The sequence below is a fragment of the Mangifera indica genome, chromosome 8, assembly GCF_011075055.1.
Source record: "Mangifera indica cultivar Alphonso chromosome 8, CATAS_Mindica_2.1, whole genome shotgun sequence".
NCBI lineage: Eukaryota > Viridiplantae > Streptophyta > Magnoliopsida > Sapindales > Anacardiaceae > Mangifera > Mangifera indica.
In genome coordinates, this window is record NC_058144.1 from 5,023,108 (window position 1) to 5,145,003 (window position 121,896).

Here is a 121,896-nt window from a genome sequence, read left to right on the forward strand (position 1 = left end):
TAATAATGTGTTTTTAAGTTTCCTTCCTTCACTTTCTTCCTTATATGCCTGTCAAAGTAAAAAACACAACTTTAAATGATATATATACCTACGAAATCGAAAGGCAACTTGATGAATCCAGTTAATTAAAATGTCATAATTAATGGTAATTCTGTCAGTAAGCTATTAATACAGCATTTATTTATTTTCATGTGGGATGTTTAATGAACAGATTAGATAAGATTTTGATGATTAATTATATTGGAAAAACATTATCCACGATCGTGTTTACTTTTATTATATCATTTCCTGTCTAAACATAACGCAATTACTTTATTGTTTCCTTCAAAGATGACAAGGTGTAAGTTGGTGATATGAGGTTTGACCTAGTAAAAGGAAGCTTAACATTTCTAAGTTTGAGTCTTATATTGTTTTTATAAAAGAAGTGCAACATCCCTAAAATAAAAACATGATTTATCAATCTTATTTGTTAGGCATAATCATATTTAATAAGCTTAATTTATGCCAATAGGGTTGATTCTTATGTTGAGTTATGGGTTTCCTCTACTGACTCATTCGTAACACAATCTTTATTCTATTACAATGGAGTGGAGCTTAAGCATCTTCTGTTAAGCATGCAGCTGAAGATTCAATGTTGAAAGGTTTTTCCTTTTTTTTAATATTTATTTCCGATAGCAAAACAAAATCTTTCCAAGGAATGAAGAACTATTAAACTGATATGCAGCCCATAGGCCAAAATGGGCCTGAATTCATTTTCCGGATAAAACAGTGAAAGCCTAACTCAGCTATCTGCTCTACAACTGAGCTATCGACTGAGAGATTGATTGATTTGCAAATAAATATGCAAATTCCCACACCATGCTTAGATACACAAAACCGGTTCTAATTACAGTTGAAGAAACTGTTGCGTGGCTCTAAAAAAGTCCTACTTTCTTGTTAATCACTGTGCTACTGAGGCTGGAATAAGGATCAAATATATCATGTGAGAGTGCAAATTAACAGGAAATTTTTTATGAGCACAATTTCAGGCTTACTAACCACACCCCCTCCCTCATTTTCCCATTATTACTATGATGTTTTGACATCTAAAAGATCACTTTTTTATGCTAGAAATGGAATATAAAAACTTCTGCTTTTTGCATTATCTGTTGAATAATGTTGATCAAAGTCCTTGTTTTTTCCTCCTCATTTAAAGAGAGGCTTTCTAAGAGATGAAAGACCTAGGAATTATAAGCAATTTATCATCAAACCTCACTGTGTATCATGTGATGGGATCTTCTTGTAGTATGTGTAGTTGCGACTGATGTATCAGGTTGCTGATATTTGAATTTCAATATAAAGTTGAGTTTGCAGTTTCTTTCAACCTTTCTCTTTCTTGTCATATTTTATTTTTCCGAGGAGAATCAAATTAGTGCAATTTTACCTCAAGTCAAAAGTGAAAGATGAAGACGATATTACTGAAGAGACAGTGACAAACACAGTAAGAGCTTTAACTTACCATTTAACTCTCCAGGCCCGTGATGGGCGCTGGCCGGGGGATTATGGAGGTCCAGTGTTTCTTATGCTTGGTTTGGTAAGTGCTCATATTGTTATGCTGTCTCTTCTGCAGCGACCTTATAGACTTTATGGGTTTAATCTTATGGCAGGTAGAACATGTTATTTTTAAAATGTTTTGTCTTCTGTAAATGCGAGGGATTTAGAGTTGTCTGCATGTAGAAGCCTGTTGATTTGATATCTGTGTTTATATCTTGGTGTGCGAACAGAAAATTAGAAAAATAAAGAGTAAGTCATGATACACTTTGCTCATATGCATCAGGTAATTACTTTGTCTATAACTGGAGCATTGAATGTGGTTCTGTCTGGAGAACATAAAAAGGAGATGTGCCGTTACATCTACAATCCTCAGGCAAGAATGTTTTTCAACATATCTAGGTTTCAGTCTTTATTATGCATCTTTCTCCCTCATATTGAGGACTTTTGATGGTTTCGTTTGAGTCCTCCTATAATCTGATTCTTGTGCATGGGGAAAGTACATTTGTAATATGTAGAGAGATATGCAATTGCAGAACAACACATTGAGAGCCCCAGTACCATGTTTGGTACAACTCTGAATTATGTTACTCTGAGGTTGCTTGGAGAAGGAGCTAATGATGGGCAAGGAGTGATGGAGAGAGGGCGTAAATGGATTCTGAATCATAGTGGTGCAACTGCAATAACATCATGGGGGAAAATGTGGCTCTCAGTTTTGTATTTACCCTTGGCCTTCTTATTTCTAGTATCGTTAATTTTGATTTTCCATCTTCTATTGTATATTCTGTTTTGATTCTTATTGCATTGCACATTGAAAACAGCTCCTTGGAGCATTGGAATGGTCTGGCAATAATCCCCTGCACCCTGAGATATGGCATCTTCCTTATATGCTCCCTTTTCACCCTGGTTCTTACACTTTATATATATGTATATATATATCTTTGCAGCAGTTAGTTAAGATGATTGTGGCTCCCTTTTTGTTGCATTTATAATTCTTCAAAAGGAGAAAAAGGATGAATTCATGATTATATCATGGTGCAGGAAGGATGTGGTGCCACTGTCGCATGCTCTATTTGCCTATGACAAAAAAAAAAACAAGATTGGTTGGCTTTGTTAACTTATACATCAAATGTTCAATTCTTACTTGCTAGAGTTAGATTAAACATTTCCTTTTCAGAGACCTGAAAGTGTTGCTGTATCAGTATATTGTTTTAGCTCTACCTAGGACACAGAACTAAGTGCTTTCTTTACAAAGTGCCGATGAAACTCAATCAATATTTTCTGATAATTCCCTTTCCTTTGGAAAGGGGGACAGTATGTGGAGATGGAGCATAGGATATGTATTGTTGTAATATGATGAGGCCTGGATATTGCCAAAGTTATAGGCAAAATGTTTTAAATTCTATATTTTCATACGGTTCCAATTCAGGTTTATTCATATCTTGAATGGGAGAGGTCTCATATAGTAAAAGACTGGATGGGCTATGCTGGCTCTTTCGACGCTGGACAGGCATGTTTCAATTTTTTTCAGAAGTTCTTCAGATGTTACAAGGATTTACAGTTACTTTAGATTTGTGCTGAGGTAAGCAAACAATAGCAAAGATGGGATTATCATCCGAATTGGTAAAGTCGGATCATGTTAACATTGCTGACATGGTGTGCTGCATGTATCAGTGTGTTCAGTTTCCTTTGATGTTTGATACCATCACCCATAAATTAGTTCTTTCAACTGTTGTATATTACTTGTGGTTATCCTTTTTTTATACTTCATAGTCTTAAAATTGTTGGATCAGGCTGATAGAGATCCAATTGCATTCTGCTGCAAAATATTTGATAAATTCCCAAATGCAGAACAGAGATTTTCCACAGTGCACCAACAACAAATCTGTAGTCAGTTTTAAAGAAAGTAAAATGTATAAATATAGCAGTAATAGCATCATTTTGTCATTTTAATTTTCACGTTAATTGACAGATCGTTTAACTATATTTTGATTGCAGGAGATTATGGGAGTTTTCAATAGAAATTGTATGACCAATTACAGGCTCCTTTTGAGTTTTCGATTCAGAGGCTTTTCGGCCATTTTGACTGCTCTTTATCGTTTGTACAGTGCCAAAGTGAACTGGGGGAAGATATGTTCTGTTTTCTGATAGATTCAAGCTAAATAATGATCATAGCTGAAATCGTACGAAAGCTAATCAGAAAAAGAAAATAAGACAGAATTAAAAGGGAGGAATCAAGAACAGACTATAATTTTGTTCCAACTCAGAAAATGGACTCTTCAAAGCATATGAAGCACTGAAGAAGTAAAAGGAGATTTTACGCTTTATTAATTAACAATCATTTAACTAAATTGAAACTATATATTAGGCCGTTTAAATTCTTACCACAAAGGAAATGATATAATGCCCAGTTATCAGACTCTGATATACACTGACGATTGCTAAGGAAGGACACAACCTTATCTTGCCACTTTAGTCACTTTCCCCAACAAGAAAAATGCCCTTTACTCGTCATTGGGAGGAGTATTCTTATCACTTTCTTGCTTCCAAAATTGTCCACTCCCCATCAAACTTTTTATATCATAATGGCCAAAAGATTTATTCCCACAGGAGGTCCAATGAAATTTAATAATGTTAGGGGTTAAGGTGAAATTGTAATTTTATTTTATATCTCTCTTTGGGTTTTTAAAAATTAATAATTTTATTTTTATCTAAATATTTTTAGTTTTAAAAAATAATTTTTTTTTTAATATCTAGGTTTTTCTTTTCTCTCATTTTTTACTACCACTCTATCACTGATATTTCCTCTTTCCATCTTCATTATCAGAATTATTCCGATGACTGTCTTAAGAGGTAAGGGTGGGAAGAAGAAATCGCCAATAATAAAATGGTGACTTCAGAGAAAAGAAGAAAAAACCAAAGGTGTGGTGGGAGAAATATTCATTTTTCAAAATTCAAAATATTTACACATAAGTGAAGTTGTTGGTTTTCAAAAAAGAAAAAAATAAGATAAATTATAATTTTTTTAAATATTATTAGTAAAATAATAGTTTTACTCTTAATTATAATAAAAATTTTAATAATTAATAAATATTTACATTTTTTAAAATTGAAATGTATGAGTTTGAGGTTTTATTATACATTAGGTGGGAATCTTTTGGCCTACATCATAAAGCCACTTCCTTTCCGTTAACATACAATTTTTCCTTTTTTTCTATTTCACCAACCGGATTGATTTGGCATCATCACAAAGGTAATATATTTCAATATATCCTGATTGGAAGTTACCATCTTATTCTACCTCCTGGAACGGAATATATACATACCAAACTGTAACTTTGTTTTTTACAGGGAAAAAGAGTGTTTTCTATCTAAGTTTTAACCCAATCTCAAAAATATATCTATGATAGATAAAAAATCTAAATATTCATCTATCTCTAAATAGTTATTAAGTTTTTTGTTAAATATAAAGGTAAAACCGTCATTTTACCTTTAAACAAAAACTCTTCTATTGTCAGAGAAAATAGTTGGATTTCAGGAGGAAAAAGTGAATTTTTTAAAATATAATTCAGGGGAAAAATATTAGTTTTTCAAATTAAAAAAGAAAAATGAGATAAATTTTTAATTATTTTAATATTATTAATAAAATAACGAATTTATCTCTTAACCCTAACAAAAAATATGTGAGTGTGTCTTAACAGATTAAACTTTAGGTAAGTATTTAGAGTTTTTATCTGTTATAGGTATATCTTTGAGATTAGAGTAAAACTTGGGTATGAAATTGTCTTTTTCCCTTTTTTTAAAGGTCAAAAGATTTATTCCCACCTAAAGTGTAGTGCAACCTAAACCTTATTAGTTAATTTTTAAAAATTTAAATCCTTGCTGATTAGTTATTAAAATAAATAAAAAATTAATTTTTTAAAATTATTATTTTATCATCTTTCGTATTTTTTTGCATACCCAAAGAAAATAAAATTTTAAGAAAAGTATATTATTTAGAAAAATGGCATTTGCCCCGTCTTAGGGTTTCATAATTTTAAAAAAATTTCATTTCAATTGCCTCCAAAGTTTTGAAACATCACAGTTGCACCCCTATCTTCCAACATTTACTCTCTTCATCTTCAACAACTTCTCCATTCATCTCCATTCATCTCCAATCAATGAGAACAACCAAGGAAAAACAGCTCTATCTTATTGACTTTGGTAAACCAACAAAGAGACGAAAGTTTCCAAGGAAAATCATACAATTTTGTAAGAAAAACTAAGTCGATTCGCATGATTTATCTTTTATGGAGTTGATCAACAAAAAACAAGGAACCAATCGAGAAGTCGATCATGTCACTGATCTTCTTGTAAGTCGATTCGGTTGGTTTTGTGATTTTGTTGGCATTTTTTATTGTCGGATCTTTATACAATATCGATTAGTGGTTGGAGTCCAGTCATCAGAGATACCAGAAAAAAAACCAAACCTTAGGGGGGAAAATAACTTTTTAAAATTTAATTATAAAAAAATTATTAAAATTTTAAATTAAGAGAAAAAAATATATAAATTTTTATATTTTTAATATTATTAACTAAATAATAATTTTATCTTTATAATTAATTTATTCGATTTATTTTAATAAATAATAAGTATATAAATTTTTAAAAAATTAATCCACAAAAAATTATGGGTGTACTAAATCCTGGGTGGGAATAACTCTTTCGACCATTTATAAATATACATGTTATTGCAATATAACAAAAATAACTGCCCTTCCATATATACACGTGTACTGACAGCGAACATATATAAAGAGTGGCCATTGCCTATCCATTGAAAGATTTCATAAGTTCAGACCTCATGCAGCGCACTGCATTGCCAGCTTCTGCAATGTCAAGAGAGAGATGCCCCACTTCACACTGTTCCAATCCATTCCTAGGTTCGGCTAATCTCTTTTGATTGGCCCATTTCACGTGTCCTTATCCTTTTGTCATCACAAATGTCTTAATTTTAGTATACCTTGGTCTTATCTTGTCCTTTTTTTTTTTTTTTACAAGAAAATGGAAACAACGCCTTATCTTAAACAATAAACACATGTACTTTTTCATTTTCGGTCAAGGAGAAATCCACTTCACAATTCACATCAGCCAGTCTTCTCTTGCCACGTCGCCTTCATCGATAACCTTCTCTCCACCGTATCTTTTCTTTTAAAACCACTATATTGTTTGCATTATATCCATGTTTATTGGGTCATTCCCCTCGAAGCCCAAACCCACCCATTTACGAAACCAACCCCCTGCGTTTTCACGAGATTCACAGCGATCGTGCGCCGTCATGTACACGATATTTACTTGCCTCGTTTCACTATATGCTTTCAGCTTTATTTGTTTATTTTTCTAAAATCACAAAAAAATTAAATAACTAAAAGACGAATATTCATAGTTTATTCGAACATTCCTATTATTATTTAGTTAAGTTTTATCATCTAGTCCAAACAGATAAACGGCCGTTTACACCGGCTTCAAACCCAACCCGCCGACATTTAACACCATTATTTAACGATAGCATGGCCGGAGTGTATGAACCAGCCGGACTTGGATTAACCGTCCGTTTGTAAGGACCGAACCACTTGTTTTGCGTGTAGCGGTTCTTTCTCCAGGGAGGCAGCGTCAGGTTTTTTGTCTTGAGAGATTTTTTGGCGGCCTGGCTCGTCACTTTTATAATACTCTTCAACTCTTCACCCTTGCCAACGAAAACCCTAGGTAGATACTCTAACAATCTCGCGTATGCATTTGTCGGTCTCGCAATCTCGAATTCGGAGGCGAAGTCAAGGTCGATGAAATACCGGTTTTGCAACTTGTATGAATTTGATTGGACCACGTCGATGAACTCGTAGTTGCCCGCGACGAGACCGCCCGAGGAGTTCCATTTCGCTTTGCAGATCGCCGCATTGTGGCCTAGTTCGCGTAGAAAGGTCATAACCTTACGCCTAAAAACACTTTTTTGTTGTCTCAAGCATGAAAACGTTTCCATTGCTTTGAAGACATGAGTTTGTAAAAGATTCTTATACAAATCCACATTGCTGTTTTCCGTCGTTTTGAGAATGTCCTCGATCTTATCTGTGAAGTCAACGACGGATTCGACTCGTTCAGAGTCTGAATCGTAACCCTTGGACTCACTCTGGAATTCATCTTCCAGAAAATCGTGAACGAGTTCTGATAAGCAGGGAGAGTCATCATCGGCGCCTGAGTATTCGCTTCCGCTGCTGACATAACTGAGTTGATGACCAACGATTTGAGCCCTGACCTTATCGTTGAGTGGATCAGTGACTCGTTTTGCTCTCACAAATTCTGCCATTTTCTGGTTCTAAAACCAAAACAGTGAGATAATGAGAAGTGTTTTCTCACAACAGACTTCTGTTTCTGGAGTTCATTTGTTGCGAAATATATAGGGTCGGTTGGCAAACTTTAATTGGGCTTCAAGGGGCGTACTGAAGAACAGAACAAAGGAATATCTTCGAGAATTATAAGGAGAGAGAAAATTTTCTGACAAATAAAAATTGTGTTTGGGGAATTTTCTTTGGAATATTCGTTTAAAGTGTTGCGGTGAATAATTGGTGTGCGTTTGATCAAATGTGAGTTTAAAATTTGTAATTAAAACAGACACTTGTGGGAAGTGGATAAACCGGATATTATCCGACTGCGTTGTACATGTGGCGGCACATCCCGCGGCACCTGAGACTTTATACCCACGTTAAGGCTGTAACGTGGACGGATGTGATTTGCAGTAGGTTTTTGTGTGGGACAGTGGTCTCTCAAGGAGACAGATATTGGTCGTTGGGGCCCCCCTTGTTGTGGTTTTAGAGACTGACCCTTGATGGAAGGGAAGGGTGAAAGATTTTAGTACCATTTTATCATTTTAATTTTAGATTCCAATAATTAATTGAGTGTTATTTGTTCTGATGAAATTATAAATACATATTTTTTTAAAATAATATTATATATATATATATATATGTGCACACATAATTACTAAATTCTTGCAACAGAATCATATTCCCAAAATTCCAATCAAACTTACATGGTTGAATAAAACTACCAAATTTCTATAGGGACTTTTGGTGTTAATTTTATTTCGTGGACAAATATTTGAACTTGGCACGTCTAAAGAGTTTCTGGAACAATGTAAAAGGATCTGTCTTTAGGCCTTTGTATGTTTGTTTAGCCCAACCACCTCTAACCATACACGTTTATTATTGTCCAAATATTTAGTGGGTTTTCAATGCAATTACGTGAGGACCTGTCTTTCGGCCTTTTATGTTTGTTTCCCAGCATCAATTTTGTCAGAACTCGAACTTCCAGATTTATCCACTCTAATCCTTTCATCAATGTCTAAAGTTATTGCAAATTCTTTTTTTTTTTTAACAGACAGTAAAGAATTATCTTGGTTATTATTTTTAGGGGTAATGTTATATATATGTTTTGAATACATAGAATTGATACATATATGACGTATCATTTTGTAATTAAGTGTTATTTTATCTTTAATTTAAAATCACTTAATTACATAATGATATATCATTTATATATTTATATATTAAATTTTAACGATTTAGAGATTCTATTTGTTTTGGTGTAATATAATACAAGTTTAGTTTTGTTAATAAAAAATGAAAAAAAGTTCATTCAATAAAAAAAAAATAAAACGATACCTCCCAATGTTATTATTGCAACATCAGGATATTCAAAATTTCGAAGACAAGAAATAATAATTTAACAAGAAAAAAATAAAAATATGGTTGTCTTTTTTTAATGCTTCACATAATAATAACCATGTAAATTAAGAAAATGCTTCGAACTAGAAATCTTGGCATACAATCTAGTAATTGTAGATCATAAATTAAACAGTAATATTATGTAGGTATATTTTTGTATAGATAATTAAATAAATTGATAATATATAATTATATAATTAAATATTATTTTATTTTTAATTTAAAATTTATCAATTAAATAGTAAAATATTGTCTCCCTCTTTATTTATATATTAAAAAATTGTATCTACAAAGTTTTATATTGTAAATTAAAAGGCTGATGACATGATTGTTTAAAGCTAAACACGATTAGCATATGAATGAATCAGACAATTCTAACTTTACCTTTCTTTCAAGATAACGCCGCTAGTTTTATAAATTTCTGGTATTGAATATCGTATCGATTCTTTTGTTTACTTTAGTCAGAATAGCACGAAAAAAAGGGCAAGGTAAGAGGATATTATATAATAATAAGACTGATGAGCTAATAATCTTTTCTCTCTTTGTCTTAATCTACATTCATTCTTTATATAATTGTAGTTATGTTACATGTATGTACTAATCAAGCCAAGTACAAGACAAGGCACAGACCAACAAGAACATATAACCTATTCAGTATTGGTAAACGTACCATATTTATAATAAATTGATTGAAATTTATAGTATTTGTCATCCCAAAGGCTGGCCTGCCTATTGCGCTGGAAAAGATGTGTGATTGCGGCATAACAGATTTTGAATACATTCCATGAACCTTAATTTTTTAATCCAATATGGTTTGCGCAACTTTACGTGCATGTAATTAATTATAAATTTTTACGTGTTGTGTTGTGCTATATTTTCTCATATTGCTGCGGCCGCGGCCGGGGCCGGGTTGCTGTACTTTTCCTTACACAAATTTCGTATGCCCATGGTTTTTCAGAGGGCCAAATTATTGTTCCCACCCCAGGTTTGGTGCAAAGATAGCATATTCATCAAATTTTAAAAACCTAAATACTCACCCAAAGTTTTGTTCATTTTCACACACTTAAAAATTTTTTATTAGAATTAAGGATAAAAATATTTTTTTATTGGTAATATTACAATAAATAAAATTATATCTAATTTTTTTCATTTAGTTCAGAAAACTAATAATTTTTTTATAAGATTAAATTTTAAAAAATTCACTTTTTTCTCTTAAGATTTTGGAGTTTGAAAAATTCTCCCCTTGTCCAGCAAGCGATAGACAAAACCTTCGTTTGAACAATGCCTCATCATCCAAACAAAAGTTTTGTCTGTTGTTCGCTGGAGAGAGAGGTTGGAGAAGCTAGAGAGAAGGAGAATTTTTCAAGCTCCAAAACCTAGGAGGGAAGTGAATTTTTCAAAATTTAATTTGAAAGAAATTATTAATTTTTTAAATAAAGTGAGAAAAATGAGATATAATTTTATTTATTTTAATATTATTAGTGAAATAACGATTTTATCTTTAATGGAAACAAAAAATTCTTAGGTGTGCGAAAATTGATTAAACTTTAAGTGGATATTTAGATTTTTGGAATCTTATAGGTGTGTATTGTCTTTACACCAAACATTGGGTGGGATATAGTTCTTTGGCATTTTCAGAGACACCATAAGACTTGCAACTTAAAAATGTACTTGCCTGGTCAACCATGCCAACTGCCACCAATTTGCCATGCAGCGAAAGTAACGAAATGGTTGTTAATTAATTTTGACCCATAATTCAAATTCAAATGCATACATGCACGCGCAATCAAGCATGCACATAAAAACATCGATTTAAAGTTGAAACCCAAAATTATAATAAATTACCTTGGAAATCTGATCTGCTTTATGCATAAATTATTTTTCTTCTAATTTTCACTATTTTTTTTCTGTGATCAAACATGCCTAACTGATAGCTGATTTTATGTTCCATGATGTGGGAGCACCTATACATAATCAAATAAAATCAAAGACCAAGATGATCAATATTGAAGGAGGACTTTTTTTTTTTTTCTGTAATATATAATGACTGGAAGATGTCTGTTTCTTTTCTCTATATGAAGTGAGAAAGGGTGATGAATCTGCACAAAAATTGATCAACTAGAGGAGCTATATATTTGCTTGCATGGCACTTCCATACTTCACTATGATTGAGATGTACATTATTATGTGATTAAGTAGCTTTGAATTAAAAATAAAATAATATTTAATCACATAATAATATATATAAGTATATACTTATTTGTATATTCAAAATGATACGTATAATATTGAGGTTTAGGGTATACATAATATTACTTTTTGTATTATAATATTTTCATTATTTTAAAATGGCCAAAAGACTTATTTCCACCTAAGATTTAGTGTATCCACAAATTCTTAAAATATTCTCATGTTTGTTAAATTTTATTGTTAATATCGAATGTAAAAATGTTATTTAAAGAAATAATATTTTTTTTTTCTCACCTTAGTTTTGAAAATTAATAATTCGCCTTTAGTTTAGTTTTAAAAAATTACTTTTTCATCCCATCATCTAAGATTTTCATATTTTAAAATTAACAATCACTCCTTTAAAATTCAAAAACATTACATATACATCATCAAAAATGTATTATCTCTTTTTGACGATTTATTTCGTCGTTAACTCTACCACTAACACCTAATTTCTCTCTCTAATGGTTTATTAGTGCGGAAACCATTGAAAACTAGGTTAAAATAGTTGGATTTATCACACAAATTTATGCGACACACAGATTGTCCATATGACATTGCATGAATCTGGCCGTAATCAAACTAGAAACTTGAATAAGTTGAGATATAAAGATATATATTTGTTTATTAGATTATTTGTCAAAACTAGTTAGAGAGTGTCGCAATAATTGTTCAGTGGTATTCATAAGAAAAATCATACTCCGAGAGGGTGAGTGATTAGCTGCAAATGCTTAATTTGAAATTAATTTATTTTCATTTGGATGCCAGTATCTAATTAGAAGGATATAATTTAATTGAGTAGAGTTCGTCACAATCCTGAGACATTTAGTTAGGTTGAAGAGTTTAAAAACATTGGACTCGGGTTTGAACTTTCGGTGTAGTTAGTTTCATTTCTTAAAAAACAAAAAAATCTAATTCAAATGAAGTTATTTATTAAAAAATTAACAGAAAAAGGAATTTATTGGAATCACATCACATATTCACTCAAGGTTTAGTTGGGTTTCAACTAGGCTTGGATACGATTAGAGTCAGTTCAGTTTTAAAAGTCAATTTGACTCGACTTAGCGTAATTTAAATTTGTATTAAACTCAAATTAAAAGATTTAGTTCGTTTTTTAATTCAAATAGAACTCAAGCCAATAGATGTTCGGCTAAAATCCAACTCTAATTTGAGGCTCAAATCTGTAGTTCAAATTCATGACTCAATTTAGCTTAACTTCAGTAGTTTGAATTGGTAGTTCGAATTTATAAGTCTGTTTGACTCAAATAAAAAATTTTAAATATTATGTGTGTAAAATGACGTTATTTTGTTAATGAATCACAAACTCGAACTATGAATCTGATTCATGCATTAGAATCATTAATTCAAACTGAATCAAGTTATAAATTCGAATAATTGATTCGAGCTATAAAATCAAGTCAAACTCGAATCAAATTGAGCTAAACTATTTTTTATCCAAACTAAACTTAATTTTGACTTAACGAAATTAAATCGATAATTTTTTATTTGAATTAAACTCGAGCCAAGGATACTCGGATCCCACCCAAATCCACCCCAATTTTCAACACACTTATGAAATGAGCCACAAGTGACAAGACCGCCTAATTACTTGTATCATATTAAAATTGACCTTAGGTACAGAATGATGGTTTCTGATTATTTATGGGGCCGTTCTCGATTATTATCAATTGCAGAATCTTAAGAATAAGCAGTATATGTACTTAAAAGTTGATCACAATTATAACGTAAGAGATATTTCTAATAATAACATCTAAAACGTTACTGTGTAGATTAGATAAAGATGGGATTATTAATTTATTATTATTTAATATTTATATCTTATGCATGATTATTTATGCGAAGCCTTTCAGAATTATGAGTAAATTATGACAGTTAAGTATGCTGACTTTACATTTCATACTTACTAGTATAATAATCACATAATTAATTGTTGATTTTAAATTAAATTATAATTATCTTATTTCCAGGACTATGATTTTTGCCATTCTTCTAAGTTTCTTGTGAATTAAACTGAATTGGGCTCTTTATATTTGTACACATTAGAAAGTAACATTTATAGCTTGGTGCCCCTAAGTGACATTGGGATTTTATTATTTCCTTACGAAATTTCTTATTTTTATTATAAGGAAAATATCATAATCTCTTTTAACTTATTTTATATGATTCAATATTCATAATAACACCAAACATTACGGTTTTTTTATTATTTATTATTATTAAAAGAAAAATGAAAATAAATGAACCCAACCAAACCCGGCCTAAACTCTATTGTTGACCCCAATTTTCCAATCATTGCCACATATAAAATTAGGTTTCTTAGATAATTACCCTAACCCTAACCCTGGAATATGGAATTTAAAGGAATAAACTTTACTTGTGAAGCACTATATTCGCAACAATTAATAATAAAATTTGAATTTTTTATTCAATTGACTGTTTATGCATCATAATGATACTTCTAATTCACTTGTTTACATTATTTATGATTAAAAAAGCTTCCTTTAGTTGTAAATAAAAAGCTATTAACTAATTGTTTAATTAATACTGATTATAATAGTAACAATCAAGTCTATCCAGAGTCGAAATGAGAGTACAACGCCCGAGATAGCAGCAAAGGCAACGGGCAATAGTGCCAAGAGCAATGCATTCAAAAGACTTGAAGGTCACTGGTGGCCCCATTATAAATCCATGACATTGCTGCATTCTCAGTACCCAACTCTTTTTTTTTCTTAAGGCCTATACCGAGAGATGAGATTGCCCATATGCCCAATTTGCAGGCTTTTCCTGATGCATGTATATTTCACTCTGCACATATATATTAGATAAGATTTTTTCCAGTTTAACTGACTTTGGATTTATATCTGACTCATTCAATTCTCTTTCGGTGAAACCATACTTTGCTTGGCATTAAAAAGAAAACGGGGTTATGTTAAAGATCTTAAATTTGATGGATTCCCCACCATTTTCAAGGCTTTGATTAAAGAGACTATACAGAAACAGACCGAGTATTCAAGAGCAGGGATATTAGGTGGTTTAACGTTCGAGGGCCGGCAACACTTTTTTTCCGCCTTTTACGGAGAAAGACACAGAGGAAGTGAATTAAAAGGTCAAACTCCAGCTTTTCTTTTTCTGCTATTTAACTCCATCCATCACCCATCTCGCCTTCCTCTTCTCTCTTTCCAGTTGCTTTTGCTTAGCTTTTCTTTACCAAACTCGAAATTTTTCTTTCTTTCTCTCTCTTTCTAGTCAGTACAAGGGCAATCATATTGAACCCACAATTGATAAATTCATTCATTCCAACTACACGTCAAGCACCTTTTCTTTCTGGCTCTGGCTCTGGCTCTTATTCATTAAGCAATATTTAACAATCCAATATTTCATTTCTGGGTGTTTAACCCTTTCAAACCACTGTCCTTTATTAGTAAGTTTATTGTTGTAACTGTTCTTCATGGAAAATGAGTTCTTTCTAAATGCAGGAATTCCTGCACCTGCAATGCACTTTGAACCAACACGCACATCAACAATGGCCACTTGGCATTCAGTCTCTTCAGCCAGGGAAATTCAAGCAACAGACCTTAATTGCTCCTCTGAGCAGTCTTCTGATTGCTTTTTCAATCCCAACTGGGAAAAGTCAACGGATCATAGTCTCCACTTTGAGTCTGCTCTGAGTTCTATGGTGTCTTCACCGGTGGCTTCCAATTCAAACATGTCTAATGAGAGCTTTATGATCAGAGAATTGATAGGAAAGCTGGGCAACATTGGAAATTCTGGTGAGATCTCACCACATTCTTTACATTCTTATGTTAATAATAGGAATAAAAGCACAAACACTTCTTGTTATACTACTCCTTTGAATTCTCCTTCTAAGTTAAATTTGCCGATAATCGATCATTTGGTTAAAGACAAGTTATCCACTTTGGGAAACTCCATGGCTTTGAATTCCACTGTGGCAGAATTCTCTGCTGATCCTGGTTTTGCTGAGAGGGCTGCAAGGTTTTCACTCTTTGGCAGCAGGAGTCTCAACGGCAGAACCAATCAATTTGGACCCAGCAATCCAGAGATTGGTTTTAGATCTAGTCAATTGATAGCAAATGAGAAGCTGAAGCGGGTTTCAAGTAATCATTCTCTCAAGGCCCTTGGACATCAAGTTAACAGTATTCAGGGAAACAAAAATAATCCTTTGCAGGATAGATCTGAATTGGCCAATTCTCAAGAGGAATCTTCAGTTTCTGAACAAGTGCCGAATGGTGAGGTTGGCGTAAAGTCTTCAGGTGACTTCAATTCCAAGAAAAGAAAAGCTGTTTCTAGGGTAAAAGGAAAGGAACCCACACCATCTCCATCATCAAATACTGTTGTTACAAAGGTACACTAGTAGTATGTCAAAAATGTATCGATTTCCCCTTTTGACTGTGTAAAACTCTATTTCTTTTTAATTTATAATTATAACTGGGAAAATATGTCTTTCAATTCAGGTAATTGAGGCTAATGACAGTGCCAATTCCAAGAGAAACAAACCGACTGAAGGGAATGGAAATGAGAACATCAGTGTTAAAGCAGACGACGAAACAAAAGGAGATGCCAAAAATTCAGGGGATGAGAAACAAAACAAGGCTAATACAAAGCCCTCGGAGCCTCCTAAGGACTACATTCATGTTAGAGCAAGAAGGGGCCAGGCCACTGACAGTCATAGTCTAGCAGAACGAGTGAGAATTACAACTCGATAATCTCAATTCAACATTTGATTTAACCCAAATTAGACTTTGCCTTAATATTGCTTAATTATGTCATTCGGTCAGGTTCGAAGAGAGAAGATTAGCGAACGAATGAAACTTCTCCAAGATCTTGTACCAGGCTGCAATAAGGTGAGTAAAATTTGCTAGATATGAGCAGAGCACATAGGCTAAAGAACATCAATTGTGTTTCCTCAGTAATTTAAGGCTTGAATTTCCGTTATAGGTAACCGGGAAAGCACTGATGCTTGATGAAATTATTAACTATGTGCAGTCATTGCAGCGTCAGGTTGAGGTAAATGAACTTTTTATCTCAGCAATCAAATTTCATAAGTGTGTGTTCACATTTAAGCTGTTCGTTGCCTTGTTTAATAATAGTAAATTGTCTTTTTAATGGCAGTTTCTATCCATGAAGTTGGCTTCTGTCAACACCAGGCTGGATTTTAATGTGGATGCTTTGATGTCAAAGGATGTAAGTTTGAATTCTGGTGGCACAAGTCCTTTTTTCTACATGATATTTATTTTTTAAATTGATAAAGGTTGGATTATTTATTTACTTTGTTTAACTTTACTAATTTTTTCAGATATATCAACCACACAAACCTCTGCCACATCCAATATTCCCATTAGATTCCTCGGCTCCTCGCTTTTTAGGGCACCAGCCCCAGCAAAATCCAGCACTACAGTGCCATATATCCACTGACACAATGACCCAATGCCCGGTGGACTCATTGGATACTACTGCGATATGCCAAAACCTTAATATGGAAGTACCCCAGCTTGACTATTTTACTGAAGCTGTCCCTCAGGTAATTAATTAATTTTAACAGTAACCAAATAAAATTCTCTTTCCAGGGCTCATTTTTCTCATTCATATATCTAAAATTCTACAGTGTCCGAGTTTCTGTGAGGATGATCTGCAAAGCATTGTTCAGATGGGTTGCTTTCAAGGTAATTAAAGAACTAATCAGCTGAAAATCAAGTTCTTAACAACCATTAATACCTTTTATTAAACAATTAAATTGTGACTGATGATATAACTAATCATCCAATGCAGGCTCAAATCAAGTACCCGAGATGAAAATTGAGCTTTGATCACCGTTCATTCTTTGGTCCTAAATTCAAGGTCCAGAGGAACACAAAGGGTGCTGTAAATACAAGGATTGTTTTTGGACCCGCACAAGAGCTGAGGAATCATTATCTATAGGTCTTAATGAAGAGGATTATTTTTTCTTCTATTTTCCTTTACTTTTAGTTTCCCTCGATGATTTTGGTAAATTAATTTTTGTGGAATTTTCTTAGAACCATCCACTGTAAAATTCCAGAGCCACTTCTGTATTTTATGCAAAGTCTTATAACAGCAGCTCTCTACTACATGTAAGATATAATTAATCATAATTAGATTGAAAGCACTTTCACTATCTCTGCCTGATTATTTGTCATGAAACTTTATAATATGTCACATCAAATTAGCATAATTAGATCGCGTAATCTGGTGGATTTGATTCAAACTAGTGTTAACCAGCTGTATATGTTGGAGGGCAAAAGTCTAATTTGAAGTGATTAAGATGTTGGTTTTGGGTGATTAAGACATGGATTATCTTCAGCTGGGGTCAACCATGATTTCAGGCAGATTTTGGTCTCCTGTAATTTTCATGCATTAACCAGAAACAGAAGCTTCTTCTTTCTTTTCACTGTACATAATTAAAATCAATCAATCAAAGATTAGAAGTTGTAACCACTACTATAAATGTTTTGTTTGTTTTATTATAATACACAAATTAAAGCATCAAAAAGAATCCCAGGTTGGCTCTGACTAGGCCCAATGAAGTATAGTTATACACCTTTATTTATCAACTCCACAACTTTTTAATACATTTTCTTTTTCAATATAAAAAATAAAGGAGTTATTGTAGTGGAAAGATACCCTTTTTAAATTTATATTTTATATATTCTTCTTTTGATGAGAGGTTGTTAGTAAAAGATTTCTGCAGAGCAGCCTTGTTTATTTATTCACCCACCCTTGTATTATTGGTCTGCAGATTAGAAATTGTTTAATTACCAGGAAAAAAGAGATTCTTTGAATGTTGAGTGTAAATGCAAATTTTTAATGTGGCAGTGTTGTCTCTGATAATTTTTATAATGCCCAATCATTTTGCGACGTGTCTAGGGATTGATTGATGTTTGATGTTTTTGGGATTGGTTTAATTTTCCTGACAGATTTTTGGTGCGCAGACTGGCCAGAGTACTCTTGGCTGGTAAGCCCCCTGGTCTAGTTTAGCTGACAAATGTGTTGATTCCAGAGAGAACTCTAAAAAGGGTTAAGGTTTGTTTAACATCCGAACATGTTGCATTAGATGTGAAATCAATTAATAAATTTTTATTTTTATTTATTTAATATAATTAATTTATAAAAAAACAGTTTAATTCATATAAGGTTTTTTTGGTTAAAAAACCCCCAAAAAAAAAAACTTAACCAATGTTCAAATTCACTTCTTTTTATTACTAAATTTTAATCTCATTTGGTTTTCAATTAAGAAAATCGTCGTTGTTAACTAGCAAAGATAATACAATTAAAAATTTTAAATTATATAGAATTAACCAGATTAATTGTCATTTTCAAATCCTGAAATCAATGTAATTAATTGAAGAAAAAATTCTTCGGAGTCTCCTGTTGATTACCCCATCCCACTACCAAAAAAGAAGATTTTAACAACACCATTGATTGTTTTTTTCTTTTTTATTATGGGCATAAATAATAAATAATAGTGATGATTAGGGTTTGGTCATTTTTTTCCTTTCACCTTAGTAAAGCTGATTCTTTTTTTCTAAGGGAGTAAACAAAAGCCCATCATTTGTGTCAACAACCATCCATTATTAATTAATTTCGTGCTCTCCAACTGTAACCCTGCACTCGAAAGTTTCTCAACATCAAATTTTGTCAGGATTTTTTTTGTTTTTTTATTTGTGTCACCCACCCTCAAAGTTTTACTAATTTCATATTTTATTTTATTTTGTTTATTTATGGTGTAAAATGTACAGTCTGTCTGTCTGTCTGGATGGGAGAAAGAAGGGAATCTGAAATTCTATTCTTGTCCTCTTGAGACGCGCTTCAGTGGGGTGGGTCCCACTGCAGTATTACCTTCTAAGCCGTTGATTTACCCACTCATCATTATGATTAAAGTGAGCTCCATTACTTAATATTGACTTTAAAAATAAAAAAAATATGTGAAAGGGAATGCCGTTCTTTTGACAACCTTTTTAATCGTTCTAATATAAGCGACCAAAAGTCAACAATTATTTCAACAATTGAAATACTAAAAGTTTAATTTTTTATGAGTAAATTTAAAATTTTAGTTTTTTTTAAAAGAAAATTTAAAATTTTAATCATTTTAATAAAATAAAATTAAAAAAAAAATTGTAGTTCTATGATTGTTATACCATTGTTTGGATGGTATGTAAGATTTTCTTATGTTGTTATGAGGTCTCATATATATATATATATATATTTGAAGAAAAAGCTGTATAAGAACACATTTAAAATGGAAACTAAAAATAAGTTGAATGCAAGGACTTTTGAGTGCTTAGAGTCTATGTGGGAACTCTGGTCACTATGAGATACCCTTTTCAATATTTACATTTGCATAGGTGCAATGGTGGGATGAATATGTTATTATAATTTTTTTTCTTGGCAATATTTGATTTTGAAGTCAGTTATTGAATCAGGTTATCTAAATTAAAATTATCTCACATAGAATTCATGGCCTTGACTGGTTAATCTTGTCACTGTGTTTTTCTTAGTTGTTGATATGAAGTAATTATGTTCAAGTATGTATCACTATTTCTCCTGCGGAAGCTTATCTTTCCCTTCTATTCATTCACTCTCTTCTGCATCACACTTCCATTGACTATGTTCATACCAGAAGCTGAATTCCCTTCTTGGGTTGTTTCTTATGTGCATAGAATCATGTCTAACTTAAATATCCTTTTGTTTTCCCCTTAAGTTGTATTTGAAAACACCAGTTCAGTTACCAAATTCAACGCCATGGAATCTGGATTGTTCTGTTTTGGAAGTTTTTATGAGTGGATAGTTACTAAAAACTAAAAAGTCGGGAAGATCATTAGAAGCAGAACTTGTTGCGTTCGCTGAAAAGGAATCCGAAATTCTAGTAGATACCACTGCTCTCTTCAGGGGCTCCTCTGAAGCAGGCCCTGATGAACTGAACAAAATAGAGATAACAAAGAAAGCTGTGGTATAAAAAAAGACGTTTGTATGGGAAGGATCTTGCTCCTGCATTTATTTTTATTAAACTACCTCGGTGGGAAGATTGTTATCTGCTCAAGGAATTCACTTCTACTTCCAATTATTTCTAGGAATCACATTCCTTCTTGTTGGCGTTGATTTGACTGGGGAGCAGGTGAGTTGTCTCTTCGACTACACATGCAGTATTGAAAGCCCTTTACCATAACTTGGTAGGCCTGTCAATGCTGCCTCAGATTTGATATCCATTTCAATGTTGGTCCTGATTTGATGAACCAGCAAGGACAATCTCACTCCCAATTAGAGTTCTGGGCACCTGGTTTGATTGTTTTACCTAGAAATATCCATCATATTTCAAAGCGGAAGATAAGAAAGAGACCACGACCACTAGTGTGGAAGAACTAATTCTTCGATCCCGCCGATTTGTTTAGTTTATACGCTGTATACTTGCATAGCTTTGTGACCTGAGGGAAGCAAACATTGTCAAATTAATACATTTCCATTCTATATTACCAGTATTTTTAGATTGTGGGCGATCATATATGCAGTATGGAATCTTGATTTTATGGGTGTTAATTCAGTTGATCTTGTGAACTCATAATGTAAAGCTCAGACCCTAAGACGGAAGAAATTATTCAAGTTATTATTTGTTATGTGACTTTGTTTTGTAACCTCATTCTAGAATTTTTTTTTTTAATTCAATTTTAAAACAAAATCTCAATGAAAATAACCAAGAATTTATTTGTTAATCATCATAAGGAAATAACCGGATTTAAGAGATCTCCAATCCAATCACCTGCGTCCACACCCAGGCTAAATAACAAGATTCATATTCACCAACCAGCAAAGAGCAAATAAACTACCTAGTACTTCAGATTTCAAACACGATGACAGTTCATAACTTGATCAAAACATAGTTGTATATTTTCTTAATGCCACGAGAGAATTATCATCTGACGGGTGATAGTAAAGATAGTAAAATGTTTGACATTAATTATGCTAATCATATCATCCTCTTAAATGAAAATGCCCCTAAAAGGTCAAACCTAGAACAAGTAAAATCAACCGACAGCAGAAACAGGGGATAACACTGAGTCTACGCAGCAGATCCTGCACCCTTGCCCTTCTTCCTCTGGAGTTTCTTCATGTAGAACTCCAGCTCTTTTCCTTCCAATATGTACCTATTGATGTATACAAACCAAGTCAGGTATACTACACGACAAAGCCAGTTCTACAAAACCCTGTTAGCTACATGAACTTACCCATCAGCTCTGCCACATTGGCCTGGGCGGGAAGAAATGCAGGCTAACAACCTACCAGCTCCAAATTGCTCTTCAATGTGGGAATCAAGCTTACGGTCCTTCTGGCGCTTTTCAAGCTTCCTTGCAACATGATTACTCTTCTTAGATTCTTCTACTGCCGCAGTTGCACCCTCTCCCTCCTGGTATTATTCATCATGTCGCGGTTCATGAGAAATACCAATGAAAATATAAAAGAAATTGAATGTGAAAGGAATGATTGAACAAGCTGACAGACTTAGAACACATGAATGGTTACAAATCCATCAAATCAACACCAGAAGCAGTAATTTGCAATCAATCAACTTAAAAGAGCAAAATCATTACAATAAAATTATATGGACAAATTTATACACAAACAATGATATGTCACTATGTAATTGGACGGTTTTGAATTAGAGATAAAATAACACTTAATCACATGGTTACATGTCATCATTTGTGCACATAATACTACTCAAATCATTATACAAAAAAGTAAGTCAGAAACACCAAAAACAAAGAGGTACAAAAGCTGTTCAAAAGGAAACAGGTGATAACACAAGACCTATACATAATCATCATAACTGGTACTCAAGTATCCAAAGGAGGTAACTGAAGAAAACATGAATCTTTCAATTTGAAATATGACATAAGCAGATTTATCCAAAATATATTAATCACAAGTACATGGGCAACCATTCAGATATTAGCTTCTACTTCCTTTTTAAAAAACAAAACATAGATACCTCTACAGTTTCCTTCTTAGAAGTAGCTGCCTTCTTCTTCCTACCAATGTCAACACCATAGTGCTGAAGGTACCACTGCTTAAATGGAGCAGCATCCACCTGAACGATGGCACTCTTCACCAAAGTTTGTGTCCTGACAAGCTCATTGTTTGATGCATTGTAAACCACATCAAGGATACGAGTTTTACGTGTAACAGCCTCACTACCCCAGGAATAGTTCCCTGTGTCCAATCTAAGGGCCCTCCACTTCACATTGCCTCCTCTGACTCGAACCCTCCTCACCGTCTTATTGCTCGAGAGCTTGGTATTTGCAGGTTGACGACCAAGTTCATACCTTATTAAACCAACCAAATATGAGATAAATAAAAACATTAACTACAGTCAACCAACTAAAATAGGTGACCACTAGGGATCGATATCTCAATCACCGAGTTAATCATCATATACACTTATATGCTAAAGAAAAGCATAAATATGACATATAACGAAGAAAATCAATATCATGGAAAACTTATTTTCCCAGAAGTTCATTGATTTCTTATAGTAAAGCAAAACGTTAACCACAAATCATCGAGTTAAACATCATATACACTTATCTGCTAAAGAAAGGCATAAATATGACATATAACGAAGAAAATCAATATCACGGAAAACTTATTCTCCCAGAAGTTCATTGATGTCTTATAGTAAAGCTAAAGGTTAACCACAAATCAAGTGACCAAAAGTCACCCTGTCATATAAACTTAAGAACCATAACAGTTAACACGAATCTGTAAATAAATATATACGAAAAAAACCGGTAGAAGTACTTACTTACGCTTCTTCCTCCAGGCTTTCTTCTTGCCACCGGTGGCGCGTCTCTTGTGCATAGAATCCCTGGAAATACCTGAATATTCGACAGACTAAAGATGTCACAAAACATTTTCAACAAATGAAAAGATAAGGAGAAATCTACATTCGAGTTCCGCTGGGATTAAAATAACATGGAGAAATTAGAAGGGTTAAGAATGTAACATACCCATCTTGCCAAAGCGGCGTTGCTGCCTGACTCAGGATCTCCCTCGCGCTAAGGCTAAGCTACTACTAAAACCCTAATTGCCTCATTTATGTATCCTAGCAGTGGGAGGGTATATTTGTCATTGGATAACTAAGGCCCTCTGTAAGGGATTTGTACATCATTGAGTGTAGAGATGGCAATTTGGATCCGGTTTTAGGGCTCCGACCCTCCCCAACCCTAACAGAGAGGGGATTCCCCGATAAAAACGAGGAAAGGGGCGGGGATGGGGATGAAAAAAATCCCCGTAATCAGGGACGGGTCGGGGATGGGGATACATATGCTCCGCCCCGCCCCTCCCCGCCCCGGCCCGGCCCGAGCCCCCCCAAAATCTAATATATTAATATAATTTTTTTTAAACTATTAAATTCTATAAACTTTTACATTATAATTTATTAAAATCATAACTTTAATTTTACTAATTTTTGAATTATCAATTATCAGTTTTTACTAATTTCTGAACTATTAATCTAATATATTAAAAAAACCTCAGAATCTCATTATCATAAAATACAAATGCACCAAATTAATTAAATTGGAAGTTATTACAAAATTACCCTAAATCACATACATATTTACTAAAAACTAAAAACTTAATAATTTTTATTACAAAATTGTCACCCATCTTTTAACCCTAAATCTAAATCTCATTTTCCTTCCATTTTTCCTCCACAGCCGCACACTTCCTCTCCCAGCCAAAGCTTCCATTTTTCACTCCACAGTTGCACTGCACACTCCTCTCCCAACCAAAGCTTCTTTGTCTTGTAGTTGGAGGTAAGCTTCTTCCTTCCATGATTGCGCTGACATGCAAAGACTTTTGATATAAATATATTTCCTTCAACATTTTTTTTCCCACAAAAAGAATAATTTTCAACTGCTATATTTTTCAGCTATACTCTCGTACTTGGGAAAACATAAGGATTCCTATGATTGTCTTTCAATGTTATGTAACTATTTAATCCCAATAACAGCCTCCAAAACGTAATGCAAAAGCCCACTTAGCGACTGGCTTGTACATTTTGTACAATCAGTAATACTTGAGCGTGAGACTTACTAACTATGTTGGCTTTACCACATAATGCATCCAAGTTCTGCTGTTCTATTCTGAAGTCAGCAATATTGGCTCCAGCAAAATTTAATTAATTTCATTCTAATAAAAAAGGTACTCTTTTATAATTTCGTAAAATTTATTTATTGATTATTAGAATTATTAATAATGCACCATTGAAGAGTGTATATTCATAAAATATTGAAAAATTAAAATTTATCGACTAGGGTATGGGGAGGGGATTTTTCCTCTTGGGGACGGGGAGGAGATTTTTTCCCGCGGAGATGGGGAGGAGATTTTTTGTTATCCCCGTAACGGGGACGGGGATTGATATCCCTTTCCCGCCCCTCCCCGTTGCCATCCCTAATTGAGTGCACTCAAATTTTAACGTGATAACCCTGTCCATCTCCGGATGCTGAGATGGCATTCTAAAGGCTTTGAATAATTATTTTATTACAAGCAATTATTGGTATTCACTTTTTTAAATACAAATATATATATATATATATATATATATATATATATATATATATATGTGTAATATTATTATTTAAAAATTATTTAAATACTTAATGATACACATCAAAGATATATTTATTTACATATATAAAATAGATATACATAACTTTATTATTTATTTATTCTCTAACCAAAACCAAAACCTTTATCTTTGAGAAACAATGCTCATCAGTTGTGCATACAAATTCCCAGTAGTTACAAAAAAATATGTAATAATTTATTAGTAATGTTATATACAATCAATTTTTAATATCCAATTAAGTATTTAAATAATATATTATTATATGATTTAAGTATTATAATCAGTTATATAATAGTACATTATCTAAATACCTAAATGAGTGCACAAAAATGGATAGAGATAATTTTATTAACAATTGAGCATTCTCATCAACATACCAAGAGACGTTAGGATTCTAATGCATTGGGCTTGGCTTCGTGCTTTTTTTCCTTGTATTTTGTGTTCAACCGTCATAAGATGACAAATAAAACATAGGTTAAAATGTGAACAGTAGGCATCTCAAAAACTTAAACTCACAAATACAAAATTCTCTTCACTTGGTCTGCTCAAATTAAGTTTATAAAACAGCAGCACGCATATTCTTAAACCAAAAAATGAAAAAAAACCCAATGGAAGGAAGAAAACAGAGATCACTTGAGGCTGCCTCCAAGTTGAAACAACACTTCCTCAATGCCGCAAAGAACAAGAAAGTGACAAATCTATGGAACTGCTTCACCAATTTGTCATATATGCAAGCCAGTACCTTCGGCAACCAGGACGGAAAGCAACAAAACTCAATCTGTCTGTCATAAACCTGATAACTTGCATACACCATTGCAGTGTCCAAACAAGTAGCTTCTGAATTAAGAAAACAGAAGGATGAGAAAATCCCAACTATAAACTGGTTGAAGCTAAACATGAAAACAAAATGAAAATCTATTCAGCAATAAGCTCTCCACACAAGACGCACCATATAAAAGTTTGTATTCTTGGCACAAACTAAAATAAACCTTCTACTCATCACATCCAGGTGCAACCCAAGGTTCCTACAAACAATGCATGAATTCTAGCACAAAAAGAAAAACAATAAAAGGCCTTTAAATCACTGTATTGTACAGGATCAAGACTTGCAATAATAGAATTAGAAATAGACTCAGGAAATAATATTTCTGAGTATGTTCAACACTGAGACAATCCTACTAATGGATAGTGTAGACAATGATATGACTTGAATAGAATCTCATGAGAATTTAATTAAGATGCAAAAGCAAGCAATTAAATAGTAGAATAAGTAGAAGACTGGCTCAGGATAAGCAAAACGAACTCCTTTATTTTTCATTGCACCTGGGAGACGTGCCAAGAAGCTGGATCTGTAGCAGATATCAAATTTATCATCAGTTTCATAAACTCCAATAAGAGGTCCCAAATAGTTACCCTAAAGGTAAATGACAACATAATCTCCAACGTATAACATAAAAAAAGGTTAAATATAATAAGACTCCAGCCATAATATGGGGAAATTGTAAAACTCTAATGGTAACAAGGAAAATCCAACAAAAACCTTATAAAAAGCCCTGTTAAGAACCCATTATCTCTTTCTACCACCACGTTCTCTCAAAGAAAGGGCAAGTGCTTCCCCTGCTCCAACATTATAATATGCCAGCGACATATTGTCCTTAAGGAAACCAGCTTTTCCACTCAATTTCTGCTTGTTTGCAGGAAGTTGTATCTCCCCAGAAATTTTCTCCTTCAAGCTGCCAACAGTTTCAGATAAAGACTGTAACGTAATCTCCAGGACTTGTCCTCTGAGATTTCCTTCATCAACATTAGGAACAGACACATTGATGCGAACAGGTCCCTGAAGGAAAAGCAAAATACCAATCAGATCAAGTAGAAATTCCTCAACTTTAAATCAAAAAAAAAAAAAAAAAACTCTTCAGGAGAGAGGAAACAAAAATAAAAATATACTCACAAGATGTTGGGCCAGAAATTGATCTTCAGGAATAAGCATAGAATCATCAAGCTTCTGCCTCTTTGGCTCTGGTTCATCAGGAAGTGGAGGAGGAGCTTCTGGTGGTGGCGGAGGAGGCATTCCTTGAGGCAAAGGTGGCGGCTGCATCATAGGCATGGAAGGAGGAGGAGGGACTGGGAGATGGGCATAAGGTTGGGGAACTGGCATGGGCATAAACTGGGATCCAGGTGGGGGAGGTACAGGCACACCAGATGGATTCACAGAAATTGATGGAGGCAGTGGTGGTGGACGACTCAACATGACGTGTTGCTGTCCTGTCAATGGCATTGAAGGAGTGGATGGGCGGATTGATGGAATCACCTGCATGGTATATGGCCTTGGTTGAGGTACTGGCATAGCACCACTAGTTGGAGGTGGGTATTGGATTGTGTTTGAAGGCCCATGTGGAAGATTCAAGGCAAGTCCTGCTGGTGGGGGGAGAGGACGCAAAGAAGGAAAACCAGATCGAGGAGGAGGAGCTGCAGGACCAGGTAGGTTTCTGAAGTCACTGTTGGCAGCATCATTTAGATCATCTCCATTCATATTTTGAGACATGGCTTGATTTGCTGTTCGCCCAATGCTTCCAGTATGACCATCCCATATGACCTGCTTTGGTTGTTCATCTTTCTTCTCAATCTCGGCCTTGACTGCATTAGAAACTTCTTCCTCTGTGGTACCAAAGATATCAGGACGTGTCCGTGCCAGTCCCACAATATTTCTCGAGATCTCATCATCCTGAGCAAGAGTTGTCTCTCGAATCTTAGCAAACATCCTTTCTTTTTGCTCCTTGTACTTTGGATCAATAAGGGAAATTCTCATGTGTTCAGACATCTCATTAATAGGAATGAGCTCACCAGTAATGGGAGAAACAACATACTTTGTTGGATCTCTTTCTGCGGGGATCCTCTCCTCAGGTCTCTTCCAGTTCTTCACAATTCTCATTGGCGGTTCTGGTTCCTCATTTGCCTTGGTCGCTTTCTTTTCATCATCATTCTCCTCGAGACTAGCAGCCCTGATGCCCTCTTCAACAAGCTGCACCTCTTCTTCATCCATTTCCATTTCTACCTCTTTTCCAGGTTCAGGAATATCATCTTCTTCCATAGGAGATACCTTACTCCTTCTTATAACCTCCTCAAGAGTCATAGGAGCAGGTAGGTCGTCATCCTCATCATCCGCAAAGTCTATTGTCTCAACAACAACAAAATCATGCCAATCAATCATAGCCATTTGCATCCTCTCCTGCTCAATCTCATCTTCCGCCTTCTGCCTTGCTTGCTTCTGTGAACGCTCCCATTCCAGACGATGCAAGCATCGTTCAAGGACCATTGTCATGTCAGCAACACTCTTCTTCAATTTCTCAGTCAACCCCTTCGGAGGCATCAAGACTTTTGAATATGCATCAGCAAGTTGAGTGAAAAATGTAAACATACTGTGTGTTGGCTTCAGAAAATGGAACTGCGGGTTATTGATCTCCCTACTAGTCAATCCTGTCAAGAATGATTTTCCATTACGAGCTACAAACTGGGCTGTGAGCTTAATGATATCCAGTTCTTCACCAGTAATCCCTTCAGGAAGCCGCACAGTATACTGCTCTGCTTCTGGGGGCTCAAGAACTTTTCGTATGGGTAGCTTAAACTGGGCAACAGTATCTGGCTTTGCTTCAGCACTCTTACTATCAGCAGCCGGAGCTGATGGAGCTGATTCGAGCACAGAAGTATCTGCAGGTTGAGATGGAGCATGCTGGGAAGAAGATTGATTCTGTGCACGAAATTCGACCAGCCGATGTTGATAATATGCATGGTAAGGATCCGCACTACTCAAAAAATTGAATTTTGCATTGTTTGCATTGTTGGCAATAATCCTCTTCTCAAACTCAGGTCCATTCTTAGCAACAAATTGAGCAGTTTTATCAACAATATTTCTGATATCTGGAGGTGGATGTATGATTCCAATTGTTCTTGTGTGGGTTGCAACTGATGCAGAAGCTGAGTTAGTTTTGCTCTGCTCCTCATTTGAAGGTTTCTCTTCCTTCTGCTCCGTCACTTGAGATGGGGGAAGAGGGCCAAGATCCCCATCAGAAGGAGGTTCAGGAAGAGGAAGAATTGGCAATGCACCTAACATTTTTTCTAGAAGAAACTACAAACTTTTTTTTTTTTTTCAAATTTAAACAGCAAATATTCTCAAAACAATTTCATATAGTAGTAATATGAAAGATCTTTAGAGTTTTTCCCAAATCATACCTCAGCCCAGAAAGATCTTCCTGCAAAAGAAAAGCCAAGTTAGTCAAGACTGTAAAAATCTGCTATAATTATCCCAAAAAACAGCCAACTTTTAAGTCCTAATTGAACTGTCATCTACAAACACACATCCCCGCACCACAGGTAGCTAAACCCCTTCCCTCGAGGAAAAACAAGACCAAGAAACCAATCATTTTCACTCCAAAAAAAGCATTCAAAGTTTTCAAACTGCCTAATAAAAGAGCAGTATTATAATTTCAAAATACTTTGGAATCTAGAAAAATAAGCAAATACTAGCTTTAAATAACCTCCAGTAAAAGGAATAATCACTTCAGCAATTGAAATCGTTAAACACGTAACAGGAAATCAAACCCTAGAGACAAACAGCTAAAAAAAACAAATAATCATCAAAGAAGAACTAATTTCATGCAGGCTCACAACCAATTTTTTTCAGTAAAACTAAACGAATAGAGGGCGAAGAATACCTAGGTTTTTGCAAGAAATAGGCGTCAGGTCAAAAACAAAACACCAGAAAGTCGAAAAAAATAGGTTTACTAATGTGGATCTGCTTATGCTGTCGAAGGAGAGGTAGGAAGAGAGGGGTCAATAATGCAGGGTTAAGACAGGCAAGAGAAGAAGTAGATGAGAATTTTGAATAGCGATGTTGAGAGGAATTAGGATTATATGATGGCGGTGTTCTGGAAAAAGCGTGAAAAAGGAAAATAACGAAATTACTTTAGAATTGGATTTGATGGTTTTCTCTAGGGATGGCAATGCTAGGGGTGGAATCGAATATCATGTTCTCCGTCGTCACCGACTGATTTCTGTGACGGAGATAATGAGGATTTCCCTTTTCCTTCTCACGGAAACCCTCTATACATAATCTACGTTATTAAAACAAAAAATTAATTAAAATTAAAGTTTCTATTATTTGAAATATCATAAATAATTTATCTAAATTACTTTAATATTTATAATAAAAATATAAATAATTTAAAATTATAAAAATATATTAATATTTTAAATTAAAATATTAATATTAAGAGACAAGATAAGATATCTTTTATCTTCATCTTTATTTTTTTATTTATATTAAAAAATCTTTTTTTTATTAGAGTCAAAGAGAGTTTGTGATTTTAAGTTCAAATCAAAATTATCATCTTTAATTTTATCATGGATAGTTAATAAAATACCCTAAACTGAGGAGTTTTGTTAATATTAACCATAACTTAAGGGTTTATTTAAAAATAATTAAGAAATAAGATCTGTCAAATTACTCCGGCTTATAAAAAATGTTTTATCGCTATTAACTTTATTTGATTTTGGAATTCACTTATCTGGCACACTCATTGGTCCTTGAATTTTTTATCGAAATTCATTCAAATTCTTTCCAAAATTTCGGTTACAATAGATTCTAAGGTTAATAAGTTAGTCATTTGTTTTTAATATTTTTACATTTTTGTTTATATTTTTTTTATTATTTATTATGAATGTTACATTTTTCAAATTAAAATTGGTTGTTAATGGATGAAAATACCTTTTTCATTAAGCTAGAGTACAATTTGTGATTTGAAACTATGGATTTTGACCCCCAAAACAAAAAAAATAATATATATATATATATATATATATATATATATATATATATATATATATATATATGAATTGCTATTAGTAGAAAGTTTAGGGTTAGTTGAGATTTTCAAATTTTGTTTATAATATAACGTATTTTAAGTTAATATTTACTTATAATATTTTCTGTGACAGAAATTAATTAAATAAAAAATTTTACATAATTAATAATTTAAATGAAGTTGAATTGACATTTTTTACTTTTGATATCGAAATTTAAGGTTTTACGGCAGAAAAAGGCACCATAGGCTGCATTACTCAGATTTCTGCTGATTCCGTAATTTGTTTTTACTTATAGTAGTAGGATAACTTGTTCGTTTGATTTCTGCAAAATGAGTTCTATTTGTATTTGTAGCAGGATAAAAGCCAATCCACAATCAAAATTTCTATTTGTAGTAGAATTAAAACCAGAATCAAACACCGGATATCCAACGGTTCGGATAATTTGCTCACCCTATGAACAATCAATCCACAATTGATTCTCTACTCATAAAAAGTTTATCATTGGTGTGAAATATCTTAAGAATCATTTGTAATAATATCATTCAACTTAAAAATTCCCATATCAAATCTAGCATACAACATAATTTATGCTTACCAAGTACACACTTGAACATGTCAAATTTAGCAAATTTCTTTAAATTGTTAACACAATTCATTGATAATTTTTGGTCTTTCACAGGCCCAAAAACGTCCAACACAACTTTCCCCATTCTTGGTTATTATCCAGGCCGAAATAACAAGTTCTAAAATAAGGGCATGACATAGAATAATTAGAACACAGAAATTGGTAAATTACTATCATCAAAATTAGATTTGTTTACTCCATTTATGCCTTGCTGTCAATGCTCATCGGCTCTGCCTCCTTTGCTTCTGCCTTCTGCCAATTCCAGAAAAAAAAAGATCATTCATAAGAATACAATAAAATAAGAACAGCTTCGGAGTCCCAAGTACAATATCATCATGAAACATTGATACTGCAGTCATTAAATTTATTCATCTGAAAAAGCCTAAATCGCATTTTAGGCTCCAAGTTTGATATACAAATAATGGTATTAAGATCAACTCCCACTGCCTCCAAGCCCAACCAATTATTGCTTGATTTCTACCGTTTTATTCTTTTATCAAAAACATGGAAAATATATTTCAGCCATTACTTTTTTATATGAAACAAAAGATTCCGATCATTAATTATTTATTCATTATGAACGAAGTTGAGACTTACATTAGCTTCAGAGCTCACTTTACTCATCTTGGCAAACATGTTGCCGTAAAACTTGGCCTCCTTTTTGTTGAATTCCTTCATCTTCTCCTTCAAAGTTCTGTATTCCATCTTGACATCCCTGATTTCCAGAAAAAAATATAAATGATGAAATCCATAAAACTGATTAAGGCAACCATCTCTCTGATCAAATAAAAGGTATCAACAGGGAGTCACTCATCCACAGGCACTACAAAAATGCAAAACCAGAAAATTCATGTCCTCATTGCTTCAAATTTACCTGTTGTCAGGATCAATCTCAAGTGCTTTCTTGATATCAAACTCAGCCAAATCCAAATCCGACAAATGAATGTATGCCTGGGCTCTTCTATACAGAGCTTTAACATTTCTGCTCTCTAAGTCAAGCACCTGAATGGATATTAAAGATATCAAAACAGCACAAAAATTGAGACAAAAGAAAGAAAAAGAAATGTTTACTCAGGTATCCACACCTTTGTGCACAATTTTTCTGCCTGGTTGTATTCTTTCAATTTTAGCTTGCAAGCAGCATCATTCAGATTGCAAGCAACCTTCAGTGCCTTAGACTGCTTTTTCTCCTCTTCACTGAAAGAAGAGTCATACTCAATGTACTTCACAGCCTGCATTTAAGAAGAGCAAGCATATTGATTTAATCCTAGCAATGAAGATCAAATAGTAAGGTATCATACGATTTCGAAGCAAAGCTTACCTTTTCATATCTCTTTGAGGCTCTTACATGCTTGCCTGCCTTGAACAATGTATTGCCCTCTTCCTTCTTCTTGCCAGCAGCTTCAATCTTTTCCTGGGTGTTCATGTCCCATGATTCCTTCTCCTGAAGAAAACAATAATGGTGAACATACATAACACACATCACCACAATATATATAGTCATATAAATTATTCAGAGCACAACCCCAGGCCTATGGATCAACTAACCTTATCAAATGACACCAGCTCAACCTCATAGTAGACAGTTGAGTTAGGAGGTACCACAGCCAGGTCCTGGTTTGACACAGATGAACCAAAAGCATACTCCGGTGCTATAGTCAGCAGTGCTACCTCACTTTTCTTCATGGTCAACACGGCTCTATCAAGCCCCTCAATAACTTGTTCTGTCCCAAAAACATAACATAGATTAATTACTTTCAGAAGGAAACAAGAAATCTGAAGAAAAGAAAACATGCTTGTCAATTATGTTACTACCTTCATCTGTCTTAAACTCAAACAGCTCCTCTTCATCGCCATGACCCTTTTTCAAGAACACAGTACCATCTTGCAGTTTCCCAATCAATTTCACTGACAGCAAAAAAGATAAAAGTCTCAAATATTTTGCACTTAATACTCAAACACAATATATTCATTTCCACTTTTTAAAGCAACCTTTAACAACCGATCCTTCATTGGGACGCTCATATCCCTCCCCTTCTTTCAAAATCTTCTTGATAACCTTCTTGTCCTCAGTTACCTCGGACACAGTCTTCAATGAAACTAACTCCAAAGCAATCTGAAGATTGCTATTTGGTGGAACTGCACCTTCATTGCCCGAGGCAGGTTTTCCCTTCTCTCCAAATCCATCTAACACATAACAAAGGCAACAAGATCAGTAAATTGCACTAAAGCTAATCATCTCGTCATAGATCAGGCCAACTTGGCAGATCCCTACATTGTGGCTTCACTGTAAGAAGTACTTTCTCTCCCTTCTTCATTGTCTTAACAGCCCTTGATAAAGCAGGGCAGAAATGACCTAAAACAAGAACAATAATCAAATCAGATGTGACAAATGAACAAAAAAAAAAGTACGAATTTTAGAATCCTTGGCATAAATTACAAGAGCTTCTAACCATCCTTGACTGTGAACTCTACAGCATCTGCTTTTGCAACAACTGTACCATCCTCCAGTCTTGCTTCATAATTCACTGCAAAAATCAAAAGCACACACATAGTTACTCAACCAAGTTATCAAACAATGCTTCAATCAATGATCACGAACAGAGAGGAAATTACAACATTATTTATAAATACCTAACACTTCGTCCAGATCCTTTGGAGTCTCCCATTTATCGCCTTCAACAAGAATCTTTTTGAAAACACCACCATCCTTGCAAATGTCCTTGACACTAGTCCAAGACAGCAATTCAACATCGAACTGCAGTGTTGAATTAGGAGGAATGGTTGGTGGGGAACCCGACTCACCATAAGCAAGCTCGGGAGGAATGGTGAAAAGTGCATTTTCACCTTTCTTCATTGTCTTAATACCCAGGTCCCATCCTTTAATAACACTTCCTGCAAAGAAAAAATCAACAAACAATCATATTCTTCCAAGTCATTCTCACAATTGCTTTCTTCAAAACCAGCTTAAATATAATTATATATGTAACTCTTACACATGACAATTTCTTTTTTCCAAATTCCTCAACCATTAGGTTTTGCCACCACACAGAAAGCGCAAGTCATAAAGTTGATGAGAAAAAATCAACTAAAAACAATCAAATGACGCTGTCCATTTGCTCTAATTATACTAAACGCAATGGGCAAGAGAATTATAAATTAAACTTCTTAGAGTCACGATATTTAAGAACAGACAAATGAACTTATTAATTCTTCCACGCCTCTACTAACCAAAATGCCGAGCATTGTACCTCAAGAACATCACATTATCTTCGATATCTTACAAATATGCAATCCATTTCACTATCAATAAATTAACAAACGAAACGCTACTAAAACAATAAAAGGCCAGTATCTCATCTCTTACCTTGACCAAGCGTGAACTTGAAAGGCGTGCCCCTGTCACGACTGGAATCAAACTTACTACCATCCAGAAGAGTTCCAGTGTAATGAACTGCACGGCACATTACAACACCAAAACAATCAATCATACACAAAAATTTAAAAAAAAAATCAAAATAGACAAATATAAATAGAAAAGTACCTTCAACTTCATCGCCGTTATCAGGAGTGTTAAAGCCTTCACCCTCTTTGAGGAGCTTCTTTTTGAGTCCTTGGTTCCCGATCTCCTTCTCTTCGCCCACTTTCAAAATCGGAGCTTCATCAGAAAGATCCATGTCCTCGTCCATCATCTCATTGGCAGCTGGGACATCGAAGTCTTCATCCATGGCTCTGTTAATTTACTAAATTACAAGGAAGGATATAGACAGATAGAAGAAGGTTAGAGCTAATGAGAACAAGAACGAGATGCCTCGTTTGAGATTTAAAGAAGACGGGGGCTTTATTAAGGTGCTAGAAGAGTGAGGGAACTCGGGTTCTAGAGACTTCTTAAGGGTTTCTAGTGAAGAGAGAAATTAACAGAAACGGTAACGGAAGGGGAGGTTGCTTTCAGACTCCAGTATTCTATTAATTTTTCTTTTCTTTCTAATATTATAAAATTTATTCATTGGGCCTGCTCGTTGATTGTGTTGCGGTCTGTCCTTAGCCTCATTGCCACCTGTACCCATTCATCAATCAGTTTAATTTTTCATGAAGAATAATTAAATTTCTTTATAATTAATTTATTTTATGAAATTCACGGTAATTGCAAAAAAACTTGAATTTAAGTTAAAAAGCCTTCATGGAATATTTTCTCTTTTTTAATTACATTTTTTAGGAGTGAAGAATCTTATCTAAATTATCCAATAAAGTTTTTCTGGAGTATTCCCATGAGTTACACAGTCTTTTTTTTTTCTTCTTCTAGATCATGGAAATTTTCATGGGCTCTTCTTCCAAACGCAAAATTTAAAAAAAAAAAAAACAGAAGAAGCTGAGAATTTTGAGAATTCTTGACACAAGATGGCCGATGATACACTAGAAATGTACCTGGTTCTTTACTTGATGCAGGAGTTCACGTGAAAAGCAAAATAGAAAGGAATAAAATGTATTGAATTGTACTGTATTGTTGCTAAGAGAGGAAAGAATAAAATCATTGCTCCACCAGGACTCTCCATCGCATCTTATTGCACTGCACAGCGCACTTCTCAGTCTCAGAAAAATCTCTGCATTGATTTGCCAGCTATGGCACAAATTGAAAGTAATAGAATTTTTTTAAGTCCAATAGAAAATGATCTATCCACACCAGACTTCTCAACCAGCTGCAAAGTTCTTAATTTCTTTTAAGGATATTAAATATAACATAATTATCCATGCTCATGTGCATGAACCACCTGTACAAATTACAAAACTTCATTATAATCCAAAAATTATGTCATGATGGGATCATAGGCGATGCCTTAAAATGGAACATCGAATATTTGTAAATAATATTTCATATTCGAAATAAAGAAATGAATAATATAAGGAAATCCTTGATTTGGTCAAGCTTACATGAAACAAGCAACAATTGTTCAGCCACCTGATTGTCTTATTCCATTTATCTTAAACTTAATTGGTTCATTCCTTGCTGCTTAAGCAAGGGAGATTTCTGATCCAAACTACAAAGATTATGAGGCATGATTACATAACATTCTGCTGTGTCAAGCTCCATAATTAAATAGTTGGGCAGAACCAGAGACTTGAGTCTAGTTTTAGCAGACCAAACATGAAAAATGAAGGCAAAAGAAAAAACAAAAAAAATAATAATAGGGGTGAACTCTCCTCCTTTGATGATGACTACAGCTCATCATTTTTCGCTTGATGGTTTCCCATTCACAGCAACAAGCTCTGTGTCAAAGATCAGTGTTGCTCCACCTGTGATTTTCAAACAATCGCTTATTACATCTTATTGATTACCATTTCTGATATATCAGATAAAATCACATATAATCAGGAACAATGCTCCGGATTGTGTTTTTCCATCTTAATACTATCAGTATGGTAAGAAACCAAACCTTTCACTCATTGTCATCTAGAAGCACTAAAATGGATTTAAATCAAAGCAGTGGCATAATGCAAAATCCTTCCCTCTAGACTAACATATAAAATAACTTGAGAATCAAATTGATCACTAGGTGCATAACTAAAGTAGCTGTAATTCTAATACTATTAGAAGAGCGCAACCTCTACATGAGCAAGGAAACTGAACACAAAGTGATAATTCTCAGAAATAAAATTAAAAAGCATACTATATATCATTAAAGTAGGGTATTCCCCGCTTAGCTACACATAGAAATGAAAATCTTCCAATTAACAGACTTCCAAAGACACCACTATAATATTATTAATTGCAATGGCCAACAAGAGATTTAGAGACACAAGGATAGTGTAAAAAATATTACCTGGAATTTTAGGGGGATAACCCTGATCGCCATAACCCATCTTAGAAGGGATTGTCAACGTTCGCTTCTCACCTACACACATTCCCAAAAGTCCTTGGTCCCATCCTACAAATAATTTTCTGCAGCATCAGTAACTTCAATGCCTCAAATTAAAAGCCTGGCATATGGTAGAAAAAAACAATAACAAAAAGACAAGAATTCACTGAAAGAGAGTAGATTTTGAGTGCACACACACCTTTGATAACTTGGCCACTGCCAAGCTCAAACTCGATTGGATCACCTCTTTCAAAACTCGAATCAAAAACAGTTCCATCTACGAGTTTTCCCTGCAAGGATAAATAACATGTATTCTTGGTCAAGAAACCCTATGTGAGTTTAAAATGAATTCATTTAACTACATGGTTAAGTTTGAAAGATGAAAATTCAAAAAGATAAATTGATATTAGAAGCTGAAAGTACATTAGCTTTAAAAAATCACAGTAAATGGTTCAAAGTCTAAACGAATTCCCAGAGGATTACTGGGAGAAATAGTTGAAGGTTCTTTTACTCCCCAAAACCAAAAGAAATCCGTAGATGCAACCTCCTTACCCGATAATGCACTTTGACTCTATCCCCTTTATGAGCCTGAATGTCACAGGTTTCAGGTTTGTACTGAAAAATAAGAAGGAAACAACAATGTTATTTGAGGAAAAAAAAAAAATTTGAAACTGGAAAGCAAAATCTATGCAAACATCGAACAAGACATGTTAACATTTAATGCATAAGAACATAATGTGAGTGTAAGCATATCCAAGATTCGCGCGATATGATAATCAAATGACGAAATCACAAGAACAAACCAGTGGCATCACCATTAACACTTTAAAAAGAACAAATTAGACATTTGAAGCAACTAAGGTCTTTAATCATATGAGATGATTCACCGTTTCACCGATCTGCAATTCTGTAACTTCGCCTGACGTCTCCGCGGAAACTGAAAAAAAAAATTAATTAACCCATTAACGGAAATGAATTTGTGCATACAAGATCCAAAGATATAAACAATTGGTGAGTGATCAGATCTGAACAAAAAATTATATTAAATTACAACAACAATCTAATAACCGATAACATTGAGCACACACAAAATTGTAAAAACAAAATGTTAATACCTAATGTGGAAACAACCAACAAAAATGAAATTGCAGCGGCAGTCTTCAATAGAGAGCTGAAACTCATATTTCTAATATTTCTTTCGGACTCTCTCTGTTGAATTTCATTAGTCTGGGCACAGAAAGAATGGACTCGACTTAATCGAAGAAAAATTAGCCCACTGATAGGGCATGGCCCATTAAATTTCGTTGAAATGTTCTTCATTCTGTTTTTAGATTTTGGAAAATATATTTGACGGAGTTCCTTTATTTAGTTTTTTTTTTTTTTTTCCATTTTAACATAATTTTATTATCAAAATAATATATTTAACATTCATGTCATTATAGTTATACTGGATATAAAATAGCATTAAATAAAGAGGAGATCTAAATAACCATTTATTTGTGAGCGAACATTGAAGAAACATACGTCTCCTTATATTATGAGTAATATTATATGTATTTAATTAAGTAATTAAATAAATATATTTTTATATATATCATTATATGATTAGATATTATTTGATCATATATTTATTTATATATTCAAAATAAATATATATAATTTTATTAACATATTTCAATTTTATATTTATACCATTAGAGTAAAAAAAAAATTATTTAGACCTTAAAGATTAACAAAACTAATAGAGCAATATAACTTTTAAGAAAAAGTTTTAAATTCAAACTTATATCACACTTGTAAAACTCTGACTTATTTGATATAATGATTATAGATTCGATCATTATATTCTGGAGTTTATCCGTCCAACTAACACAAATAGGTTTCTTGGTTAACAAAAAAAATATTATTTAAACTATTTCTTCATTTGTGCATAAACATCCATATATGAGCTGATTGATTCAAGGAATTTTAACGCGGGTTCATATGGTCTCATAGCTTAACTTTATGAGCATCGAAAGAAAAAAAAAAAGGGAAAAGCTTAATTTTATTGCCCAGATGACCGTTTCTCACTCAACCTTGGATGAAACGACAATTCCCATTTTGATTCATTTGTCAAGATCAACCATTAATTTTAATCATCAAAAGATATTTATATTATTTTATCTAAATATTATAATAAAAAAACATTTAATTATCGTTTATTAAAAATAATACAATAATACTTTGTTAGACTAAATTATAAATAGTATTTTGAAGAGATAAATTTCATTTTTAAAAAATTTATTAAAATTAAATAGATAATATTCTATCTTAATTTGAAAATTATTATACCCATTCCAAATATTTGAAAATGTAACTATAATCTCAATAATTTCTAATATAACATTTATATTTCTAATTAGTTATGTTATACTCAATTCTTTGGAGGTATAATTATCTTTTTTTGAAACTACCGAAAGACTTATTAAAATTTTAATAATTTTAAAACACTCATTTTTAATTTAAAAAACCTTTTAAAATTTTTATCAAAACCCTTAATATTTTTAAAATTTACAATTTGTCAAAACATGCAATTAATGTGGATAACACCATTGTTAATAATTTTACTTATTTACTAGTAAAGGCTTTGTCATTTTTAATTAAAATTAATATAAATCAGGGTAAATTTTTATTTAGTAAAATTTTAGGATAAAGTGTTATTTAAAATGAAGTTTTTATTATTTTTTCAACAACTTCATAAAAATTTTAACAAATTTTGTTAAAAAAAAAAAAAAAACAAATGAACGGGAAATTGTCTTTTTTAATCTTAAAGAAAAAAAAAATCCTAAAGGATTTCATCCAATCTGGTTGGGAAATAGTCATTTGGCCTTGCTAATTTCTGCACCATGACTTCACTTGTATACATTTGAAATGAACCAATCACTTGCATGAACATTACGTAAAACATGTGTTGTGGATGTAATGTATTATGTAAAATTATGCTCAAAGAAACTAACAATACTACCCTGAGAAACATTTGTCTAATAAAGATATACATACAAATTAAGCAAATATTTCGTTGGTCCTTATTCTCCTCAAAATAATTTAATAAAATGCCTTACAACGGATCTTGCAAATCTGGCCACACAAGGAGGAGGGAGAGAGCAACGCGGTAAAGGAAGACACACTGGCAGCGTGCATGTTTCCAACTTTTGATTCGAGATGATGAAAGAAGTTACTATTCATTTCTCTTACATACTTGAATAGACAGTGCAATATGAGTGAAAAATAAGAAGCTAAGTCAGCGTGAAAATCAAGTTGATGACCAAGTTTCATCAATGGGAGGAACTGAAAAGATTGTAGTTGATAGATGGTGGAGAGCACGCAGAAACCAAAATCATCATATAAGGCTTTTAGTAACCAAACCACCAAATTGAGCAGCTGTACATGTGACTAGGCTTCCCATCAACAACACAATCAACGTACATTTCATGCAATTTTGCTTTACCAATATTTGATATAAGTTTCAAAACTGGAGTTTTTGTTTTATATTTTCTTCTGTGGCTCTCTGTTTGCAGGAAGAAGAAGTTGAAAAAGAGATCAATAAAGAGAAAGAAAAGAAAATTAACAAGAGGCAACAACTGGAGCAGACAATGGACTCTCAAATCAACTGCTCCGATCATAAGTCTAATGACCAAGTTAGCTAGCTTTCATTAATAGATATGATATTATTATAAGATAGATTTTTGGCTTAAAAATGTATAAAGAGGCTTCTATGAATCAAACTTTAAGCTTCTAAAAGTCAGGAACATAGCCAGTCAATGTGAATTGTTATTCTTGTGAACAAAAAAATATTTTGCAAGATAAAAATCTATCTATAAATGAAAAAAGGTACAATCTAATTTACAGTTTGGCTAGCATCAATAAATCAAATGCTATATACTACATGTTAAGAATATGCACCTGGCTTTCAACTTTTGCAGCAGCTCAAATGCCTAATGTGGCACAAAATCTTCTATAGACTGTTCCAGTTCAGCTGATATCATATTCGTTGTATTGTATCTGCAAGAAAGAAAAATAAAAGTAAGTTTCTCTATAGAAGAACTTCCAGAACTTGGAAGTCACCATAAAATTAATCCCACGGAAATTTTACCTGATTTAATAGCTTTGCACTGTTTGTTCTTCTCTTGAAATTCATATACAGAAAACTGCTAGTCACGACTAAGAAAATGCAATCCATTCAACAAAATCTTGTAATTCTTATCACCCATAAGCACATCCCTTTTTCGAAACTCCTCAAGCAACTCAAATCCCTCATTACCCCTACCTTCCCTGCACAGACCTTCCAACAAAGTTTTATAAGTTAACAAATCCGGCCCCATACCATTTCCCAACATATCAAAGACAACCTCAATTGCATCCTCGAATCTCCTTTCTATTGCAAGACTACAAATCAATATCATATAACAACTACCACTTGCCACCAATCCCTTCTCCTTCATTTCCTTATAAAACCCTAAGCCCTGCGCCACCTTCCCCTTTTCACTCAACCCCTTCACGATATACCCATAGGTATATGCGTTGGGCTCACATCCGTACAACCCCATTTCCCGAAAAACCCTAATAGCTTCATCCACCTGAAGACACTTAGCATAAGCCTTAATAATCATATTCAACAAGAACGTATCAGGTATAACTCCTAATGATTTCATTTGCTTCGTTAAAGACCTAACCCCGTGCAAATAAACATAACAAACATTTAACTTATTAAACCTCCTAAGCAATGAATTCAACAACAAAGTATACGTCTCAAGTGTGGGCTTACAATTCTCCGATTTCAGCATTTTCTTGTACACATCAAAGGCGCGATTGAACAACAACTTGCGACAGCAACAGAATCTAATGATGGAATTATATAAAGGAATAGACATTTCACAGTTACCAGCGATGACTTCTTCCATTAGGGTTTCGGTAGCACGGTAACGTTTTCCGGATATTAAAAGCTTGATCATTGTGTGGTACGTTTCGTGATTGTGCTTGTATCCGTGTTGTTGGGCCGTCCATCGGAAGATGTCGAGGGCCAGATCAGGGTCCAACTGGGCTTGCAAGGCGTCGACGACGTCGGATGGGGCGAAACCAGGTTTGAGGTGTTGGATCCAGGTTTCGAATTGTTTTTCAAGGGGAGTTCGGGTTCGGGTTGAATGAATGGGGTCGAGCGAGGAAGAGAATAGGCGATGGTGATGAAGTGATGGATGGGTAGAGGGAGCGGTGGGAATTAGGGGTACATGGAGAGAGGAGATATATTTGGTGTTTTTGAGAGTCAAGTGGAGAAGACGACGGAAGGTTGGGGACATTATTACAGAGACAAATATGGGGCTGAAGACGGTGGAGCACAATAAGCTTAGCGGAGAGAAATGGACGCTACTGAAAGATTTCAAGGCTGGCTTTTACCGAGTCGGCCCAAATATATGCCCATTAAAACGGGCTTTTGGTTTTGTAGAGGTCGGCCCTAAACAGTGACATTCATTTTAAAGTCAAGTTTTTATGATCATTGTGCATTGAGAACGCGCATGTCTGTTTCATTGGGCTTGTTTGTTTGGCGTTTGTGAGTTTGCGACGCACATGTTTTATTTTCAAATAATCCGGATTTCGTCCCTATTTATTAAATAAATAAATTCAAAATATAATAATAAAATATATAATTATAATATCAGATAAATTAAAATTTTATAATTATAATAGAGATTCGAACTTAGGTGATACACATATTATTTTTTACCAACGTTTTAAAATGTATTATATTTAAATAAATATCATGATAATATTTAATAGGTAATATAACTATGCATATTTTTATAACATAGTTGTGACAATAGATCATTAACCTGAATACCAAATAATGTTTCCTAAAATAATACATAACCATACATAATTGCGACATCAAATAAATTTTTTTTCATAAGTTGTTTATGTTTTTTTTGTGAGAAGAGATGTTAGTAGTGATGCACTTTTAAAAATTCATATATCTTATAGTTTATCAATAATTTGGACAATTTACTTGTCCATAAAATATTACCCATTTGAAATGAATTTTACTAGTTGATTCAAGCAATAGACAGATAGATGATAGAGATGACAATTTCAATTCGATTTTAGGTACCCCAACCTTCTCCTATCTTAACGAGGAGAGAATTTTTCGACAAAAACAAGAAAATGGACAAAGACGGAGATAAAAAAAATCTCCACAATTAGAGACAGACCGAGGTCGATGATACATGTGTCTCTTCCCCACCTTGCCCCTTTCCCATCCGCTTCCGTCTTTGCCCTCATTATTTTATATTAATATATTTACTTAAAATATTAATGTATCTTTATAATTTTAGATTATTTATATTTTTTAAATTTATTTAAATTTTTGTTGTGCATATTAAAGTGGTTAATATATTATATTTGAAATAGTAAATTGATTTTAATTTTACTTAATTTTATTATTTAATATATTTATATTGTATTTAAAGAGTATAAATAAGAGATTTTTTCTTGTGGATATGGGGAAGAACTTTTTTTCAATGACGATAGAGAAAAAATTATTTTAATGAAAAATCTGTAAAGTTATTTTTATCCCTATAATAGAGATGAGTTATCAGAATGTAAATTGATATCTTCTACAGAGATAAAGATGGGAATTGAGCTCTTCCCTCTATTCTTCCCCATTAACATCCCTAGGTGATGTTGGGGTTGGTAAAAGCAAGTGGCAAATATGATTTAGCTTTTTCACATTTTATCGTCCCAAGATGCAATGTGAATGAGCCGAAACGACAGCAACACCGCTTAACCATCAAGCCCCGGAACGGCTAATTGCACGTTTTGGCATCTAGCCTTTTATCTGTCCTTCTAGAAATCAATCAAATCGCAGCCCGCCACTCCGAACTCTGATCCATAAAAGACCCCACCATTTTTCTCTCATTTATCTTTTCGACTTTTCCTTCTCTACAAATGGGCTCACCCATGCGGTCTGGTACTCACACTACACACACTCTTCGACTGCACTGACAGTCTATGATTAAAGCGCTTTTTGGGTTCAACAATCCTTCAATTTTTTTATCAACGCTCTTCTTACTCAGAGGCACAGCTTGTCTGCACAACCACTAAAGTAAGCTTAAGCTAGACTTAACGCCAATAGAGAAGATGGGTCTTACTCATCTCTTCTTCTTCGCCTTCGTTCTCTTGTCTTCTCTTTCTAGTAAGTTTTCTCTTCTACAAACCTGACCAATGTAGTTGATAAGTGTTTTCCTCATTGGTTATTTTTCAGCATTTTTGTTCTAAGCTTATGTACTTTTCGTTCAATCAGGTGCTAAGATCTCGAGCCAAGTCGGGATATGCTATGGTCAACTTGGGAACAACCTTCCATCTCCATCAGACTCGGTGAAGCTCATTCAGTCCCTGAAAGCCACACGTGTCAAAATCTACGATGCGAATCCAGAGATTCTCAAAGCCCTCAAGAACACAGACATTCAAGCTTCGATCATGCTCCCCAATAATCTCATCGTCAACATTTCTTCAAGCCAAACTCTTGCCGACAAATGGGTTAAAAAATATGTCCTCCCTTATTACCCCGACACCAAAATCCGATACCTCCTTATCGGAAACGAAGTCCTTAGCTCCCCCGATAACTTGACCTGGGCAAGCCTCGTGCCTGCGATGCAAAAAATTAGATATTCCTTAAAAACCCTTGGAGCCTCAAAGATTAAAGTAGGGACTCCCTTAGCCATGGATGTCCTGCAATCTTCGTTTCCACCCTCAAACGGAACCTTCCGATCCGATATTTCGGATTCTATCATGAAACCGCTGCTGCAATTCTTGAACCGGACGAAATCGTACTTTTTCGTTGACGTTTACACGTATTTTGCTTGGATTTCGGATCCGAAAAACATTAATCTCGATTACGCACTTCTTCAGGTTACAGATTTTACCTATACCGATCCAGTCAGCAACTTGACCTACACTAGCCTTTTTGATCAAATGGTAGATGCTCTTATATTCGCTATGAAAAGACTTGGATACCCGGATATCCGTATTTGGATTGCTGAAACGGGTTGGCCCAATGGTGGAGATTATGACCAGATCGGAGCCAATATTTACAATGCTGCCACTTACAGTCGGAATATCGTCAAAAAACTAACCGCCAGGCCACCGATTGGAACCCCGGCTCGACCCGGTTGGTCAATACCTTCTTTCATCTTTTCTCTGTACAACGAGAATCAGAAACCGGGTCCGGGTACGGAGAGGCATTTCGGGTTGTTATATCCAAACAGAACAAACGTGTATGAGATTGATTTGAGTGGAGAAACGCCGACAAAAGTGTACAAGCCGTTACCTAAGCCGACTAACAATGAGCCGTATAAAGGGAAGATTTGGTGTGTAGCAGCTGAAAGAGCTAATACTAAGAAGTTGGAGTCGGCTCTATCATACGCATGTTCTCAGGGAAATAAAACTTGTGACCCGCTCCAGCCCGGGAAGACCTGCTCTAAACCCGATTCGTTGGAATGGCATGCCAGCTATGCATTTAGCTCGTATTGGGCCCAGTTTAAACGCTCCGGTGGATCTTGTTACTTCAATGGGCTCGCTACCCAGACAATTAAGGATCCAAGTGAGTCGTTGGATTTAATTATTTATGAGATATTTATAAGTTAATTATAAAATTTATTCGACTTGAATGTCTAATAATATGGTCTACCTTTATATTATTTCAGGTCATGGATCTTGCAAGGTCCCAAGTGTCACTGTTTGAGGATAGCATCATTCACGATATGGGTGCCATTTTCTATTCTTTTCCACATAATTTAGGTTCCATTTTTTGTTAGGCAAAACGTCCTGCTTGGAAGGTAACTATTTGTTTAAATGATTATTGAAAACTGGTACTATTTTTGGCATGTTTTATGCAATACTTCGGGGTTACAACGGCTATTGTTGAGAAGTCATTGTTTTACTTTATGAATCTTGCCCAATGCCAACGGTCCATTGGAACAATGGGGTCCTCAACTTTTACGGGCTTTTTATGGTAATGGTGAACCAGTGCAGCACCAGCTGGTTCTGTCCATTCCCTGTTTTTTGAAAGCGAAGAGTCACCACTCACATGGACCCCCCAAAATGCTTCTATTCAAGTATTTGGGTGATAAATGATGATGCGTCTTGAAAAGAATTTCACATGGCATCATTAGACCCCAACAAATCATCAACCTGATTTGTCCTTTTTGGATCATATTGATGAATTGAAAGTTTTATAGCTCAGCTTATGACTTACGAGAGGCAATCTATCCATCTGCCTTTACTTGGAGAAATATGTAGAGCTACGAGCAACCCATATTAAAAACCTAAAACCGTACCCGTATTTTGGATGAATATCCATGAGTACTCACAAGCAACCTGCCCATTTATCATGTAGCTTGAGTTGTTAAGACGTAGGAATTACCCTTAAGTGTTGTTTTAACAAAAAATAAATATTTACAAGTTGTTTACTGGTTAATTAGTTCGGTTTTAGTTCTTAAATTTTAAGTATGCTTAATCTTTTGAGAGAAAAAGTAATCACCCAGCAAACAATCTTTTATTTTTGAATCATATTACCCAACGATTTTTAGAAATTAATCAATCACCAAGGTAAAAATAAAATAAAAAACTAAAAAGGCGACGTTGGAATAATAGAATATCCCTTTATAATAATATAAGAGCACAGTTTCTGTTCTCTCTTTATTAAACATTAGGTAGAAATTTAAATTTAGACCTGGGGCTACTGGTTTGACCCCCGCGGCAACGAAAAATTGGCGAGCAGCCACGACTATATTTGTTAGCTTCTCCAGGGTTTCTGGGCGGTTGATTATGGGGGCATTCTGGTTCAAATCCAGTCTTGCAAGGGTTGTTTGGAGTAGCTGCACCATCTACAAGCTTAACCGCTGTTATGCTCAAAATTACTACTATAAACAATATCAACACAGTCGACTTCCTTTCCAAGATTGCCGTGCTTCACTCTTTGCCTTGTTCTTTGGACATATAATCATTGTTTATATACATTTTGAGTGTTAGCCTCATTTAGCCAGTTTGTTTTTGAAATATTCTAACATTCTAACTATCTACTTGTGTTGCCATTAATGTTCTATTATATAATTGTTTTGTTTTGTTGCCAGTAATGTTCCAACCTTCTTGTTATGGATTCATCTGCAGGTCTGTTTTATTAACTCATCGCCACTCATTTTTGCATTATTTTTAATGGTTATTAGTATTCATTCAGAGAGGTGTCGAAGAGATCTAGCTGGGTAATTGGGCATGGGCCGATTCGAAAAAAGTGAATTCAGTCAGGCCTGCAAGTTTAGCGGGCCATAGGACAAGCCCTACGGGTGTGTATAATGCACTAATTTTTAGAATAATTTCTACTTAATCGAAAAGAGGATTATTCTTTTATAATTTTATTGATATAACTTAATTTATGATGGAGGAAAACCGTAGTTACGTTATAAAGAAATAAAACTCAAATGAATATACAATATAAAATAAATTCTACAAAAAATTTTCATCCAATTTGTTTATTCATTCTTAACATCTAAATTTTTAAGTTTTCAAATATATCATTGGCCACACGGTTATGTAATTTGAAGTTTATTATCACTCAATCTTTCATGCACATTTGTCTTTACTAAAAACTTATTTTGATATCATAATGGACATCGTAGAAGTTAGTTGATTATGTGTCATTACGGAAAATATATGATAAACATTCTGATATATTTTTTACTATGCCAAAATATCAAAATTTTTACTTTAAATTATTATTTCGGAATATATATTTAAGGTAAATTTAAGAGGCAGCAAAAGAATATCCTTTTATAATAATATAACAATTAACAAATAATTTATTCAGACACTTAATTCCTTGGGGTGCCTTGGTAATAATTATGTAAATGTGGAAAAAGCAATTTATTTTTTTTTCAGACACCGTACCAGAGAGGCAGGGTTTCTTTTCTCCCAATGATAAACATTAGCAGAAATTTAAATTTAAGCCCAGGCCGGGGCTAATGAGCCCCGCGGCAACGATTAATCTTCAAGCAGCCACGATCGTATGTGTTAGCTTCTGCAGGTTTTCTGAGCGGTGAATTACGGCGGCATTCTGGTTCAGATCCAGTCTTGCAAGGGTTATTTGGAGTAGCTCCACCATCTACAAGCTTAACCGTCGCCATGCTCAAAATTAGTACCACGCACAATATCAACACAACCGACTTCCTTTCCAAGATTGCCATGCTTCATTCACTCTTTGCCTTGTTCTTTCGACCTATAATTGTTGTTTATATAGATTTTGAGTGTAAGCTTTAATTAGTTAGTTTGTTTTTGAAATATTCAAACCTTCCAGCTATTTATTTGTTTTGCCATCAATGTTCCGTTGTCTAATCTTCTGTTCTGCCAATGATGTTCCGACCTTTCTGTAATGTTTTTCATCCACAGGTCCATTTTATTAACATATATATCCCCTAATTTTCGTATTATTTGTATGGCTGTTGGGATTGATACGTTATACAATAAAATTTGTTGTGACGGATGTAATAATAATATTTAGGATCGAATCAATCACATTAAATAAATTTTATAATCATCGAAATATATAATTAGAAGAAATTTATATCTATATTTTTTTATATATAAAATTTTTTTTTTATCACTTAAACTATCTTTATTAAAAATAACATTAAAATTATATTGATATTTTATTAGAATTATTTAATATTTTATAATACAGTAAGAATTTGTTATTTTCTTGTACTTTTTCAAAAAAAAAAATTTTTTTGAAAAATTTAACTTATTTGAAATGAGCACTCGGTAGAATTTTTCTTAACTATTTTTGCCGTCTCTTTTATGCTGCTCGCTACCAAGCTCGAACAAATCAAATTTTGATTTTGCAATAAACAAAGCATGGGTTGGATGAAATAATAGCAAGAAACTAGTTGTGGATAATTGCTTCAAGGATTGTAAGGATGAATTAGGTCAAACTGGTATTAATAAAATGAGTATTGGTTGAAAACAGATTGTATATATAGATAAATATTATAGACCTGTATCCGAAACCGACAGATCACCTGTGACACAAATATCCTCTTGTTTTTCTTCCCTACCCTCTTTATCTTTCCTTGTTGTTTTTCTTATTTTTAAACAAGTATTGATGGATGAAAAGTCATATAAAAGAAAAATAAAATAAAATAAAATTTACTAATTTATTTATATAAAATAAGATGATAATATACTATTAGATAATATATAAATTAATAAGATTTATTTATATATATAATGTTATTACAATATATATATATATATATATTGATGAAAAGCTGTGTTGATTAGTGGAGAAAGCAGGTTGGTATACCTAATGTCATAGGTTGAATTTTTCCAACTTGCTTGTGTAGCATCCTCAATGGGTCGTCTCGAGGATCAGTCTTATATGCACCCACATTTTGGCTTAGGGTTACTAGTTTTGTCCTACCTTGGATTCATCAGGGGAGCAGTTCCAGCTCCCAACCAGTTTGTACAGGATTAGCTTAGTCCCTTCTTCAATGCACGCCCCGTGGCTGGAGCACCCTCAACCATAGATATTGCATCTACGAGCCCACTGACCATGCACACTCGCTCTTAAACATCCCATCACTCGTAGCTGCCCAAAGTCCTGTCATGGCTCCCAACCTAAGCCCGTGACAAACTCCCCCACTCAAAATGGAGCACGCCCTCGTGCTCCGCTCAACTCACAAAATACCCTTAGTCCTCCACTAGCCGCATCGAATGACCACGCAATGAGTGTCCCCCATATTGGCTAAAGGGACGTCTGACCTCCTGTCAAGCGTGACATACCCCATCATGTCACTTTTCGCATGACACCTCGAAAGACCCCTGTCCTCCACTTGGTGCACCCCCTTGCTATGACATGATGTATTTTTGGCATTTGCTTCTTAACTCTAGGATTTATACATGCCTCCCACAGAACGGTTGATCTGTCACTGCCTGCAATTTACTTGGAGGGATCTCTTTTTACTACCGCAACATTAGCGATGGTTTAGCTCTGATACCAAGTGTCATATGCTAAATTTTCTTGATTTGCCTATGCGACATCCTCGATGGGTCATCTCGAAGATTAGCCTTACATGCACCTACATTTTGACTTAGGGTCATTGGTTTCAACCTGCCTAGGACCCATCAGGGGAGCGGCTCCAGCTCCCGACCAATTTGTACAGGGTTGGCTTAGTCCTCTCTTCAATGCACGCCCCGTGGTTAGAGCACCCCTAACTATAGCTATTGCATCCACGAACCCAATAACCACGCACACTCGCTTTTAAACATTCCATCACTCGTAGCTGTCCAAAGCCCTATTACGGCTCTCAACTTGAGCTCGTGACACCTAAACCTTACATTAAGAATGCATTCTATGTGGGTATGAGTTTAACGAACATGATTTTAAAAATCTTAAACTTATACCCATATTTTAGACAAATAGCTATGAGTACATGAAAACAACTAGTCTATTTATCAAGTATAATTATATAACTTGTTAAAAGAAAATCGTTTAATGGTTAATTAGTTCGGTTTTAGATCTTAGATTTTAGTTATGCTCATCAAAATACAATTATATCTATTGACAAAAAAAATTAATCACCGAGCAAACAATCATTTTTTGAATTATATTACCCAACAATTTTTAGAAAGATAATCAATCACCAAGGTAAAAAAAAAAAAAAAACACTAAAGAGGCGGCGTTAGATTAGAATAATGTAGAATACCTCTTTATAATAATATAACAAATGAATTTTCCTAGTTAATAATTAAGTAAATGTGAAAAAGCTTAATCTTTCAGAGAGCAGAGTTTCTTTTCTCCCTCTAGTAAACTTATGCAGAAATTTAAATTTACAACTGGGGCTACTGTTTCAACCCCCGCGGCAACGAAAAATCTTCAAGCAGCCACGATGATATTCGTTTGCTTCTCCGGGGCTTCTGGGCGGTTGATTATGGGGGCATTCTGGTTCAAATCCAGTCTTGCAAGGCTTGTTTGGAGTAGCTCCAGCATCTACAAGCTTAATCGTTGCCGTGCTCAAAATTAGTACTACGCACAATATCAACACAGCCGACTTCCTTTCCATGATTGCCATCTTCACCCTTTGCCTTGTTCTTTCGACATTTAATTATTGTTTATATAGATTTTGGGTGTTGGCTTTAATTAGCCAGTTTGTTTTTGAAATGTTCTAACATTCCAACCATTTATTTGTTTTGCCAATAATGTCCTATTGCCCAATCGTTCGGTTCTACTGCCTCTGCCAGTAACGTTCCAACCTTTTTGTTATGAGTTAATCCGCAAGTCCTCTTTGTTATGGTTTCACCCGCAGGTCCGTTGTATTACCTGATTTCCACTCAGTTTTATACTTTTTTTTATGGTTATTAGTACCTATATGTATTGAATATATGATACATGTGAAAAAAATAAATATTAATTTTAAAATATATTAAAATTATTATGATATGATATAATATATATAAAATAAGTGAATTGATTTACTATTCTATAAAAATATCGGCATAATAATAATATATTTAAAAAATTTTAAATTTTATAAAATATTTGTGTTATTTTCCTTCAGTAATTATATATATATATATATATATATATATATATATTTATTTATTTATCTTAAAAGACTTACCCTAACATATGATATATAATAAATATCTAATTTTTTTACTCTAAATTGATTAAGTAATAAGTTACAACTTACCTAATTTCTTAGAGACATAAATAATTTCTTTATTATAAAATGAGTTCTACTTCCATATTGATTAAACCCAAATCTGACCTCATCTCTTAGTGACGCATAACTACCCCTAATTTCTCCACTATAGTATGATTAAGGTAATATGTTACAGCTTGCATGGTGATTCATCCCAATTAAATTACCCGGGCTAGGGCCCACTAGTATTGCCGATCCCACGTGCACCGTTACCATTTTATATAGGCCTATAGGGTTGCTCTAACCTAAGTGCAATTGTAATCTCAAATTCATATTTTGTAATTTTTAAATGGCCAAACGACTATGTCCCACCCAAGGTTTGATGTTTTCTCAAATGTCCCTCTTTTAACTATGGAAACACCAAACATCCACCCATCAGCAATTAAAATTAACGATGATAAGAGTAAAATCGTTATTTTCTCTATAATATTAAAAAATAAATTAAAATATAATCTATTTTTACCTCCTAAAGTTTGAAAACTAAAATTTTTCTTCAACCTAAGTTTTAAAAAATGGCAGTTTCACCTTAAAGTTTGGTTTTAAAATCTCCGGTGACTTCTCCCTCCCGAAACATTCTCTCCTTCTGGTGATCCATTTCCTCCCATTTGGAGGCCGGATCGACGTCGGAGATAAAGAACTTCGTCGGGGAAGACTTAGGCGTCTCCGACGTCGCTCTGACCTCCAAATGGGAGGAAAGGGATCGTCGAAAGGAGAGAATGCTTTGGGAGGGAGAGGTCGTTGGCAACGGAGCCGGAGAGGTCGCCGGAGATTTCAAAACCAAACCCTAGGGTGAAACTGCCATTTTTTAAAACTTAAACTGAGGAAAAATTTTAGTTTTTAAAGTTTATGGGGGCAAAAAGAGATAAAATTTTCAGGCGTTAGAGTTCTGTTAAATTTAACCGGTCATGGGTGGGTGTTTGGTGTTTCTATAGTTAAAAGGAGGACATTTGAGAAAACATCAAACCTTGGGTGGGAAATAGTCGTTTGGCCTTTTTAAATACTTAAAATTTTTCTTATGAACAAAATTTTGTTAAAAAACTTAATTAATATTAAAAGTAAAATTGTTATTTAATAAAAAAAATTGAAAAACTAAAGTGTTGTTATATTTCCTTCCTCGATTTGAAAATTAACAATTTCTCTCACTCAAAGTTTGAAACATGATACTTTCAATCTTAGAATTTTGAAACTATTGTCAGTGACGACAAAGTTCATTGTCTTCGATTGCGTTGACTCTCCCTCTTAGTTTATCTTCTTTTGTCGACTTATTCCCACCCACTGATAACAGTGTTATCCTCCGACGAAGACATTGTCTTTATTTGAGGTCTTATATAAGACACTTCGATAAAAATGATTTTGTTTTTGTTGGAGTTAATCGCTTTAATTAGTGGGTGGGAACAAGTCAATAGGGAGAGATGCTCATGTTGGTTGCTGTCTCTAGTGATAATTTTAAAACTCTATGGATGAAATTATTATTTTTCAAATTTTAGGTGGAAAAATGTTAGATTATCAAACTAAAAGAGAGGATACGATAAAAATTTAGTTTTAAAAATTATTTTTAAATAATTATATTATTCTCAACTTTATTTAAAAATTTTAACAGAATTTTGTTTATGGATGAAATTTTTTATTTTTGAAAAATTAGAAAGTAAGAGTTTATGATTATATATAACCATGGCGGGAACAAGCCTTTTGGCCTTTTATATGATAAATTTTTAAGGCTTTACATCAAATAAAGATAATTTTCATTTTTATACCGATGTAAATGTAATCATCTAATTCTTGTTTAACTAAATTACCTCTGTATATAAATATTTTAACTGAATTTTTAGTCATTCTCACCCATTTCCAAAAATCCACTTCAATCTTTTCAACCCTATTTGCGGCCAAAATCTATTCACATTCAGTAAATTAATCTTCCACTTTAAAAATAAATTAAAATTTCAATATTATGCTAAATATATACGTTAATATAAATATTTAAGGTTTAAAGATTTTTAAAAAAGTTTTGATTTTAGATTTATAAGTTTGAATTTAACGAATTTGATTTATAAGTTAATATAAGTATAAATATTCGGTTGATTTTGACGATAGTAAAAATATATCCACACGGGATTAAAGAGAGTTTTAGATAAATAGGGACAACAGAAGCCGTCTAACGTTTGGATTTCTGCAATTGGCATACGTACATATGCAAACTGCGAAATTTACAAATATTTCTCACGGTTAAAGTTCTGTTAAAATATTAGATAATTTTTAAAAAAACTTTATTTAATAATTTATTTAATTTCATGGTCAAGGCTATGATTGTAATTGTCCTATAACTTTATTTATTTTGCAATTACTCATCCTGGAATCTGGATAAGACACAAAAGTTTAAGTTATCTTAAATAATATTGCACCCACTCTATGCAATCACTGCCCCACGTGGCAACTGAAAGATTCGTAGACATTAGAAGATACGTACGCCACAAACCACCCAAATTAAGCCTCCCAAAAATTTTATAATCCTTGACAGCTGCTTAAGTCCAAATAAAATCTTATCCGAATGGCGGATATATTGACTCAAACTCCTCCATCTAATCCTATTATTTCAAAAAAATAAAAAGAAAAATTCTTTAGGGCAACCATACACGGTTGATGGACTGTAGTCTTTCCCTTCACAAAATCCCCAATACGCTGCCGTTTTTACCTTTCGTGGTAAAATCTAAAGCCCCCCATTCTTTCCCTCCTAATATTTTCACCGGTCGGAGGTTCCTCCGACAAAGCCACGTTGTTGTGACGGCGGGGCCAAGTCACTGCGAGTTCAGTAGTAGCCCATTGAACACGCCGATCGAGCTGAACTCGGCGGCCGGCAAGTTTTTAAGCAGCGTGTTGCAGAACCAACGGCAGTTCTTCAGTGTGGCGGTGTCTGATGAGTTGAAACAGTTGGCTGATGATCGTGACGCGGCCGTTAATCGGATGTTCCTTAGCATTGGCTCCGATGAAGCTTCACTTCATAGGTACTATGTTTTTCGTGCGTGTGTTTCTTGGTTCAATTGTAATTGATTGTGTGTTTGGCGCTGATGAAATTGGATTAGTGTACTTCACTTGTTAGAGTGACTGGGTGTTGTTGTACGGAGTAGTTCTGGTTCCGCATATGGTGGTGATTCCTGGTAAGTATGATTGTTGTGTCGGTAAGTTTGATTTATTTTATTACTAAGAAGCTGGTGGAGTTTTTAATTTTCTGATGAATTTATTTTTTATTATATAATTTTAATTGATTAGGGTTAGGGGTTTTTGGATAGAACAGTGGACTAATTTAACAACTTATCATAACTGCGTAATTCGCTTCAGATGCAGTACAGTCTCATCCCTTTCTCTGAAAATTGAGGACGTTGAGAGAACAGTGATTTATTTGAGAGCTAGAAAATGCACCTTTTTGAGCAGTCTCCGGGAAAATCATGCTTTTCAGTTGAATGAACATCCAACAATACTTTATTATATAGGATTCAATACCCTAAAGGGAAATCTAGATTCTCATAGGTGATGCAGAATATAAACTTATGTAGAATTGTAACTCCCAATAGTGTTGACGGTTGCAAAATTTTAAAATAAAGAGGAAAATTAAGTTAATTTCTGGTTCTAAAATCAGGGTTTGACTTTGGATAGATTCTTTAGATCTCATATATCTGGTCTCGAGTAATAGCTCATTCATGTTTTTAGTGGAGTAAATCTAAGTCAGCTATATAATGGGTCAGATTTGATAGATCATGTATGATATGGTTAGCATGGTTTTTTGAAGCTATCAATTGATCTGATTGAAATCACTTGGATTTTGAATAATTCCTATGAGTGTTTTGAAATTGAATTCGACAATGAGATATGCGAATGGAATCAATTTCGTCTTGTTCTCAGACATGTTTAGATGTTACTCCCATGCTATAATGGAATCCACTGTATGATTATTCTGTGATTTTTATTCCCATGACTTGTCTCCTCCACAACCACATTTTTTTTAATTTCCAGAAACCAAGCCTTTGTCACTTTTTTAACCAATTAATAGTGTGTTATCTGCTTTAGTATAACTCATTTTCATATGTCTTTTTTGAAAGCTTGACATCAGAGAGTTTGAGGTGCCTAAAATTACCAAGGATATTTGGTTTTCCTGGGTGCAGTAAACTAATAGATTAGAACGACATAAAAGTGTAGGGTGTATGGTTTCTGATTTTCTTGTTGAGCCGAAAGCATACATGTATTTTGTAAGGTATTAATGCTAAATTCACTTTTGCCATTTGCCTGGAGCATAAATACACCCACACACCCACTTATTTATTTTCCTGTTCTTATCAATAACTTGAAACTCAAGATTGATATTCTTCTATAACCTTTTTAACTTCATACTATTTCATCTTATTTGTACTGTGAACCTGAGTTTCTAAAATCGTTTTAGGCTGTCTTTTAAGTTTACTTGTCATTAAGTTGAACTTAATAGTTAATACACATCTTTGTTTATTTATATCAATTGTGAATCATGAAGGTAATGAGGTATTGCTACAATGAGGGAGTTGAGGGATGTTTAGCTATGCTAGCTATGCTTGGCATGGATAGTATTGTGCTGTGAATACAAATGTTACTGTTATAGTTACCTTAGCTGCATCTTTGCAAGCTTTAACAGATTAGGGTAGATGAAAACTACATTAGAACTTGAATCACCTTGGTGGCCTGAAACAATTTATTTTGAAAGTATGTGTCTGTTGTTAATTATTGTAACAAATCTTTGTGTTTTGGATGCCAGAAGGATTGCCCAGTTGAAAGAACACGAGTGTCAAACTGCTGTTGAAGATGTTATGTACATGCTAATATTTTACAAGTTCTGTGAGATCAGAGTTCCATTGGTACCGAAGCTCTCCAGATGCATCTACAATGGTAGACTAGAAATTTGGCCTTCAAAGGTTTGGGAGCTAGAGTCCATTCATAGCTTGGAGGTCTTGGAGATGATAAGGGAACATATCTCTACTGTTATTGGCTTGAGAGCTAATTCCAGTGTTACAGACTATTGGGCAACAACTCAGATACAACGGCTTGTCCTTGGCCGTGTTTATACTGCTTCAATCTTATATGGTTACTTCCTTAAGTCAGCTTCATTAAGGCACCACTTGGAATGTAGTCTGGCATTAGCACATCAAGATCTTCATGTTAGTAATAGGAACTCCCTGCAATTCCCAGAAATGTGGCCATATGTAATGAAAAATCTTATTTTTGGCTGTGTTAACAACATACAATCTGTTTCTTTGGGTCAAGGTTCAACTAAACTGGAATCAAAGCGAGAAAACTTGAAGTGTTATGTCATGGGTTTTGACCCAGAAACATTGCAGAGATGTGCAAAAGTGAAATCTAAGGAAGCTGTAAATTTAATCGAGAAGCACAGCTTTGCACTCTTTATGGATGGAAAGAAGGGTTTGCTTGAGACAGATGAGTTGATTTTGACTTCTTTTTCAAGTCTGAAGAGGTTAGTTTTGGAGGCAATTGCCTTCGGTTCATTTCTTTGGGACACGGAAGAATATGTGAACTCTGTGTATAAGCTACAGGAAAACTGATCATAGAGATACAGAAGTATAACTGAAGGTTGACGGGGTTCTGTTTTTTGTAGATAGGAGTTGGAATCTGTTCTTGGGTTGTTTGTGAGTACCCAGTGGTCTCCAGTTTCCGGTTGTATAGTGTATAAATAGTATTATATACACAAATAATGATGTGTTATCATATGATTGGATAATTAAAAATTAAAGATAAAATAATACCTAATCATATGGTGATACATCGTTGTTTGTTTATAAAATTATGCATATAGTTTTATTGATAGTGTGTAATGTTTAATAAATAATAACAGTTGTAAAATCTGTTTCCACTGTTATTTGTTTGTAAAATTAGTGTCATCAATTATTGCATCTATATATTTGATGCCAAGTGCAATTTTGGGGATTTTTATCTGGTTCCGGAGTTTTGCCAGTTTGATTCTTGTCTGAGCCATGCATTTGTGTTGGCTTTTATTAGTGGTCACTTCAGATTTATTTGGCACCAGTGAATGTGATAGGCATGATGCTCTTTCGCCGGGTTAGCAGTGCTCTCTGAAGCAACGATTTTTTATATTAAGAAAAGTTTCAGAGGTGAATTAATGTTCTCGGATTGAAATCTAGCTCGTGCAAGCAATTTCATAATGTGACAATTGCTTCCTCAATGAAACAACTTCCAAAAGGCCGCAAGACTATTGCTTCTTTAATGAAGCAACTTCCAAAAGGCCAGAGGACTATTTTTCACCCAAATTTTAATGTAAAGACAAATACATAGTTTTAAAAATCTAAATATCTATTTATAAATTAACTATTGTTATAATTTTTTATTATAACTAATGGTAAAGTTGTTATTTTATCAATAATATTAAAAAATATATAGTTTTATTTCATTTTTCCTTAGATTTTGAAAACTCACATTTTACCCTCTAATCTCAACTTTGAAAAATAACTCTGCCCCTCCAAAAAAGATTCTTAAGGTTTTTTCCCCCTTTTTGGTGATGGCGATGGTGACCGTTATTGTTTCCACTTTTAATCCAACCATCTGTTAAGAACGGAGACGAAGTCAACCGAGACAAAGAACTTTATCTCTGTTGACGAAGACAAGATAGAGACAAAAGAGATGATGAAGAGACAAAGATGAATCTCAATGAAGAGATGGGACGATTTTGTCTCATCTTCATTGATAGAGACAAGATTCTTCATCTCTCTCCTTGGCAAATGGCCAAGTTAAAAGTAGAGATAGTGGTAACCACTGTTGGTACCATTGAAGGAGGGATAAAACGTTAGAGATTTAGGGGGGAGTTACTTTTCAAAGTTGAGGTTGAGAGTGAAATGTGAGTTTTTAAAATTTGAAAAAATAAGAAAAATTATAAATTTTTTAGTATTATTAATGAAATAACAATTTTATCCTTAATTCTAATAAAATATTTTAATAACAGTTAATTATAGGTAAGTATTTGAGTTTTTAAAATTCCATAAGTATGTATTGTCTTTGCATGAAAATCTAGGTGGGAAATAGTCCTTTGGCCCTTCCAGAATATTACCTTCTTCATAGGTCAGTGGGTAGCGTAACGTGAATATATTGGCTATATAAACCCCAATCCCGAATCCTTGGCATTTTGTTTTTGACCAGCAAATCGTTTTAACGCAACTCTAGTTAACTCAACACGAACCATTGACAGTTCTTAATGACGGCGTGGCCTCGTCATCACACCAACTTGTAAATTATAATAAAATGAATTTATTTTATTTTTGGTGTTGAGCAACCCCTACTGGTGGTGCCCAACTATTCCTTTAGGCAGAACTCAGCCACCAAACTGAGATAAGCTCTACAATCCGCCTTATGTTTTATTATTCACAAAGGTCAACATAATATTTTAATTTTCTAACCTGTCAATTGTTTAATAATGTTGCATCTTGATTCTTGATTATGATTTATATTTTACTATGAAGTAGTTGCCAGGATTCATTTAAGAAGTGTCATAGGTTGTTTACCTCGAGTGAGGACAACAACTTCTGCAGATAATTTTCCACACGTTAACCCCATCATCTTAGATTCTTTATACATTCAACGATTCTTTTTACATATACAATTCAAAATTGAATCAACTATTTGAATGTTTCTTCATACAAGTTTTCCTTCTTTCTTAAGTCTTCCTCTTTGCACCCCCGTTACAAACCATTTGCAGCAAAAATGGTAGTTGCTCTTCTCAAATTCATATTCGTTCTTATTTCCACAATATCAAACCTGGTTACTCGATTAATCTTCAGCTTGATCGCTTATATTCTTCTGTTCTTCATCCATGCATTCAAAGTGCCCGGTGAAGCCATCCAGGGTGCATTACAATGTATAGCCGAAGCCATCAGGGCCTGTTTCGAATACTTGCTGCAGATTGTTATAGATGCAATAACTGGTCTTATTTCTTCTGCTCTTGACGCTCTTAAGGATGCCATCGTTGACTCAGTCGTTAACATGGGGTCAGGTATTGGAGATTTAGCAGGAAAAACAAAGGAATCTTTTGAGGGATTGTTGGAGTTTGTTTCAGAGATCATTGAGGGAGTTGCAGAAATGATTTCTACCATTGTTATAGATTTGTTAGACAACTGCACCGAAGCTTTAGGATATATTACAGAAATATTTGCTTAAGTAATAGTGAATTTCTTGATTTTTATTTATTGTATCATAATATGTAATTATATATACAGTTTTGCCCAAAGATTACTTAGAGATAGAAAGAAGTCTGATTCTTTTCTTGTAATTACTGGCCCCTCTCTACCCACCATGCATACTGATTAATTAATAAAAACATATGTGCAGTGCATATACGTACCAACCAATCTGTCAAGAGAAATGGTAAAGCTTTTTTATGCTCCTGTAAACCTACTCTCCCTGCAAATTGGTAATATAATATTTGAGGAATGGGAGATCCAATGTTTACCGCATTGACAAGCTTATTTTGACATTTTTTTTCACCTTTGATCTCAAGGTAAAAATATCTTTAATTAAAAAAATAAAATTACTTCAATAAAAGTTTGGAAAAGAAAAAAAATTTTGTTTTTTACCCACCCCACTGCACCGCGCCAACCTCCTCTTTCCTGCCAACTACTACCACTCTCATCCCGTTCCATTTTAAGAGTCGTAACAAGCCTTCAAACAATCTCTACAATCGCAAGAAGCTCACCCCTCCCTCACAAACACAATCAAGTCCTATCCCTAAATCATTGCACTCCACCGCTCCCACAAACACTGGTCGTCTCTCACTTTTTTTTTGTCCATATTTTCTCTATTTGAAGTTGTCAAATTTTGGGTGAGGGTGGTGTTGTGCAGGTCATAGCAAGGGTTTTAATGACAAAGGCAGTGGCAATTTGGTGTAGGTGGTGGTAGTGTGGTATGGAGGGGAAGGAAGAGTGGGGTGGTGAGGAAAAAAAGGTTGAAATAGTGGCCACTTATCAATCACCAATCTGATGAAACGAGCCCAGCCTTCAAAAGCGTGGGCAGATCCACTTGGGCTTCATTTGAAGAGATCAAATCTGATTCTTTTAAAGTAACAGATTAGACTTGGTAAAATGGTTTTTAGCATTACGAAATTTTATTTCAGGCCCACTCTTGTTTCAGGGTTAAAAAATGTTTTGAAGACATGAATTGGGTTGTAGTGTTCGATTGACAAACGGTATCTCTCAGTCACTCACCTGTTGGCCATTTTAAAATTGTTTTTTAAATGTTATCATTTAAAATTTTTTTTTTCAATTGTATTCTTTTTTATAATTAATTATTCTTCTGCTATTTTATAAGGAAGAAATTGGGATGAAAGTTATGGAAAAGTGTCCGACAAGCGAACGTTGGGTGAGAAATAGCAATTCTAAAAGGCCAAAAGACTCATTCCCACCCAAGGTTTAATGTAAATTCAAATTTATATCCATTATCTTTTAAAAATTAAAATATTTACTCGTATGTTAAATTTTATTTTTACTGTAGAAAATAAAATTATTATTTAATAAAATTATTAAAAAATTACAAATTTATCATATTTTTATTTTTGATTGGTAAATAATTCGTCTATGTTTGAGAGATAAGAGAGAGAAGATTGACTAGTTTCAATCACCAAAAAAGTAATAAGAGATAAAATGCAAATCTTAAAGAGAAATAATTATTTTTCAAACTTTAACTGAGAGAAAATTATTAATTTTTAAATTTTAGAGGAAAAATATGATGAATTTATTGTGTTTTTTAATATTTTTATTAAATAATAATTTTATTCTTTTCAATAGTATCAAAATTTAATAGATAAATAAATATTTAAATTTTTAAAAAATAATAAATATAAGTTTGTCAATTCTAAATTGAGAAATTGAAATACTGAAATAAATAATATTATATTTAAAAAGAAGGAAGGGGATGGAATTGTCTTTTAACAAGGCAATTTTGTTTGGATAGATAGATCTAATATACAATAGATGTTATTTATCTTTTATAGTTTAAAATTCTATGTTTTAAATTTACCTTAGGCCAAAGGACTATTTCCCACCTAAAAATTGCTCATTTTCAAGTATCCTAATTTAATTTTAAAAATTTTAAATACCTACTTATGAACAGATAAATTTAACAATAATAAAAATAAAATTATCATTTTATCTATAATATTAAAAATAAACTAAAATATAATCTCCTTTTCCTCTCCTAAACTTTGAAAACTAAAAGTTTTTTCTCAACCAAAATTTTAAAGAATGACAGTTTTCTCCTAAGGGTTGGTTTCAAAATCTCTAACACTAAATCTAGTAACATTACCGACTGTCTATCCCTCTCGAAGTTTTCTCTTCTTTTGATGGTCTCTCTCCACTCATTTAGACGCTCGTTTGATGTTGATTTTCTTTTGAAAGACAAAGAGCTTCGTCGAGGAAGACGAAACTCTTCGTTGGGGAAGACGAAGCTTTTTTTCTCCTGTCGTCTTTCCAAGCTTCATTTAATATCGATCAAACGTCTAAATGGGTAAAGAGAAACTGTCGGAGAGAGAGGAAACTTCGGGAGGGATAGACGGCTGGCAACAATACCAGATTTAACGTCGGAGATCTAAAAATTAAACTCTAAGGAAAACTATCATTTTTTAAAACTTAAATTATGAAAAAACTTTTAGTTTTTAAAGTTTAAGAAGGGAAAAAAGATAAAATTTTAAAGGGTTAAGGTTCTGTTAAATTTAACTGCTCATAGGTAAATATTTAAGATTTTTAAAATTAAAAAAAAGATGCTTGAAAAAACAACAATCTTTGGTGGGAAATAGTCCTTTGGCCTTTACCTTATTAAAATATTTTACATTGCAACCTAAAATTAAAAAATAAAACATTATCGAATTCGCCATCCTAACTGTCAATCAGGTCCATTTATACACGTAATGTGTCATTATTATCACCTAGAAATTGCATGAAAAGAAGCCTCCCTAACGCGCCTAGCTTATTGTTAGTGGAAAACGCGCTCTACCTACCTCTATTAAAAAAACTGCAAAGCCATGACAGTTGGTTACTATACCGGTTCTTGCCCCTCTCTGGCTCTATCGCTTCACTAACTGTTGCAATGGCGGAAAAGCTTACCATGCACGCTCTTCAGTATGATAGTTATGGCGGAGGACCTGCTGGTTTGAAGGTTCTTAATTCTTTATTTTTCGAATGATTTGCATGTCAACATGCTCTTATCCCAGCTGCGGATGTGTTTAAATTTGTTTTTTCGGTTTGATTTGGTGGGGGTAGATGAGGAGTCAAAAGAGTGGGTGTTATACGTAAGTCTGAAGTAAAGATTCATTTCACCGTAATTCTTTGTTGTGTAGTTTCTGGTGCAATGATGTTTAGGATTTTCCTTAAAATTACATATTTTAGTTGAATTGGAAACAGAGCACTAGTGATTTTCTCTGGGATCATTTAGTTGATCTTAATTCTGATGTTGCAGACTTCACTTGGACTTTTGGTTGGAGTTTTAGCGAACAATCTCAATATTCTTATTTTTTAAAATCATTTTTATATGTTTGCTGAAACCGATTTAAACAAAAAAAATTATCTTTCCAATTTATAACTGAAGTCAAATAAGTTTCAAGGTTGGTTTGAATTGTTGATATCTGCAAATACGTTTACCCATTTTCTGCTTAGATTTATATATAGATTTAAAGATGAGAGTGTTATGACCAAATCCAGTGTTCCTCTAATTGACTATTAAGATAAAGATATGTAACTGTTGCAGCACGTTAATGTACCAGTTCCTTCTCCAAAAAAAGATGAGGTTTTGCTGAAGCTGGAAGCAATTAGTCTAAATCCAGTTGATTGGAAAATACAAAAGGGCATGCTGCGGCCCTTTATGCCTCGCAAATTACCTTACATACCTGGTGAGTCAATTCTTCCTATGTTGTTGATCTTCGATGTGCTTCAACCGTGATATGGATTTTGTGGTCATTTTTCTTATTCCGTTTGTAATCTGCCGAAGCAAAATGGTTTAATTTGTGTTCTATTAAAATTTTGATCCATATTATGTTTCACTTCAATATCCACTCAGTTGAATTTGGGACCCCTCAGCCTTCCAGAATCCAGACACCTTACCTGCAGTGCTGTGCTATGGCAATTTAGGGAAGCTTTGTCTTGTAGCATGCTGTCTCTGATTTGATAATTCTTTTTCTTCAGCTTTGTTTAACTTACGGAAAATCAGTCTTATTTCAGCTACACTTCTTTTTGTCATTCAGTCATAATTAATTGTGAAACAGCTGCATTGTCATACAACATCTGGGTTACAGATCATAAACCTTGAAAGAAAACTTAGTTTTTGGTGACATAAATCTAAGTAAAATATTGTCAACAACAAACTTGTATAGATATTCCTAAACTAAAAGTTGGGCCTTTTTGATTTTGAAGTTTGGATATACGAGTATTGTATATGAATATGGTTTTATGTTGTGTGGGTAAACCTTACTCCTTAATAATTGTACCTTGGACAATGCACTGTTGTCATGTGGCAAGTATTTGCTGAGCACTTAGAATCACAACAACTTGACACACCACAATGTGCGTGTAGTAGACAACTCACGCTGCTTAAATGCATATAACCACTTAAAGTGAATATGCAGATTTCTGCCCCAATGATATGGGAAGGATATATCTCCTTTGAATAGGAGTAAATTTAAGTTGTTTGGTCATGGTCATACATTCTCCACTAGATAAAGCAATGACAAAGTAGGCAACCGAGTATAATCATCATTTTGCCTATCAAATTGACTATGCCAAATTCAATGCAAGATAAGTATATTGCCCCAATGACACATTAAATGCAAAGTGAATGAATTGACATTTTTTGCACTCTCTCTAGAATTTCTCTAATATTCTCTCACAAAGACACTCTTTGTAATTATTTCTAGTAAATGTATTGTAAACAAAAGAGTAATATCATTACACATTGGTATTGTTTAAGTGACCAAATCACTTAAAAAACTTCCCTTTGCATTATTTTTTTGAATTGTTGTGTGTTTCTTACACGCACAGTTTTTTTCTGTTACAATCTCATCGCATTCATATGTGACATCTTTGGATAGTTAAATCATTGCATTGGTATAAATTCACGCATAAATAGTTTATAATGTTTCAACTGCTATTGCATAGTTGCGTAACACTTTTACACTTTTTGCGAATGTTTAGTATATTTATGATTTTTCCTATATAAAAATATTTTGATTATCTTTTGTCAGAAATATATTGGGTTTTTCTGTTTGGTTTGTTTATTGCATCTCCATGTAAATTTTCTTTTGGTGCTTTATTACTTTTTCAATTTATAGTGTAAACAACGAGAATCAATGAACTACTTTTTTTTTTTTTTTTAAAACCCCATTGTTTATTATTATTTGTTTTGGCTGAGGAGGTCTTTTGTTGGAACAGCAACTGATATAACTGGGGAAGTTATAGTGGTAGGGTCAGAAGTCAAAGATTTCAAAGTTAGCGACAAAGTGGTAGCTATTCTTAATCACCTCGTAAGTGCTCTTAATATTCTGTTCATTTCATTCTTGTCTTTGATCTATGTTTGAATTATTTAAGTTGATCTTCAAGGATTTTTTCCAACTAGATAATAAGATTGGAATTCAGATTGAGAAGATTTGGACAAGGGTCGATAGCATCAGATCATCTACCTTCCTGATAATAATTTATCTAAAAGGAATCATTAATCGATCATGTGTGCTAATGCTAATTTGTAGTGTTTTGGTATTTGACTAGACTGTTAACTTTGGCTTTGAAATTTACTTTTTTAAATTACCTGTTTTTATTTTAAACATAACATTCTTTAAAAAAAAAAAAGATGCTTTTAACTTCATGCTGTTCTAAGTGGATATCTCACAGATGGCCAGCCTAGTTTTTATGTATTTGGGCTGAAGAGGAAATGTTGCACCTTTAGGGTGGATGCAATCGGCATTTGCTTTCCAATTATAGAAATATTGAAATTTGCAACGTTGGGAACACTATATCATCAATCAGTAAGTTAGATCTCATAAATCATTTTGTTTCTGTTTTGAATATTATGTTACCCTATGACAGGATGGAGGTGGACTGGCTGAGTTTGCTGTGGCTAAGGAAAGCTTGACAGTTAGTAGGCCTCTAGAAGTTTCTGCAGCTGAAGGTGCTGGCTTACCTGTTGCGGGTCTCACTGCTTACCAGGCCCTCACTCAATCGGCTGGGATCAAGCTTGATGGAAGTGGCAAGGAGACAAACATTCTGATCACTGCTGCCTCAGGTGGTGTAGGTCACTATGCTGTTCAGTTGGCAAAGCTTGGAAACACACATGTGACTGCCACTTGTGGAGCTCGCAACATTGAATTTGTCAAGAGTTTAGGGGCTGATGAGGTTCTTGATTACAAGACCCCTGATGGAGCAGCTCTAAAGAGCCCATCTGGTCGAAAATATGATGCAGTCATCCACTGTGCTCCAGCCATGCCCTGGTCTACATTTGAGCCAAATTTGAGCTCAAATGGGAAGGTGATAGATATCACTCCTGGACTCAGGGCCTTGTTGACTTTTGCTTTGAAGAAGCTTACCTTCTCCAGGAAGCAGCTGGTTCCACTGCTCTACAAACCCAAGAAGGATAACCTAGATTCTCTTGTTCAGTTAGTGAAAGAAGGGAAGCTTAAGACAGTGGTCGACTCGAAGCATCCCCTCAGCAAAGCAGAAGAAGCTTGGGCCAAGAGTATCGATGGTCACGCTACTGGCAAGATCATTGTGGAGCCATAGATGAATATAATTAGCTTGGCATTGCACATACGTATATACTGTGATGGTTTGTATGAATGCAGTGTGTATATACAATATACATGGCATGTGATATGTCGGTGTTTGTATTGCTAATTATTTTAAGATATTGTAAGAAAATTGAGGACTTGTGTGTGTTTAAGGAAAAAAATATTGCTTCTATGTTGATTCCAGTGTAGATGCTGAACACGGTTCTTAATTACAGGGGGATTCTGAATAATTTAATATATGATTATTGTAAATTATATTATTTGATATAATATATGATTATTGAATTAAGAATAATTTAATTATAATTATTTGACAAGGATTATAAATTTTGATTATCTACATTAAAATATTTAATGTCTAATATTTGCATTTATAATTTATTGATGATTTGATATTAAATTAATAATAATTTTAATAAAAAAGAAAATTAATTTTTTATGAAAATTTTAATAAATTCACCATCAACCGCAAATGATCGATGAGAACTTGAATTTTGATGCAAACTCAATTTTTGATTGGTTAATTATAAAAAACTTGAATACTTATTCTTCTGATAAATTTTATTGTTATTATTAAGAGTAAAATTATCGTTTAAAAATTTTATTTACTCATATTTTGAATTACCCTAAAATTTTAAAATTTTTAATTTTGCTTTTTAACATTATATTTTTTAAGTTTAAAAATTGACTTTTCTCCTCCATGTCTAAGATTTTAAACTCTCATTTTTTTTCCATTTTAGCCGCCTCCCAATTTTCTAAAATATTTCAATTTCACTCTTTCTCTCTCCCTTAATTTACAGATTTGATCTCCAACAATCATCTGTCATCTTCGATCACTAGCTTTCTCCCTCCCCTTTTCAATTGTCTTCATCAAAGATGAAGATAAAAAGTCTCCATTCAACAAGTTTTCATCAGACAAAGACTGATAGTCTTTGTTTTAGATGACAAACCTTTCTTTTTATTGAAGACAAAGACAGTCAAAGTGGGAAGGGAGAGAAGAAGAAAGGAAAATTGAGATGTACATAAAATTTTTAAAAAATCTGAGGGGCGGCTATAATAAAAAAAATATGAAAGTTTAAATTCCTGAACCCGGGGGGCAGTAGAGAGGGTCTTGAACCTGAAAAGCATGATATTTGAGGGCACAGATAAGTATAAAGTTTGAGGATAAAAAAGATATTTTAAAACTTTAAAATTATTTAAAATATAAATTTTTAAAAAAAATTTATATAATAATTCCATCTTTAATAATAATAAAAAAATTTAACAAATAGGTTGTGATTTAAATTTTCAATAAGTGGGAATTTCAGTATGCATCAAACTTTGGCTGGGAAATAGTCATTTCTCTTCTTTTGACTAGTCAGCTTCATGCACCAACATAAATACCAAGTCCATAATCTGAGCTCTGCTGCATTCACCTTCGGTTCTTCTCCAGTTCCCGCAACCGTTGGTTCCCTTTGTGTTTCTCTTACTCGCTGCATGTTAGCTCATCCGACCAAACTTGCAAGACTCCCCATTAGACCTCATGTATTTCAATCCGCTACGATGCGCTTGCCTATTTCTCTTCTCACTTCTCAAATTCTCAAAGACCCAGAAACTACGACACACAACAATGTCTACAACGTATCAGCTATGCTTAACAAACAGAATTGGCAACAGAGCAGCCTTCTTAAATCACTAGTTTCTCATATGACTCCAAAAGTTGCTTCCCAAGTTTTACTTCTTCATGGTAACAGTCCTGAACTCGGTTTCCGTTTTTTCAAGTGGGTATGTAAGCAGTCCACTTATTGCTATGATATAGATGGCAGAATTCATCTATTGAATTTAGTTGTATCTTCTAACTTATTTGGAGTTGCACATAAGGCTATTGTTGAATTGATTAAGGATTGCAGTGACGGTGAAGATGACATTTTGAAGCTAATGGACGCCCTTGATGCATTACGCAAGGATGGGTTTAAGCTTAATTACCCATGTTATAGCTGTCTTTTGATATCTTTAGCCAAGTTGAATTTGGGTTTTGTAGCATTTAGTGTATATACAAGAATGGTTCTTGATGGTTTTGTTATTGCTGCTATTGACTATAGAACCGTAATTAATGCTTTATGCAAGAGTGGGCTTGTGCAAGCCGCAGACATGTTCTTGTGTAGGGTTTTGAAACTCGGATTTAGCATAGATACTCATATTTGTACTTCTTTTGTGTTGGGACATTGTAGAGAAAATAATCTTCAAGAGGCCTTTAAGGTGTTCGAGATAATGTCCAAAGAGGATGGTTGCAGACCCAATTCAGTCACATATTCAACGCTGATACATGGTTTATGTGAAATAGGTAGGCTTGAGGAAGCATTTTCTTTGAAGGAAGAAATGTGTGAGAAGGGTTGTCAGCCAAGTACTCGTACTTACACTGTACTTGCCAAAGCTTTGTGTGATTTTGCATCAACTGATGAGGCATTATGTTTGCTTGATGAGATGGCTGCAAAGGGATGTAAGCCAAATGTCCATACTTATACTATTATAATCGATAGATTGTGTAGAGAAGGGAAGATTGAGGAGGCCAACGGGATGTTTAGAAAGTTGCTACAATATGATATCTTTCCTGGTATAGTAACTTACAATGTATTGATTAATGGGTATTGCAAACAAGGGCAAATTGTTGCTGCTTTTGAGCTACTTGCTCTGATGGAGAAAAAGAACTGCAAACCCAACACACGTACCTTTAATGAGCTTATGGAAGGTTTGTGTAGAATCAATAAATCTTACAAAGCGATGCACCTTTTGAAAAGGATGGTTGATAATGGCTTATCTCCTGACAAAGTAACCTACAATATCCTGGTGGATGGATTCTGCAGAGAAGGGCAACTTGATATGGCTCTGAAAATATTTAATTCAATGAGCTCATTTGGCCTTATTCCAGATGGTTATACTTTAACTTCAATGATTGATGGGCTCTTCAAACATGAAAGGACAGAGGTAGCAATTGGATTCTTTTGTATGATGATAAAGAAGGGAATATCTTTTGATGAAGTGACAATTACTGCTCTTATTGATGGGCATTGCAAAAGTGGTAAAACTGGAGATGCATTAATGATTTTTAAGAGGATGGTTGACAGCATGGATTTGAAAACTTCTCATGTTATGAACTTGTTTCTTGATGTTTTCAGCAAAGAAAACAGGTTGAAAGAGGAATATGCAATGTTTGGAAAAATCCTGAAATACGGTGTAGTTCCTTCAGTGGTGACTTATACAATTTTAATTGATGGGCTTTCCCGAGCTGGTGAGATTGTGCTTGCCTTGAACATGATAGAAATGATGAAGATAGCTGGCTGCCCCCCAAATGTTTACACATACACTGTCATTGTTAATGGACTATGCCAAAATGGAAGAGTTAATGAGGCACAAATGCTTACTTTTAAAATGTTTGATTTAGGAGTATCTCCAAACCACATAACATATACTATTTTAGTGAAAGCACACGTCAATGCTGGTAGATTAGACTGCGCCCTTAGTACTGTGAGTATCATGTCTATTAATGGTTGTCAACTCAATGAACGTATATATTCTGCTCTAATAAAAGGCCTTGTTTCTTCAAACAAGGCTATTGGAGTGTGGAGTGATGTTTCTTGTAATGATTATGATGCTAGACCATTGCAATTGGAGTACAATGATGATGTTGATGATAAATGTGTCTCTAATGATGTTATAAGGGAAATCGATATTGAACATGTTCGGAGACTTGGAGATGAGATTCAGAGACATGTTGGGTCTACTACTGATCTGTATAACTTTGTAACTGCAAAACTATGCAGAGCAGGGAGAGTTGCTGAAGCAGATCATATAATCAAAGATATTGTGCAACATGGTTCATTTCCTGACAAGGCAATTAGTTCTATCATAGAGTGGTACTGCAGGGACAGTAATTATGATAATTGCCTCAAGTTCATGACATCAATACTTGAACATGGATTTATTCCACCTTTTTCATCCTATTGTTCAGTGATTCAAGGTCTTCATAAAGAGGGGAGGAGTAAAGAAGCTCAAAGGCTCATTTATGACCTCTTAAGATTCAATGACATTGAGGATAAAACTGTAGTATTACCTTATATTGAATTTTTGTTGAAGGGAGATAAATCTGACGAATCCCTTGACCTTCTAAATCTAATTGATCAAATACATTACAGAGAGAGGCCAATTATCTAGTACACATCCAATGGCATTGTTGTTTCTCTTGAAACCACACAAAAACTTGAGAGAAACATTCAAGTAGTGCCATGCTAGCAGCTAATGCGTTAACGTGTCTGTCAGAACGTGACTAGATTGTCTTCATGGATGTAAATGTATTCATTTTATTTTCAGATTATTTTGCATGTTCATTTATAGTTTCACGAGATTCTTGGAGAAATTAAGATTTGTTGTCGACAGAAAAAATATATTGTCAATCAATTAACTGAAAGATGCAGTGTTGTAACCTATATAAAACGGTTTGTACTGGTTCCATGTGAATTTATGCTTTAACGGAGAGGAATTTTGTTTTTGTTTTTTTTTTTTTATATATTTAGAAATGTTCATAACCTACTGCAGGTTTTTCTCCTTGATTCTTGAATTTTGATTTGTTAATTTATGAGTTTTGTTGTTAAAAGTTAAGATCTTGAGTTGTAAGCCAGTGCGATGGTGTAGATTGCGATTTAATTTCCGTGGTTTTAATATTGAGAGTTGGCTTTTTGATGGCTTACATCTCATGCTTATCATAGAACTTCAATGTCTGGTATTTGCTGATGTAAAAGATCATTTTCCTATTGATGATTTTGTTAAGCTATGCTAAGAGGGATTTTATTGTTATTTTAAATTCTTTACATATATTATCTTTTGAAGACCAAAAACAACAGAAACATACACTGAAATCAACCTTGTTTAAAAGTATTTTTGTCTCCATTTCCTTGGTGTTCAAATGGAGTGAGGGAATGCTTTGTAGATTTTCTCTTATCCAGATTTTTTAATGGTGAAAAATTCGTTGTTTCATTGGATGTAACATAACTAGAATTTTCTTTGGTTGTATTTCATTGGCAGTGAAACTGATCAATTGTACAAGATATGCTGTGTTCTTGGTGCTCCAGATTGTAGTGTTTTTCCAGAGGCAACCAATATCTCTCAATTAATCAGTATCAGTTATTCTGAGGTAAGATCTTGGTTGTCCCAGTGATTGGTTTTCTAGATGTCTGTTTCAACGTTCCTCTGATTTTCTTTAATTGTCATCACTTCTGTATAGATTTTGCCTGTCAACCTTTCTGATATCATTCCAAATGCTAGCTTGGAAGCTATTGATTTAATCCAGGTGTTTTGTCAGTACTTTGTCTTTTTATCACTGACTTTAATGATCGATCAATTGTGGCTAGCTTTTTCCTTAGTAACTTTTGCTATAATTGACTTCTAATATTTCTTAACTCTCCATAGCAACTTTGCTCATGGGATCCATTAAGGAGGCCAACTGTAGATGAAGCATTGCAGCATCCATTTTTTAATGTAATATGCTTTCCCACCTAAATCTTAAGTTTTTTCTTTCTCTACTATATCAATTTATTAACATGTGCTTTAGGTGGGTACATGAGTTCTCTACCTCTCCCTGATCCACTTGAGCTGAGGCTAAATACCATGGGTAATTTATTGAAGTTTACAACTGATTTTTATGATATAGAGGATCTGGTTTCTGGTTTACTTCTATGGGCTAAATAAGTTTTTTCCTGTGTGTATTGTTCTATAGGAGCTTCACCAAATCTGGAGCTAAATCTTTGGGACTTTGTCTCAGAATCTGATGACGGTTTCTGAGATTAACATTGGCAGTGAAGCCCATTGTCTCCAGCTGGGGTAAATTTTGTTTTACATGTGATATTTATAATTTATTGGGTTGCATTTGTCTAGGCATGGATATGGATGCAGTAGAGAACTTAATATCATTTTTTATTTTCTTAAATCTGGGATGAGAAACAAAAATGAATACTGGAGGCTAAGAGCAACAAATAAGAATCATCCTCACAAGGAATTACATCAAACTTATTAGTTCAAAGACACAATCGCATCTCTTTAGCGCAGTTGCATTTTCCCTGAAGAAAGTCTGGATATAATTTGTGGGTCTCGTAATCACTAATTAGTGCCCTTGTGCTGAGTCAATTTTAGGAAAAGTTTATGTGTGAACTTTACAGTGAACCCTTGCACTGCTTAATGTGTATTCCTTTTAGATTTTCATTTTCAGCCCTTCTTCATGGTATCTGTAACTGCTTTCTGCATTTGTAACCTCCTTTTATTAAGATCTTTGTTCGTTCGCAGACAATGTTCACCAGATTGTAGTATTGCTGCTTTACAATCTTCCATTGGAACCAAGGGACGTTTCTTTGTGTTTCTTGGGTTGATAGGATCTAGAGTTGATTTCACTGAAAGACTTAAGACTTTTATTAAGGTTCTGACTCCGAGTTATCTCCTGCAGAAATGGTTCATAAAGTTTCTCAAGGCATGGAAGAGGTGAGTTGGATCTGCTGTATTCACATTTTTGGATTTAGAACAAAATCTTGTGTTTGATTCTTTTAACTAACCAAATTTCATTGTTTCATTTCAATAATTAAGCATCTGAGGAATTGGCTAACTTCTTAAGTATCACCAAATTTACGAATTAATTTCATAATATCCGCATAAAAATATCCGTAATTGCTCTGTAAGATTAACGTAATTTCATAACTTATGTCTTCTACCAAATACAAGAACAAATTTTAAAAGGTCGGCGTAAAAATTACGTAATTGTTCTGTAAAAGCAATTTCTGACACGTGGCAACTCGGAATCAGAGAGACGCGTATGATTGATATTTCCTTGTTACTTGCAACTGGTTTTCGATCGACCGCTTCGATTCTAGACCGGATTTTTACGCCTTCACGTAAATGGCCCGGTATCTGAACCTCATCACATACATACATACATACATACATAAAGGTACAAAAAAAATATTTCATTGACGAAAATAGCCACGGATTATTTCTTGCCAATTCTTTAATAACCCCGTCTTCATCCAATTGCAACAAGCGACGCGTGATCCTGGTCCAGCAATTCGGGTTAATATCGTCAATTAAAATTTCTGTGATGCCCGTAGCTAAAAGAATATTTCTGTCATTTCACATTAATTAGTATTTTAATTCAGTGGGGACCACTTCCCTTCCCCATCTTAACCAAAGCCCAAGCATTTCTTCGTTTAAATTTAAAAACCAATTTAATAATATTTGTTTTAATATTTCAATAAATTATATAAATTTATTTTGTTTCTTCTTCTTTGCTTCTTCTGCGGAATCCTCTCCTGGCTTAACCGGCAATCTAAATTTCTCTCTCTATAAATTGTTTTACTTGTTTTGAACGAATTTGCTTATACATTGTTGGTGATCTACTTCTGGTTCGTTGAATCCTTTATTTTATCTATCAAACATCAATGGCGAGCTCAATCTCAATCTATCTTTTTATTGTTTTATTTTTATAATTCTTTTATGGTTATGTTTGTTTATGTAGAATTTTAGTTGAACTTGGTTTTCTCAGCTGTTATTTACTTGCATCTTCGAATGCAATTAGAGTTTTAGTTTTATTCCGATTCTTTGTTATCTGCCGAGAAAAAGGAGAGATAAAAAAAAAAAAAACTTTTATTTGCCGTTGCTTTAGCTTACAAGATTAATTTCTTAAAAAAGAAAAGCGAGATACTATTTTAATTTGGCTTAGTTTTCTGTTGATTGTTGAAGTTCTGTTTTTAAGATTTTTTTTTCCCCTCTTTCCGTCAATTTCTGGGCTACCTGATAGAGAATTTATATTTGATGGATGATTACTTCAGTGTATTCGTAATTGTGTGATTCTTTTCTTGTTTTGATCAAAATTGTCATTTGTTTAGACAAGAAAAAGTAAATTTATGCTTTAACAGCGAGGAAATATAGATAAATTTTTTCATATCCTACTGTGGTTTTTTTTTCCCCTTAATTCTCAAATTTTGATTTGCTAATTTATGTGTTTTGTTTTTGAAAGTTAAGTACCTGAGTTTTAAGTCAGTGGCAATGATGTGGATTGTGAGTTAATTGCTGTGGTTTTAATTGTGAGAGTTGGCTTTTAGATGGTTTACATCTGGTGCTTATAGTAGAACTTCTATGTCCTGTATTTGCTGGTGTAAAGATCTTAGTTTTATTGATGTGTTTGTTAAGTTATGCTGAGATGGATTTTATTGTTATTTTAATTCTACCCGTATATTGTCTTTTGGAGACTGAAAAAAACAGAAACGTACATTGAAATCAGCCAAAAGCCGAAAGCTGGTTGAAAGGTTTTTTATTCCCCATATTTTTGGTGTTCAAATGAAATTAGGGAATGCTTTGTGGATTCATTCTTATCCAGAATTTTTTTTTTAATAAACTCGTTGTTTCATTGGATGTAACATAACTAGATTTTTCTTTGGTTGTTTTTCTGTATTTTATTAAGCAAAATAATAATAATAATAACTAAAGGATATAAAAGATTTGTCATAAATTGTCCTTTTTTCTTCTGTTTCTATACCGAAGGTTATTGGTTGTTACAGTATGTTGACTTTTGGTCTGATTTTGCAGCTCTGTCCAAGTTTTTGAAAGATGGGCACTAGTGGAAATGGATTGTTTTACTAAATTTGGGCTTCTGCTGGTGTTCCAGCAGGCATCATATAGGCTGGTTCTTTTTAGATTATACGAACTGATTGCAGCTTGTAGAAGCTGCATCTAAGGATGTTGATAAATTTTTGGCTGATATTGAATGACTCTTACAATGAAAAGTGGATTCTTGTCAACATCTTACTTTTCAAGCTACAGTTTAGCACTAAACAACATAGTCAAGCTAGTGAACGACATTGTGTTGATAGAGTAGGCACCTTTATTTGGAGGTTATTAGAAGTTCATTGACAAACCATTGTCACTTGAAACAAATAAAAAAATGGAAAGGTGGGTTGTCTGTCAGTGTTTTGGATCAAAAAAGATTGTTAATCTTATCTTTTGTGACTATTATTACTTATGTATATTGATACTGTTTCTATTTTTTTTTTCTTGTAGGTATAAAATTTTGGAAGAAATTGGAGATGGTACTTGTGGAAGTGTATATAAGGCTTTTAATGTCGAAACTTATGAAATTGTAGGGAATTCTCTCTGTGGATAGCTTTTTAACTTTCATTGTTCTTGTTGGGTTTTTTAATAATTTCTTTGCTTATCAGTCTCTGTTACCAAATTGTTTCCTTGTAAGGAGAACTTGGTCAGTATCAGTGCAATGATGACTTTGTATTTTTCTTTGTAGTTAAATATAGTCTTGCTCACATGCATTAGATCACTCAATTATTGTTATTTAATGTTGTGCCATTATTTAAAACATTCCAATGAAGTGCAACTAAGTTAGCTGTATCCTTCTTATTTAATGTTGTTTTTTTTTTTTTTTTCACTAGGAAAGGACAAAAAAGAAAAAGCTTTCAATCATTAAAAACAACTAAATTAGGTAAACAGCTGCATATTGTCTGAAAACAATCATAGATATAATGATTGCAGCTACAGCGCAAATAGACACTGTTTTACTTTTGGTGTCTCATCAATTTTGTGTCATCTTAAATATCCATAATTCACTTTTGGTATCTCATAGATTTTGTAGCAACTTAGAAAGTAGGATTCCTCATGTTCATTTTCTTTTGAATATTTTCTGATGATGTTGTTCTCTGCTCCTAGGTTGCTGTCAAGAGAATGAAGAGGAAGTTTTATTTTTGGGAAGAATGCATGAATTTACGAGAAGTTAAGGTATGTATTCACCAAGAGATATTTTGATGCACAGTTTCTGGAAGGGCTGTAAGCAATCAAACTCCATGGATTATAAGTAGTATCCACAGCTGTAAGAGTAACTTTATTTTTTGCAGGCCCTTCGGACATTGAATCATCCCAATATTATAAAGTTGAAGGAGGTTGTCAGGGAAAACAATGAACTATTCTTCATTTTTGAATACATGGTAAATTCTATTCTTTCCATTTTTATTGTATATTTTTTTTAATTTATTTTTTGTATATTTTATATTCTATTCTTTCCATTTTTATTGTATATTTTTTTTAATTTATTTTTTGTATATTTTATCTAACAATGCGTTATCTAGGGTATTAACACCTCCTCTCAGATGTTTGTATGATCCATTGAGAAAATGAAGCCATAGCTAATCTGTGTTTCTTTTATAATATATAATTAAGTGATACATATTCACATAATTTTATTATTATCAAGCTGAGAGGTCTCTCAACTAAATTTTTTGGGCTTAGTGTGGATATAAATTCTCGGTATTTTAATAAATTGAGATCAAGAATCCTAACTACCATGTTGTGGGCAGGGTGTTGGTCTCTATTTTAGAACCTTAAACGGATTTTTAGGTATCAGAGAAAGACCAAAAAATAAACCTGTAGATTTGAAGTGTTTTTGCATTCATTGCTAGACTTAATCCTAGCATAAAGATGTTATTTGAATTAAATTGAACTAGGGCAGAAAATCTTCATATTTGGTGTCTCTGATAGTTTAAAGACAAAGCAGTTTCAAGGAAATATTGATTTCTAGAGTTGGGCTTTTTATTCTCTAGAATTTCTTACCATGATTTAGGTCACTTTTTCTCACCTATCTGTCATATGTTGTGTTTTAAAATAATGAAATTGAATTTGGTGAAAATGGAGATAACATGTTTTTAATTGTCTTCATCTTATTTTCTTTTACCTCTTTCTAAGCCCCCACCCGCTTCACATTTTAAGAAAATCATCCTGGTCATTGTGTTGGTCTGATTTGATCCCTTGATTTCTTGAGCAGCTATTAGACACCTTATTGGCTAATCTAAGCTAGTACCATTTGGAATTCATGTTATGGTTTAGCATGAATGGCAGTACATGTGTACAGTTATAACTTGCTTTTTCTTTGAGGGATTATTTTCCTTAAGATTAAAAAAAAAAAAAAATTGCTTGATGATCATGATTAGAATTGGAATATTGTCCTGATTTTTCTTTTAAAACAATATTGTCTTCTCAGAGTGAAGGTTTGATGAGTTTCTCATTGTTTCTTATTGCCTGATTTTGGGCTTTGACTTACCAGGAGCATAATCTTTACCATCTCATGAGAGAACGTCAAAGACCATTTTCAGATGGAGAAATAAGGAACTTTATGTCTCAGATGCTAGAAGGACTTTCTCATATGCATAGAAATGGTTATTTTCATCGTGATTTAAAACCTGGTAAAATTTGTCTTTTACCTGTTATTTTGCATTTACAACGTTAATGTTGTCATTTACATTTTTGTAGATGTGATTTAGAGTTTCTATAACATCTCTACAAAGTGTGTTTAGATTTATTAGCAACTAATCAAATATCATTTCCTTTTGAAAGAGAACTTGCTGGTAACAAATGACGTACTCAAAATTGCTGACTTTGGGCTAGCTAGAGAATTGATGTCTATGCCTCCATATACTGAATATGTTTCCACACGCTGGTGAGTCATCTTTTTTTGTGTCATTATATGAATGTGTGTGCTTATACCTGTGTATCGTTGTGTCTATATATGATCCACTGATCACTCCATTATTTAACACTCTTTTGAGGTACTATTTTACACATTTGATTAGATGAGTAATGTTTTACCAGGTATCGAGCTCCTGAAGTTTTATTGCAGTCCTTATCATACACTCCTGCAATAGGTAAAGAGTATATCTACTTCTCACTTTTTATGGAATTTTTTAAATTTTCATATTATTAAATTTCAACTACTCCTGCCAAGTGGTTGTGTTTGGTAAATTGTTGTGCAATTTGGTTTTCCAACCTGAACCAATGTCTTATTGAGATGGAAGTTTCTATGTTAAAACTGGACTTCTGTTAGCAAAGCCTTTAAAACTTCATCCTATCATCTTATTTGAGTATAAAGAAGCCACTGTTTCATTTTTAATATAGCTTGTATGATTTTTAGATTTCAATATTTTTTGAGGTTTCATTAACACTCAAAGTTATCACATATATGCAATTGAATAAAAAAAAAAAGAAATACTTAGATGGAAATTGAAAAAACCTTTTTTTCCACAGGGTAAGAATACTTCACTAGCATTTTGAATTGTCTAGGTGACTTTGAGCATATGTAATGGGTTTGGTTATTGAGTTATAAGCAACAATCTGGATGGTTTCTACACTATTTTAGTATTCTATTTTCTATTCATATGTGACAGTCAAAGCATGCATCATGCCCCCAAAGGTGGCTTATGTGGTAAAGAGCTCATTCAGCCTCCAAGGCCTGCATTTGAGTCTTTGCCACTGGCCCTTTGTGAGGTAGTATGTCTACATCCCACAGGTTGAGTGCAATGTTCCGGGCTGGGTATGAGGTCAACCCTCTTCATACCCATTTTTGTCAGCAAGAAAAAGAAAAGAAAAAAGCATGCATTACTTTCTCTCTTTCTCTCTCTCTCTCTCTATTTATATGAATCTGCACATGGGCCTTTTAACTGTTCTTAGTGTTTGGTGGTTGAATATTTTACAGTGAATTAGGTAAACAGCATATTTTTCAGCTCATAATTAATTTTTTAACATGATTTACTTGATATTTATATTTTCTGGACTCGTTATTCATTGCTTGATGAGTAACAGTTGAAAGATTTATTGCAGATATGTGGGCTGTTGGTGCAATATTGGCTGAACTTTTCACTCTTTCTCCAATTTTCCCTGGTGAAAGGTGATTTGTTTATGTCTATAAGTCAATTTTCCTCAAAATTATGTTCTTTAATTGTTTCCCCTTCTTTTATATACATACATACATATACACACACACACTCACACACATAAATTTATATATTAGTTCCCTTCTTTAAACTATAATTGTCTACTCCCCAATTTTACTGTAATTCCCATATTGTTTCAACATTGATTATTTGATATATTTTTTTCTTTGGGTCTGTGGAAATATTTTTTTGTGCTAGCATGTTCAGTTATGGCCCCACCTAGCCAGCATAGCATAATGTTCAAATTTTATTCTGCTTTAGTTCCCATTAAATGGATGAACATGATTATAGATATTGATCTATAAACAGATTGTTAATTAGATATAAAATTATTGCCAAAAGGTACAATAAATTATGGTAGGATTTAAGAGTACAGTAAGTGGAGTATTCTCAATTTAATGATTGAATTTCATTAGCATGGCTCTTAAATTTTATTTTATAAGAATCACTTTCTTCCATGGCAGTGAAACTGATCAGTTGTACAAGATATGCTGTGTTCTTGGTGCTCCAGATTGGTCTGCATTTCCTGAGGCAACCAATATCTCTCGATTAATCAGTATTAGTTACTCTGAGGTGAGATCTTGGATGTACCAGTGATTGGTTTTCTAGATGTCTGTTTCAGCATTTCTCTTACTATCTTTAATTGTCATTACTTGTGTATAGATTTTGCCTCTCAACCTTTCTGATATCATTCCTAATGCTAGCTTGGAAGCCATTGATTTAATCCAGGTGTGTTGTCAATACTTTGTCATTTTATCACTGAGTTGAATGATTGATCAATTGTAACTAGCTAATTCCTTTTGTAAATTTTGCTATAATTGACTACTAATATTTCTTGACTCTCCATAGCAACTTTGTTCATGGGATCCATTAAGGAGGCCAACTGCAGATCAAGCATTGCAGCATCCATTTTTTAATGTAATATGCTTTCCCAACTATATCTTAAGCTTTTTCTTCCTCTATCAGGTCAATTTATTAACATGTGCTTTTTAGGTGGATACATGGGTTCCTTACCCTCTCCATGATCCACTTGAGCTGAGGCTAAATAACATGGGTAAGTTATTGAATTCACAACTGGTTTTACTATATATATGATCTGGTTTCTGGTTTACTTCTTTGGGCTAAATAAATATTTTCCTCCGTGTATTGTTCTATAGGAGCTACACCAAATTTGGAGCTGAATCTTTGGGACTTTGGCTCAGAACCTGATGACTGTTTCCTGGGCTTAACATTGGCAGTGAAGCCCACCGTTTCCAATTTCAGTAAATATTCTTTTACCCGTGATATTTATAATTTATTGGGTTGTACTTGTCTAGGCATGTATAGGGGTGGTAGGGGAGTGCTTAATACAATTTTTTATTTCTTTGATTCTGAGATAAAAAACAAAAGATGTATATTGAAGGCTTAGAGCAAGAAAGAAGAATCATCCGCTTGAGGAATTACATCAAACTTATTAGTTACAAGGCACAATCACATCTCTTGAGCGCTAGAAAGGAAGTCTGGAAGTATTTTGTGGGTCTCATAATCGCTAATTAGTGCCCTTGTGCTGTATCACTTTGAGGAAATTTAAATGTGTGAACTTTACAGTGCACCCTTGCACTGCTTACTGTGCATTCCTTGTAGAATTTCATTTTTAGCCCTTCTCATGGTATCTGTAACTGCTGTCTGCTTTTTTAACCTTTAATTTAGGTCTTTATTCACACACAAAAGTTCACCAAATTGTAGTATTGCTGGCTTAAAATTTTTCATTGGAACCAAGGGGCTTTTCTTTGTATTTTATATAGGTTCCATTAGAGTTGATATAACTGAAATACTTGAGAATAACTTTTATTAAGGTTCTAAATCCGAATCATCTACTGCAGAAATGGTTCATAACGTTTCTCAAGGCATGGGAAAGGTGAGTTGGGATCTCTGTATTCTGAACACTCACACAAAGAGATTTGCTTGTATATATACACATATTGCATATTATGTAAGTGCTGTGGAACAGAATACTCCATATTCTGAAACAGACTGAACTTGATGCAGGATATACTGTTTTGCTCTGATCTTAAAGATCATTCAGATCAGTCAGGTAATCTCTGTTTCTAAGTCTTCCATTAATGATTGAGAATGCTTCGCATAGGATCAAAATTTGATTATAAATTTTGTCTTAATTCTTTCTACTTTTAATTAGAAAAAGGTTTTTTTAGATTATGCTTTATCTGTTGTCTTGTAAGTAGTTTTGAGACTCATAGTTATTAGGATCATATAATATAATACAATATAATATTGGTGAAAATGATACGTATTATAAAGTGTATAAAAAATTATCGATACGATACATATTATCAATATACCTTCTTAGAGAAATAATGACATGGTAGGGTTATATATGAGAAAATTTAAAATTTGAGGGGGGCGTATGTGATATTTTTCTAGATGATGTAGCAATTTGAATTCATTATTATTTCATTTTTTTTTTTTTAAGTTGTATCCTATGAGACGATACATGATATACAATGTAAAAAGTTAGATTTTTCATTCATGATATGATATGCTATTCAAGTACCATGTGACTGATATTACATTTATGATGTTTGAGGAAATTTTGTAGTCTTCTTCAATATACATTTCCTGCTTTTTTAGCGTGAAAGATATTATTTGGAAGATGAGCCTAATGAGCAGAGGATAACAGTTAGCTGTTTCAAACTTAGCCATAGCATTACTTGTTCATTGACATAAACTACAAGATTCATCTGACTTTTAAGAGTCATATTCTTAGATCAGTTTTACTCTTTCTCTGAAAAGAGAAAAAGATCCTTTTATATTAGTTTTTCACGATCACTGCTTATGTTTTTTTTTTCTTATATTGCAGTTTTCTGGTCGCTACTTTCACCTGGTCAAAATGGGATTCATACACCAGTTGAATCTTCATTGTCTCTGTCATTCAGGTTGGTTATTGTTTTACCTTGCATGAGCTCAACTTGAAGATACATACAATTGCTGCTGTTTAGTTGATCTTTTCTTGCACCTTTGTACTGGAGAATGACATTAAAGTTGTTTTAAATTTGCATTGGCAGTTCAATTCAACACCCATCAATCGGAGCTCCGCAATCGGATGGGTTAACATTTACATCATTACAGCCTAATATCCTAGATTGTCAATTCTTGGCTGTGTCTTCCTGCCCCCTGCAACAAGGACATTGCCTTCGACCGTGATGATTGAAATGATCTATTAAGAACTTGTCGAAAATATGTTGTAATTTATTTTATTTGTTATTTGTAAAGCTTCATTTAGCACTGTCATAGTATATATTGTTGGCTCCCTGTCCGAGCATTTGTTTAGGTAAACACAAATACTGGATAAAAAAACTTCTGAAAAGGAAAAAAAAATATTTGCCTTTTCTTGATCAAATAATGCCTGCGAATCATCAATTACAGTGAAAATGGTTTTTGAACTTGGAATAATTTTCACGTTCGAGAATTATCTTCAGTTTGTGTCATGTTTTGGGCCTGCAGGGGGTTCTGCCTGCCAACTTAAAAAACCTTTGAAAACATTGATTGGATCTCTTACAGGTTTAAAAACTTGACAATGCGTCTCTATTCACAAGGTTTTTTGGGCCCTATTGGGTCTTGGGCTTTGGTAGCCTTCATTTAATTCCAAGCTCTAATAATTTAGAGCAATATTATGTGTATTCACTTTGAGTACACAAATATATAAACACTCATATGTGTTATCATATGATTGATTATTGTTTTATTTTTAATTCAAAATCATTCAATCATATGATAATACATATAAATGTGTATGTATTTGTGTATCTAAAGTGGATACACATAATTTTATTGAATAATTAAATAGATAAAAAATTTTGTCCAAGCCCATTAGAAGCTTAAGTTTTGTCCAGTATAGAATTTAATTTTTCGGATAGAATAATTGGATCTTGGGCTTGCTCGATTGAATTAACAGACCTTATATTTGAACATATTTCTTCATTTTCCCACTTTTTCATTACAATAAAAATTAGGTGTATTTATTTTAAGTACACAAAATCTAGATTTGTCATTTAGATAAAATTTTTTGTCTAAGCCCATTAGAAGCTTGAGTTTTGTTCAGTTTGGAACTTAATTTTTCGGATCGAATAATTGGATCTTGGGTTTGCCTTATTGAATTGACAGGCCTTATATTTGATCATATATCCATCTCCATTTTCTATTATAATAAAATTATACATACTTATATTGAGTACACAAACATATATATTTATTATCACATTATTATATATCCAATTATATGATAATACATATAAATATATATATATATATATATATAATTATGTATCTAAAATAAATACACATAATATTATTCTTTCCATTATTGTTTCTTCATTTTCTTCCCCCACTTGTTTTCCGTAAATGTCTATTTCTTTTTAATTCTTCTTCCTCCTATTCATTTTACATTATCTCTCTTTCCTATTCTTCCCACATCGGTTAATTTGAGATAAATGAATGTATTTTTTTTTCTATTCTCTTTTCAACTTATTTACTTTCAATAAATGTCAATTTATTTTATCATCTTTTTGTATATATTTAAATATTTTTAATAAATATTAATTTATGTACCTAGTTTTAGTACATAATTTATGTATATAGTGATGTATCATCATATAATTAGGTGATTTTAAAACATGTATCATCATATAATAAAAAAATATTCAATCATATGATAACATCTCATCTATATATATAAATAATGTATCAAAAATAGATATATATAGTTTTATCGATTTTTTAAATATATTATCTAAACAAAAAATAAATTTTTATGTTCTGATGAACAATGAAAACTTAAACAGACGAAGAGCGGCTTTAAATGTTTTGTTCCCCCGTCAACATTTGCATTCTCTGGTGTCTGGATCCTTCTTTCGACACGTTTCTCTCACATCTTACTCTACCTTCTTATAAATACCCTTTCGCAAACTTATGTACAGTTTCTCTTCCCTTTGATACGGGTTTTATTGTGGAGAAGCCAGCCCCACTGCCTTTCTCAACAAACAACCAACAGAACACATTCCTATTTCTATCCTTCGATTCATAGAACAAGAGATCTCAAAAATAATACCTTTCTTTTTCGCCTACACAAACTTTTTCTCTTTCTTTTTTATACAAAAGAGAAGAGGTACTGACACGCCGAGAGAAACCTAGACACTTCCATTTGTACTATAATCCTTCCTTTCTTTCCATTAAGATTTTTCATTTTTTTTTTAATCTCAAAATTGTCTACTTTCTGTCCTACTTCACAAAAATTTTGAAACCCATAATTTATCTTTCACGATTTAACTTAATTTGATGACAACTTTAATTATTAATGTTTCTATTAATGGCTTCTTTCTCTTATATGGGTTCACTTATTAGTTTCCTTTCTTCAAACAATTATTTAGTTGTACAAGGCTACAAGCAGTTTTTGGGTTTTGAAAATTGAAATTAGGGGTTTTAAGCAGTGGATGATTTGTTTGTCATATTTTTTGTTGCTTAATTTATCTAGGGTTTGGTGGGATCGTACTAGAATAAACCCTAATTGTGGTTTTTATACTATTCGGTTTTAATCATTAGAAGAAGAATACACGGTGTATATAGAAACTGAGGATTGGATTATATAGCTTCTATTTAGAATAGTTTATGTAAGTTACATTTATTGAGATTAAAGTCTTCTCATTCAATTTGCGAAGGGTAATTTCAGAACTGCTGTCTAGAGGCTGAACTTTAATATGCAAAAAAGGGATTTTTGAGAATTGCTTTTGAACACAAACCGTGTGGAAGCTTGACATATAACTAGATGGTGATAAGGAAGTGAAGAAATCTTCATGAAAAGGTTAAGATTGTGGTGAGTTTTGAATTTGTGCTCCAAGTTTTGGATCCTCATTGTCTGGGAATTTTTCCTTAACACTGGTTGGTGTTTGCTGATGAGCAGGTGATGATCCCTTTTGGCCTCGTAGTAATCACAGGAAGGATCAGATTTTGTTGGAACTTCTGCATTTGTTGACAGATCATTACAGTTGAAACTTTGATTATTTGGCTGCATTGAAGTTAGTTCAGTGTTTATAACAGTAGAGTTGCTCTTCCAAGCCTTGTGGGTACTCTTAGTTCCATGCAATTTTTTGCCATTATCTTGCAATTCTAAGGATTTGGATGTAAAAAAGAAGAAATTTTGATTATTAGGTATCAGGATTCTTTTGTCTGGAAGGTGATTTTGTGTGATCATGAAGTGTTTTTCAAGCTGGAAATGATTGTGAGGATATGGTGCATGGACAGGGGCATAGGTTATTTTCTGTTCCTTTGTTGGAACAAAGGCATAGAAAACTAGGAGAAACCTTTCAATTGGTAAAACGATTCTGCTTTGCTGTTTTACGGATCACGTGCAATGTCTCGCTGCTTTCCATTCCCGCCTCCTGGATATGAAAAGAGTGTTAGAGTTGAAGATACAAACTTACTAGAAAAGGTTTATTGTCACTTTTTTATTTACCTTTCATTGTTTAACATTAGTCCTGCTTAATTTGTTCAGATATTGCTTTCCTTATCAGGTGTATGTACCTTTTTATCTCTATTGGATTGTATTAATTGTCTATCGTATAACTTTAGGAAGTTTTTCTTGGAGATAGAGTTCAGTATCAAGGCTCGCTTTAAATTGAGTAAGTTGAGACACAAATTTTCGGAAATCATGCGCAACTTTTTTGCGAGCTAGAAGATGGTTTATATGGGCTACTTACGAGTGATAGCTATTACAAGGTTTATAAACACTGAGCATATTATATATTATAAGGCTTTTTAAAGTTCAAAGGCACTCACAACCTACAATACATTTTTTTAGTAAATCCTTGAAGACTGCAGAAAAATTCAGGCAATGTGATGAGATTCTTTTATGGTATAATCCAGTATGCATGATATTGAAACTGCTGAAAATGTAGGATATGATATATTGGAATTGGAATTGTTCACTTGTTCTAGTGTTCTAGTGGTTCAAATCTTGTACTTTGGGCAAACCATGTTTGGTAGATAAAAAATTTGCTGAAACTGGATTATATTTTAGTTCTAATATCTTTCTCATTTACAGAGCCTGTTTCTCTCTTTTCCTAATTTACCGATTGCACATTAGAGGCATTTTTGTTCCTCTACTTCTAGTTAAATTTAGAACAAAGTATGTATTCAATAGATTCAATGATTTCTTGTGAAGGAAGAACCGGGATATCTACCTTTACATTTAGGTTTTAATTTTGAATAAAGTACATTCTAAGAGATTTAATGATCTCTTGTAAAGGAAGAACTAGGAACTAGGATATTAGTGGAAGTATTTCCGTGTCTTTCATTTATCTTCCTCCACCATGTTAACATTACCAGCCATTAGCACTAAACTGCAGTCTAAATTTATAAGTATATACCGGAAGCAAATTCTCTTTACATTAGGTTTGCAGATAATTTGATTGGTGTCTTCTTTATATTGAATTGTTTACGTGTATATGGATATTCAATAGTTTATGTTTCTTTGTTGTAAAATTTTGATGATTATGTTCTTTTATTTGAAGTATTTGTTAAGTCTATGAAAACGTGGAAAGATCTAATATTTGATTTATATTTTTTATGGTAAAATTGCACATATGAATTAAAGAATTAACTGGGACAATTCATCAGCTCGGTAACAAATTTGGATTTCATGCTTGCGTTAATTTTTGCAACCACTCTGGGAATGTTGCCCCTTGGTGTTTGGATATCTCTTTACCTTACCATGTTTAGCTGTTCTTCCTTCCCCATCTACTTCTAGTAAAATATTAATCTTTTCTCTTATTCTAATCTGTCTCTAATTGAAATGTTATATTCAGGAAAAACACAAGGAGAAAAAACATAAGAAGGATAAGAAGGACAAGGAAAAGCAAGAAGGCAAAGAAAGAAAGAACAAAGATAAAGAGAGAAGTAAAGAAAAACATGGTGTTAAAAAAGACCGAAAGGAGAGGCACAAAGAGAAGAAGGACAGGGATAAGGATAAAGACAAGAACCAGAGCTCAGATGCAAAGAGAGTTGAAGAGCAGCCAGAGTGCTACCATGAAGAGAAGCTTGGTCCAAACAGCCTGCAGAATAATGGGATCAAGAATTCTAAACATGTGCAAGATTTGGCAAAGAGAATCAGGGTTGAAGATAAAGCAACAGGAAGCCAAATTGTTCAGAAGCTTACTGTTACAGATCAAAGAAGAGTGGAACTGCCAGGAAGGATTCTGGAGTGTAATACTGACAAATTGGAAGAGAAAGCAAAGGATAAGAAAGAAGTTGATAAGAAAATCAATGGGCAATGGAACCATGTTGAGGCCAGAGGTTTGGGAAATTTGGTTGCTCAAGGATTCTCTGGTATTGATGAAAAAATATTTAAAGGAATCACTAAACCAGTGGAGAAGAATGATATTGAGAAGAATAGGCACAAGGAAAGTGATCATAAGGGTGATAAACAGAAGGATAGAGATAAAGAGAAGAAAAACAGATCAAACGACAAAAGCTGGGATAAGGATAAGGAAAGGAAAAAAGAGGAGAAAGTGAAGGAGATGGTTGAGCCAATTAAAGACCAGCTTAAATTAAAAGACAACTCAAAATTGAAAGACAATGGCAAGGGCCTCCCGAGTTCTCGCAATATTAGATCACTAGATGTTTCTAAGGCTAGCAGCAACAATTCTTCTGGTGAGGTCAGTGTTGGCAAACGTAAGGAGCCTGAGATTAATGGACTTTCACATGGTGAGTCCTTTCTGTTGCACTTTAGTTCTGGGATGTTCCGGTTCTTAAACCCCCTATCCCTTGGGATATCATTGATGTGATTTAATATTGAAAATTTTGTTAAGGTTAAAACTTTCTGCATCACTTTCACTTCCATTGCTCTGGCTTATTTATTTAAGAATCCTGTCTCTAAATTTTGGGATAAAAGTTTTGGTTGTACGTGTCAAGTTTTGCATCAGTTCATTTTTTATTGTACCTTATTTTTTCAACCTTGTGACAGACAACAGAATTCGATCTAATAAGTTGCCAAGACTTGTCTCATCTTCTCACCTAATCACAGAAAATGGAAGGAAAATAGAACCGAGCCAAACTGCTATCCACTTTGCATCTGAGTTTCATGGGGCAGTTGGTTATCATAAAGTGGATGCCAAGGAACACAATATAAATGGTTTTAGGAAAGTTCAAGATTCAATTGTATGCTCAACTAAGCCTTTGTCAACTATTGATCAAAGTAGTGAGAATTGTGAAGCATCTGCCAAACCACCACACCCTGATTCTGAGTATCTGAATCAGATTCTTTCAACTATGCCCAGAGGTGTTCCCAAAGTGGAAGATTGGTCTGATTTTGATGACAGAGAATGGCTGTTTTCCAGCAATAGTGTACAGTCAAAGAAGCCTAAAGTGGGTTCTCCTGGGGGTGATGGGATACAGCAAGTGTGGGCAGAAGTTCTGCCCATAGAGTCTGCTGGTGTAACAGCTCTGCCATATGTCATCCCGTTCTAATGGACAACCTCAATTCCCCTTCTATCATCACTAATTTGCCTGTTACCCTGAAGTATAAACAGAACTTTTCATGAAGGTATGCCAGGTCCTGAGGTCATTGTTTTAATACTATGTTGTTGTTTTTTTTTTTTTTTTGTAATGCAGTCATGCGATTGGTGTTGAAAGTGCTTGTCCTGAAAGTGATACGACAGAATCAGATCAGAGCTTGACATACAGTTTTTTTTGTTTTTTTGGTGCATCTTTCAGGATTTTGTAAGAGGAGTTTTCATCTTTTCAGGACCGTTAAAAGAGGGGTTTTTAGAGGTTTGCACGTGTAAGAACCCTGTTAAGGTGTTATTGGAAAGAGAAGGATTTGTTGACTGAGAACTGAGAGATGGTTAGGTGTCAATTTTTGTTAGCATAGAGGCTTAAGTTGGACACAAATTTTATACAAATGAGAATCATAGAGACAGAAATTCAACCCTTTTGGCAGTTTTGAATTGTTTGATGTAAAGATGATACGCATAAAATTTATATTAGAGAGCGAGAATGGAAAGAGGCATTAATATTCATTCAATCCTGAGCTTGTGTAGTGTTAAGGATTGCAGGAGGATTGCACACAACCAGCCTTGCCATTCTGACTGGAGTGCCGATAATTTGCAGTCAAGGGCTGTATATAATTATTTGACGCTGCCTTGCCACGGGCCCGGTTAAATATTTTAAGTTGATTGGGTTCTTGAATTAAATAATCTTCACAGAACAATAATATTTTCTTTCATTGCACAGGCAATTAAATTAAGGGTGACTATGGTTTGGTTTGATATGATTTGGGAGGTTTTTCAAATTAAATTAAAAAAATAATTTGAAAAATCTTAAACTAAATTAAATTAAATTATTTTAGGTTTTAAATTAAATTAAACTAAATTAAATTAAAAAATACAATTTAGAGTATAGTTTGAATTAGAGTTAGATTCGAAGTGAATTTATTTAAGTTTGAAATGAGTTTTGTTTGAATTAGACTGAATCGAGTTTTTCTTAAACGAATCCAAATACGAATGTGAGTTTGGATTTTAAGCGAAAAATGAACACAAATTCGAACTTGAATATAGGTTGAGCGAGTCGAGCTTGGTTTGAGAGCCGTTCACTCAAATAAAAAAAAAATTATCTTGGAATAAACAACATCATTTATTTCCTAAAATATGAGCCTGAAGTCGAGCTTTTGAGCTTGAAATACGAGTTTGAGCCTGAACACTAGAATCATGAAACGAATCAAATAAACATGTGTTTAACGAGCTTTGCGAGCTTGAACCCGAGCCAGAGCTCGGGCTCATAAAAAATGAGTCCGATCGATTTGGGCTCAATTTGGTTCGTATCTAACCTTAGTTTAAACTTATTAAAATTATACATTTTTAAATGTGTATTATTTAATAAAATTAATTGAATTATAGTTTTTTAGAATATAATATAAATACGTAAAACAAATATAAAATATATATAATATAAATATTAAAAAATAATAAAACAAATATAAAAAGTAAATTATAAACTTAATTGTTTATTGAAAATTTTTATCAAATATAATTATATATATATTTAAAAAATATGATTTATAATTCATTTTGATTTAAAAATTATCTAAACTGCAATTTAAATTAAAAAATAACAGTTTAAAATATTTTTAATTTAAATCAAATTATTTTATAAATTAAATTAAATCATAATTTTTAAATAATTTACGTCAATTTTACAATTTAAATCGAATTTTGCTAACCCCGACACCAAATTATTCTTATAGGCAAATAAGTTACCGCTACTTTTGTTAAGATTACAATGTCGATGCATAAGTTAACCATGGGTAACAGCAGTTCAACATTGGTCAACAAAATTAAAAACTTATTGAAATAAAATATTAGTTTTTTTGAATATCATCTGAATATTAAAAATTGGATCGATTGGAAGATAAAACAACACTTGTCTCTACATGAAGCTGTGGTCGAATTTGAATTAAATTAATACAGATTTCAAAATCAACTCGATTTAATTTTATTTAGTTTGAATTTATTTATTTTGAATATAAATCAAATTTAAATAAAAATATTTGGTTTGTTTTAAAATTAAGTCAAATTTTAATTTTAGAAGGTTCAGTTTGATTTGACTCGCGAACTAAATAGATAATTTGATTTAGCTCGTGAATTAGATAGATGATTTGATTCAATTTGAATTTAATTTGTGACTCAATTTAAATTATATTAAATAATTATTAAATAATATTATTTTGTCAATAACTCACAAATTCAAACAATAAATTTAAGTCATATATCTAATCCATAAATTCGAATTAAACTAGAACCAAACTATTTTCATTCGAATCAAACTCAAATCATCTTTAATATTGACTTAACTAATTCGAATCAAATTTAAACTGAATTATTTTTTATTCGAATCAAAGAGTGATCAGACTCGATTCAGTTTGACACGTACCCACCCATCCGTGCAGCAAATAAGTGGTATGACCAATCTTCTCCTGACTCTTCACCGAAAGCAAAGGCATGGGCGGAGACACAATCACAGTCACAGTCACTCCTGGTACACCTACACCTGATTCTATTCTCTCTTCTTTCTCTTCAATTTGAATGAATTGGTGATGTTATTTTACTATACAGCAGAAGCTCATGATTCCACTCCCTCTACTGTCCCGCCCGTCTTTGCTCTGGTACGTAAGCGTATTTTCTTTTAGGGATATTGAAATTTTTACCACTTTTTTATTCCGTGTATACAAAATTACCACCTATCCTAAAGCTTTCACAAATATACCACAACAGTAATCACCTTCCCCAAAATACCCCTCTTCAATCTTTTATGCACAAATTCTCTCTCCTCTTCTCTGCAATTTTTTTCTCTCTTATTCTAAAGTGATAAAAGAATCAATCACTCTCTCTTCTGGAAAAAAATATTGAATTCTTCAGATTTCAAAAACAAAAGCAGGAAATAAAAAATTCTTCAGATTAAGAATTCTTCAAAATAAGGATTTAAAAAAAAAAGAGCAACTCACAAAAAAACTCAACTGGAAAAAAATGACCGTCGAAGAATATCACATTCAGTAGGATTTAACTGGAAAAAAAATTAACATTTAAGAATTAAAATTTAAAAAAAAAATTTACGTTTAACCTAAAAAACATAAAAAAAGCTTGGCGTAAAATCTGGGAATTGTTAACGCCAACCTGGCCTGTACATAGAAGGGTTGGCAACGCCAACCCTTATATGTATATAATGTATTTATATTAATATATATTATTATATTAATATATTAATTTTATATATTATAATTATATTATATTATTATTATATAATATATATTATATTATATAATATTATAATAATATATATTATATTTTAATATTATTATAATATTATATTATATATTATAATAATATAAATAATATATTATTTTATAATTATATTAAAATATATTATATTATTAATAATTATATAATAAAATATATATATATATAATAATATATATATATATAAAGCCAAGGTTGGCGGAAACGCCAACCCTTGGCGACGCCAAGGGTTGGCGTTTCCGCCAACCTTGGCTTTATATATATATATATATTATATATTATAAATATATATTATTTAATTATATAATTATAATAATATTATATATTATATTTAATATATTATAATATATAATTATATTATATTTTATATAATATATTTTATTATATATTTGCAATTTAAAATATTATATATTTTTTATTATATATTATAATATATTATATATAATATAATTATAATTATATAATATATTACATAATATTATTATGTAATATACATATAATATTATTATTTACATTATTAATATAATATATACATTATATTAATATAAAATATTATATATAATATATTATATATATTTTATTCTCTGCAATATTTTCTTGCAGAGAATCCTGATGTTTCTGTCATAAATCTCTGGAAGGATTAAAGGTGGGCCTACCATTCAAAAAAACCAAAGAGTGATAGCAAGAAAAGTTGGCGTTAATGCCAACTTTTCCTTTTTTTTTTTTTATTTTCCCAGCTCCCTTGTCCCACCATTTGCCCCCAGCTCCTTTTTTTTTTTATTTTGACCAAGGGTTGGCGACATCGCCAACCCTTGGCGACGCCAAGGGTTGGCGATGCCGCCAACCTTTGGTTTATATATTATATATATAATAATATATTAATACATATTATATATTATAATATATAATATTATATTATAATATTATAATATATTTAAATTCAGGGATTGACGTAAAATTCAGCAGCTTTCACCTTTTTAATTTGTTAAATTAATTTAAAATTTGATACAAATATAAATTAATATTATATTATATATAAAATATTATAATATTATAATATATAATATTATTGTAATATATTAATATAATATTATATATATTATATATTATAATATATAATTATAATATTCTAATTAAAATATAATATAATATATCATATATTAATATATATATATATATATAAAATTAAATAATTATATATATATATATATATATAAATCATGCTTTGCTTTATAAAAGGTGGGCCCACTCTACATTAATGCTACAGACCAATTTCCCTTATCGTCAACCCAGATTGCTTTTACATATATTTTATAAAATATAAAATAATATTATAATATAATATTTATAATTATATAAATTTTATTATATATAATATATATTACCAGGGGTTGGCGGCATCGCCAACCCTTGGCGACGCCAAGGGTTGGCGATGCCGCCAACCCCTGTAATAATTATATATATTATATATAATATATTTTATATTATATATGTAATATTATATTATAAAATATTATAATTTAATTATATAAATTATAATATATTATAATATTATAGTATATAATATATTATATTAATATAAAAATATTATTTAATATTATATACATATATTAAGGGTTGGCGTTACACAGTAACTTTTACGCCAACCTTTTTTTTTTTTTAAGTTAAATGTCCAGTTTTTTTTGTTTCACTTAAATGCTTAAATAGCAATTTTTTTTCTTTTTCCAGTTAAATACTGTTACATGATCATTTCTTCGATGGTCATTTTTTATCTTGTAGGTTGCTCTTTTTTTTTCCCCTTTTTTTTTTAAAATCCTTACTTTAAAGAATTCTTAATTTGAAGAATTTGGTTGTTTCCTTCCTGTTTTTGTTTTTTGAAGATGAGAGAGAAGAGAGAGTGATTTCTTTATAACTTTGGAAGAAGAGGAAGAAGAGAAAAAAAAGTTGCAGAGAAGAGGAGAGAGAATTTATGCATGAAACATTGAAGAGGGGTATTTTGGGAAAGGTGAGTACTGTTGTGGTATATTTGTGAAAGCTTTAGGATAGGTGGCAATTTTGTATACACGGAATAAAAAAGTGGTAAAAATTTCAATATCCCTTTCTTTTATCACTCAATTGATGGTCCCTTCATTCCCATCAAGTATTGGTTTTCATTTCATGTCATAAAGGACACACCACTGGTGTCTGCAGAATTCCCCCAAGAAACTGTTCAGCTATCTGCAGCTTGCTTGGACTTTGAAGCGGAACAGAGGAGGAGATGGTACACACAATTCTTGCTCAGTTATGATCAGTTTTGAGAGAGGCTAGCAACAAAATTTTGAGGTATATGCTAATTTTGATTGTCCATTTTGGCCTTTTTTTTTTGGGTAGAAAAATGTATCTCACTCCATGCTGCATTTAAAAGCCACATGTTTTTATATGTTAGGACTTGATATATGTTCTCAGGTGCACGAATTAAGTGACCCTTTACTGATTATCGCTTAATTATTATTATTATTATTTTCTTATATATGATACTGATATCTACTGGTCCTTAAACAGCATCGCTGGGCTCTCGATAAGAATTGAAGCTACTGTTGCTGGAATTTTTGTCATGATAGCTTCAAGAGCCTTGAAAAAAGTACATTTCCACAGGTTCTGCAACTTGAAATTGTTAATGTTGTGTACTAAATGAAAACCTTGTCAATTCTATTTGCTTTGAGGGCTTCTGTGAAGTGTAATGTTGTAGCAAGGAAAGTTTTTGTAATTTTTACACACCAAAGATTCTTGGTACGAAACTAAACTAAAAACCATATGTTTCAATGGATCCTTATAAAACGTCCCCTATTTTGGTAGCATGTGACCCATTTTAATAGGCTTCACTAACCCTGCATCTTGACTCATGCATTGAACTCACTTTGAATTAGCATGCCAATTGCATGATATCTCACAACAGGATGCCCAAGGGTCTGGTATCGTTGTGTTGGTTTTTATAGGTCCAATACTTTCATGGAAGCAGATAGGGTTCTAACAATTTTATGGCATTACCATATCAAGTAGGACATTTTTATTTTCTTAAAGCAGTGACATTTGAAATCTTTCTGATGCTGAAATTGTTGTGCAAACATGTCTAAAAAATCACGATATACTTTCTTGATATTACATGTATTTTGATATTCACAAATTACCCCTGGAGAATGGGTTGAGGATGCTGGGTGCAAAAGGTTGAGTGGCTATGATTTGCCAAAGCCAATATCACTCATTTTAATTGGTCCTAAAGATTCTGGAAAGAGCAGTCTGGTCAATACAATTTCAAAGGTGTTTGAAGATGACAAGTTAGCATCAAAAAGAGCCCAAGTAACATCTATTTGTCACTTGTTCTTTTTAACTTAAAGAAAAATGTTGAGAGTTGTAAACGGAAGCAACCTGATTGTGAACGATGTGCTAGTACATTAATTGCAGTCATTTTGCTTTACTGAACCTTTTTCCTGTTTTGTCTTCCAATACAAGATAAATATCTATTGGAGATGCAACCTTCTTCCTTCAGGAATTTATGATAGCGAGATATTCAAATTCTTTGTCTTTATGATACCCACAGTTCATCTGATGACTCATCTGATAATATTAATATGGTAAAGCATTGGATTAGTGAAGTGCATTGGAAACTTTTTATCAGATGTGATGACTTAAAAATTTCTTCCTGTTGTTGGAGGGGTTGGGTTTAAGGAACAAAATAAAGTGCAAAGCTCGCAACAATGAAAGTGAACCCAAAGAGGTCAAGATGGTTAATTATTGCATGTTCTTTATTGACGATGTTACAATCCCCAGTACAAAGTATGAGATTTGAATCTCACATCAATGCAAGGGTTGTTGATCAACAATTTGATCTACCTATTTTGAATTACTCCACTTCTATGATGTTGTTTAGGAAATCTAATAGTTCAAATTTAAGGAATAGAATGTAAGTGCAAAGCTTGCAACAATGGTTGTGAACCCAAAGAGGTCGGGATGGTTAATTTTTGCATATTCAATGTTGATAATGTTACAATCTCAAGTATGAGGTATGAGATTTATATCCTACATCAAAAGTATGAGTTTCTGGTGTGGAAATCTTGTGCTTGCAGAAAATGAGTTGGTAATAGTTGATATGTTGCACTACTACCTTGGCCAGGAAAAGGTTCGGTCATCTTGCATGATTTATTTGCTTAATTGTTATAATCCTTTTTTGCCTGTATTTACGCTGTCTTTTGATCTTGTGTATTCTTATTTATGTGCTTCTCCAAGGATACCATCAGAAAAGCTTTGTTATGTATTGTCTCTAGCAAATTTAGGCTGTATTTATGAAGCATATGGAACTCAAATATGAAAGCAATGAATTTGAGGCATTATTCTTCTGAAGCTTTTGAAATCTTCTATACCGTTATCGCTATGCATCCTTCTCGTAACTCTCCACATCCCACACCCACAAAAAAGTAATAATAAAGAAGAAATGTTTTTCTTGTCTGTGCCCGTGATTTATTTTATCAACAGTGCTTAATGAGAATTTATTTACATTTGCTCGCGTAAAGTTTCTTCTAGTGACTGTATGCATTAATTCATGATAAATAACATCATTTCTTTTTGTCATAACAATTCACAACGATATCAGACTAATGACACCCAGTTCAAACTGCAGTTTGTGGTTTCAGTAATTCTGGATTTTATCTTATAGTTTCCGTTTATTCAGAATGCAAGCTGAGGGGTATCTGCTGTATGCAGGTTTTTCATCTCTCTATATTGGTATGGATACAAGTGTGTTAAATAACAGTCATGGGGATTGCCATTTTGTCATTCAATTCAAGATACAGCAGGTGCCTACTGCCTATTCATCGTGCCCCCAAAATAAAATCCTCACGTGGAATCAAATCTTCATGCGGATTGGCAATGCCATCAGACATTCGTGGTTCGGTCAGGATAAATAGGTTGTGTCTGGTATCTACTGATCCATGTGAAAAAAATCTGAACCCCGAATTCTGAATAATCTTTTTTGTTATGCATATGTATGGAATTTCTAGCATTCTCTACTTTTGCAATAGGTTTTTAGTAAGAAAAGCTAACTTGTATTCAATATTTGGGCACAAATTAAAACGTCACGCCAGAGTTTCCATGAAAAAGGCAAAAATAATAAAGAGTGTATAACAATGGTAACAGAATCACAAATCTAAACTTTTTTTTTTCATTTCCATGTTAAGTAAATATTTGAACTTCCACCATCGGGAACATGACTGGAAAAAGAAAAACGGTGTAACAGAAAAAAAATCATGGAAAAATGGCATGCCCTTCAAAATTTCTTTCGAAAAGGGTTTATGCTACAGTGAAATAGGTAGAAGTTGAACCTAAAAATAAGTGATAAGGGGCCAAGAATCGCTAGAGTCAACCATGACAGGTCTATCACAAATTACCCTGCCATGCCTGCACAGCTGCACCACCGCAGATGCACATGCATCCATCAAAATGGCAAAGAAATGGAGTTATCTATGTGTTTCTATAACATAAAACATCCATTGGCCGGTTCCAATTATCAACCTCCCAATGTAGTCTTTGGAATACTCTGCAAAAACATTGCCCTGGCAGCAGGGTCAGTTGAAAATCGACCCAGTACGGCAATAGTTGCAGTACTACTTCCAAACTTCTCAATCCCTCTGGAGATCATACAGGTGTGGCTAGCCTCCACAACTACCATCACATCCCCCCCTAAGAGTGGTGAAACCGTCTGAGCAATCTGCCTAGTGAGTCTTTCCTGTACTTGAAGTTTGAAACCATAAAAATGTACTACTGACTGTAAAAGGGGTTTTCCAATTGGACTAAATCCTTCGGAACTGAAGAACCCAATATGTACGACGCCATAAAAAGGAAGTAAATGATGCTCACATTGAGACCAAAATGGTAAGCCAAGCTCAGAATGTATATGCTCCATATTGCAACTGAGTTCTCCAGTGGGTTTAAGAATATCAAGTCTCCCACAAGGAAAACCATTCAACTTCGTCTCCAGATTTGTGTTCTGAAAGTTCATCAACCACTTCACAAAACGACTAGGAGTTCCTAAAAGTTCTTGCCTTGATGGATCTTCCCCCAGAGAACTGAGAATTGAAGTAACTGCAGCAACCATTCCTTGGTTGACTGGTTCTAGCTTAGAAGAAATTTTTGCAGTTAACAGAGCTTGGGATGGACACCAACCTATTTCAGTATAGTCTTTCACATCAGTTTTATCCACATTTACTCCTCTGAATCTCAGGAGGCTCAAAAAATCACTCCAAACATCTGCATCTTGATCTTCAAAAACACCAGTACCTGAACAAACCTGTGCCTTCACCCAACCTTGGTGATCAGTGTACTGAAAGGCTGACTCCAGATTTGGGAAATGGAGGTGTAAGCATTGCAGTAAGATAGCAACACCAGCTGGCTTGATCCAATGGTACAAAGCTGAACACACTTCATCTGCAAGACGCTGTGGGTCTTGGAGCCGTTTTCCAAAGATATCAGCTACTCTGGAGAGCTTGCTCAATCCCAGAACCCGTTGACCAGAGGGCACATAACCAACATGACACTTAACTTGGAATGGAAGCAAACAAGATTCACAGTAAGAAAAGAGGTCAAGATCCCGAACAATCACAAGCCCACCTACTCCTCCTGCATGACCAATTCCATTATCTAAACCTACTTCAGGGAACAAAGCACCTTGAACAATGTCTTTCACATTTTGTCTGTAACCTGAAAAAAGTAATAAATACATTAATCAACAATCAGAAGCCAAACCAAAAATTCCAAATTAGTCTATATAAAAATACATATATGAGAATAAATGATTAAAAAGAAAATATAAGTTAACACAATCAATTTTATTTTTTCCCATCATGGCACCATGCATTAAAGACTGAATAACTAGAGAATTCAGAAAAGGAAGGCCTCTTACTCAATTAAAGATGAGAAAATATGGGGGTAGGTATGGCCGACATTGGCAAATTCTCTAACACCCGCCAGAACTATGTTTGGGTCATAGACCCATTATGGAAATTAATGCTGAAAAGCAAGATATGTTGCAAAATGACAAGAACTTATACCAATTGATATTACAAGGAACAACTACTATACCAATTTTTTCACTGGGGAGTCAAAATGTCTAGAAAATTCAAAGTCCCAGACAAACCAGCTACTGAATCAGTCACCAAATAATAGTGCAATAAGCTAGGGGAATTTATGAGTATATAATAACAAAAAGATACATTATGTGTATACATGTTTGTAAGCCACAGCCCATGCTTGAAGGCATTAATCAACATGCATCTCACTTCACCCTGGACACGGGCCAACATTAGATGCTAGACTAGATACACCCAATGATTATCAGCTAGTTACGGAAGCATCCCAATAGAGAGAACATAAAATAATAAAAAATAATATCCTTCCTAGCACTGAACCTAGGCATAACTTGTCTAAACTACATTCAAGACCCCCTCCATTTTTTCACATGTTTAATAATCCTAATTCCTCACAAATTATCATCAAAATGATACAATAAATTGATCGCACACCAGCCTCTCCACTGTAAATATGAAGAAAAGCTGAACTTTTATCACAATGCTTTTGCTCAACCACATCCAGTGGTTGGGGTTTAGTTATCTGGGGAGAGGAAAAAGCAAAACTCTTTCATACTCTCTGACGTTCTGTCTAACCATGACAGCTATTTGAAAAGAATTTTGCTTTATTTAGCAAAGCAATCAGAGAATCAGAATGGCCTTGCAATACAGGAGTAAGCAATCATAGTGAACTTGCAGCATAAAGAGAGTAAGCTATTATGGAACAAAAAGCAAAAATATTGAAAGAGCTTATAATAGCACAGCTGGAGTTCGTTGAAGAAAAGTCACACAGGGCAATCCCGTGAGTTTAGTAAAAATCAATCTGCTCAGTTGTCCACCAAACAGCCTGAAAAGGACCAAGAACTTAACTAAAGGATATAGTGATGAAAGTCATAGAAAAACAACTTGATTCGTGCTGCTATTTGTTGAACCATAAAGAAAAGCTTGAAATAGTCATAACCATCTAAAATTTCAAAAGGTCTCCCATTTGTAATGCAATATGCAAAACTTTCAAATTATCTATACTTCACATTAGACGCTGGCATGCTACGATTGAAAAGTAGCATCCCAACGACTAAGATTCAGTGAAAACAACCACTAGATTATAAATTTGTTCTTTTCAGAAATTAAGTAAAATCACCAGAATAAAGTGAATAACGATAGTAGGCACCTCTTGTTCCTTCATAGAGAGCCTTAGCGACGCGAAGAGGGGTCTTTTTGAGACCTTCTCTATTGACATCTTCACCTAAGCCCTGCAGGAGAATTTTGACAGCATCTTCAATAGTGCGAGTCTCAGGTTCTTGCTCAAAACCAAGCTCGAGGCCACTCAGTTTCACCCCATTCTCAAGCTCCACGTGGAAATGCCCCTCATCCAAAGCACCCATTGACAGACTCAACAAATCCCACAAACACCACCGACCCAAATCACAAATCAAACCAACCCAAACCAGTTAAAGAACAACCAAAGCTTTGCAATTAATCAGAGACAAGATTTAAAAATCAACACAACCTGTGTATAAAGCACCAAATAAAAACAAATCTTTCAAAAGACCGACAATCAGCAGCCAGCGAAACAGTAGGAATATTGAAAACCCCAAAAAATGCAAATAAAAATGAATCGAGGAGAAAATAAAAACTTGAGCTAACCGGGTGAAAGAAAAGGAAAAAAAAAAAAAAAAAGGGAATCCAAATCAAATGCTATTAGGCCTGAGGAGCTGAAATGATGGCAGTGTGGAACGGAAGCGAGAATTGGAAGTGAGAAATACAAAGAAAGAAACCGTGAGATAATAATAAGAACGAAAAAATCATAGGGTTCGCCTTGATTATCCAAACGTGTGGATTCGGGGTTAGGATTCATACCATTATGATTTTTAACAGAAATAATTTTTAATTAAAAATAAAATAATATTTAATTAATATATTATTATTTAAACATATTATTTATATATATACTTTTATTTTTAAAAATGGCCAAACGACTATTTCCCACCCAAGGTATGCTGTAATGACGAGTTTCCACCCTTTAACTATGGAAACACCAAACACCCACCCATGGCCGGTTAGATTTAACCAAACCCTAACGGTGGTAAATTTAATTGCATTTCCCCCCCTAAAAGTTTAAAAACTAACATTTTTTCCCTAAGCTAAGTTTGAAAATATTGCATTTCCCCCCCTAGGGTTTATTTCCAAACCCTTCCAATTTCCAAACCCTTTTCCGTCGCTTTCTCCGGCGCCATCACCGGCCGTCTTCCCCTCCCGACGGTTTCTCTTCCACCGACGGCGCCTCTCAACTCGACCTCAACGTATCCGACGCAGAGATAAGCCGTCTGGGAAGAGAAATCGTCTTCCCAGACGACGAAGACGAGATCGATCGATCTCGTCTTCGTCGTCTGGGAAGACGATTGTCTTCCCAGATGAAGACGACTCGTCTTCCCAGAGGACGACGAGTCGTCTCGTCGTCTCGTCTTCGTCTGGGAAGACGTCGTCTTCCCAGACGACGACGACGACTGGGAAGACGAAGAACTTCGTCTTCCCCGACGAAGTTCTTCGTCTTCCACAGCTTCTCCGACTCCGATTGGAAGTCCAAATGGGAGGAAAGAGTTCTCTGGAAGGTGAGGATGCTTCGGGAGGGAGAGACCGTCGGCAGTGGAGCCGGAGACCGTCGGCAATGCTTCGGGAGGGTGAAACTGCGATTTTTGAAAACTTAGGCTGGGGGGGGAATTTTAGTTTTTAAAGTTTAGGGGGGCAAAATATATTCTATTTTAGTTTATTTTTAATATTCTAGAGAAAATGACAATTTTACCCTTGTCACCGTTAGGGTTTGGTTAAATCTAACCGGCCATGGGTGGGTGTTTGGTGTTTTCATAGTTAAAGGGTGGAAACTCGTCATTACAGCATACCTTGGGTGGGAAATAGTCGTTTGGCCTTTAAAAATATACAAAACTAAATAATAATAATAATAATTTTATTGAGACAAAAAGAGACCCATCTCCACGTCATCACAAGATCTGTATCCATGTATATAAAATTAAGTAATATTATTATAGGTTGGTATTATATGATTTTAAAATAGATGAAAAATCATAAATAATTTATTTATAGGTAAAGTTTATTTATTTATTCTATAAAATTACTCCTCTGCCTCTGAACCATTATCTTCCTTTTCTTTGGCGCAACGCTTTCACTAGCCAGAATGCGATAGAAATGCTGAAAATGATTGATTGGTTAGATAAGTCAAGTAACGGAAAATGGGTGGCGTTAGGGTTAGGAAAGAGATTACAACATTTTACCAACCCACCATCCAAGATTTCATTCCAACCACCTCCCATCACCAACTCCTTCCCCATAATATTATCATTACGGAATCAAAAAATGAAAAAGCTAAGTCAAAGTGGAAAAGAATATGATATGTGACCGAGATTAGGATTTAGACAGGCACTTCCGCCCAAAGTTTTGTTAATTCAGTAGAGATAGAGAAAGGTATCCTCCCTTTACTTTTTATAAATTTTGACATGAGGAATCCGTAATAATATAATAATTATAAAATTATGTATTTATATTTTTTAATTAGTTTATATATAATATATTATTATATAATCAAATAATTTTAAATTAAAAATTAAAAAATTTTCAATTAAATGATATGCTATCATTTATGTATCACTCGAAAGCATATACACATGAAACAATAGAAATGGTTGAAATTTTTGTGATTTATTCTTCCTATTACTTTTGGATAAAAAGACTTTTGATATTGTGTATTGTCTTGCATATAAAGAATATGTTTAGTTGTTAATTACATAATTAATCGCTCATTATACAAACTCTCGTATATTTTGTTAAAGGTAAGTTTGATTGTAAATCAATTGTCCTCAGGTTTATGAAGTACAAATAAAACTTAAGAAACCTTCACCTTTTTATATGAATAAATGATGCATGCACGTAGACTTGGCCACGGGCAGGTTTGGCTTATGAACCGAATTGAAACCGATTCGGATAAAACTGAAATCAAAATCATAAAAATTGGAACCGAAATCAAAATTAGATTTTGACGATTCAGTTCCGGTTTATCTAATTTTAAATCGTAAAACCACTAGTTCATATCTGGTTTATGAACTGATAATTTACATCTTCTGAACCAGTAATTTTATTTTTTTTGAAATTTTTTTATTTTTTTTAAATTTGAAAAAAAAAAGAAACCACCGTTTCCCTGCAAATATGCAGGGGACTGGGTTCCCTACATATTTCAAAATCTTTTGCAGGGGACTTGGTCCCTGCATATTTGAAATTTTTTTTGCATTTTGTAGAATTTTTGCAGGGCGTCTAAATTTTGTTTTCACCTCCCTTTTTTTTTTTTTTCTTATATATATCAATTCAATCTCTCAACTCTCCCACTAAATCCTTTAAACTCTTTCATTTACTCTCATTCTCATTCTTTCAATTCTTAATACTCTTTTAATCTTTCAATCAAATTCTCTCAAATTTAATTAAATTCTTTCTTTATTTTTTATTAATTCCAATTTCTATTTTTATTATACAATTCATAATTAATTATAGAATTTATTTCTATAATTAATTTTATTTATTATTTTTTTATTATCTTTCATAATTAATCATATAATTTATTTATATAATTAAATTTATTTATTATCAAAAAATATTAAGTAATGAAAATTTTTCTGATAATAAGAGATTTGGTCAATATTCACATATATCAAATATGAATAAAAATCAATTTATAGATGATTTTTCAACACAAGGAAGTGAAAACCACTATGTAGAGGTAGAGTAGCAACAATAACATCAACAACAGGTGAAAATGGAACAACACTCCCAAAAAATTCCTACCTCCGATATTTTCAAGATTCATTTCAAGAAAATACAAAAAAAAATTGTAATTTTGAAGTTGCTTGCAATTATTGTAAACAAATTTATAAATTCAAACAAGGAGGTGGATACGGGATGTTCAAAAGGCACTTGGAGTTGAAGCATCCAGAAAAAATGGGGCAAAGTCGAGGTCAAACACAAATAATCGAATATGGTTCTACATATAAATCTTTATTTATTTATAGTGATAATAAAAGTAAGAAATAATTTACAAAAATGATAGCAATAGATCATTTAACATTTAGTTTTGGTGAAAATTTAAGTTTTAATAATTATTGTAAAGCTGCATTAAATCTTGCATATAAAACCATTCAAAGAAACACATTAAAAAAAACATTATTTAGTGTATATAAAAAACAAAAAAGAGAATTAATTCAATTTTTTATAAATTTTGATGGATGTGTATCTCTATTTAGTGATATTTGGAGTGAGTATTGACAAGTTCACTCTTATATGGGTATAATTTGTTATTGGATAGATGACAATTTTCAATTACAAAAAGGAATTTTAGCATTTAAGGTATTTGATGAACGACATACGACCGATAATATTTATAGATTAAAAGAATATTAGAAGAATATAAATTAGTTTATAAAATTTTTTCAATTTCATTTAATAATGCACGTTCAAATACTACCTCAATAACTGATTTAATTAAAATTTATAAACCCAATTTAAGTGGTAGATTTTTTCATATTAGATATGCATGTCATGTATTAAATTTATGTGTACAAAATGATTTAAATTATCTTAATAACTATATTAGTCTAATAAAAACAATAATTTCATTTTTATGGATACATCCCTAAACTATTAAAAAATGAGGTAAATTTTGTAAACAACATAATAGAAGACCAAAAAGATTTTCTAAAAATGTGTCAACTCGTTGAAATTCAACATATGAATTACTCAATGAGTCTTTTGATTATAGGGATTTGTTGTGTTCATTTATTTCACAATATGTGTCACAAGTTACATTATATCCCCAACATTGGGATATTTGTAAAACAATTTTAATGTATTAAAAATTTTAATAATGTAACTTATACTTTAAGTAGGGTTTATTATTTCACTTCTCATTTATTTTTAAATGAAGCCGTTAATATTATTAGGACTTAACAGGAAGCCGAACAAAATGTTATTCTTGAAGAAGCTATTGTTTTAATGAAAAAAATGGTTAACTTACTATAAAACAATTCCAGAAATTTTTCTTATTGCTTGTTTTTTTTATCCTAGATTTAAATTAGATGATGTTACGAATTATTTGACATTATATTATGAATGTTTGCAATTAGATTGTGAGAATGAAGTTAATATTTCATTAACTATAACTAACATTATGAATTTAATTAAAGAAATTTATGTTGAATATTCATTAATTTATGGTAACCGAGGTGGTTCTTCTTCTTCTCTATCACCTATTGTCTCATCATCGATTCAAAATATGAGTTATGGTGATCGTATTATGATGCAAAAGGGCAAAAGACTAAGAGGAGCATTTGACTTCACCTTGGAGCTTGATATTTATTTAACTATTATTTTTGAGTTTGGTGATAACAATATATGTAAAAACTTTCTAGTTTTGGAATGGTATAGTCAACATGCATCAACCTTTCCAATATTAGCAACTATTGTTAAATAAGTGCTAACAACACCAATATCAACTGTTGTAATGGAACAAACTTTTAGTCAAGAGAGCAATATATTAGATGAGAGGTGATTAAGTTTAGCTCTCGAATCTATTAAAGCTCAAGTATGTATGGACGATTGGACAAGAGTCGAATTACACCAACAAGATATAAAAGTGAACTTTAATAAAGAATCGTTTGATTTAACTACAGATAGTTCGATGACGGGAAATAATAGTCAAGATAGCAAAAATGAATCATAAGGTAAGAGAGTATTGCCGACTATCGGATATACAAAAGTAAGAGAACTATGACTTTGATTCTTCTAAACCCTAAGAAGATACATAAGACGCTTAATTGAAAAATTAAATCTAAGCGTTTCTTTTAATTTTTAATTATTGTAATTAATAATTTAAAATTTAAATCAAGATCATGTATTAGAATTAATGGTTCAATGTCAATTTCAAACCGAGATCATGAACCGGAACCGTCAGTTTCGAACCGTAGTCATGAACCATAACCGTCGATTTCGAATCGATTACAAACCGTCCTATGACGATTTCGGTTCAGAGTTTTTATTTTTTTAAACCGTGAACTGATGGTTTCAAACCGAAACCACCGGCCCATGAACCGTGGCCAGGACTACATGCACGATCAAAATCTTTAGCATTTAATATGTCACAAACTCGTCTTCTATGCTACCAAGATAATTCAAACCATTATGATTCCTCATTGAAAACAGTTCAAGTACCTCACTGAATAATTGATACATCTCACCAACTTAAACCAAAGTGACTTCGAGCTGATTCTTAACCAATCCCAAATCGTCTGAAGTAACGTCCTATTTGTTTACCCTGAAATCTTAATGAGTTTTCAAAAATTCTCTTAACCATTTGAGACCATAGAGCCTTCACAGAACCTTCAAACTCTTGGAACCCTCTTTTGAGACCATCTCACCTTTTTCAAACGAATACCACTATAACCTTCTATTATTTCAACCAAACACAATAACAGAGCATTCTTTTTGCCAACCACTGAGGGAAACCCTGTGGTTTACGTTTGGTATCATACCATTGCTTTGCTTGGGTTTTTTCAGTATTCTTGCAAAATTCAGAGAAAATTGGGTTAGTAGCTCTTCTTTTCTTTGTTCTCATAGTAGTTTACGGTTTTAATTTTGATTTTTTCTACTTTCAGAGTTGTGTGTGATACAGCGAAGAAACCAACTAAGAATAAATAGTAGAAGCCAAGAACATTCATGGACGAAGAAAATTTCAAGTATGAAATACGATGTGTCATACATATAACTGTTATATTTTAAATTGTCTAAAACTGCTGTGTCCAACAATGCCTATGCCTTAGTCTCGAAATTGCAAAGCTTCGTGCATTTTAATGGTAACATACACGGGTCCTACCACAATCCCTAGGCCTTTGTCTCAAAAAATATCTCTAGTATATATCCGACAAAATCAAGTGTCAAAAGTCTCACTTACACAGCTAACCATCGGTTCAAGCGTACCATAGCTCCAACCAAAGGTCTAGAGAAGCAAGATCTGATGATTTTACTAACAGTCTACCTACACCATAACATTTACTTGCACAACAAAACAGATTTAGTAATACAAGATTCTAGTAATGCAGTAGGGTTACCCAAACAATTAAGGCTTCGAAGCTAGTTTGCTGAAGGCAGCATTTATCCTGTCCTCTGAGATCATTCTGTGGTTTTCATAAAAATCTAATATCTCCATTGAAATATTTTTTACCTGTCAATGTATAGATTATTCATTAGTATAAACAAGCTTGCCCCAGGCCCCCAGTACATGTTACAACAATAGATTTAATATGGTAAAGTTGGGGCAGTATAAAACAATGAAAAGAACAAGATTTAGAGAACTCACCACATTCATATCAACACGAAGCTCTTCAAACCATGCAGTGTTATCTTTTTCTGTATATACACTAGCAATGAATACACAAGCCAAAGCAATCAGATGTGGAGGGTGGACAAGTATAAGGTCCATCTTGTATGTATCATTTGCAAGCCCCCTGTAGCATAGAAAGAGTTAATCAGAATAAAAACTAAAAATAACATAGTATTTATCAATAAATATGGGTAGCTGCTTGGATCCAATTTCACAAGCACTATCTATTCAGAATTGTTTGAAATAATATGTCAAGTTGCCGCCATTTAAGTGGAATTTCTTTTTCAGAGAAAGGTTGAGCTACCAGCACAGGATATTTAAGACAAAAAAAACCAAGGAACTACTAAGTTACCATTTATGCACCAAACTAAGAAGATAGATAACAAAGATATTATAATCAAAGAGTAACTCTTCCAATTATCTCTTCTATTCATTATGAAGATCATTAAAGTCTAACTATATCTGATTCTATCACTTGAAACTTCAACTTTTTCAGCCACTAAAAATAAAACAGCAGTAACAAAGCATAATTTGGTCATTTGTAAACCTAATTTTTTTTATAATATGGCCGTTTTCAGTAACATTGTTATTTATATAAAAGAAATTGAAACAAGCAAGATTAAGGATATTCTTTAAGAATGTTGAAACAGTTTAAGAAACAATGGGAAAGAGTTATCATAGATCTTACCAGGCAAAAGGAATCATATTCATGTCACTCATGCCACAATCCTGCAACAACCTACCAGGATAAAAACAGAAGGAAAGTTGTCATCAATTAAGATATTTCATTGAAAAGATAGTAACATAGAATCAATGGACAAAATTAATGAAATTTGGCAGTTAGGTTTTTACCCCTATAATTTTGCTGAAAAGGTGGAAGTAGGAACAGTCCCATCCTATGGTCAAGTTTACACTAGATTATGAATTTTCTTTTTCTATATAGAGATTCAGAGGCTCAAGGAACATCTAAAGCTAATTGTTGTTGAAGAATACATAAAACATAACAATGACAAAGGATCCAAGCAAGACATAAAAAGAATCTAATAGCTAGACAATGACAATAGCAGAGGTAAATAATATGAAACTTCAATCAAGTACTTAAAAAGTTCCATCTTCAAATTGTTTGTCATAGTGAGTTTATAAATGTTACAGTTGAATTGCATAACATTTTACCATAAATATGCCCAAAAGAACATATCCAAAATAGAAAAAGAAATAAGATAAGCATCTAATATATTAATCTCTTTAAACATAACATGATAAATATGGACAGCTCATCATGTGAGAGAAGCTTAGGAGATTGCATGTGGTCAAATAATGTATCAAAGTTCAACACAATGAAAACCTCTATTGGATGAAAATTATATCTCTACACTAATGCTATGTCCATGAAACAAATATGCAGGAGGTTTTAATTAAAATTAGTCCTGATTTAAGATGTTGGCATTTCTAATTAATGTTGAATTGTAAAAGTAGGTTGAAAGAGCCCCTCCCTTTGTTTCTCTTGAGGGACAATTCCTCGTATTTATAAAACTATATACTGAAGGAAGGGATTAAAGGAAGAAGTAAAACAAAACAACAATACTTAATATATAAAAAGAAGAAGAAATGCTTACTGCACAACTGAACGATACGGATGGAATACAACTAAATAATACTCAAGAGCTTCTAAAATCTTCATTTCCATTTCAAGTATATCTTTGACTTCACATCTATACTTTTCATCAGTATCTGTAAAGCAAAAGTGGAAGGTTCTCGATATATATCACAGTAAAAAAATGCAAATAACTAAACTTAGAGGAAACCAAAGTATACATATTTTTTTGATGTAAAACACTAGAAGTCGGGCCTGTACTGTGCTTTCTTCTGCTTTTGATGCCAAGTACAAACAAGTTGGAGCAACAAGATGTGGATCATATTCTGTCATACTCTTTCTAAAATCCAAGAGAGAAATTACATATAGTAAGTTATCAACAAAAAGTTACAATCAAGTGCTTTTATTATATAACACACAAAGTTTAGGAAATTGAAAGTATTTAAGGATAAAACGGCTACTAGAACATATATATCTAAGTTACAAAGTAAGCTATGAGTTTCCAGTCATCAACAATGCGCACTTTCTCTCATCAATCAGATGATTATGTAGTATACCTCATGTAAAAACGCCTCATATATGTAACTGCAGTGGCCACTACCCTGAAAGATAGACCAGTTTATTAGAGTTCACATTCCTAACAATGACAAAGCAAATATATTAAACATTATTAGATCTATCTATCCATATTATACATAAAAGCATATTCTATCTTAAATCTTTTGATCAACTAATATAACACTATTAGTTGATATAAGTTACAACAATTATCATTTGACTCTTGAATTGTTCATATGTGAATCGCATGAACTATAAAATCATTTACTTGAACAAAATAAGTATTGCATGTTTGATTTAACATCTATGTGACTAAGCAAACATAAACTGAAGAGGGAAAGAGAATAGCGTATTGTTAATGCTGAAAGAAAACTCACAATAACAGACATATATAATTCTCTCTTTTCTGTTAAATATGTATGTTTGAATAACAGAAATTTATTTCGCTCTTACTTTTGTAATTAATAATTTATTTTTTTAAAATTTAATTACGTTAGTTGGGTGTGCATTTCTATCAAACATTGTTTTCCTAAATTTGACAATTGAGTCTAATTGATGCTATGAATATATAATGATTATTATTAATTATGCACATTACCTTTAGAAAAAAAAACTAAAGCCAAAATTCTACCCTGTTTTGGTCCTTTATAATCTGCGAACATATCACATAGAAATTGAACTGTTTGTCCATGACTTTCTGTATCAGATGCAATATACCATATAAACAACATGTTCATATGATTTGTTTCTAGAGAGGGTGTAAAAACAACAAAGGAAATTATATACAAGTTCAAATGATTCCTTTCTCTCTTTTAAGTTTCAATACTCAAACAAGGTGCAAATGATTTACAGAATTGTATAAATCATCTGGAGAAGAGATCAAACCTCTGCCTCACTTTTACACTTTGAGCCAATTTTGATATATCTGGAAAAAGAAAGACATAAATTCAAAAAAAAGAAAGTGTTAAGTGATGAAGAAATCCAAAAAGCAGGAAAATAGAACTACAAGAATCCTATTGTAAATGAACAGTGACAAAATTATAATATAAAAAAGACAACAACTATTTATTGTATTGAATCTTATTCTGTGGTGGATTATTATTAACTAGATTTCAGAAATAACAGCCTCATTTCTATCAAATACTTGAAATTCTGACCCTATTGACCACTCATCCTCAACTTTCAAAGTTTTTTTTTTTCGCATAAGCTTCTTGGAATTATTACACATTGAAGATGAAATTTTGATATTCAATTCTCTGAGAATTTAGGAGACTGAATTTTTTTTCCCCATTTTATTAATAAGAAGCTCGGCAGATTGAAGGAAAAAAAGCATAAATCCTCAATCCAGACGAAGATACTTTCCTGAACAGGCATAAAAATATTCCCAGGCGCAGAAATTTATAGAAAGGGAAAAATTAAGTAGAGTCTAGAATTAAAATTACATCTAAGACATCAAACAGGAACAGAAGTCATAATACAGACGACAACAGAAAGAGAGGGGAGAGAGAGAACACATACCATTTGCCATTTGCATCTTAATTAGCTTGAATTCTTCAAGAGTGATTCCCTTCTCTCTGTCAGGAGAGCGCACCTCATCCACCTTTTCCTGGTCCCAGAGCAGTTTACTGCACACAAGCAAAATCACAAGCAAATCAAAAACAAAAACAAATCAAAATTTAGAAGAGATGATAAATAGAAACTTACTAGTGAGAGGATGTCCAGAAATTAGCTGCCATTTGATTGCAAGAATGCTCAGAGTGGGAGTCTAAGATTTCCTTGCCGCTTCTGTAAATTAATTAAAATAAAATCGATGGTTTCTTGCTTCCAAACTTTCCCTACCGCTAACCCGAAATCCAGTAATCTCACTACCTCCAAGCCAATTGCATTTGGGCCATTTTTTATAGGCCTAGAGACTTTGTTCCCACCCACGGTTTGATGCAAATCCTTCTCCCACCCACCAATTTTCAAAAACCCAAAATTTTATCTATGAGTCAATTTTTATTAAAAATTTTAAATATATAGACAAAACCATTATTTTAATAATATTATTTAAATATATAATTTATTATATTTTTCTTTTAAATTTTAAAAACTAACAACTTCATCTATGTTTAAAGTTTTCCAATTTTAAAAAGTCGTATTCCTTTATCCCAAACCGAAATTTTTTTTTTACCTTTTTTACTATTATCTTTGTCTCTAATGACCTTCCCTTTCAACTCTAAACTGTCGTCAACTCTCCGACCACAAGATCTTTGTCTAGTTTCAATAAATCTAAATGATTCATCTAAACACGTCATCATTTAAACAAAACTCTTTATCGTCTAAACAACAACGTGTTTAAACAAATCATTTAAATTCACTGAATCCAGACGAAGATCTTATGACTAAAGAGACAATGATAATTTAGGATAGAAAGAAAAAGTCGTTAAAGATGAAGATGATGGTCGAAGAGGTAAAACAAAAACCCTAAGTTTTGAGGGAAAAATATAACTTTTCAAAATTAAAAAACTTTAAACAAAAATGAAATTGTTAATTTTTCTAAAACTTGAGGGGAAAATAAATAAATTATATTTTTTTAATATAATTGTTAAAATAATGATTTTATCATTATATTTAAGTAAAAATTTTAATAAAAATTAGTCTATAAGTGAGATTTTGAATTTTTGAAAATCGATATGTAGAATTTTAGAGTTACATCAATCCTTAGGTGGGAGCAAGTCTTTCGGCTTTTTTTATACGGTAGATTAAACCTATTACAATTTTTTACTTTTCCATTGGCCCATGCCCTAAATTGGAAAAATAATATATTTACATTAATATATAAATAATCATTCAACACAATCTTACGAGCAATTATACATCAATATATACTTCGAAAATATCAATAATAAAGTAACAATCAATGTAAAGTGTCCAAATTAGTTTAACCACCGTATCATAACCAAAACGCAATAATATATCTTTTACGGTTCTAAATTTCTAATATGAAAGTTTCATGCATGAAGGAGCTATAAAAATCTAAATAACATATGTAAAATTGGAATAAATATGAATTATAAATTAGAGTATCTAAGTTACAATATGAATGCAAGTCCAATAGTAGTAGTTTGCGGTTATTCTCTGATAGAACGAATGAACAATACTTACCTTACACTTGGCTACAATCAACATTAGGCGGTTGACAAAATGGGGACTCAAATTTGCTAAATGCAAAGGCATTGTATCTTTTAAGTTTGGCTTGTTCAACAGGAATTTTTGTTTTTGTCAAGGAGGAGACAATCATAAACCCCAAATAATTTGAACAAGCGAAAGAAAATTTCGATCAATCCAATTTAAAGTCGTAAATACTCTTACGTGAGATTTTGTATCACCAATAAATATATCTAATTCCAAGTTTTATGTAATATGGATTAATGGGTAAAATTAATGAAAAAACTTTGTTACACACCACGGTAAGAATAATTAAAAATGTGTGTGGGTTAATCACTGGAAAGTTTTTACTGTGGTCTCCATGATTATGTTACAATATGTAGGATTTAGGATTTTCGGTTTAAGATTAAACCTTCTGCTCATAATATTTTCAACCTAATCATAACGTCAAATTAATAAAGGCCTGAATGTTGATTGTCAGAACTTTAAATTTAGTATTGGTAACAAATCATGCTCATCTCTAGTTTTGATTTGATCTGTTGCGCAGTCTGGCTTCTCATGGCATCCCTACTCATGCTTCTTCTCTCAGCTGTATCTGCTGAAACTGCCACTGATTCCTCCACTCTCTTCTCTCATCCAAATCCTGCTGCAAATCAGATCCAATATCAATCACTGATTATTATGACTGCCAATTAATATAATTAGGAGGATAATACTGATTAACTCCTCGTAATGGATTTATTTTTTGGTAGAGAAGGTCAATTGTTTGTCGCAATGAGATCTGTTTTTGGGGTCGGACAAAGTTTTATAAGTTTTTTGTACCTGAATAAACCTCTTTGCGTGTTCTTCTATTATTTCAGATTGAATTTATCTCTAATTACAAATTTTGTAATATTTTCTTTAGAATAATAACATATTAACGAAATTTTCTTTATAAATTCAATAAGAATTTCATGTTAACTATTAGCTATAAATAAGAGTTTGCATAAGCAAAAGCACTTCCTTTAAGCTCCACAAAAATGTTGATTTTAACGTGCCTAAATGAACATCCAATCAATCTAATCTTATCCATCAAATTAACTTAAAAACCTCTAAACAAGTCATAAACAATTTGCAATTGTCTTAATCCGGAGCTGAAATTTCGTATAAAATGTCTTCAATCACATGGTGGGAGGTCTGACGATTGGCTTTTCTTCCTACGGTTAAAAATTAATTTTTCTCCGCACATCGTGAGAAATCTGTTAAACTAATTGTTTCAATTCAACGACAGCAGTATTTTGTAGACATTAAGAAAGATGTAAGAGGAGACAAAACTTTGAGTTGACGTTTGGAGATTCGCATGAAACAGGAATCTATACCGCAATGCAATAATTCAAGAATTGATGAGACGGCCATCTACTCTGACATACCATGTGATTACTTATTAACACGTACATTGTTCAACCCAAATCATAAGCTACTGCTAGCACCCACAAAATTGCAGGTTGTGGTAGACCCGCAGATAATATGGATCGCATTCGAGTTGTAAAGTTCAGCTCGTGAGTCAGTCTGTGGACCAGTCAAGCACGGTCCGTCGATGTTCAATTGATCCAATCTAGCTTCTGTGTATATAAGAAATCAAATTCTTTTGTAAGGAAGCAAGTTCCACAAAACTATTACCTTAGGTAAGTAAGCTCAACAAAAATGTTGATGTAAGCGTTCCTAAATGAATATCAATTACAAATCAATCTAATCTTACCCATCAAAAAAAAAAAAAAAGCCTCTAAACAAGTGTATCAATCCGGGCCTGAAATTTCATATAAAATGTACGGTTGAACATGATCACATGGTGGGTAGGGCTTTTCCTCCTACAGTTCAAAATTAATTTTTCTCCGCACAGCTTGAAACATGTGTTAAACTAATTGTTTCAATTCAACTATAGTGATATTTTGTAGGCATTAGAAAGATGGAGGAGGAGACAAAACTTTGTGTGGACATTATTAGTGAGACGGTGGATGGATTTGGAATAGGAGAGACGCCTGGAACACGAGTGCCAGCAGGGATTGTGATTTGTGAACCTGTTCCTCAATGCAATAATTCAAGAATTGCTGCGACGGACGAACTTTCCTAGTCTGTCATGTCATGTGATTACTTATTACTTGACTAAGATGTACGACCCAAATGATAAACCACTGCTAGAAACACATGGCCGGGGGAGGGCTTTTGGTATGGCCGCAATAGTTCAGACGATGTTAGGTTCGTCGGGTATATTGTGAAGTTCAGTTCGTGAGTCGCTCTGGCATGGTTCAATTAATTAAAAAAAAAAACCATCAAATTCACATTAGAAGCCGAAAGTATAACTAAAAAAATATATATATAATTTAATGAGTTAACGGTAAAATTATGAGAATTATCTCATTAAGAACTCGCAAAAATATGGTTTAAGAGATATTAGGTTATACTGTGAGCTTTGTTATGTTAGTAGGTTAGTCTGACCTATTAAACTTGTTAATTGACAAACCTAAATATAATAAATCAAACCCAAGTTAACCTATGACAATCTACTACCATGTCGAACTGTTATGTATACTTTCACTACAAAAATTTAAAAGCCATCAGCAAGGGAATTGGTGATTTTTAAAGTATGAAAATTCGAATATGTATATATATATATATATATATATATATATATATATATATAAGAGTTTATAAATCAATATGGTAATAGTAGTGAAGTATTTTCTCCGGTTCCCGAACAACCGAAAGCTACACGCCACAAATTTTAACAAATTCTTTACCTTCCTACTTGTCATTATCAAATTTCACATTGGCCGAAAGACTTTTTTTCCCACCCAAAGATAAGTCTACTCTCAACCTTCACTTATAAAGTTTTGAAAATCTAAATATCTATTTATTTATTCATTTTATTTTTATTATCAATGATAAAAATTATTATTTAATAATTTTATTTAAAAAAATAAAAATTTATCCTCTTTTCTCATTTTAATTTTAAAAATTATCAATTTTTTTTTAACTTAGTTTTAAAAAATTACTTTTTTACTCTCACTATATAAAATTTTTATATTTTAGAGTCAACAATAACCTTATTAAAGTTTAAAATATTGCTCTTACTTACCAAAAAAATGTATTCTCTTTTTCAAGTGATATTTTTTTCAATAATTTACTTTAACACATCTACTTACACCCTTTCTCTCTCCCCAGTCATTTCTTGGAGGGAAAACCATGTAAATTCCGTTTGAAATGGTTGGATCATGCTGCACAAATCCTTATGATCATCATACAAATTTGTGTAATGGAGCTGCATATCAACTAACCATTTTGATTAGATTTTGGGTGGTTTTTATGTCAGAAATCATTAGGGAGGGAAAAAGAGTATCGATAAATGTACTAAAGTAAATTGTTGGAAAGAACAATCGTCGAAAAGTGAAAACATATTTTTTATAATATAAATATGATATTTTAAACATTGAGAAAAGTGATGGTTAATCTTAAAAGGGATATTCAAATTTTTAGTCTTATTTTAATTCGTGTATACATATATATCACTTATTTTAAACTCTAAATAAAAATACTATAACAATATTTTCTTTTCCAAAAATACTCCTTTAATGCTATCTATATAAAGAGATTTTTTCTCTTTTTCTCTATAATTTTGACAAATATTTTGTGTCAATAAAAAAATAATTAAAATATTAAAAAACTTAAAAAATAATTAAAACACTCGAGATTGGTACTATCCATGATATTTTTTTTTAAATTAAATTTAAAGAAAGGGGATTCACGTTGGTTTTTAAAAATTAAATTTAGAAAAAGAGGGTTGGCGTTGGCTTTGAAAAATTAAATTCAGAGGCCAACCCTTCGTTCCCACTCACTAATCCCTTCCAATTAAATCCCGTGGACCAAATGATCTCCCAAATTAATGTTCTATTGCATTTGATTTTTCCGATCACGTTGAAAGAGATATCAATAAATATTTTATTATTTTAATTTTTAATTATTATTATTATTATATTATATATTATATCATCATTTCATTGTTTTAATTATTTTTTTATTAATATAAAATATTTTTCAAAATTTCATTAAAAAAATAGAATCTTTTTATATAAATCACATAAAAAAAAGTATTTCAAAAAAATAAATTATTATTATAATATAATTATTTAAAGTTTGAAATGAATAATATATATATAAATGAATTAAAATAAGACTAAAATTTTAAATATCTCATCTTAAAATATGAAAATTCTAAATAATTAAAATGAAAAAGTATTTTTTAAATTGAATTAAAAAATATTAATTTTAAAAAATAAGAAAAAAATTAAGATTAATTTAAAATTTTAAATAAAATTATTATCTTTAATAATAATAACAAAATTGAAAATTACATGGAAGTTTGGAAATCAGGCAATATCTTGAGTGGGAGTATGTCTGTCGGCCTGTCACATTCGATCACGAACGACACCCTGCAAAAAACCCATGTTGCAGAGAAAAATTAAAAATCAGTAATTATTAGGAGGAGCCACACCTTATCACAAAATGTGTGGATGCATTATTCATTTGACTTTTCTTTTTCATATAAATAAACCAAACAAACTTTGGTTTGCGTTCTTCGGTCATATTGTGACAAGATATCTCACGTCATTTATCAATAATGAATTGGCCAAAGAACAATGTCCCACCCAAATTATCTTATGATATTAGTTATCACCTTTCAATTATAAATATATCGTAAACCGACCTATAAAAAATTAAACCCATTAGTTTTAAAAATAAAATTATTTTTTATTTATAATATTAAAAGTAAATTAAAATTTATTTTTTTTTCTAAAACTTTAAAAACTAAAGTTTACTTCTTAAATCAAGTTTAAAAAAATAATATTTCCCTCTTTAGTGTATAGTTTTGAATTCTTGGTATCAAATCTAAATAAATGGTCAACAATGAAGATTTTTTGACGCACCAACATATTTCAACGGTCTCTCTCTCCTTCTTTAGAATATTGACGAACAAAGATTTTATCTGAAAAGATAAAGACAAAGAGTTTTGTCTTTTAAATGTAGTTTTTCGTCTACCCAGTAGTATTCGATATCAATTGAAAGTCCAATTAAGAGAATGAAGATCGTCAAAGAGAGAGAAAAAGCCCTTCGATAATAGTGTTAGAGTTTGAAAACTAAACCCTATGAAAGAAATATCATTTTTTAAAACTTAATCTATGGAGAAAATAGTTGATTTTTAGGGTTTAGGGGGAAAAAAATAAAATTTTAAGGAGTTAGAGTTTTATTAATTTTAACCGTATATAGGTAGATAAATGAGTTTTCAAAGTTAAGGGTGGAAACTGAACTAAAAGAGTACTTTGGGTGGGAAACATTCCATTGGCCTAATGAATTTTACGTTTCTAGTGTTAAGGCTTTAGCAAGTCCTCTCAACTATAAATACAAGTGCAGGTTATGCAGATGACCACATCGCACTCTCCCTGTGTGACGTTCCCCCTCCATCACAATGGAATATTTTTCCTCTTTCACTCTATCAATTATAGAGCTCTCAGCTCTGGTACTTCTCTATCATCTATGGAAAACTAAGGTATACTACAGGAACAAGAGTACGAACAAGAGGGCTGTCCCTCAACCGAATGGGGCGTGGCCTCTCATAGGCCACCTCCCTCTACTTACTTCTCCAGTACCAGTATGTAAAATACTTGGAGCCATGGCAGATGAATGTGGCCCCATCTACTCACTTAAGCTCGGCCGGCACCAAACCTTGATTGTGAGCGGCTGGGAAATTGTGAAAGAATGCTTCACTGTAAATGACAGAATTTTGGCTACGCGGCCAAGTATATCGGTGGGGAAATATATGGGCTACGACAACGCCATCTTTGCGCTTGCTCCTTATGGGCCATACTGGCGGGAGATTCGCAAAATAGCCACTACGGATCTTCTCTCAAGCCACAGACTTGAGAGCCTAAAGCACGTGAGGCACTCGGAGGTTGAAACATTAGTTAAAGATTTGAATTTTCTCTGTGCAGAGAACCCATTCAATCCTGTTAAGGTGAATATGAGTAATTTGATCGAACACTTCACTTTCAATGTAAGCCTGAAGTTGATAGCTGGCAAGCGATTTTCAGGCACACAGTATGCTGAACAAGGCAGCGAGGCCTGGCGTATTGAGAGAGCCATAAAAGAAGCATTATATCTCGCTGGGGTTTTTGTTCCTGGGGATGCCATTCCATGGCTTGAATGGATAGATTTTCAAGGACATGTGGGTTCAATGAAAAGAACTTTTAAGGAAATCGATCAAGTCCTCGGAAATTGGCTTGAAGAACATTTTCAGAGAAAATTGCAAGGTGAAAGTAATGCTCAAAAAGATTTCATGGACGTGTTGATATCAAAAATCCCAGAAGGTGCTGTAACATCTGGCCATACCCGTGAAACTGTCATCAAGGCAACATGTTTCGTAAGTTTGCGCGACATATTATTATAACTTTACTTCATATAAATGCCTTCTTTTAATTAATTTTCTTCTGCAGATTCTAATCTTTACTGGCGCAGAAAGCACTTCTGTGGGCATGACATGGGTACTCTCCCTGTTGTTGAACCACCCAAAAGTGCTCAAGGCTGTACAAGAAGAGCTAGACAGCCAAGTCGGCCGAGAAAAGTGGGTTGAAGAGTCAGATATCAATAACCTGAAATACTTCCAAGCAGTTGTCAAGGAAACATTTCGGTTGTATCCTCCAGGCCCTGTAACAGGGCTTCGTGAGGCCATGGAAGATTGTAATATCTGTGGTTACGATATCTCGAAGGGCACGCGTTTGATCGTTAACATATGGAAGTTGCACAGGGACCCACGAATTTGGCAAGACCCGGATGAGTTTCGGCCAGAAAGGTTTATGACAACTGAACCTGAAAATGACGTTAAAGTTCAACAATTTGCGTATATTCCATTTAGCTATGGTCGAAGATCCTGCCCTGGAATGACTGCTGGTTTACAATTGGTACATTTAACTCTTGCTCGGCTACTTCAGGGATTTGATTTGGAAGCAGTTGAGGGCAAACCAGTTGATATGCAGGAAGCTTTGGGACTTGCGCTGCCCAAGTTGAAACCTCTTGAAGTTACCATCAAACCACGGCTTAATTCGGATCTTTATCAATGTGTTTGAAGCTTTTAATGGGAAGAAACTCCTTATTTATGTTGTTTTCAAAGCTAGGGTGTCTTCATGTGAAATCAAACTTATCCTGGTGGCTATAGCCTCAAATTCTGACTTCTGAGAGCCGGTCACTCTCTATTTAAGGGTCTGGAAAGTAACGTTAAAAATAAATGTCGTGGTTTCAACTTGCTCAATAAAAGCATCTTTGATGGTACTATTAATTATCTTCTTCTCATGAGAGAATGATTGTAGACACTGAAAGGACTCTGCATTTATTAATGGTTTTCTTAGTTCAGATTTTGAGAATGTGATATATTTTTGGTAAAAATGTGGCTTAAATTCAAACTTAAAATGTTTAATTTTCAAATTGTTATACAATATCTTATAACTCTTATGGGGCGTTTGGTTAGAGGATTTTAAAATTACCTTGGTAATCTATCTTTTATTCTCTTATTTGGTTTGTCAGTAATAAAAGATTACAGTAATCTTCTATTACCAATGCTGACGTGATAAGTAATAGATGTGGTAATCTGATTATCACTTTTTCCTTAGGTATTTAAAGATTACTAGGGTAATCTTGAGTTTATTATAATTATATTATTATTTATTAATTTTTTAGATAAAAATAAATTTATTTTTAATTAATATGACAAATAATATAAAAAATATTTAAAAATAATTATATTTGAGGGCATTTAAGTAAAATAATTTACTAGTAATCTTTTATTACTTTTAACCAAACACACTAATTATTTATACTTATTAAATTTTATCAAACATAGTAATCATTTATACCCAGTAATCTTTTAAGTAATTTATCTTCAAAGTAATTTTTCTATTTTGGTAATAAAATATTATCCAAATCAAACACCCCTTTAGGATTTTTGTTGAGTCCAAAAAATCAAGATAAGTGGTATACGTTAATTAGTGACCACATGACATTTTAGTTGTTTCTTATGCGATACTCACGGTGGAGATAAGAAAGGTTCTTCAATTTAAAATAATAATCATATATCTGCTAAAATTTAAATCTGTTCGAGATCTTTTGCAATATTCTCATATTTTGCATCTATAACAAAAGCATGAGAATATATCCATTTTTCTAACTAGGATATTTCCAATATTATAAAATATTTATTCATGCTCTAATCGAAATAGGAAGAAAGAATCAAGAATCCTAATTTGAA

The 121,896-nt window shown here is 33.0% G+C and overlaps 16 protein-coding genes and 1 long non-coding RNA gene across 36 annotated transcripts; 9 read left to right on the top strand and 8 right to left on the bottom strand.

Annotated features, from left to right (window-relative positions):
- Window positions 1–6,926: 6,926 nt before the first annotated feature.
- Window positions 6,927–8,056, bottom strand: LOC123223698. The gene has a single exon (XM_044647023.1). It carries the CDS (start codon window positions 7,868–7,870, stop codon window positions 6,995–6,997), a length of 876 nt encoding a protein of 291 aa, XP_044502958.1. The 5' UTR covers window positions 7,871–8,056; the 3' UTR covers window positions 6,927–6,994.
- A 6,205-nt stretch (window positions 8,057–14,261) lies between these two features.
- LOC123223699 (transcription factor bHLH62-like) lies at window positions 14,262–17,688 on the top strand. Of its 3 annotated transcripts, none has more exons than XM_044647025.1 (9): window positions 14,262–14,643; window positions 15,014–15,900; window positions 16,010–16,240; window positions 16,334–16,399; window positions 16,494–16,562; window positions 16,668–16,739; window positions 16,852–17,076; window positions 17,161–17,218; window positions 17,325–17,688. In XM_044647025.1, exons 2-9 carry the CDS (start codon window positions 15,031–15,033, stop codon window positions 17,360–17,362), a joined length of 1,629 nt encoding a protein of 542 aa, XP_044502960.1. In that variant the 5' UTR covers window positions 14,262–14,643; window positions 15,014–15,030; the 3' UTR covers window positions 17,363–17,688. The 3 variants fall into 3 exon arrangements, with proteins under 3 accessions (XP_044502960.1, XP_044502959.1, XP_044502961.1); XM_044647026.1 differs by having other exon boundaries at window positions 14,265–15,307; window positions 15,491–15,900; XM_044647024.1 differs by having other exon boundaries at window positions 14,262–15,900.
- A 3,742-nt stretch (window positions 17,689–21,430) lies between these two features.
- LOC123223702 (40S ribosomal protein S8-like) lies at window positions 21,431–23,679 on the bottom strand. The gene is made up of 5 exons (XM_044647029.1): window positions 23,573–23,679; window positions 23,368–23,440; window positions 22,555–22,888; window positions 21,791–21,969; window positions 21,431–21,709 (listed from the first exon to the last, which is right to left on the bottom strand). Exons 1-5 carry the CDS (start codon window positions 23,574–23,576, stop codon window positions 21,625–21,627), a joined length of 675 nt encoding a protein of 224 aa, XP_044502964.1. The 5' UTR covers window positions 23,577–23,679; the 3' UTR covers window positions 21,431–21,624.
- Window positions 23,680–25,693: 2,014 nt separating this feature from the next.
- LOC123223701 (probable splicing factor 3A subunit 1) lies at window positions 25,694–30,328 on the bottom strand. Of its 3 annotated transcripts, XR_006503841.1 has the most exons (5): window positions 29,910–30,328; window positions 27,149–29,447; window positions 26,738–27,034; window positions 26,147–26,546; window positions 25,694–26,034 (listed from the first exon to the last, which is right to left on the bottom strand). XR_006503841.1 is itself a non-coding variant. In XM_044647027.1 (4 exons), the coding sequence occupies exons 2-3, from the start codon at window positions 29,306–29,308 to the stop codon at window positions 26,765–26,767; spliced, it is 2,430 nt and encodes an 809-aa protein (XP_044502962.1). In that variant the 5' UTR covers window positions 29,309–29,447; window positions 29,910–30,328; the 3' UTR covers window positions 25,694–26,034; window positions 26,738–26,764. The 3 variants fall into 3 exon arrangements, 1 of the variants encoding a protein (XP_044502962.1); XM_044647027.1 differs by lacking the exon at window positions 26,147–26,546; XR_006503840.1 differs by having other exon boundaries at window positions 26,147–27,034.
- A 1,344-nt stretch (window positions 30,329–31,672) lies between these two features.
- On the bottom strand, window positions 31,673–35,568 carry LOC123223923 (peptidyl-prolyl cis-trans isomerase FKBP62-like). 2 transcript variants are annotated; one of them, XM_044647406.1, is made up of 13 exons: window positions 35,229–35,568; window positions 35,052–35,138; window positions 34,319–34,579; window positions 34,138–34,212; window positions 33,960–34,040; window positions 33,677–33,871; window positions 33,500–33,592; window positions 33,233–33,408; window positions 33,006–33,128; window positions 32,770–32,916; window positions 32,559–32,686; window positions 32,282–32,399; window positions 31,673–31,933 (listed from the first exon to the last, which is right to left on the bottom strand). In XM_044647406.1, the coding sequence occupies exons 1-13, from the start codon at window positions 35,410–35,412 to the stop codon at window positions 31,886–31,888; spliced, it is 1,716 nt and encodes a 571-aa protein (XP_044503341.1). In that variant the 5' UTR covers window positions 35,413–35,568; the 3' UTR covers window positions 31,673–31,885. The 2 variants fall into 2 exon arrangements, with proteins under 2 accessions (XP_044503341.1, XP_044503340.1); XM_044647405.1 differs by having other exon boundaries at window positions 31,673–31,936; window positions 35,229–35,565.
- A 1,061-nt stretch (window positions 35,569–36,629) lies between these two features.
- On the bottom strand, window positions 36,630–38,853 carry LOC123223584 (peptidyl-prolyl cis-trans isomerase FKBP15-1-like). The gene is made up of 6 exons (XM_044646813.1): window positions 38,655–38,853; window positions 38,427–38,476; window positions 38,092–38,154; window positions 37,739–37,829; window positions 37,504–37,608; window positions 36,630–36,976 (listed from the first exon to the last, which is right to left on the bottom strand). Exons 1-6 carry the CDS (start codon window positions 38,719–38,721, stop codon window positions 36,909–36,911), a joined length of 444 nt encoding a protein of 147 aa, XP_044502748.1. The 5' UTR covers window positions 38,722–38,853; the 3' UTR covers window positions 36,630–36,908.
- On the bottom strand, window positions 36,630–42,939 carry LOC123223582 (pentatricopeptide repeat-containing protein At3g25210, mitochondrial). Of its 5 annotated transcripts, none has more exons than XM_044646808.1 (7): window positions 41,672–42,939; window positions 41,482–41,580; window positions 38,355–38,476; window positions 38,092–38,154; window positions 37,739–37,829; window positions 37,504–37,608; window positions 36,630–36,976 (listed from the first exon to the last, which is right to left on the bottom strand). In XM_044646808.1, exon 1 carries the CDS (start codon window positions 42,870–42,872, stop codon window positions 41,730–41,732), a length of 1,143 nt encoding a protein of 380 aa, XP_044502743.1. In that variant the 5' UTR covers window positions 42,873–42,939; the 3' UTR covers window positions 36,630–36,976; window positions 37,504–37,608; window positions 37,739–37,829; window positions 38,092–38,154; window positions 38,355–38,476; window positions 41,482–41,580; window positions 41,672–41,729. The 5 variants fall into 5 exon arrangements, with proteins under 5 accessions (XP_044502743.1, XP_044502746.1, XP_044502744.1 ...); XM_044646811.1 differs by having other exon boundaries at window positions 36,918–36,976; window positions 37,504–37,622; window positions 38,427–38,476; XM_044646809.1 differs by having other exon boundaries at window positions 36,918–36,976; window positions 37,504–37,622.
- A 1,529-nt stretch (window positions 42,940–44,468) lies between these two features.
- LOC123223581 (probable glucan endo-1,3-beta-glucosidase A6) lies at window positions 44,469–46,485 on the top strand. Its single transcript, XM_044646807.1, has 3 exons — window positions 44,469–44,761; window positions 44,870–46,168; window positions 46,272–46,485. Exons 1-3 carry the CDS (start codon window positions 44,707–44,709, stop codon window positions 46,307–46,309), a joined length of 1,392 nt encoding a protein of 463 aa, XP_044502742.1. The 5' UTR covers window positions 44,469–44,706; the 3' UTR covers window positions 46,310–46,485.
- Window positions 46,486–54,860: 8,375 nt separating this feature from the next.
- LOC123224117 (UV-B-induced protein At3g17800, chloroplastic-like) lies at window positions 54,861–58,280 on the top strand. Its single transcript, XM_044647651.1, has 2 exons — window positions 54,861–55,321; window positions 57,097–58,280. The coding sequence occupies exons 1-2, from the start codon at window positions 54,960–54,962 to the stop codon at window positions 57,896–57,898; spliced, it is 1,164 nt and encodes a 387-aa protein (XP_044503586.1). The 5' UTR covers window positions 54,861–54,959; the 3' UTR covers window positions 57,899–58,280.
- Window positions 58,281–63,321: 5,041 nt separating this feature from the next.
- On the top strand, window positions 63,322–67,291 carry LOC123224317 (chloroplast envelope quinone oxidoreductase homolog). Of its 2 annotated transcripts, none has more exons than XM_044647949.1 (4): window positions 63,322–63,506; window positions 64,095–64,236; window positions 65,771–65,862; window positions 66,422–67,291. In XM_044647949.1, exons 1-4 carry the CDS (start codon window positions 63,438–63,440, stop codon window positions 67,109–67,111), a joined length of 993 nt encoding a protein of 330 aa, XP_044503884.1. In that variant the 5' UTR covers window positions 63,322–63,437; the 3' UTR covers window positions 67,112–67,291. The 2 variants fall into 2 exon arrangements, with proteins under 2 accessions (XP_044503884.1, XP_044503886.1); XM_044647951.1 differs by lacking the exon at window positions 63,322–63,506 and adding an exon at window positions 63,515–63,639.
- A 1,159-nt stretch (window positions 67,292–68,450) lies between these two features.
- Window positions 68,451–76,260, top strand: LOC123224318 (pentatricopeptide repeat-containing protein At3g07290, mitochondrial). 3 transcript variants are annotated; one of them, XM_044647953.1, is made up of 8 exons: window positions 68,451–72,286; window positions 72,377–72,442; window positions 72,562–72,630; window positions 72,704–72,763; window positions 72,869–72,972; window positions 73,432–73,623; window positions 75,721–76,083; window positions 76,192–76,260. In XM_044647953.1, exon 1 carries the CDS (start codon window positions 68,485–68,487, stop codon window positions 71,308–71,310), a length of 2,826 nt encoding a protein of 941 aa, XP_044503888.1. In that variant the 5' UTR covers window positions 68,451–68,484; the 3' UTR covers window positions 71,311–72,286; window positions 72,377–72,442; window positions 72,562–72,630; window positions 72,704–72,763; window positions 72,869–72,972; window positions 73,432–73,623; window positions 75,721–76,083; window positions 76,192–76,260. The 3 variants fall into 3 exon arrangements, with proteins under 3 accessions (XP_044503888.1, XP_044503889.1, XP_044503887.1); XM_044647954.1 differs by having other exon boundaries at window positions 73,589–73,623; XM_044647952.1 differs by having other exon boundaries at window positions 72,869–73,623.
- Window positions 75,747–83,295, top strand: LOC123224319 (serine/threonine-protein kinase MHK-like). The gene is made up of 17 exons (XM_044647955.1): window positions 75,747–76,083; window positions 76,192–76,270; window positions 76,849–76,917; window positions 77,034–77,123; window positions 78,236–78,374; window positions 78,526–78,628; window positions 78,781–78,833; window positions 79,786–79,852; window positions 80,363–80,471; window positions 80,562–80,627; window positions 80,748–80,816; window positions 80,892–80,952; window positions 81,056–81,160; window positions 81,761–81,795; window positions 81,927–81,972; window positions 82,756–82,831; window positions 82,961–83,295. The coding sequence occupies exons 1-17, from the start codon at window positions 76,076–76,078 to the stop codon at window positions 83,097–83,099; spliced, it is 1,314 nt and encodes a 437-aa protein (XP_044503890.1). The 5' UTR covers window positions 75,747–76,075; the 3' UTR covers window positions 83,100–83,295.
- A 1,488-nt stretch (window positions 83,296–84,783) lies between these two features.
- LOC123223751 (myb-like protein X) lies at window positions 84,784–89,970 on the top strand. Of its 4 annotated transcripts, none has more exons than XM_044647103.1 (6): window positions 84,784–85,764; window positions 85,852–86,010; window positions 86,100–86,379; window positions 87,755–88,652; window positions 88,912–89,490; window positions 89,661–89,970. In XM_044647103.1, exons 3-5 carry the CDS (start codon window positions 86,302–86,304, stop codon window positions 89,412–89,414), a joined length of 1,479 nt encoding a protein of 492 aa, XP_044503038.1. In that variant the 5' UTR covers window positions 84,784–85,764; window positions 85,852–86,010; window positions 86,100–86,301; the 3' UTR covers window positions 89,415–89,490; window positions 89,661–89,970. The 4 variants fall into 4 exon arrangements, with proteins under 4 accessions (XP_044503038.1, XP_044503041.1, XP_044503039.1 ...); XM_044647106.1 differs by having other exon boundaries at window positions 86,193–86,379; XM_044647104.1 differs by having other exon boundaries at window positions 84,784–85,097; window positions 85,610–85,764; window positions 85,852–86,379.
- A 1,934-nt stretch (window positions 89,971–91,904) lies between these two features.
- LOC123223776 lies at window positions 91,905–97,779 on the top strand. Of its 4 annotated transcripts, none has more exons than XR_006503861.1 (4): window positions 91,905–91,979; window positions 92,057–92,106; window positions 94,928–95,059; window positions 97,475–97,779. It is a non-coding gene; the product is annotated as an uncharacterized LOC123223776 (long non-coding RNA). The 4 variants fall into 4 exon arrangements; XR_006503862.1 differs by lacking the exon at window positions 97,475–97,779 and adding an exon at window positions 95,279–95,574; XR_006503864.1 differs by having other exon boundaries at window positions 91,908–91,979; window positions 92,060–92,106.
- Window positions 97,780–97,905: 126 nt separating this feature from the next.
- On the bottom strand, window positions 97,906–101,680 carry LOC123223774 (GTP cyclohydrolase 1-like). Of its 2 annotated transcripts, none has more exons than XM_044647134.1 (2): window positions 100,973–101,680; window positions 97,906–99,466 (listed from the first exon to the last, which is right to left on the bottom strand). In XM_044647134.1, exons 1-2 carry the CDS (start codon window positions 101,214–101,216, stop codon window positions 98,277–98,279), a joined length of 1,434 nt encoding a protein of 477 aa, XP_044503069.1. In that variant the 5' UTR covers window positions 101,217–101,680; the 3' UTR covers window positions 97,906–98,276. The 2 variants fall into 2 exon arrangements, with proteins under 2 accessions (XP_044503069.1, XP_044503070.1); XM_044647135.1 differs by having other exon boundaries at window positions 101,003–101,676.
- Window positions 101,681–107,602: 5,922 nt separating this feature from the next.
- On the bottom strand, window positions 107,603–112,300 carry LOC123224579 (cyclin-C1-2-like). Its single transcript, XM_044648314.1, has 9 exons — window positions 112,122–112,300; window positions 111,936–112,042; window positions 111,303–111,342; window positions 110,417–110,461; window positions 110,081–110,199; window positions 109,882–109,996; window positions 108,954–109,004; window positions 108,242–108,389; window positions 107,603–108,106 (listed from the first exon to the last, which is right to left on the bottom strand). The coding sequence occupies exons 1-9, from the start codon at window positions 112,151–112,153 to the stop codon at window positions 108,002–108,004; spliced, it is 762 nt and encodes a 253-aa protein (XP_044504249.1). The 5' UTR covers window positions 112,154–112,300; the 3' UTR covers window positions 107,603–108,001.
- Window positions 112,301–119,025: 6,725 nt separating this feature from the next.
- On the top strand, window positions 119,026–121,004 carry LOC123222524 (dimethylnonatriene synthase). The gene is made up of 2 exons (XM_044645352.1): window positions 119,026–120,018; window positions 120,092–121,004. The coding sequence occupies exons 1-2, from the start codon at window positions 119,068–119,070 to the stop codon at window positions 120,719–120,721; spliced, it is 1,581 nt and encodes a 526-aa protein (XP_044501287.1). The 5' UTR covers window positions 119,026–119,067; the 3' UTR covers window positions 120,722–121,004.
- The last annotated feature ends 892 nt before the right edge of the window (window positions 121,005–121,896 follow it).

Excerpts from the sequence above, each read along its gene's own strand:
- LOC123223698 (XM_044647023.1), bottom strand. The coding sequence starts at position 7,870 with ATGGCAGAATTTGTGAGAGCAAAACGAGTCACTGATCCACTCAACGAT.
- LOC123223699 (XM_044647024.1), top strand. The coding sequence starts at position 14,986 with ATGGAAAATGAGTTCTTTCTAAATGCAGGAATTCCTGCACCTGCAATG. Across the intron at positions 16,400-16,493 it reads TTGTACCAGGCTGCAATAAG|GTAACCGGGAAAGCACTGAT; the intron begins GTGAGTAAAATT and ends TTTCCGTTATAG. Across the intron at positions 17,219-17,324 it reads TCAGATGGGTTGCTTTCAAG|GCTCAAATCAAGTACCCGAG; the intron begins GTAATTAAAGAA and ends CATCCAATGCAG.
- LOC123223702 (XM_044647029.1), bottom strand. Across the intron at positions 22,889-23,367 it reads GCCTGGAGGAAGAAGCGTAA|GTATGAACTTGGTCGTCAAC; the intron begins GTAAGTACTTCT and ends TGGTTTAATAAG. Across the intron at positions 21,970-22,554 it reads CTAAGAAGGAAACTGTAGAG|GAGGGAGAGGGTGCAACTGC; the intron begins GTATCTATGTTT and ends GAATAATACCAG.
- LOC123223701 (XM_044647027.1), bottom strand. The coding sequence starts at position 29,308 with ATGTTAGGTGCATTGCCAATTCTTCCTCTTCCTGAACCTCCTTCTGAT. Across the intron at positions 27,035-27,148 it reads AATTTCTGGCCCAACATCTT|GGACCTGTTCGCATCAATGT; the intron begins GTGAGTATATTT and ends CTTTTCCTTCAG.
- LOC123223923 (XM_044647405.1), bottom strand. The coding sequence starts at position 35,412 with ATGGATGAAGACTTCGATGTCCCAGCTGCCAATGAGATGATGGACGAG. Across the intron at positions 34,041-34,137 it reads AGAGTTCACAGTCAAGGATG|GTCATTTCTGCCCTGCTTTA; the intron begins GTTAGAAGCTCT and ends TTCTTGTTTTAG. Across the intron at positions 32,400-32,558 it reads GAGATTGATCCTGACAACAG|GGATGTCAAGATGGAATACA; the intron begins GTAAATTTGAAG and ends TCTGGAAATCAG.
- LOC123223584 (XM_044646813.1), bottom strand. The coding sequence starts at position 38,721 with ATGAGTTTCAGCTCTCTATTGAAGACTGCCGCTGCAATTTCATTTTTG. Across the intron at positions 38,477-38,654 it reads GTTGGTTGTTTCCACATTAG|TTTCCGCGGAGACGTCAGGC; the intron begins GTATTAACATTT and ends TTTTTTTTTCAG. Across the intron at positions 36,977-37,503 it reads TTATCCCCCTAAAATTCCAG|GTGGAGCAACACTGATCTTT; the intron begins GTAATATTTTTT and ends TGAAAATCACAG.
- LOC123223582 (XM_044646808.1), bottom strand. The coding sequence starts at position 42,872 with ATGTCCCCAACCTTCCGTCGTCTTCTCCACTTGACTCTCAAAAACACC.
- LOC123223581 (XM_044646807.1), top strand. The coding sequence starts at position 44,707 with ATGGGTCTTACTCATCTCTTCTTCTTCGCCTTCGTTCTCTTGTCTTCT. Across the intron at positions 44,762-44,869 it reads TCTCTTGTCTTCTCTTTCTA|GTGCTAAGATCTCGAGCCAA; the intron begins GTAAGTTTTCTC and ends TCGTTCAATCAG. Across the intron at positions 46,169-46,271 it reads CCAGACAATTAAGGATCCAA|GTCATGGATCTTGCAAGGTC; the intron begins GTGAGTCGTTGG and ends ATATTATTTCAG.
- LOC123224117 (XM_044647651.1), top strand. The coding sequence starts at position 54,960 with ATGGACTGTAGTCTTTCCCTTCACAAAATCCCCAATACGCTGCCGTTT. Across the intron at positions 55,322-57,096 it reads GATGAAGCTTCACTTCATAG|AAGGATTGCCCAGTTGAAAG; the intron begins GTACTATGTTTT and ends TTTGGATGCCAG.
- LOC123224317 (XM_044647951.1), top strand. The coding sequence starts at position 63,547 with ATGCTCTTATCCCAGCTGCGGATGTGTTTAAATTTGTTTTTTCGGTTT. Across the intron at positions 64,237-65,770 it reads CAAATTACCTTACATACCTG|CAACTGATATAACTGGGGAA; the intron begins GTGAGTCAATTC and ends TTGTTGGAACAG. Across the intron at positions 65,863-66,421 it reads TAGCTATTCTTAATCACCTC|GATGGAGGTGGACTGGCTGA; the intron begins GTAAGTGCTCTT and ends ACCCTATGACAG.
- LOC123224318 (XM_044647952.1), top strand. The coding sequence starts at position 68,485 with ATGCACCAACATAAATACCAAGTCCATAATCTGAGCTCTGCTGCATTC.
- LOC123224319 (XM_044647955.1), top strand. Across the intron at positions 78,629-78,780 it reads GAATATGTTTCCACACGCTG|GTATCGAGCTCCTGAAGTTT; the intron begins GTGAGTCATCTT and ends ATGTTTTACCAG. Across the intron at positions 81,973-82,755 it reads AGATCATTCAGATCAGTCAG|TTTTCTGGTCGCTACTTTCA; the intron begins GTAATCTCTGTT and ends CTTATATTGCAG.
- LOC123223751 (XM_044647103.1), top strand. The coding sequence starts at position 86,302 with ATGTCTCGCTGCTTTCCATTCCCGCCTCCTGGATATGAAAAGAGTGTT. Across the intron at positions 86,380-87,754 it reads ATACAAACTTACTAGAAAAG|GAAAAACACAAGGAGAAAAA; the intron begins GTTTATTGTCAC and ends TGTTATATTCAG. Across the intron at positions 88,653-88,911 it reads GATTAATGGACTTTCACATG|ACAACAGAATTCGATCTAAT; the intron begins GTGAGTCCTTTC and ends ACCTTGTGACAG.
- LOC123223774 (XM_044647134.1), bottom strand. The coding sequence starts at position 101,216 with ATGGGTGCTTTGGATGAGGGGCATTTCCACGTGGAGCTTGAGAATGGG. Across the intron at positions 99,467-100,972 it reads TCGTTATTCACTTTATTCTG|GTTACAGACAAAATGTGAAA; the intron begins GTGATTTTACTT and ends TACTTTTTTCAG.
- LOC123224579 (XM_044648314.1), bottom strand. The coding sequence starts at position 112,153 with ATGGCAGCTAATTTCTGGACATCCTCTCACTA. Across the intron at positions 109,997-110,080 it reads GTTTTACATCAAAAAAATAT|ATACTGATGAAAAGTATAGA; the intron begins GTATACTTTGGT and ends TTTGCTTTACAG. Across the intron at positions 108,107-108,241 it reads TTCGTGTTGATATGAATGTG|GTAAAAAATATTTCAATGGA; the intron begins GTGAGTTCTCTA and ends ATACATTGACAG.
- LOC123222524 (XM_044645352.1), top strand. The coding sequence starts at position 119,068 with ATGGAATATTTTTCCTCTTTCACTCTATCAATTATAGAGCTCTCAGCT. Across the intron at positions 120,019-120,091 it reads TCATCAAGGCAACATGTTTC|ATTCTAATCTTTACTGGCGC; the intron begins GTAAGTTTGCGC and ends TTTCTTCTGCAG.